Below are 144179 nucleotides of genomic sequence, written 5' to 3'. Positions count from 1 at the left end.
AAAATTCTTTGATGTTGCTAGGCGGCTACCAACCTAGGACTCCAGGCCCCTCAGGTCAATGGCAGCAAAGGAAAGTAGAAGCCAAACTAATGGGCCCCTGTTATGAGTGCGGAGAAGCCCATTGGGCTCGTGATTGTCCACATCGCCAAAGGCAAGCAGCTCGATCCAATACAACAGTACCATAGTTTCCACCAATTGAAAGATATTGTCTAGGGTGTTGTGTAGAACACTTTCCAAAGGATTGTTTGCTGAAACCACATGAGGAAGTCACCTCTCAACCTCACTCAACTTTGTAGAGGCAGTTCCATCGTCACCTTCATCAGAGAATGAGGATGTCGTGCCACTTAGAGTCATGACTGGATCACAGACACAAAATGCCGAAATGCAGACTGATGAGACACCTCGAACTAGGGATGCAAAGGCAAATCTAGTGGACAAGACCCTACATTCCAATAGAAAAAGGACCACTAGGAGGAAAAAGAACTGCAACAAGCAAACTAAGAGTGCATCCACTAGTTCTCAAGAAGTCTCTAAACAAAACATGAAGGATCAAGCTTTTACATCCCAAGAAGTGCATGAAGAGCATCAACCTCAACCTGGGCCTAGCGCTAAACAAGATGAGGCTATTACAACCGAGGATAGTCCAGGGGGTTCTGTTTTTGTGGATAAGGTGAACGAGACTCTAGATGCCATCATTGATGCTCATAGAAGTTGCATTGCAACTTTATCTGAGCTACCCAAGAAGCTTCAAGAATACCCAAACCCTCGTGTGAGGAGAAGATCAATCTAGCTGTACATCAGCAACTCGTTAGGGAAGCTCAATCAATACTTGAGGGCCCACCTCCACCTATCCCTCGGGGCCCCACTTCTCTTAAGCCAACATTAGAAACCATACCAGAAGTGTCATCAAGTTGGGAAATGAAAAGTGAGCTGATCTCACATAGCGAGAAGTCTGCACCAATTGACACCCCATTGAAAGAAGGCATTCTGCCCACCACCTAGTCTTGCCTTCCCATGCAATGATGAAGTTATTGATGCTAACGAGGACATGGCAAATGAGATGTGGGCACAGCAGTTCATGAGAAAGTTAATGATAATATGTCCTCTATTATTTCACCTCCATTCTCTGAAGTGGATTTTACCAGGGGCACAGAAAACAACTTTAGACGCCCAAGCACCCAGGAGGAAGTTCAAACAATTGTTTCTCCTAGAAGTAAGCATGCAATGAAAACCTTACCATCTTATTTGGGAGAATATGAGAACTGTTCTCAAACCTTGAGGATACCCTCCATGCATAGAAGGTTGACAAAGGAGATGGATATGGGTATCGTGCAAGCTATTTTGTCAGCACCAGTGGCTTGTACCTTACCTTTGCTTGATTTGATAAAGCTTCGACCAGAGTTGTGGAATGATATTGCCACATGTTTGTCAGAGCAGGTATTGCTACAAAAGGGTCACCATCAATGTGCTATACACCCTAAGACAAAGCATGTTATGCCAGTTCCTATCAACAAAGTAGGAAAATTTTGTGAGGACGATCAGGAAAATGCTACCCTCCCATTAGAAGTGCGAAAAGTAGCTTCAACTGCAATACTTGATAGTGGTGCAAGAGTGGGCATTGTGACAAGGTCCATTTGGGAAAAGTGGGGCAAACCAGCTATTAGGAGTACCAGGATGCGCTTGCAGCTAGCAGATGGAAGCTTAGAACATCCCATTGGGGTGCTAGAGAACATATTGGTCACCACATGTGGGATTGAATATGAGCACACATTTGCAGTAGTGGATTTTGGAAAGCATCCAAACTATGAAGTGATATTGGGTAGACCATTCATGCGACAATTTCAAATGATTCAAGATTGGGGATACAATTATTTGTACCTCCGACATGATTCTGTCATCACAAGGGTCAACCTAAAGAATCACTCATATCGTGATGTAACAAGGTCTCCAATAGATGAGTTTGATTCTGCTTCATTTGAGGGCTCAAGAGTTACATTGTCAGATGGGCGAGAAGATCTGTGGATGTGTGGAGCCTCTTGTAAGGATTTCAACACTGAGAGACTTAAGGGTAATCGAAGTGTATCAGATGAGGCATACATTCCACAACCCTTCCCTGAGCACTTAATTGATTCCCTAGAATGGAGTCATGTCCTTGCAACATTATCAACATGTGCTTTACCTAAGCCAATTCAATTTTGTGACTCAGATGGATATGACATTATTCCTATACAAATGGTACAACCACATGACCTTTTAGATGATTTGTACTATGGGGATGCATCCACAACAGCACTGCATGTAGAGGAAGTCTCAGTGGAGGATTTAACACTCGAATCTGCTAATGATGCTGATAAGGAAGATGGATGGGACTCTGATTTTGATGATGATGTGATAATCCCCGAGGAAGAGTTAGGAAAGGCACGCCTACTCTTGAGAGAGGAAGGGAGGTTCAAGTAGAGATCCCTCGAAGCCAACCTAAACGTAATGTTGTAAGAGCCATAAGAGAATCCGTAAACAAGATGAGAGGGAACGATGTGAGAGAATACAAAAAGAAGACGAGGAGTTTAAGAATGAACACTCTTGACCACCACCTCACTTCTCAGGAAAGAATGGATATCTATACTATATCCAAGCACAAGATAGTATCAAAGACCAAGTAAAACAATCAGATGGATTCCAACCAAGAGAAAAGCTAAAAATTGTTAGCAAAAATCGTAAAAAAACAAAGAAACCAAAACAAAAACTCAAGTCTCAAACAGATTCAAAAGAGAGTGTCGGAAGTGCAAAGATAAAGGTTGAACGAAAAACTCTGATGCAAGATTGCAAAAGAGAGCTCAAAACCGCATGGTCTTCAATTAGTGATGACTCAAGTGGACAAGAACAAGGTCTCAATGTTCCCCCCAACTTCACACAGTACACTCTTCAAGATCGGAAGATTGTTCTTCAACAGCCCATGCGACAAAAGCCAAGCATGCTAGGGGTTTCATATGATGGTCCAGAAGATGCAAAAAAAATTGATATCGCTGAGCTAGGAAAAGAGCCTCGCTATGTGTGGATTGCCACAGACTTGTCCTTAGATGAGGAGAAGTTATTAATTCAAACAATAAAGGAGTATCGCGATGTTTTTCCTTGGAGTTATAAAGACCTAAAAGGAGTTGATCCAAGCATATGCCAGCATACAATTCCATTGCGAGAGGATGCAAAGCCTTCCAAGCAACGTCCTTATACTTACAATGAGAATTTTGCACGAAAGATAAAAGAAGAAATAGACAAGCTCTTAGAGGCAAAATTTATCTGAGATTGAACACACTGAATGGGTCTCCCCTATTGTAGTGGTGCCCAAGAAAAATGGAAAACTTCGAGTATGTGTAAACCTCAAGAAGGTAAATGCAGCTACTATACGTGATCATTACCCACTTCCAATCACGGATCATGTTTTGGAACGTGTTGCAGGGAAAAAAGCATATAGTTTCTTGGATGGATTCTCCAGTTACAATCAAGTGTCAATTGATCTGAAGGATCAACACAAGATAGCCTTTGCTACTGAAGATGGCATCTTTGCCTATCATGTTATGCCATTTGGTCTAACAAATGCACCTGCAACCTTTCAGCGGTTAATGAGTCATGTATTCAAGGAGTACCTTAGGCTATTTCTTGAGATCTTCATGGATGATTTATGTGTTCACTCACAAGAGCGTGATGATCATATAGAACACCTCAGACTTGTGTTTCAAAAGTGTCAAGTTTATCGTATATGCTTGAATCCTGACAAGTGCAAATTCATGGTAAGACAAGGGAAAATTTTGGGCCATATTGTTTCTCGCAATGGGATTTCAACAGATATGGATAAAATTGATGTCATTATCTCATTACCTCGGCCTATCAACCCTAAAGGGGTACAAATATTCATGGGACATTGTGGCTATTATCGTCGATTCATCCACATGTACGCTCTCCTAGCCAGACCATTATATGCTCTTCTTGTAAAGTTTAATTGGACTGACGAGTGTGAGGAATCCTTTGAAAAGTTGAAGCAAGCATTAGTGTCTGCACCCATCTTACGGGCACCAGATTGGAACCAAATCTTTCATGTCCATATTGATGCTTCAAACTTTGCAATTGGATGTATTTTGGCTCAATTGGGAGAACATAATAAGGATTTCCCAATCTCATATGCTAGTCGACAGTTGAACAATGCTGAGAAGAATTATACCACAACAGAAAGAGAAGGTTTGTCCATGATATATGCAGTGAAAAAGTTTCGCCATTACCTTTTGGCAAACAAATTTATATTTTTTGTGGACCATCAAGCACTGCTATATTTGGTGAATAAGCCTTGTGCAACTGGAAGGATTGTGAGGTGGTTTGTCATCCTTCTTGAGTTTGATTTTGAAGTGGCAGTTCGAAAAGGAACAACTCATCTTAGAGCAGATCATTTGTCTCGAATCACCTCTGGAGAAGCTCCTGTGGGTGTGGATGATGATATGTTAGATTTAACACTTTTCCTTATAGAGACAGCTCCTAAATGGTCTGAACCCATCTTAGAAATTTTGACAAGTGGGCAGATACAACTAGCGGGTCCTAATGTGGACCTATGGCGACCATTCAAGTTAATCTCAGGGAGATTATATCGTCAGGGTAATGATGGAGTGTTGCGGCTTATACCTAACCCTGACCAATATGAGGAGATCTTGGAATGGGCACATGAGGGTATTGGTGGAATCCATGCATCAGCTACTACTTGTGTGCGACGTATAACTCAGGATGGGCAATGGTGGCCTACCATGCATGCAGATGCTGAAAAATTTGTACCATGCACACAAATTAGGAAGGGGGGAGACATGCAATGCCTACAAAGAGCAAAGAGAAGCAATCTGCACATCAGCAATGCATCAAGACAAACGCACAACATCAACGAGCACTACAACAGGTGTATTCAAATCATAATCTTTTGTTCTTTATGTGCTTTTCACTTTTCTCCCCCTGCGAGATAAGACTAGGTCTTACTTACAAATCGTATCCTTGAATCTTTGCATGGTCAAGGTGTCGATGAGTAGGAAATTTTCTCCAAGTTAAGACTTAGTAGACTATCTGAAGTGTTTCCCCTATTTTGGAAGGGGGAAACCTTACAACAACTAGTAGCATTGAGCATCCATCCTTGCCTCCTTCTTGGTTCCAAGAAGTACTTGTTGAGGCCATGAATGTGATCTACATGTGAGGGAAGGTAAAGGGAAAAATTGTTGATCACTGCGTAGAGATGATCTTTGCAGATTTTCCTTCTAATATTATCATCGAAGGTGCAGGTGGGGAGAGGGTGCCTTCATGGAATCTAGTTGTGGTAACAACTTCTACGAGAGCACCTTTTTGTTTGTAAATTGGTGTCTTTCAAACCTTGGATTTTTTCACATGCCTCTATACAATAGAGAAGGGTGTCAAGGTAGAGCACTTTGCGAGACGACTGCAAGGTTCAGGTTGTGAAGTGCACCCCTTCAATTGGGAAAAAATTTGGGCAAGTGGTTACCAAGGTATATTCCATAACTCATGATGTAGTATCACCCATGCTTTGTTTGTAGTTACGGCTTCCAATTAGTAATTTTGGAAAGGTTGTATTTCAGGTTACATGTCTTATTCTGTCCACATTTGTGCTCTGCTATAGCACCAAATTTATTCTAGATACATGGAGATCAGGTTGAAGAGCTAGGCTTGGGTGATGATCTTGATGTGGGTCCTGATCTGATTCTCAACATATAGGTGGTAGATATATGTTTGAAGACCGTATTAGGTATTATGGGAAAAATCCCGCATTATGGGAATTTTGAAATTGAGAGGTTTCATGTATTATGGGAATTTCCCACTTAATGTGGGAAAAGTTATTGTGGAATTTCTTAATATAGAATGGAGGAAGGTAGTGTTGATAATCACCGTTCAAACCAAAAAAGTGGTATTAGTATTTGTGCATAAACATATTTGAAAGGAGTTTGATAATCATGTAGGAAGGTGGTGTTGATAAACACCATTAATAAGAAAGTGGTATTTGTTTCTTTGCAAGGACCTGCACCAATTGAGTTGTACACTGCACAAAATTTATGAAATAATTGAACAAATAAGATAGAAACATTATTATATCAAAAAAATGTAGGAGGCACAAAGAAAAATTTCATTCAATAAGTGAAAATAAAAAATAAAGAAGATACCAAAGTACAGCTCTTTTGGATATTAGAGTTATATTAACCTAATAATCCACATTGTCAATATTGAATCTACAAATGCTACTCCTCATTGAAGGAACCATCAATATGAGCTTCATCCTCACAAGCCAAGCCTAATCATGCTTTTGCTTTACGGGCTTCCTTTTCTGGTATCTTGATTCTTTTATATGGTGCTGGATTCCTTGGTTTCCATGACCAAAGAATTGCATCAGCATTTTTCCATACTTGTTGTTCTGCCTCATTAATTTGCCAATATCCCAACAATCAGCATAAGCTTGAGCATCTGTCAAACCTTTCTTCCTTGCACAAGGTCCCCAATATTGAATCAAGAGTTTCTTGTAATTTGGTGATGTAGGCTCATCATCAATATCCGATTTAGCCATAGCAAGCCAAACTGGATAGATGTTTGTGTCATCTGGGTGTAGCATGTCAAAGTGTAGCATAGGGTTAAATGCCTCCCTTGGTTTATCCCGTGCAGGCCCACAATAATGATCATTATGTTCTTCAATACCTAAGAATCTTTGTGCCTGCAATTGTTCAACATTCATATCATCTAATTGATGGGACCCTTCAGATTTTGGCCAAAAATCTGTGTACTTTCTTGCCTCTGATTGTATTGGTTTTCCAAGCTCTTCGATTACATTACTCCAATAATCTATCACAGGCCTATAATATCTTGGCACAAATGAACCATTACTTAGATTCTGCCAAAATTTTATGTAACCCTTCAATCCTGATATTACTTTTGCATGCATCTTTATATGCTCGGCCATTGGTAGTAGAGGTGGATCTCCTTTTGGTAACCTTGGTTTACCTTCATTGTCTGTCTTCCAAAGACGGATACTTCCACTCCAATTATGAATAGCTACATGTGCCTTAAATTGCATTACCGGTGTGTCTCCTTCCATGAAGAACCTGAATAGAAGTGGTTTGGAGTGACCTATAAGTGCTTCTTGCCCATCACAAATGTAGCCATCACAATATGCCTTGAAGTCAGGGACCTCTGTAAGCAAGAAGGGAGCTAGAGAAGAAGTTGAGCTGGTTCTGAAAGTATCCATCAAATGTGGTAAAGTAAAGGTTTGCCCCACTCTTAATTTCTCTGAAAACCTGCTAAACATGGCATCTATATCCTCATGTGTATGTCCGACCATTAGAAATCCCAACTGTACAGTTTTGAAAGCACCCCGTGCAACAAGCAATGACAAATAGGCAAATAAGTACCGATTTTTATTTTATCCAGCACAATTATCTAGTTGTAGCAACAAGTTTTCTGGCAACTTGCGAAACGAGGAAACCCAATTCATTGTGTCTCCCTGATTTATACATGGTTCAACAATGGGATCTTTACCATCACTCATATTGTGGTTGTCTAAAGCTGTCCTTGAATTTAAAGCATGTAGAAGTGAAACATTGCTCCTTGGAAGCCCATTTGTTACTAGATCACCAAGAGGATGCTTATCCATCCTCTTTAAGTTATGTAAACAACTTTCGATTGAGCCAATTGTTAGATTGGGATCAGATGGCCATAAACCATTCAAAATAGTGTCCATAATGACCTTCTGCATGAGTGATCATACCAATCAATGCAATTGGTAAATTATATCTCGAATCCACACCCTTGGGAAGGACCCGTAGTCTGGGAATGGCTGTTTTCTTTTGATCCATCTTATAATGGATGATGCATACATACTTTTGTGGTTGGATTTTTGAAAATATGCGCCATGCATAGTATAAGCTCCTGCAACTTTGTTGTTGTTGCTTGTGAATATCTCTTTCAGTGAGGAGCCTTGCTCTTTCTTCTAGACTAGGTTTGGCTTCTAGTTTTGCCTTGAGACCACTACACAAGGTGCACTTGGAGAACTCACTTGCCTTTGTTAGGGACACTTGTGGGTACTCTTTATTCCAAATTCTACTAAACGATGACTTTGATAGCCTCTTCTCATGTTCCAACTGCTCAAGTGTTGCGTTGATTTCATTTAAAATGTCAACTTGCTTGAATATTGATGGAATCGACAACTTGGTTTCCCTCGAGCCATCTAGCATTGTTCTACTTTTGTGTGGCGCAGGCTCACAAATTCATCAAGTAGTGCTCTTGCCTCACTAGTATGTTGTAGGCCTCTCCTCAATACCCCTATGTTTCCATGCAGATATTGACACACACCGGACTCAAACTTTTCCTTGTAACGATAAAAGGATGTCTTTGGTATACCATGCATCTCATACCATGCTCTGCAACGAACAATCACCCCATTTAACCTAAATTCATATTTAATTTTTTGAGCTGAATCACGATGCCAAGCTGTAGAAAGCACATCATATACATAATTTGTACGAGACTCCTGAGATTGTCCCCAAAAGTCTTGTCGTATCCTCATTAGTACATCACGATCGATTAGCTGACAACATTTTTTTGCACAACAATCAATGGATGAAATCCTTTGAACTGATTCACGTGACATATAAAAGGCAGAAGCTGGTTGTGGTCTCTGCTTTGGAATCCTGTTTATGAAAGTGTAGCATCTTTTTGCAGAGGTTTGGGCAACATTAACCTCATTAGTTACATCTCCATCATTATCCTCATTACATACATCAACATGTTCAGCATGCATGCCATTAAGCGAAACATAGCATTGCAATGGGCTCCCATCTAGCATTGTCAACTGTTTAATAGGCCATTTAACTAGGGTGATACTATCCACTTGCGACATAGTTTGAAATTCATTTGCACTTTCAATAGCCACACCCACACAATCATCACCAAGTTGTTGAAAGTTGACACATTCAAATGGAAACACATATAAGATAGTCCCTTGATTGATAGTCTACATCATGCTCTCATCCTTTAGAAGAACCATCTCATTCTTCCAAGATTGTCGGATTTGCATGTCAAGTTCTGGAGATGTTATCAGTATTGCATCTACAATTGGAGGTTCCACAGGCTCTTCTTGATCTGCATCACTGCATCTTTCACTCCACTCTCCAAATTCCAGCTCCCTTGTGAAAGGCCTTAAAAGCATTTGTGGCCAACGAACATTACTCCATAATGCATTTTTTAGATAAATGGTATCCATTGTAGGGAATGGTAGTTCCACATCCTTCAAGCATTCCTCCACAAGTAATGACACATTTCTTTGACCAATCTTTGTTCCACTACAAGTGGAATTTGGATCAATTCTACGCACGCACCCAATACCAATAGAATCATTGTTCAACATCATGTAGACCCTCCCTCCAGATTGGAAATCCATCCTGCACATAATCATGTTGGACTTGTTAAATTAATAATCAAATATGGCAAGCATTTTTTTTAAAGATTGGAACCTACATCAGACTCTACCATGAAGTATAGCTCTACCATGTGGCCGAGCTAGAACTAGCTCTATCATATGGTAGAGATAGAACCCATTGAAGACTATCTCTACTATGTGGTGGAGTTAGACTTTAAAGCATTCTAGCGATACCACGGTGTCTAGATAGATTATTTTGATATAGCTCTACCACATGGTAGAGCTAGATCAATGAATTCTAGCTCCGTTACATGATATAGTTACATTGATGCATTCTAGCTCCACCACATGATATAGTTACCAGATATAGTTACCAGATAGTAGAGCTAGTTCAATATATTCTAGCTCCATCACATGGTAGAGCTAGACCTCTAGGCATTCTAGGTCTACAATGTGGTTTATGGTACAGCTAGATTGATGCATTCTAACTCATGTGGTAGAGCTAGATCAATGAATTCTAGCTCCGTTACATGATATAGTTACATTGATGCATTCTAGCTCCACCACATGATATAGTTACCAGATATAGTTACCAGATAGTAGAGCTAGTTCAATATATTCTAGCTCCATCACATGGTAGAGCTAGACCTCTAGGCATTCTAGGTCTACAACGTGGTTTATGGTATAGCTAGATTGATGCATTCTAACTCCACCACATGGTAGAGCTAGACCTTAAAGTTCTACGATGTGGTCTAGGTCGAATACAGCTCTACCACATGGTAGAGCTAGATCAAATACTTTGAGGTCTAGCTCTACCATGTGGTGGAGCTAGAATTGCATTTAAGGTCTAGCTCTACCATGTGGAGGAGCTAGAATGCATCGATCTAACTGTGTACCATGCAGATCAACAAAACCAATTACTCCAAGAAGAGACCTACTTCACATGACAAGAACCAAGGAGCTAGAATTGCATTTGATCTTGCTCTACCACGTGGTAGAGCTGTATTCTACCTAGACCACATCGTAGAGCTAGAATTATTTGAGGTCTAGCTCTACCATGTGGTGGAGCTAATGCAGATCAATAAAACCAATTACTCCAAGAAGAGACCTAGTTCACATGATGAGAACCAAGGATCTAGAAAAAAGGTCAGACTCTATTAATCCTAAAAATCTATATAAACTTGTAGTCTCTCATGCAATAGAAGTGTTTATGTAATCATGGTTTGTGTGTGAATTGATTTTCCCTAGTCCTTGATACCTAATAATCTATGGTAGGAATCAATGTTTCAAATTCTAGGCTTGTTATAGGAATTGCATCTGTAATTGGAGGATCAGAATGATCCCCTTCTTCATCACCGCTATAGCTTTTGTTTGATCAAATTAAGTTGCCATTCATTATAGTAGATTGCAAAATAATCTTTAGCCATCGAACGGCACTCCATAATGAGTCTTGGAGAGATGAAGTATCCATTGTAGGAAAGGTAGGACCACATCTTTCAAACATTCCTCCACTAGTATGGATACATTTCCTTGCCCTATCTTTGTACCAAAATCCCCTTGAATTTATACATATACTTTAACCTATAATAAAAGCTATAATCAAACTTATAAGCTTACAGTTATATTTATTAAAGAAGCTATAATATAGTAGCATTAAAATAAGCTTTTATTAACTATAAGTTACTATAAGCTATATAGTTATAAATATATAATTTAAGTTACTATAAGTTATATAGTTATAGTTGTAGGTTAATATATAAGTTAATGTATATAATTTAAGTCACTATAGGTTATTTATAAACTTTAAATTATATAGGTTTATATATAAATAAGTTTTATTTATATAGCTATAGAAAGTTTATAAATAAGATATATAAAGTATAATTATAAACTATAAATAGACTTTAAGTTACTATAGTGAACCTATTAAACCTATAAGCCTATTTATATATATCTTTAAGTCTATTTATATAATCAAACCTATAGTTACTATAGTTAATCTATTAAACCTATAAGCCTGTTTATATATCTTTAAGTTACTATAGTTAACCTATTAAACCTATACGCCTAATAATTTATATATGTCTTTAAGCCTATTTATATAAACAAACCTATAAGCCTATTAATTATAAACTTTAAGCCTATATATATAACTATAAAAGCTATATTTTTATAATCAAATCTTTAAGCCTATCGATTATAACTTTATATTACCTATTTATAAAGGTTTATTTATAAACTATAGGTTATTTATAAACTTAAATTATATGGGTTTATATATAAATAGGTTTGATTTATATAGCTATATAAAGTCTATAAATAAGTAAAGTATAATTGTAAACTATAAACATGCTTTAAGTTACTATAGTTAACCTATTAAACCTATAAGAATATTTAAATATAGCTTTAATCCTATTTAAATAATCGCTTTCACATTACAAATAAAAAAAGACCTAACGAACAACAAAATCTTTACTTCGGGAGGCCATGATGGGGTCTGTGCTACTGCTACCCCTGTGTTTCCTGGTGGCTTTCCTGCTCGTTACCGCATGCATACTTGTAGGATGGTTTTTGGCATGGAAATTGATTTTGGTCCACATACCCACTGGTGCAAGAAATATGTGGACTGCGGAAGAAGCCAAAAGAACCGAGACCCACAACTAGGAGGCTGTCTCGCCTGTACAACGATAATCCACCACAAACTCTGGGTGTCCACAGACTGGAAGATCTTGATTCAAGCAAGATTCTATGACTTTCTGATCAACATGATGGGGATTGGTACATAGAATTTCTAACAATTTTCAATGGAAAAATATGCATCTTCTTTCTTGATTTATTGATACTAATATTAAAGAATAATTTAAAACTCTTTTTGAATGATAACCAAGCTAACCTGGACACCAATCCCTTGTGGAGCTTGCAACGGGAGAGTTGGAGGTGCATTAGGAGCATCTTCTCTAATTTCATTGTTGCATGCTTCTCCCGAGGTAACATTCTGGAGTTTTTGGGATGGGGTCATCTTGATCACCATCTCGTAGTGCTCAATGTTGTGATCGTATTACTTCAATCGGATCTCAATTCCAAGATCGTTTGCTCACTCTACGAGCAAAAAACTGCAGCGTGTGAACTTCCTCTAAGCTCAAAACCCTCTTGCTAAAGTCTATGCAAATGGGGAGGGATTGTTAGATGTCCTAAAGGAAAAAACGTTTTGCTTTCAGAGGATGAGGGCTATAAGTCTCTTCACAGTGGGGGGGGGGAAGAAGAGTTAAGGACACCCTCTCCTCTCACAAGTGTGGGGTGATTGAGAATGGGCTTATCTGAGAGTTGGCTGATTAGGGGGTGCTGAGAGGAAGGCTACAAGAGATGATTGCACAGGTACAGCAAGTACAATATGCATGTGCAGAATGGGGTACGGACTGTCAGTAGAGCCTCGTGTAGCGTGCATCCTAGGGGAGGCACTTTGAACCAATTTTTCTTTCCCTGTGAAGAACATTCCCTCGTCTCCTCCTCTAACTAGGACTTGTCTTCCTCCTCAAGCTGAGAGGTAAGCAGGGTGGTCTTATCAGAATCTCCAAGTCTCCTTATTTGAAAAAGTTTGCCACGGAAGGATTTGGGCACAAAAGCATAATCATGCATCCTGCAAGCCACATGGATAAATTAAACCAACTTATAGCCATTAAACTCAACATTAGCATCATATAGTTTTTGACAAGCTAAAAAAGCATTACTTGTTTGAATGAGAGAAAGAAAACATAAGCTATCTAATATCAGACGTCCCAAACTGAAGAAATTCATAAAGCACATTGCAATGCTTTGTAACATCATTTGGAAACTCTACAATCATGGAAACAATAATAACATAAAAGCATTACTTTGTAGTGTTCTGGAAAAGAAATTCATTGAATGGAAAATGCCATCTTACCTTTTACAATATAGTCCATGCAAGCCTTATAGCTGTTATTGCCGCCCATCAAGAATGTGAAACATTTTCCCCTGAAATTAGGGACACCACTTTGCATTCAATTCCAATGAAGCCTCAAAGTCTACATTAATGGATTTTCACGTATCATCACTCCATGAAGCAATTATCTCCTCTGTAAGAGGGGATTCCTCTCCCTCTAAATCTAATATGGATATTGTAAAATTGCCTTTGCTTGGAATGTAGCCACCCATCTTTTTGAATGACATGGCAAGTGTTTTCTCTGTTGTATGATTAAGCTTCTGAATAGCCTCGGTTAGGTACGAGTTAGCATAAAGGTATCTTAGGGGGTGGCAATCCAAAATCCACTTTAATTCTACTCATCATTAGGAATGCACTAGGGGTGGAAGTCTTCAAGATTTTTCCAAATATTTCAACCTTTTTTATTTTTCTCATTGATAGTGTGAGTGTCAGTAGATTGTCTCTCCGCCTTCTCAATCTCTATTTCAATGCCTTCTTTCAACAGCTGTAGATTGAGATTGCCCCACCTCCTGATGCACACCATCACCATCCTCCTCCTCCTCCTCCTCCTCATCACCCCTCTCCTCCTCATCACATCCCACCACATCTTCCACTTTAACATTAGGCATTACCCCATCCAACCTCTTAGCTTGAGTGTGTATGTTCTCTATTAGTGAACATGTGTGTTTGTCTCTTTGTAATCCCAACTTGTGCATCATTAAATCCAAAACTTAAAATATTAGTCTCCTTAAATCCAAAACTCAAAAGATTTCCACCATCTCCATCATCCAATATGATACTACCTATGGATGGAACTCCATTAGTTCTTTGCTCCACAGTGCTCCCAGTGTCTTCTTGTTGTGTTGCAACTCAAATATGCTCCTAGAGCATCTTGTGGAGCTGGGTCCTTGATTCCTATCTTGCATTTTTTTTCATTTAGCACTTGGCAATGTGCAGTCCATGTTTGTACAAAGACAACAAACGTCACCAGAGCAGTTAGATATGGTAATGTAGCGAGTTTTAGAACAAATGCTCATTTGCAAGTAAGAGACAGGCAACACAAAGAACTTTCATTAGAAAAAAAGAACGAGGAAAATCTATTGATAGAAAATCTATTAATCAAAAAAAGGACGAGGAAAATCAGAATGAATTACAAGTTCAACCAAAATAGTTCAATACCCACCATGACCTAAACTATCATCCCGCCAACTGTAGCAATAAAGGACATAAACAATAACTTTTCCCAAGATATTAATAAAGAGAACAAATGTAGTCCTTTCTAAAAAATAAACACTTTTTTAATCGTACCATAGTCCTCCCCAACCACTTAATAGCCCTCCTCAATTAATAGTATTTATATCCTTAACACTATCAAATTTTTCGAGCACTCTCAAGGGATTAAAAGGTATCACAAAACACACAACCCTTTCACATGCTCTCTTAGAAAGCTTCACCACCATTTCCAAGCTTTCTCAACTATTAGTCTAAAACTATCCACTTTCGCGGTTGATTCCCTCATTGCTTGCATTAAAGATAGCATGGAGATAGTGTCGAATTATGCTATGGGCGCCACACGTGTGTAATCAAGCGTGGGTTGGAGCCTGGAGAGGAGCTCTCCTTCACTCGTAGTAAAGATAGGGTGGAGATAGTGTGGAGATAGTGTGGAATCAAGCGTGGGTTAAGCCTTCTTAACTATTACACTACAAGCTTTCTCAAAACTGGAAGAATTGTGAGCCTCCTAAATCCTGCACTTTGTTCTCTCAAATCTCCAGGAAGAGTCGTGATCCAAGAAGAGTCGTAAGTTTCTAGTTACTTCTTAGTTCATATTTATCTTAATGTTAATCTTGGAATGGATACAACAATATACATAATGGTACTTCACCGTTTTTATTTCATGTTCTTTCCACTACTTATGCTTGTATGCAATTTTAAAAAAAAGCATATAGGTAATGCACTTATCCACTTACACAATGTCTAAGCAACCATTAGCACTAAGCGAGCTCTTAATCACACTCATTGTATAACCAGATAACTAATCTAACTAATTGTAACTTTGCATGTTGTGCATAAATGAGCATTGGAGGAGCTACATGCTCTAATTAAGTGAAAACTTTTGCATGCACTTATCCAATGTAATAACCTCAGTTTTAAATGCACTGAGCACACTTAAACAAGGAGAAATTAGGTTGGTAAAATCTAGAGGTTTAAATGGGCTTACTTAATCCACTATCAGTACATAGGGAAATTAAGGCAGTTAAATCAAAGTGGTTTCCAAGGGTTACTTAATCTAATCATACCCAATATAGAATCCTCAAGATTAAGTGTGGTGAGTGCACTTAAACACTGAGAAATTAATTTGCACAAATCAAAGGGTTTCTGGGGGTTTACTTAATCTAACCATTACCAATGTAGAAACCTTAGGTTTAATTGCGTTGGATCACACTTAAACACTGAGAAATTAAGTTGGGAAAATAAAATGGTACCTTAATGTTCAAATCAACACTTTTTTCCATCAACTCGTCTAATGTAAAAACTGCAGGATTAAGTGCACTCAGCGCACTTAAACACTGAGAAATTAGTTAGGTTAATCATGAAATTAAGTTGGGTAAATAAAATGGTCACCTACACTTTGCTAACAAATTTTTGCAGTGGCATGACCAAAGTAAAAACCTTAGGATTAAGTGCACTGAGCACAGTTCAACATCTGAAATTAAGTTGGGTAAATAAATTAGGCAGGTAGAGTTTGCTAAGAAATTTTTCAATTGACCTGACCAATGTAATAACCTTGACGATTAAGTGTGTTGAGCGCACTTAAACACTAAGAAATTAAGCTGGTAAAATCAAAGGAATACCTTAATTAAACTAAGGTCACTTAAAGTTTTACCTACGAAACTGTCATATGTAGAAATTTGAGGTTTAAGTGCACTGAGCACACTTAAATATAGAGAGATTAAGTTGGTAAAATCAAAGGGAACCATAAGGAACTTTAGGTCAATAAGAGTTTTCTATAACTATTTTCACGAAGGAAGTGTCCAATGTAAAAACATTAGGTTTAAGTACGTTGAGCACACTTAACACTGAGAAATTAGTTAGGTTAATCATGGTTAGCTTAATCTAATAGAGCAAGTTGAGAAAAACCCTAGGTAAAAACCTCTGGTTTAAGTGTGTTGAGCACAATTAAATAGATAGAAATTAGGTTAGTAAAATTGTGATCACATACCTTTTTCTTCTCTCTATTGGGGAGAAAGCCTTCAAGGGAAATTTGAGGAGAAGAAGACACTTCCTCATTACCTTGAGACGCTAACAACTTTTGTGTAAACTCTACAGAATGAAATCTCTTATGCAGAACAATTGTAGTTGGACCTAGTTGGAATTACTAAACGAGAGTGTAAGCTTAGGGTTTATTTCGAGGAGAACACAGGGAGTGTCTGAAAGCAACAATTTCAAATATCATAAAATTAGCTCACATTGACTCTACCCACGGAGTGTTTGAAAATGACATTAACATGTAAATGTACAGACTGAAATTAAAAAAACCATCTAGAAATTCACTTTGTCTTTAAGAAAACTGGCCATACTTTTGTCAATTTAGTTATAAAAACAGGTCTTTTCCATTAAAATCACTAGTAAAAACGGTTTGCTTTTTTACATGATCTAAAAGGTTTTCTTCTAGCCCTAAGTCGGCCTTGAAATTGCCTCAAAATAAAGGGCATATTTTCTTCTAATATAATGGTTAAAAAGAAAAATCGTAATACGTTAGCTTTAAAAAATTATGTGCTCAAAAGATAAAATTTGAATAAGTAGGCAAGAAGGTGACAAAGAGAGCACTTTAATATCAAAAAGTAGTTCAGGCAAGTCTGTTATATCTTACAAAAACAAAAGCAAAAACACACTAAAAAAGTGTTACATAGAGTGGCCAAATTATCCATTTACAAGCAAAAAAGTGTCACACACAGGCAGTTCAAGGTTCCCAATCTCTCATATAATGTCCTCCAAAAAGTACCATGAACTTGGTATCCCTATCACAAACTATGTTAAGTGGCAAGCCATGTATCTTGAATACATGTTCCATGAATTGTTTGGAAATGTGAGAGGCCCCGTAAAGTAATCTTTGAAGCAATGAAATGGGATGATTGGAATATCTTATCGATGAAGGTGCTGCCCATATTTATAGGAAATTATAGCAAGGAGATCATGGATAATTCCCTCATTACAAGCTTCTTAATGGTCTCTTATGGCACAAAGATAAGGTGTGCTTAGTTCCTACCTTATCCTACATTCCCAAGGTGATTTATGAGATGAATTCTTCACCACTTTCGGGCCATCTTGGTGTGCCTAAAACTTTTGACAAAGTGAGCGTGACAAAGTGAGCGAGAGCTTCTATTGGAAAGGCATGTGGAGAGATGTCAAGAAGTTTGTGTTGGAAGGAAGTTGGATCCTAAGGCAGAGAAGTGTGTGTTTGTTGGATATGCACAGGATCGTAAGGCATACAAATGTTACAATCCACAAACTAGGCAAGTGGTTATCTCACGAGATGTGGTGTTTGATGAGCTTGCTAGTTGGTACAAAGCAAAGGATGAGGGTGTCATTGAGTCACTTGAAGCTGATGTGCATGTGAACTTGCCATCTTTTTCCTTGTGGTGTAGAATAGGTCAACTTCATTATCTTTTTCCTTGTGGAGCTGAGCCTCCTGCCAGTGGAGGAGCTCTAGCAACTCGTGGAGGCAAGATCTTGAGGAGCTTTCAACTGGGAAAGTGAAGAGGACATCCGGGGGCTCATTTTTGTATAGTCAATCATCAGGTTTCCTCCTTCGCTACCGCGGCATTGCCGCCTGAGTGTGCCAGTGCCGATTTCTGCTACGCTTGAAGTCGTACAGCCACATGCCGTGTGTAGGTGATGGCAGGCTGTGTGGGCTTAGGGATTTTGAAGCCCATAACCTCAAGGGTGTACAATCCAAATCCTAGCCCTAATGGTTGCTCCAAGGTCTCACAATCAGAGAAAAACCGACTGCTCTCCTTGAAAGCCATTGAAGCTTCCATTAAAGCTTCAAAATCAAGTTTTTTTCTTTCTCTAATCCTCTCCTCTTTGCTCTAATCACTTAAGTGCTCTTGTGAGGGCTTGTTGCAGATCCTATTTTGAGCTTGAAGTGGTGGGCATACACCATGAGGTATTCATGAGCCTCATTCTCATCAAGCTTCATCAACATCATCTTCAAGAGCACAAAGCTTTTCAAAGTGTACTTATGAGCACTAATAGTGTTGATTAACACTAATAAGGCTACTAATCCAGTAGAGGAGAGTCATTCCAAAGTGTTTCTAAACACTAAGAGTGTTCTTAAACACTAATGGTGAATCTAATCACCATTAGATGCGAGAAATGTGCTCTTAAGTACTAATCATATTTTTAAACACTAATGGTGATCTTAATCACCAAACAAAGTGTTCTTTGACACCACTAATAAATATAATCTCCATCAGAATTATGTGGAGGAGAGAGACTCACAAAATACAAGAAAATATCTTGCTTATTAAGTTGCTCAAAACACAACTAGGCTTCTTGCTCCATACAAAAAAGCCTTCTAGCTCCACCTTTAAATAGGTGAGCTAGTGGACCATAAGTCCATTCACACACACACCCTTCTTCTCCCCTTTTACATAACCTTAGTCTCTTAATAGTCTTCACTCCATGTACCTAATCCTCCGATGTACCACTTTTCCAAGGCACTCATGGCACACCGGATTCAAGACATTCTCCCCTTGTCCTCTCCACCAATTGCCAAGGTACCCTCACCACATAACTAGCTTTCTAATGGCGCAAGAATCAATGGAGAGCATAGAAATGGATGAGAGTATATAAAATATGCCAATGGCATTTATAGAACATGCCAATCATTATAACTCATGTATCCAATAGCCTTTTTCTTGTCCCAAATGATTCCGGTCCAAAGCCCCCCTCACCCCCACGGGCTCAAGAGTACAAAGAAAGGCTCGACATTGAATAATAGCATGAATCAAATCCATCACAATGCATCCCCTTTCTCAATGCAATTCCCTTTTCCAATATGCATTCAAATCTTGCCAATCCAATGAAGCTATCCAATCCTTGCTAGAGCAAGCTTCCATGGGAAAGAGTTGAGCACTCAATGAAAATTTATGAAGCTCAATGTCTCAATGCCTGGCATATAATAGCTAATGATAGCAATCCTTGGAAACATAAGAGTGGTATGGCTACCATTCAACCAAAATAGCATGTGACTTTGGCTAATAGGAAAGCTAATGATGCAACCCTAGGGTTTTCCATGCATCAAGGAAAAGCTGAAAATGACCAATATTAGAAGTATCCAAACATGTGAGGATTAATGACTTGATTAGAACATGTAATGCGTATCAATGGCTTGATAGAGAAGCAATTGCATCAAAGTGAAGAGAAGGTAATTCTATCCAAACACATGATGATGAAGGAAACCCTGGTTTTTCCTAAGAATTTCAAAATTGCATGAAAATGAAAGTTCCCTTGAAATCCCCTACTCATGCAAAAATTGATCATATATTTGAATGTAGCCAAGCATGATAAGGAAGATTGATGAAGAAATTTCTCAAAAATTTAGTGAAGAACCCTAATTTTCAGGAAAATCCCAAATCATTCAAGAAAGCCAAGAAGCCCTAAATCTTGGGGGGAATCAAACATTGAGCACATGTATGCAGAGAAGAAAGCATAGAGAAGAGAAACTTGATGCTAATTTTGGAAAAAAATTAGGTGAAACCCTAAACACCTAGAATATTGAAGAAATCATGAGAAATTTGACCTGAATGGAAGCTTACATCATGGGGAAGGCTTTGCAATTGATGAAGATGTTGATGACCATCATTCCTTTCTCCAAATTCCACAAAACGCAGGTGGCTTCATGGGCCGCCTCACGGCCAAAATCATCAAGAAAATAATCCATTGGGAAGCTTTAGGCAAAGCTTATTCTTGATTACGGTCATGCTTACCCTTCCCAAGCTTTAATGCCACCAACATAGGCTGTTGGAGAGAAACGTGTAGTCGTGGGTAAATGGGATTGTCACCAGCACCGAATTCACGATAAACTTCAAGAAATGGTAGTCTCCAACAAGTAGCTAAAGAGCATGAGAATTAAAACTTTAATGTTTGGTAAGCAATGGAAGTGTTTAGAGTAAGCTATGGCCATGGAAAGCTCAAGCAAAAGGAGGGAGGGGAAAGGAAAATGTGATGTAATCTAGAGATTTGCCCCAATTTTGGTCCACAACCTCAAAAAATTGATCCAGCCCCAGATTTGGTCCAAAAATTGCTAAAATTGATGCAATTATTACCCACATGCTCTAAAACCTTAGAAGATTGATGAATTGCAACTACACCATCTTCTCCATCAACATCAAGAAAATCCAAGAAAATGGAGAAAATAAGGCTTGCAGAAATCAAGAAAGTTGCCAAAATCACATGTAGATACCCATTTTCTTGCAGAAATCAAGAAAGTTGCCAAAATCACATGTAGTGTCACGTAGGCTGTAACGCCTGTGAGAGCGACCGGATGGCCACGTCCGGGGTTCAGTGGGAGAGGACGCCCGTGCGGAGTCATGGGCAGCCAGGCTAGTGTGGACGGCAGGCCACACACTATATAGCATGGGGGATGAGGGGCAATCCTCATTCTTCCTCTATGGGTGGGTGGTGAGCCAGAGGCCGTCCCCTCCTGTGGTAACGCCTGTAGTGGTGTTATAGCGACCTAACACTGGTATCAGAGTGTCGGTTCGATTGGGTCGTCATGGTCTATGCGTGACCGGGGGACCGGAGCCCACTCAATGGTTTTCAACCATTCAAAATCTCATCCTTATCTTAAAAAATGGAGTGTGTGGAGGGAGGCGGCCAGAATTGAAAGGAAGAATTCTCTCTCTCTCTCTCTCTCTCTCTCTCTCTCTCTCTCTCTCTCTCTCTCTCTCTTCGTAGCACACACCAAAGCGAATTTGCAGGTAAGCATTTCTCATTTTTTTTTGGCGTTGAAGCTTGTCTGCGAAACAAATTTTCGTTTGGGTGGTGAGAGAGAGGTCGCCTGGTGTAGAGCAAGTGGCTGTGAAGAGAGAAATGCCGTTGGAATTACGTCGGGTGGTTTTGAAACATAATAAGCGGCTGCCTGGTGCTACCGGCGGGCGGCGGCCAGCCTAAACACGAAACTGTTGTTGTGCAAAGGGGGGGGCGAAGACTGCTATTGTGCAGAGGGAGGATAAAGGGAAGAGAGCCCATTGGGGAGCTTCCTTGAGCCTTGGCCATGGCAGCCTTGCCGCTGTCACGTGTGGTGATGGAGGGAGTGTTGGCCCGCGTTGCTGTGTCGGCATGCTGTCGGCCTGTCGCGCAATGTTGTACGATGCCATGCTGGTCTGATTGGCGCAGCCAACGTCGACGGCCAGCCACCACCACGGGCAACCTGCCCGGCCCATAGGCGGTGGCCATTCCACGGGCGGCCTGCCTAGCTCACATTCGGCGGCCAGCCACCACGGGCGGCCAGCCCCACAGGCGGCCTGCTCGGCCCATAAGTGGCGGCCATTTCATGGGCGGCCTGCCTAGCCCACATTCGACGGCCAGCCTTTATCTTTGATTTTCATTTATTTTATTTTATTTTAAAAAAAATAAATTCAAACGAACACTTCTCTCCCGGCAGTAGGCGGAGGGATAATCCCAGCAGACGAGGGATAATCCGAGTGTCTTAGGCACAGCTTCCCGAGCAAATTAAATTTTTTATGAGTTGCAGGCACTTTTCTCTCGGATCGGAGCATCCCGGAGTAGCGACGCTTGTAGAGGCTCGCAGCGCAACACAAATCAAAAGTCGACGACAGTCGCAAGCGACCGTAAGGGGGGTGACTATTTTCTCTCCACCACTGCTCATTTTATTAGCGTTTTTTTGTAATTTCCGAGTTCTCGCATTGTTTTTTGTGCAAGAATTAAAGATGTCTGCTAGGCGTAGTGTGTCCCCACCGCCTTCTACTTCTCTAGGGTTTTCAGGTCTCTTGTCCTCGATCGTCGCGGGTTTGACAAGTCCGTGGGCATCGCCTATTCTTCTGGTAAAGAAGAAAGACGGATCTATGCGGATGTGCATAGACTATAGGGCTCTTAATCAGATAACGATTAAGAACAAGTATCCAATGCCACGCATGGATGAGTTGTTTGATCAACTCTATGGATCGAGATACTTTACAAAAATAGACCTGAGATGAGGATATCATCAGGTTAGAATTAAACAAGAAGATGTTGCGAAGACAGCATTTAGGACCCGTTTCGGGCATTTTGAGTTTTTGGTTATGCCATTTGGGCTAACCAATGCTCCAGCGACGTTTATGACGCTGATGGGACAATATTTTACGTCCATATCTGGGAAAATTTGTAGTAGTTTTCCTAGATGATATTCTTGTGTATAGTAAGACACAGAAAGAACACATAGAGCATTTGCGTCTAGTGTTCGAGTTGTTGCGAGAGCACAAACTATTTGCAAAGAAGAGCAAATGTGAATTTTTAGAAACATAAATTCACTACCTTGGCCATATTTTATCCGCCGATGGTACGCGGATGGAGCCAGAAAAAGTACAGGCTATTCTTAAATGGCCAGCGCCGAAGAATCTTGAGGAACTGCAGATTTTTCTTGGCATGTGGGGGTTCTACCGACAGTATGTGAAGGACTACGTGAAGATCGCAATCTTGACTGACCAGTTTACGGTCAAAAACTAAAAATATTAGTTGGGGGGACGCCCAACAGAAGAGCTTTGATAAGCTCAAGGTGACCGTAGTAGCTGCACCTGTTTTGACTATTGTCGATCCAAATGAGCCGTTTTTCTTGGAAAACAGACGCTAGTAATGAGGCCATTGGGGCCGTACTTATGCAAAGGGGACGCCCAATTGCATTTGAGAGTAAAAAGTTAGATCGTGCGCAGCATAACTACTCGGCTTACAAGCGAGAGTTACTAGCGATAGTTCATGCACTGAAAAAGTGGAGACACTATTTATATGGTGCTACTTTTGAGGTCCGGACAGACCATGAAAGTCTGAAATGGCTTTCAAGTCAAAATGAACTGAAGGGTAGAAAAGCTCGGTGGGCGGAGATTCTACAGGTGTTTGACCTTCAGATACGTTACCAGAAAGGTAAGTATAACGTGGTGGCAGATGCACTTAGTCGCATGCCACAGATTAATGAACTTAGTTTCACAGTCTTCAAGAATGATTTCTTGGAGTCACTACGTGGTTTATGTGAGCATGATCCATCTTTTACAGAGGTCTGGTGCGCTGTACGCATATGTACTTCTTCACAGACGCGACCACCTCCCTCGTTGGCATGGATTGCTAGTCCGGAGAGACTGGCCGAAGGTGCAACGGGAAGGGAAGCGAGAGTTAGTCCGGAGAGACTAGCCGTGTCTTCTGGGTATAGTTTGGAGCCGGAGAGCTCTGACGTAGGCCCTTCATCACCTTTGACTACCACAGCTTCAAAGGAAAGTGATAAACTTCGTCGGGGGGAGAAATATGCTAATTACTCCATTGACGACGGGTACTTACTCTACAAGGGTAGAGTATGTGTACCAAACAACTATTGGTGACTTTCGGACCCAAATTCTTAAAGAAAGTCATGATAGTCCAAGTGCGGGTCATCCCGGGATTCAGAAGACCTATGCACTAGTAAAAAGATAGTTTTATTGGCCTAGTTTGTTTAAGGACGTCCAGACTTATGTGCTAAAATGCAGTAAGTGCCAGGTCAATAAACATGAACGTCTTAAGGTTGGAGGACTACTCCATCCACTGGAGATTCCTCAAGGGAAATGGGAAAGCATTTCCATGGATTTCATTACCGATTTACCCAAGACGAGTCGAGGGAATGACTCAGTGTGGGTGGTAGTGGACAGGTTAACTAAAATGGTAAAGTTTATCGCCACCACGAAGAAAACTGTTAAAACGCCAGAGTTGGCAAAACTCTTTATTGAACATCTCTACAAGCTATATGGCCTGCCCGCCGCCGCTGGCAGATATAGTGTCGAATAGAGATAGAAAGTTCAACAGTCATTTTTGGAGGGAAGTCTTCAAAAAGTTGGATACTACTCTGAGTATGAGTACGGTAGATCATCCGGAGTCTGATGGTCAAACTGAAAGAGTTAACCAAATTCTAGAGGATATGTTGCGTTCTTATGTTAGTAAGAAGCAATCTAATTGGGAAGAGTACTTGCCCTTATTGGAGTTTGCCTATAACAGCTCCAAACACTCAGTGATTGGATTTACACCATTCATGTTAATGTATGGATTCCAGTCGAGATCTCCGATGGCTATAGGCCTAGAAAAGGAGAAGATTCAATCTGTCAAGGATTTCCTTGAAGATATGAATTATATGCTCAGAGCCGCACGTGAGAGCATTCGTAGCGCTCAGGATCACGCTAAAACTTATGCGGATAAAGGACGTAGAAAGGTGACCTCTGCAGAAGGTGACTTTGTATTCCTCAAGGTTCCTGCGCAGTTAGAAACCATGAAAACGGGAAAGTGTGATAAACTTTCTTCGAGATATTGTGGTCCTTTTAAAATCCTTAAGAAGATTGGGGACGTAGCATATAAACTTGAGTTACCGGAGAGTTCTCAAGTCCATCCTGTCTTCCATGTCAGTAAACTGAAGAAATCAGTTCACGGGTTAGAGAACGCAGTTTCTCTAGAGATTTTGGTGGACTTGATAGAGCCACCAAACATACCACATGAACCTGAAAAGATTCTAGAGTATCGTGACAGACAAACCCGACATAAAGTGTACCAGGAGGTACAAATGGATAGATAGGGATGAGGAGATAGCTACCTGGGAACGCTGTAGTGCAATTTCCAAGAGGTTTCCCCAGTTTGTTTTCGAGGACAAAAACTCTTCTTAAGGGGGGGTAATGTCACGTAGGCTGTAACGCCTATGACCGACGAGACAGACTGGATGGCCACGTCCGGGGTTCAGTGGGAGAGGACGCCCGTGCAGAGTCATGGATGGCCAGGCTAGTGTGGACGGCAGGCCACACACTATATAGCCTGGGGGATGAGGGGCAATCCTCATTCTTCCTCTATGGCTGGGTGGTGAGCCAGAGGCCGTCCCCTCCTGTGGTAATCCCGTAGTGGTGTTACAACGATCTAACATATAGATACCCATTTTCTTGCAATTTCTTGCCCAAATGTGTAAGAAATCTCCCAAAAATCAAAATCAAAGCTCTAAAAGGTTAGAAACAACAAAGATTAAGAGATTCAACATCCAATTTTTCCCATTTTCCATCTTCTTGATCAAGAAAATCAAGAAACTCAAAAGATTTTCAAGAAATTTCATGAAAGTGGATCAAAATCAAAGCTATAATACCAATTGAAATGGATCTAGACTAAATATCAAAGAAATCAACACATAAAGTCCACATCTAGCATCCATTTGATGAGCATCAAACACATATGAGAAATCCATGTGATTATGATTAAAAGAGAAGAAATCCACATGCACATGTAGCAAAGAAGGTATGTACATAAGGCCTAAGTGATTAAACCTCTCACCACCATGAGGATAGCTATCAACCTTGCCATGAGTCCTAGACCATGAAAGGCCATCTCCATGAAAGGAGCCAAGAGTACATGTAAGTGTCCAAGATATGAATGATCAAAAGATCCCTACAATGGACCCAAGGCCCTATTTATAATAGCCTTGCCCATCGCCCATTATTTACATATTTTGGACCTTAGCTTTACTACATTACATGAAGAGAGAGTTAGAGTAAGAGTTAGAGATAGTTATTGAGATAGAGAGAGAAATAGAGGGAGTTGGAGAGAGAGAGAGAGAGAGAGAGAGAGAGAGAGAGAGAGAGGGAGGGAGGGAGAGGGAGGGAGAAAGTTGGCCTATTCGAGAGAAATAGAGAAAGTTAACGAGAGAGAGAAAGTGAGGTGGAGAGAGAGTGATTAAGAGCGAGGTAGAGAGTCAAAGAGAGACTGAGAGAGAGTAAGATTAAGAGTTAGAAAGAGATTGAGAGAGAGAGTAATATTAAGAGTTAGAAAGAGATTTAGAGAGAGAGTAAGATTAAGAGTTAGAGAGAGATTAGGAGAGATTAAGATTAAGAGTTAGAGAGAGAGAGAGAGAGAAAGTTATCAAGTTAGAGAGAGAAATAGAGGGAGTTGGAGAGAGAGAGAGAGAGAGAGAGAGAGAGAGAGAGAGAGAGAGAGAGAGAGAGAGAGAAAATGAGTGCAGTACTACATAGATAGTTATAGAGAGTTAGAGAGAGTGAGTGAGTGAGTGAGGTAGAGAGAGTTAGAGAGAGAGAGTGCGTCAAAGTGGGGTAGAGAGAGAGTTAGATGTTGCCATATATATAGGCAGTGATGTGTGTGAACACACTTAGGACCGCCGGGGCACTTTTTCCCTCTTTAGGAGGTTTTTTCCCCCGGCTTGTATATATGTCTATCATTCTAGGACTAACTTATCTTTTGTACATTGACACAATCTAATACATTGTGTGTTGTGTGCATTCTTGCTTCTTCTTCTCCAAGCTTTGTGTGCTTTCCTGCAACCCTAAATCCAACAATTGGTATCAGAGCAGGCATCGGCTCCCAGGGCTACGCCACCGGCACCCTCCGACTCCCGTTCTCCGATTGAGGTGAGCTTTCATGAGCGCTTGCAGGTCCCTAAACTTTGCAATTAAGCCCCTAGGGCTTAGCGTTCTCAAAAATCGCATCTGAGGTCGTTTCGGGCTCCGTTTTTGCATTTCAAGTTCTGCACAGGTGTTCGTCATTTTCTGCAGAAATTTTGACAGTGCAGTTTTCTGCAAAACAGGCATACGTGTTCTATTGTGGACTGTGCTACATAGCACATGAGTTGTTTTCTGTTCAGTCTTTGCTTCATTACAGGTAGCTTTTGCATCAGTTTCAGTCAGTGGCCATGGCTGATAACAGCAATGATGTATTTCGCATGTTATCTGCTGATGACAAATTGGATGGAGACAGCAACTACCCACTTTGGGCATACATGATGTGGCATATTTTGGTTGCAAAAGGAGTGTGGAACATTGTGCAGGGTATGGATGTACGTCCAGGTTCTGTGGTGGATGTAGGATCTGTTGAGGATATTGCAGGTTCTAGCAGCTCTACTGTTGCTGCTGTTTTACCCACTGCTGAACAAGCTCGTTGGGATGGTAAAGATGCGCAGGCTCATGCCTTGATTGCACTTTCTGTCAAACGTAACATCACCCCACATATTCGTTCAGCTAAAACAGCAAAACAGGCTTGGGATATTCTAGCTGGTTTGTATGCAGGTCGTTAACGAGGCAAAAATCTCTTACCTGCGTAAAGAGCTAGAATCGAAGATTATGCAGGAAGATGATGACATGAATGTTTTTCTTGCTGAGATTAAAGATCTCAAGGAATAGTTGATTTCTGCAGGTGAGATTATACATGATCATTCTCTTGTGCAGACTGTTCTTGATGCTTTACCTGAGTCATATCAGACTTTTGCTTCCACGTGGAGACTTGTCACTGAGGACAGACCGGCGGATGTTGTCAAGTATGATACTTTAGTCAACAAGCTCTTGCAAGAAGCGCAGTCTAGGCAAAACAGGGCTAGGCAGCGTGCAGTTGATTAGGCATTTATTGCTGCCCAGCAGAGAAGAAGTGGTAAGGCAGCCCCTTCCACTGTTTCTTCTCCAATTAATAGGTCTGCAACTTCTTCTCCTTCCACAGGTAGCAACAATAAGTCTGAGAAGGCTCTTAATAAAGGCAAGAAAAAGATCAGGTGCAACTATTGTAAGGCAAATGATCATGTCATTAAGAATTGCCCTAAGCTAAAGGCTAAAGAGGCAAAGAAGAAAGAGTCAAATGCAGCCACAATAGCGGATGCTTCTACAAATTCAGATTCTGCAAATGTTGTGCAGGATACAGAATGGGCGTTTAGCGTGTATTGCCAGTATGACCCATCTGTACATGATGCATGTTTGGCAGTTTCTATTGACTCTCATGTATGGTATTTTGACAGTGGTGCTACAAAGCACATTACCCGTATCGTGATATATTCACTTCTCTTGAGGTTGTCCCTAATGGGAATACTGTCACATGTGCCAATAATGCTTCTTACCCAGTGAAGGGCATCGGTAAAATTATGCTTACTTGCTGCAAATGGCAGCGCTTTCACACTTTCAGATGCTTTGTATGTGCCAGGGATAAAGAAGAATCTATTGTCTGTCTCTGCACTTGCTAGACTTGGACTTGTAGTCAAATTTGTGGATGACAAATGTACTGTTCATGATTTGACTTCTAGTGATACGATTATTGTATCTGGCACCTTGTTTCGTGGGCTGTATAGGCTCAATTCTTATGACAAGTGTGTGGAAGATTCAGCAAATGCAGTTTCTGATGAAAAGGCAGTTTCAGATGCAAAACTATGGCATGCTCGTTTTGGTCATCTGAACTTTGCTAGTTTGCTGCGTTTGCAGAAATTTGATATGGTTGCTTCATTGCCCCCTCTTGAGGCACCATTGAAACATGTTTGTGAAAGCTGTATTTTGGGCAAAATGCAGCGTTCTGCGTTTCCAAAGGATGGTTCTGTGCGGGCCACTCACAAATTGCAACTTGTACATAGTGATGTATGTGGGCCTATGCAAACTCCGTGGTAAACACTTGTACTTCGTGACTTTCATTGATGATTACTCAAGGCATGCATGGGTATATCCACTGAAGGCAAAGTCCGAAGTGTTTTTGTGCTTCAAACAGTTTTTGCTTATGGTTGAAAATGTATCCAATTGTAATGTGGGCACCCTTCGTTCTGATCGAGGGGGGGAGTACATGTCTAAAGAGTTTGATGCATTTCTGCCTAGTCGTGGGATAAAACACCAATGTACAGTGCCGTATACCCCTCAGCAAAATGGTGTTGCTGAGAGAAAAAAGAGGTCACTTATGGAGATGGCACGATGTATGGTCAAGAGCCAAGCTTTGCCACATGCATTTTGGCTTGAGGCTGTCATGTGTGCTGCATATGTACTCAACAGGTGTCCCACTAAGGCCTTGCAGTCTATTACTCCATACGAAGCTTGGCATGGAAGGAAGCCTTCTATTAGTCACTTGCGTGTCTTTGGTTGCTTGGCCTATGCTTTAGTGTGCCTGTGCAACAACGCAGAAAATTGGATGATAAGGCTGTCAAATGCATTTTTGTTGGTTACAGTGCTGAGAGCAAGGGTTACAGATTGTATCATCCGCAGTCAAAGCGTATCTTGATTAGTCGAGATGTTGTTTTTGTGGAAGATGCTGTACAGCCTTTGTTATCATGTACCAAAGAGACAGGTGTGAGCTCACGGGATGTATTTGATACGCTGTTGCCTCTGTTTACAGGTGGGAATTCAAATGTAAGTCCTAATGAGGCAAATATTCAGCCTATGCAGATTTCAAACGACATCATAGATTAGCCTATTTTTGATGCAGATTTACAGGATGTAATCTATGAGGATAGGGCTGAAAATGAGCAGGCTAGAGGTATGCCTAAATGGCTGGTGCAAACCTTGTGTGATAGTAAAATTGATGCACCTATGTCTAGTCGTACTCGTTCAGGTTTTCAGCATGCCTCTTATGCATCAGATTGTTATGCTTTGGCTGTCTCTAGTATGTGTGAAGAGGAAGAACCTCTTTCATTTGATGAGGCACAAAAATTAGAAAATTGGTTGGCTGCAGTGGGTTTTTAAGTTGAAACGAAAGCCAGATGGCAGTGTTGATCGCTATAAGGCTAAGCTTGTTGCAAAGGGTTATGCTCAAGAAAAGGGCATTGATTTTGATGAGACCTTTGCTCCCACTTGTCGTATGACTACCATTCGTAGCATTTGTGCATTGGCAGCTCATAATGGTTGGAATGTACATCAGTTGGACATAAAGACTGCATTCTTGAATGGAGATTTGCATGAGGAGGTGTATGTATCACAGCCTCGTGGTTTTGTTCAAAAAGGGCAGGAAAACAAAGTGTGCAGGTTGAAAAAGGCTTTATATGGTTTAAAGCAAGCTCCACGAGCTTGGTATGAAAAGATACATGCATATTTGACTGCACATGGTTTTCAGAATAGTCCAACAGAAAGCACTCTGTATGTTAAACATGTGGATGATGTACATCTAATCATTGCTCTCTATGTCGATGACATGCTGCTCACAGGACCAAATGAGAGTCATATTGCTGATTTTAAGGCTGATTTGAATGCTTCTTCTGAGATGTCAAATTTGGGGCATTTGCATCATTATTTGGGGATACAATTTAAGCAGTGTGATGGAGGTATTGCTTTGTGTCAGACAAAGTATATTGAGACATTGTTGCAGAGATTTGGCCTTGAAGACTGCAAGCCTATTTCTACTCCAATGGAGACAGGTTTGAAGTTGAGTCTTCATGATGCTGGAGATCACTTTGATGTCACACTCTATCAGACAGCTGTTGGTTGCCTCATTTATGTATGCATTACGAGGCCGGACATTCAGTTTGCAGTCTCACAGGTGAGTAGGTTTATGCATAGCCCAGGGTCTCAGCATTGGAAGGCAGTTAAACGCATCTTTCGCTACTTGAGTGGCACCATACATCTTGGGTTGTTTTATCCCAAGGGGGGATCGTTGCTACCAGATTTGCATGCTTTTTTGGACTCAGATTGGGCTGGTTGCTATGACACAAGAGTGTCCACAAGTGGTTTTGTTTCATGCTCGATAGCTCATGCATATCTTGGTTGAGCAAGAAGTAACCTATTGTGGCCACTTCGAGTTGTGAAGCTGAGTACAGGGCAGCTTTCACAGAGCTACGGTTGAGTGTGTGTGGCTCAGACGGCTTATGGCTGACTTGGGTGTTGGATAGGAGTCTGCCACCTCTATCTTCACTGACAGTCAGAGTGCATTGGCAGTTGCGAGAAACCTAGTTTTTCATGCTCGCACAAAGCACATTGAGGTGCATTATCACTATGTCAGGGAGAGACTCTCAGCAGGAGAGATCAGCTTGGCCTATGTGCCAACAAAGGACAACCTCGCCGATCTTTTCACAAAGGCGCTTCCTCGTGAGAAGTTTGAAGCTTTTCGCAAAGCTTTGGGCTTGCTCCCCTTTGTGGATTGATCTACTTCGGGCATGGCACTCCCCTATACATGAGTGCCAGCTCTCATTCACACCATCACTCCCAGGGGGGATTTGTTGCCATATATATAGGCAGTGATGTGTGTGAACACACTTAGGACCGCCGGGGTACTTTTTCCCTCGTTAGGAGGTTTTTTCCCCCGGCTTGTATATACGCCCATCATTCTAGGGCTAACTTATCTTTTGTACATTGACACAATCTAATACATTGTGTGTTGTGTGCATTCTTGCTTCTTCTTCTCCAAGCTTTGTGTGCTTTCCTGCAACCCTAATTCCAACATTAGAGACTAAGTTAGAGAAAGGTAAAGAGAATGAGTTAAAGAGAGTTAGAGAGAGTGAGTGTTAGAGAGAGAGAGAGAGAGAGAGAGAGAGAGAGAGAGAGAGAGAGAGAGAGAGAGAGTTGGCCTGCTTGAGAGAAATAGAGAGAGTAAGAGGGATTAAGAGAGTTAGAAAGAGAGAATTACATATATATAGAGAGAGTAAGAGGGATTAAGAGAGTTAGAAAGAGAGAATTACATATATATAGAGAGTATTAGAGAGATAATTAGACTATTCGAGAGAAATAGAGACAGTTAGAGAGAGTAAAAGAGATTGAGAGAGATTCGTGGGGGAAAAAGGTTTTAAAGATAAACTATTATAATCCCATCAGTGTGGTTTGGGTGTGCGAAAGTCTTCAATCATAGCTTTCCGTTCACGATAGACCACTTACCAGCTTGGTGAGCTTCTTGAACTTTAGTGAGTTCATAGCTCTTTTGCTTGAGTTGCATGGGGGTTAGCTTGTTAGGGATCCAAAGCTTGGTATCCTTAAGTGCTCTCGCCACCTTATCTTCTTAAGGTTATACTTCAAGATTTCTTGCATACCTTTCACCACAATTTCCTAGGGGGATCCTAGATCAATAGATAGTAGAGCCTTACATAGTCTTCTTTTTCAGAAGCTTTGTCTCTAGGATGTTATCTTCTTCTTCTTCTTCAACTTCATGTACATCTTATGTGTACCATGTAGACCGCCCATTCGAAGCTCTCTCTTCAACTCTCTCTCTCGCTTTAACTCTCTCTATTTCTCTCTCTAACTCTCTCTCCTACCCTCTAACCCTCTAACTCCTAAATAAGATATATATACACACACACATGTATATAAATATAAATATAGTAGTATAGTATAGAAGAGTAGTAGTATAGTATAGTATCTAACTCTCTCTCTCTCTAACTCTCTCTAACCCTCTCAATCTCTCTTACTCTCTCTATTTATCTCTCTAACTCGCTAACTCTCTTCAACTCTCTCTCTTTAACGCTCTCAATCTTTCTTACCCTCTCTATTTCTCTCTCTAACTCGCTAACTCTCGCTCTCTCATTACTCTCTCGCTCTCTCTCTCTCTCTCTCTCTCTCTCTCTCTCTCTATCTATCTATCTATCTCTCTCTCTCTAACTCTCCATATCTCTCTTTAACTCTCTCTCTCTCTCTCTCTCTCTCTCTCTCTCTCTCTCTCTCTCTCTCTCTCTCTCTCTATTTATCTATCTATCTATCTCTCTCTAACTCTCCATATCTCTCTTTAACTCTCTCTCTCTCTCTCTCTCTCTCTCTCTCTAATTGTCTCTATTTCTCTTGAACTGGCTAACTCTATCTAACACGTTCTCTCTCTAACACTCACAATATCTCTAAATCTCTCTCTAACTCTCTATCTTACTCTCTCTCTAACGCTATATATTTAACTCTCTCAATCTCTCTTACTCTCTCTAATTGTCTTTATTTCTCTCGAATTGGCCAACTCTCTCTAACACACACTCTCTCTCTCTCTGTCTCTCTCTCTCTCTCAAACTCTCCAACTCTCGATTTCTCACAAACTAGCCAACTCTCTCTAGCACTCTGTCTCTTTGTCTAACTCTCTACGTCTCTCTTTCTCTCTAACACTCACTCACTCTCTCTCTCTCTCTCTCTCTCTCTCTCTCTAATTCACTTTGTTTAACTCTCTCTAACTCACTCTATAAGTCTCTCTAGCTCTCTTTCTAACTCCTCTCTCTCTCTCTCTCTCTCTCTCTAACCCTCGCATTGTCTAACTCTCTAATCTAACCTTTTAACTCCCCAAATAAGATCTATACACACACACACACACACACACACATATATAATAGTATAGTTCTATTGCAGTATAATACATAAGAGTAGTAGTATAGAGTAGTATAGTATAGTGGCTAACTCTCTCTATATAGTATAGTATCTAACTCTCTAATTCTCTCTCTCTTCAACTCTCTCAATCTCTCATACTCTCTAACTCGCTAACTCTAACTCTCCCCCCCCTCTCTCTCTCTCTCTCTCTACCCCCTAACCATCTCTCTCTCTTACTATCTCTTGCTCTCTCTAACCCTCTTACACACTCTCATTCTCTCTCTAGATGTCTATAGCTCTCTCTACCTCATTCTCACTCACTTCATAAATCTCTCTCTAAATTCTCTCTCTCAGGCCAATTATCTCTCTCAAACTCTCTCAATCTCTCTTGCTGCCAACTCTCTCTCTCTCCCCCCAGGTGCGTAGCCCACCAAGGGGGGTCGATATCTCTTAGCCGTGAGACCCCGTCGATCATCCATGACAAATAACAAGAACCAAAGAGGTTTTTTTTTGTCTATTGCATTACAACAAGCAAAGGAAGGACGCAAGCCCCGTCGGTCACGCACAGTAAGCAAAGCGGCTCGGTGTCGCACCGCAGTAGAGCAAGCAAAGGAAGGAAGCAGCTACCGTCCCTCAGCTACGAGCAGCAGAGCGCATTGCAAAGCATCACAATGCATTGCACGCAACAATCTGCCATGAGTATCCTGTGAGCAGCTATCCACGGAAACTCTCCTTCGTAGGGGGCTCTCACCTCACCATGAACTCCAAGGTGAAAATGTAGCACTCAGGGAGCTGATGAACAAAATGGAGGTTCGCTTCTCCATGCTCAAAGGCAAACCAAATCCAGTAGCTCAGATGAGAGTGAGATGAGAGTGACCCACCACTAAGGTTAGAGAGGAGGTCAAAGAAGAGATGCAAGGAGCAATTCAAGGTGGTCAAAGACAATATGCACCAACACATGAAAATAGATGCCATCTCAACAATCAAAGAGTAAGAGCTACTAGAAAAACTGTCCACATCATCACATGAAGACTTAGAGGTCTTGACAACGTTACATGTTCGTGGGGGGAAAAAAGTTTTAAAGATAAACTATTATAATCCCATCATTGATGATAGACAAATAGATGGAGAGAGAGAGAGAGAGTGAGTTAGATACTATACTAGACTAGTCTACTACTATTCTATACTATACTACTTATATTTATATTTATATAAATGTGTGTGTATATATATATATCTCTTATTTAGGAGTTAAAGAGGGTAATTTATATATTTATATATAAAGAGTGATTTAGAGTAAGGTAGAGAGTTAGAGAGAGGAATAGAAGGAGTTATAGAGTTAAAGAGAGAGAAAGAGTTAGAGAGACAGAGAGTATTAGAGAGAGTTAGAGAGAAATATGTCTTGTTTGAGATAAATAGAGAGAGTTCGAGATAGTAACAGAGATTGAGAGAGTTAGAAAGAGATAGAGAGTGAGTGAGTAAGAGTGAGGTATAGAGTTATATAGAGAGAGAGTGAGTAAGAGTGAGGTATAAAGAGAGTTACAGAGTTAGAGAGAGAGAGAGAGAGTGCACGAGTGAGGTAGAGGGAGAGTTAGAAAGAGAGGGAGAGAGAAAGACTGAGAGAGTGAATGAGAGTGAGGTAGAAAGAGAGTTCGAGAAAGGTAAAGAGAGTGAATGAGAGCGAGGTAAAGATAAAGGGGGAGAGAGAGAGAGAGAGAGAGAGAGAGAGAGAATGAGAGAATGAGAGTGAGGTAAAGAAATGTAACGAGAGTGAGCTAGAGAGTTAGAGAGAGAGAGAGAGAGAGAGAGAGAGAGAGAGAGAGTTAGCAAGTTAGAGAGAGAAATAGAGAGCTAGAGAGAGTATGAGAGATTGAAAGTTAAAGAGGGAGAGGTGAAGAGAGTTATAGTAGCGAGAGAGTGAGATGGAGAGAATTAGTTAGAGTGAGTGAGAGAATTAGATACTATACTATACTACTATTATATGTCTCTGTGTGTGTGTGTGTGTGTGTGAGAGAGAGAGAGAGAGAGAGAGAGAGAGAGAGGTAGAGAGAGATCTAGAGAGAGAATTATAGACTTAGAGAGAGATAGATCTAGAGAGAGAATTAAAGACTTGGAGAGAGAGGTAAAGAGAGTAAGTTGGAGAGAGAGAGAGAGAGAGAGAGAGAGAGAGAGTTGCCCAGTTCATAACTCTCTATTTCTCAAGAGAGCTTGAGAGAGTTAGAGAGAGTTAGCGGGAGTTAGAAAGAGAGAATTAGAGAGGGAGAGTAAGAGAGAGAGAGAGAGAGAGAGAGAGAGAGAGAGAGTTGGCTAGTCCAAGAGAAAGAAATAGAGATGATTAGAGAGAGTAAGTAAGAGAGATAAAGAGAGTTAAAGAGAGAGAGAGAGAGAGAGAGAGAGAGAGAGAGAGAGTGGGAGTGAGGTAGAGAAGAGAGTTAGAGACACAATGAGTGAGAGTGAGGAGAGATTGAGAGAGTTAGAGAGATCGACAGGAGTAAAAGAGAGTAAGAGAGATTGACAGAGTTAGAGAGAGAGTTATAGAGAGAAAGAGAAATATATATAGAGAGAGAGAACATTAGAGAGAGATAGATAGATAGATAGATAGATAGAGAGAGAGAAAGAGAGAAAGTGCTTGTAAGATTCTCAAGATCCGAACTTAAGGTTTCTCAACTTTTGTTCCTCATGTTGTGGCTTGAAGCATGGTAAAACAGTGAAGTTTTTTGCCAACGACCCAACTTCTTAGATGAGAGGTATAATGGGACTCCTTGGGATGATCTTATCTTGTAAGAATTGTAAGAAGGTTATTACCACCATTCCTCATTTCAATGCTATGCTTACGTATGCGTTTAGGTTAAACTTATATTTAGCTTGATAACACATGCGTGAATTCCAGGTTGATTTTTTCAAGTTTACATGTGATATCAGCTACTTGATAGAGAAAGCTCTTTAAAGAGAATGTGGAAGAGGCTCATTGTCGCTGATGGAGCTATCCTAATCTTCCTCAAGGTTAAAAGAACTACCGAGCTCCTTTGATCTTAAAACATTCTGTGCTTCGTAAGTCACGCTCGTGACATCATAAAACCATTGCTTGTTACATGTACCCAGGTTAAATTTCAAATGAAATTATTTCACCATATTATTTTGAGACTACTGCCCGTTTCATTAATTAGTTCCTGCAACCGAGCACTAATTAACGAAATAGGCTAAGGGTTTAACCCTTGGCCTTAAAAAATGCATATAAATAATATTTTAAAAATCTTGAAATTAATTACAGTTATTTTTACATCCTGATCGCATCCGTCTTCCTCTCTGTTGGTCTGCGTCTCGCTTCTCTCTCTCTCTCTCTCTCTCTCTCTCTCTTTCTCGGCAAAGCTGGGCTTTTAAACCCTTCATCAAATACTCCAAAAAGTCGACGCTAAGAAGAATCGCGAAACTTTAAAATAATTTTTTTTTAAATCACTTACTCTAAGGTCTAAATCCTTCTCTTTTTCCATTTCTAAGGTTACCTCTCTTCAACTAACCCATAATATATTCATCATGCCACACAATGATCAACGTACTTAAGACACAAAACACATTTTTATATATATATAAAAATCAACATCCCAAACGATTGGTGAATACATTATTCAAGACACAATCAAGCGCACAATCTATTGTTTCTTACATATCTTGAGAATTGGTTGAGTCATCATGTAAGCCGCTGCTCAACAGACCACTTCACGAAATAACGATATTCTAAGAATGCTGTACATTTTGCAAAACCCATTGCAAAATGTACGAAATAACGACATTCTAAGAATGCTGTACATTTTGCAAAACCCATTGCATTTGTGTGTGGTTGAGTAATTTATATATTCAACATTTGACATGATAGATAGCTATAACCCAGTCTGCAATGTATCGGCAATTGGATTATTGTATACTCTAACGCAATATAAGAACATTAACTTCTTCAGCTTCGGAGCACAAGATAGATAATAGGGCTAAGTACTTTTACGCTTGGGATGTGAATGAAAAGACAAAGCCTTGCTTAGTTGCCTGACTTTCCTAGAATAGTAACATCTTTTGTTTTTACCAACTTTGATTGCACACAAAACATTGGAATTTTATTGAGTATTAAACATACTCCTACCATCACGACATTGAGCAGTTGATGAAAAAACATCAGAACACTAGGCAATAGGCAAAAATCTCACCGACATCACCTGACGAAAGCAAGTCGCGTTCCATGTGAAAAATTATCAACTTCTTTAATTTATCACAGTTTTAAAAGCCAGTCAAATTACGCAATGCCTTTTCTCACAAAACCTCATTAAGCCTCGAAAAGAGATTTAACATGTGGTGGAACATCCTTTTACCATATTGCACTTCACTTTCTATTTCTCCCTCGAAAATTACACTTACACAATTGCCCCATATGCTATATAATGTCCAACCTTTTTGCTTCTTGCTATAGCTATTTGGGTCCCTTATCGTTCATAGTACTGATGGAGATGATGACCCAAAGGAATTGCAAGTGTACCCATAGTACACAACATTGGAGCATCAATAGCCTTGCCATAACCTGGTTGTGAAGCCAAACGTGGGCAAAAAGAAACTAGTCGAAGTTCCAAGACTTCGTAGCGGTACCAAATAGACATCAAACTGAAATGATACGCTTGTGTGAGTGCTCTGTAATTTCATGAAAGTACTGGAAACAAGAGGATATGCATCCCAGCACAATATTAAGACCAAAACATGTAAAAATGCAATAGCAAGAAAGGAAAGCCACGAGGCACTCCTCGCATCAACTAGTGCAAAAGATTTTTCCTCATGCTGTACTAAGCTTCCGATGGATCCGTCTTGTTTGAAGCACCAAATGTTTCCGACGCCCAGTGTTGTTTCATTCGAGACTGAATCCATGGAGCTATTGGGGCCCTTTGAGCAGGTGGGGTTCGAGGTGGCTTTGCTTCACGAAGCTCATTGGGCCTATCCACAAACCTGCACAAGTCAAAGATAACTGAATGCCCTTGCTCATTCATTACTCCCATTTTCAACACTTGAAGCAGGCCGACAACATTGCAAGAGTATCCATGATTTAGAGGAATGGATCATTTTGCTGTCTGGCCAACTGTATTAGACACTAGCTCAAATTGAGCCTAACATCATGCAGATTTTGATGCTTCTAAGTGACAGATGCAAAGTTGTGCAACACTACTCTAATCAAAGTTGCCACATAAGAAGACTGCCATCTTTTATTCTATATGTATAAACCTTGTGTATCAGGTGGTCCTGTGTGGTCTTTACACATTCTAAGCGGCCAACTATGCTAAAGCACCCTTGAACATACTGCACACACAAGGCCAAATGTCATTTGAAGGCACAACGGTCCCTTGGGAGACTAAAGTACCATTCTAAGAGGCCAAATATGCTAAAGCATCCTTTGAACATACACAACAAGCACCCTTGAACATACTGCACACACAAGGCCAAATGTCATTTGAAGGCACGACGGTCCCTTGGGAGACTAAAGTACCATTCTAAGAGGCCAAATATGCTAAAGCATCCTTTGAACATACACAACATAGCAGCTCAGGAAGAAGAACATCCTTTGAAAGCGACCCAGCATTTAAATGTATAAGAAGAAGCCAAGCCGTGCAACTCTGACCAACAAGATTGGTGAAGCCAACCTTCGTTGTGTTTACTCTTTTTTTTTTTTAATCACAATTTTAGTACTGATGCTAAAGATTAGGTACTGAAGTATGTTACACAATGCAAAACTACACAAACTCAAAAACAGATATACTTTGAACTCCACGCGTGAGAGAGTTTGACAAGAACAGATAAGAGTGAGACACAAAAAGGGCAAAGCACAAGGCAACCAAAGATGTGCAAGACAACATTCACGATCTCAATTTCTAATGTATGAGGGAGAGAGGGTCAGGGCAAAGAGAGGGTCCCGATAACCCTCTGAAGGGGCCCCACCCATAGGTGTATTTGATTTTATTTCTCTAGATGAATGTATAGACTGACTTGGACCTGCAGATGCACCGGACAGGAGACTCAATCTGGCCACTTAGGAGATGCACAGCTGGACTGCTTTGTAGTTGCGTGTTTCTCCTACAGGGACAGGCTGAGATGTGTTAGCTTGAATCTGTTGGCTGGCCTGGTATTGACCTGTATGCATTGTGATTTTCTTGCCCTAGGCTGCCGCTGGCATGCTCAAGGCCTTGGAAGTTGGAAGACAGTGAGAAGATGAGTGGGGAGACTCATCCTGCCCTTTTATAGGGGCTGGATCAGGCCAACTCCTGTGTAGTGCTGACCGAGCCCCTTTATGGGCTAGTCGTGGGTGTTAAACCCTCTTGGGAAGGGACCCCCTGGGCGCCCTGCCCTAGCCCTTTGCCCTTTTGGCTATGAGCACCAGACACCCCCATAGCCCCCCCTTTTTGGGTAAACACTGATGGATGATGCTCTTTCACTATTGATGCTACTCCTCGATGTTGCATATCAGACTGGGTACTGTGGCTGAAACTCCGTCTCCATGCTCCAATGACCCTCAACCTTCCATTTATATAGGCTACTGTAGGGCTGGTTGGCTGGTAGTGTTGCCAGGGTTGGCTAGTTGGGTTGACCTACAATCCAATGAAGTGCATAAATCTGTCCACATGGACCCTGTTGGTGTTTCCACCTCCTCAGAAAACTAGTCCACAAGTATCACCATGGCTCAGCCTATAACCACCAATGGGATATGGCCTCTTCTAATACACTTCAAAAGCTCAATTACAAATCTATGGCGAACTAAATTACTAAATCCACTGGAGTACTGTGGCCAGCATATTCAGGATTTATTAGCATTTTATACCAGTCATGGTGGACAAAGCAGGACTGGCCGATAGCAGTTATTCTGGCAGACCTGTGATGATTGAGCCTATAAAACGCTAGGCTCAAACATAGTCTTATTCATCTGATCCCGAATTAAGGGGAGAGTCGTAGTCAGTCCTTAAGACAGTCTTTTGGTCAAGAATTGAGTCCACTTTTGGAAAGCCAAAGACCATGGAATTTGTACAGACATATACACCTTTTTGTACCACAATATACTGAAAATACAGTTCATCTCTCTTCTCTCTATCTATTCATTGCATGTTCCTAATCAGTAGGCTTAGGGCTGGATCAAGTACAGCAAGGCTTCCGCGTGCAATATTGGTATCAAAGCATTCTGGCTCAGCCACTAATCACCAAGCTGTTAAGAAAGGTGCACAAATCCAAGATGCAGCTAGGGTAGCATTTATGAGGTGGTCGGCAGCAAGCAAAGCCAAAGGAAAACATTCCCTAGGAGTTGTTTTCTCGAAGGAGCTTACCATCTTCCCCCTCTGCCAAACTTGATGACGGGATTCCAACCTGTTCTTGGATGACTATCATCATCCCATTCTGTTCCCTGAGTCCCTCTGTCATCCATCCATCTCTGGCAACCCTTTTCACTGAAAACCAAGCTCGGTCTCCAAAACCACTCTGACTTTGAATAAGATCTATGCATCTGTTCCATCCAGTCTCCAATCCGTTCCTGCCCTGTCTCTGAACACCGTCTTGGTCTTCATTCTTGAGAAATGAGTCTGGCACTCTCACTCCACCCCCTTGGAGGATCATCCTCCCTTGGGACCGTTGCCCGAAAGCCTTTCCTGGCTTACAGGACTGCCATCCCCTTTGGGCTTTGTGGAACACCACCAACAAACCTCCTGGGAGCTCTTCCCGGTCTTGTGTTCCTTGCCTTGGGCTTCATATGGGACTGAATCAGGGTTTAGCCTTGCTGAGCCTGATGCTCTGATACCAATGTAACACGCAGAAGCTCTGAGAGTCTTCTTTCAGCCCTAAACACCACTCAGAACATGTTGATGCAAAAACGCAGACAAAAGGGAGAGAAGAGAGAGAGAGAGAGAGAGAGAGAGAGAGAGAGAGAGCTGGAAGTTCAGTATATTCATATGGTACAAAAAGGTACCTCTAAATCTGCAGCCATGGGCTGCCTTCCATGAAAGGTGGAAACACCCAAAACAGTCCTAAATGCTGGACCCACTCCATAAGGGAGTGAATGAAAAACACAATGAGCAACTATGCCTTTATATAGGCCTTTTGGACAAATAGAGTGCTGGCCGACTGCTGGTCAGCCAGCCGACTGGACATAAAACTCATAAACGCTGCTCTGCCTGTTCTCCATGCAGCCGACAGCATCCTATGCAGCCGACAGGTCCTTCCATGTCCTTCTCCTAGTCCAACGCTTGCCTCATCTGCACTTTATGCTCCAAATCCTGGTTCTAGTCATTTTTTTCTGGCTGCCCCTTCTAGACTAGCTTGAGGACATGTCTATGGGCAAAACTTGCACATGACACCATCGACTCTCAGATCAGTTCCAAAGGTGAAGCATCAGGCATGGTCATTTTCAGCAGTATAAATTGCAACATGAGGTCATGTCTAAGGTAAGCTGCTCAGGGAAGCTGTACAAACATTATGATACTTTAGAGAGGGCTAATAAAGTGATAAGGCATTACATTGATCTCACAGGTAAAGAAAAAGACATACTCTATGTAAGCCATTGTGGCTGCATCTCCTTGTCTTATGCGCGTTCGCAACACTCTAGTGTAGCCACCTGCTCGCTCTCTGAAAAAGGCTACTGGTTTTAGCATCCAGTGACGATGTTTTGAATTGCTACAAGACACATTGTTGCAGAAACCCTGACAAAAAGCGTCCACTTACTTGTACCGTTCTGCTATTTCAGTGAAAAGCTTGTGAAGCTCAAAATCTCCACGCAAAACAGCTGCTGCCTTTCTCCTAGCAAATATAGTCCCCTGTAGCAACATTTACATGTGTGTCATAAAGAGAGCCGCCTCCTGTGGCTGTAATCCATCAAGGAAGTGCATCCCTACCTTAGGGTACACAGCCAAGGTAAAGGGTTTAATTCAAACTATCTATGCATAAAACCTAAAACAGGCCAGATTCACATAAGATTCCCCTATAAAGCCTGTGAGGTTTTAAGTACTAGACGGATCTCTGTATGTTGTTAACTCATCATAACACACTACAAGCTACAACCTACATTGTTCTTATCCTTTTATCAAGCACGAAGACGACAAAGAAGGCAGGCAAACACAATTGCAAAAAGAATTCCGTAAAATTGTAAGAGGAAATTTAGCTGCATCATGCTTATGCAAGAGTCACTTTCACTGCCAGCAAGCACTTACAAGCATACAAAATAGTGCTACACTTGCAACATATTGACACCCTTTTCTGGGTTTAGTTTGATAGCATTTATTTTGGACTACGAATAATGACCCTGCTTTCTAGGATATAAATAACAGATAGCAGTCCTCTGCTGGAAATAACATTTTGCTTTGAATGGTGAGATGAACGTACTGAAGGTATCAACCTTGTCTTCAGTTTGAAAGTACCATTCAAGGCCTAGATAAGCTTGCCACGATGCCACATAGGCATTCCAGCACATTAACCCTGGAGCCCACACTGCACTCTAGCAGCACCCCTGCAAGCTCAGGAAGCACCCGCCTGAATCTCCCCTGTCTCACCCCCTCCTTGAAAAAAAGCTCCATATCATGGCAGAGGTTCCCACACAGAAGTGATTTTGGAACATTAGTCAAAGGACATAAAGCTAAGGCTAAATAGCTGTAGCCAAAGGCCTGAAAGACCTCTCAGGCAATCCACACACTCACATTCACATCCCAATGTGGACATTGTGGCTGCGGCCCGCAGAAGAGGGGAGGGTGTTCAATTCAGCATCCTTATGATGGGTTAAACTATGCTCAAATGTAAGTCTAGATCCTACACATTAAACAAACTTGATAGGAAAGCAATAATAGGTCACACAATTAGCATTGATAAGGCTTCCACAAATGGGCTGCATGCAGCCATAGAAGTCCAATAGGCATTCAACAGGACAACAACTGATTCTAGTGGGCCCCTTGGTGCTTATTCAGCTGTTGACAAGCTATTTGACACCACCATCAATAGGTTGAGCAGGCCAACTGAGTCTTGAGACCCTTGGAGACATTTAAAGACTTGCAAATCAAGGGTACCACCTGCATATGGATTGCAGTGGCTGCAAATCAAAGACCTGAGAGGTACAAGGGCTGTATAAGTACTGATCTGCAGTCATATAAGATTTCCAACGCACTCTTTTCATCATTGAAGTTACCCGGGGGAAATAATGTCTAATTGTCTACATACAACAAGAGAGAGGTACCATGTTGATGGGAGAGCACTCTTATAGACTTTTGAAAGCAATCTTGCCGAAATTGTTCAGGCCATTCCTATAACCGACCCTCCTCCCCTGCAGTGGTTGGGAGTGTTCACCAGGCATGATATACCCCTAGCAGTTCATGGCATGGATGAGAGTTCTACCTTACTCACCTTCTCTATTGGACCTCATGGCTGATTCGAGAGAGCAGAGACCCCCTTGGAGGATTTCAAGGGATGCACCTTGCAAAGGGTGAGGGTGATCGGTTTCCATGCACATGAGTGGCACATCGACCCTCCACTGGCCAACGTGGCAAGAGAGGGACTTTGGTTTGGGAGGGAGGGCCTCTCACGCGTCTCTAGTGGGACCCAAGAGAATGGACACGCATGATCCAAAGGACACTGAGGAGACCCCTGGTGCCCCTCTTTTGCATACACTGCACGGCTGGGTCATAGGGTTCAGATGCCAAAGGTTGAGGCCACTCTAGCAACAAGACACTAGCAATCCCAAGGGCTCTCGCCACATTTTCTCTCAAATTTCTGGAAGAGGATGTGGGATAGTTTTCGGCCGCGGACGATCACTCTCTTCATGTGGCACCTGGCACATAGGAGAGCTTGCTAGTTGGCACTTGGTTGGCCATTGGGGGTAGGTCAGCATTATGTCTTAGGTGTGGCCATCCCCAGTAGTCCCAACGTCATTGTCTTTGGGATTGCCCGAAGGCTCAGCAAGTTTGGCAACGAATCCTACGCATTTTCACTATGGATCGGGAACCATCCCGCATTGTTACATGGGGCACAGTTACTTAGGCCGCGATCGTCATGTCATATGAGGAGGGTGGTGGGGACTAGCCCTTCAGGTCTCTCACCTTCGTATTTCTGTAATGCTAGTTTCAACTCCACCTACATGTCATTGGACTCCACGTTTTAGCCAGAGATGGGAGATTTGCACCAGTATTGCTATGTGGCACATCTAGAGAGCTCAATGCAACAAAGCCATTGAAGGCACCCTCACCCCACCAGCAGTGTCCATTTGGAGCATCTAGCTTGATATCATTCATACCCTCCGTGGTCAATGGGAAAAGCTTCAAGGTGGCTTAGACCGCATGCAAAAGTGCCGAGAGGCCTTCTTGAAGATCTGGCATCACGGTCCCTCGCTTATTGAAAGTGATGGCAAGCCCACTTGGCACTATAGACCACCTGTGTGGTTGTTCTCCCCTCCCCCCATTGTATGAGATAGCTTTCTCCTCCTAGAGAGGCCAGCCAGAGGAGCAAAGCATCCTCCCCTTTTTTGCTTCTCGACTCTTGCTTCCCATTTGGGGACGAGTTTGTACTTTATGGTTGTTTTTCTTGGTAATAACTAATAGAAGGATCTTTTTCATCGAGGAGAGCCAAGGCATCCTATAGAAAGAAAGAAAGAAAGTTATATTTACGCCTTACAAAGCCTGATGGGCCTATGAGACAAAAGATGATCACAAGTATCCATGGAATATCATCATCATGGAAAACCAAAAAGAAAACCGAAACAAAACTGAAATTGAAACTAGAAACCTAGTAACTGAAGTCGCCTAGGTAAATGCACAAAATAAAATGGGGGAGCATGCTATAAAGTATACAAGAATGATCATAATGCACTTTATCCCAAATCTATGGAGGAGAGGGGTCCATGGAGGACATCCATCATCGGGTAGGAGAGGATGGCCGTAAATGGTGAAGAGAGGATGAGAAGAAGAGGTCTAAATTGTGCGTCGGTGATGTGTAAGGATCACATCGATCTAGGCCTGATGGGTTGGAGGTGGTCGTGGTCCAGGGAGCCGAGGTCATCTTGCAACTCGGAGCATTGTGGCGCGCGGTAGAGTGACCCCTAAGCTCCTGGATACTGTCCTAGTTTGATGAAGTGCCAGATCTGCTGGTGGAGGAGGTACATCATGCTGGGGCTGGAAGGAGCTGGTGACCCTGAGCTGGGCTGAACTAGCTCGTGAGGTCTATGCTCTGAGGAGGCTCTCTGTGTGTTGTCGTAGCTCCAGCAAGAAAAAGCCCAAGCATCTCTGGTCTAGATAATCCATGATATGGCTAATAGGACCAAACCCCTCTCTAAAAAGGCAATGGTACCTCCCTCTGATCTCATAGTAGACTGAGCATCAGCATGCATAATGCTCCTCTAGCTCCACCTCTCTGCTGCATTATCAACAAATCTTCTTCTTCCTGGGTATCCTCATTTGCTCTGCCGGCCTCAATCTCTAGGGTATGGGATGAAACTCGGAGTTGGCCAATAGCAATCCTCATGGCATGAGACATAAAGATATCCATGTTGCTTGATCTCTGTATGGACCCATCCTCAGTGAGCCTAAGGAAATGATCCCGATAATACTGCATCTTGATGGAAAGGGCCCCACCGAGGTAATCCAAGCGTCCCTAATATGTGTCTGAAGTAAATCATATTGTTCACGGTCCACATGGGAAAGCCTAGGGTATGGTGAGTCTCGCTTTGTTATCACATAGTTTACAGCACATGGGCTTCACCCTCTTGGTTTACAGCACATGGGCTTCACCCTCTTGGTTTACATATGCCTATGATGAGGATTCTCTTGTCAGACAACCTTGTGGCATAGTGGATCCACTTCAAGAACACTTTGTTTGAAGATTGTTTTCATTGCAAAGTTTTTTCCCCCTTGAGTAGGTCCTCTTGTAGTCGCAATTTGGTACCTGCACGTAGGCCGCTTGTACTTCTTGCACGTGTTACAACTTGTCACCACAAGTAGTCCACAATACCAATCAAGGCTTGCCGGGGTTTGAAATTGGGACCTCCCCTCCCCAAACCACAAGCCAGATCACACGTGCATGTTGCCATGTTGCATCGATCTTGTGATCACCAACAAGCTTGTCCTACAAATACTCCTTTTGTTAATAAAATACCTTTCTTGTGTGTGTGTGTGTGTGTGTGTGTGTGTGTGTGTGTGTGTGTTTTCGTGGTCGGGTGTAGGCACGATTGGGGGCTGGCCATCTTCGACTCCGAGTGTAGTGTTGGTGGTAATAAAATACCTTGCTTGCACGTGTGCACATGTGTGGGGTGGGGACGGGATTGGGGGGGGGGGGGGGGGGGGGGGTTGGGGGGTCGGCCCATCTTCAACTCCCAGTGTGGTGTTGGTGGTCTTGGTGTTTTGTGGCATTTCAATTATGCTTGATTGAATGTGTAATGAAATTAGTATTCAATTAAACCGAAGTTTAAAATCGGGACCTCCCCTCCCCAAATCACAAGCCAGATCACACGTGCCTCTTGCCAAGTTGCATTGATCTTGTGATCACCAACAAGCTTGTCGTCCAAATACTCCTTTTGTTGATAAAATACCTTTCTTGTGTGTGTGTGTGTGTGTGTGTGTGTGTGTGTAGGGCGATTTGGGGGGGGGGTTGGCCATCTTCGACTCTGAGTGTAGTGTTGGTGGTAATAAAATACCTTGCTTGCGCGTGCGCACGTGGGTGGGGTGGGGTGGGGGCGAGATTGGGGGGGTTGGGTGGATGGCCCATCTTCAACTCCCAGTGTGGTGTTGGTGGTCTTGGTGTTTTGTGGCATTTCAATTATGCTTGATTGAGTGTAATGAAATTAGTATTTAAGTGCTCTGAGATATGTGCTCCCCTCTTGCATTGTTATTAGAGCCTACGCTGTCACGTGCACACCCTGTTGAAATTAGAGCAATGTGATGAGCTATGGTGGATCAAATACTAGAATTAACATCATTAACAAAGTGATTAGCAAATAATTAAGACGTGATTAGTGAGTAATTAACAAATAGCTTAATGTAGGCATGATAATCAAAAACCAGCAAGTAATTAAGACGTGATTAGTAAGTAATTAACAAATAGCTTAATGTAAGCATGGATAATAAAAAACCAGCAAGTTCTCATTAGGCCAATGCCTCAATTTATAGTGTTTACATCCAAGCATCTAATCCCCCACTGATTTCTCCTTGATTCACTCCACCTCTCGTGCTTGATTCTCTCCACCTCTTCACTTTTCCCATAATATCTCCAGAATATCTCCACACTTCCTAAATCTTCTCATGCTACCCTTTATTTTCTCCCAGTAGATTCTTCTTACCTTTTCACAGGTTCTCTCACATTTACACATTCTCTTTTACAGCCTCTTGCCAAAGGCTTGTTCCCGCACACACCCTATTCACTTGTATATTTCAACACCTCCGCTCAAGTGAATACTCCTAGAACACCTGGACCCTATACCAAGTTTCTCTCTTACTTGATAGTCCGCGACCAGTGTCTAGCACACCTCCCCTCAAGTTAACTTAGCACACCTGGACCCTGTACCAAGTTTCTCTCTTACTTGATAGCCCGCGACCAGTGCCTCAAGTCCCTAAACTCATAGTCCTTGACACTCTCTCTCTATGTGTCCAAGGCTACTACAAGTGCCCGCGACCTTGACTAAAGTGCTCACACATACATCTATCTACCACATGGCCTACATCATCGGTAGCTCAGAGGTGGTTTTACTTTGTTGGGACAGGTTACATTGGGTTGTGGGGTCTGTCTCTCTCTCTCTCTCTCAGAGATTTTCACATGGCTCCTCACTCTTTGGAGCCTCACATCTTCTCTTGTCTTCAGTCTTCTTGTCGTGGCAGCTTCTCTTCCGCGTCCATGTCTTCCTCTTCTTTCAGTCTTCTTGTGGCAGCTTCTCTTCATGCGTCCATGTCTTCCTTCAATGCTTCCTCTAGATCTTCTTCTCGGTGTGGATCCTCTTCTTGGAAAGAGATATTCTTCTTCTTTCATGGCTGGGGCCATGAGGTTGTCCGTCAGGTCTTCTTGCTTCATGTGAGCAACATGTTTAACCGTTTTGCTAACAGTTCTTTTGGGTTTTTGATGTTTATCTTGTGTCATTATGCAATGCAAACCCAATCTATGCGGGAGATCTTACCTCTTGCCTTATTCTGGACAAAGGCAATGTCTGATCCCATTTTTACACAGATGCAATGTGCCCAATACATAATGCATATGGCATTCATTTTTATGCACATTCCCAAATGCAACTCTGGCTGTGAATAATCTTGAATTTGAGTGAGATTTACAGACATTAACCAAGGGTTAAATGCAAAATGATGATTATCACAAATTTATCAGCACAATTTTACCAAAAATTACATTAAATCAAGGATAACCAATTTGTACGGAATGGTTGGAGTATCACACCAACTCCGAATTGCAATCTGAAGTTATAGGATCTGTATCAAATACCTAATGGTTAATTTGAACTCTCAATTGCACCAAAATACAGTGATTAGCACTGATTAATCATTGATTAGTAAATTAATCCTCTGTTTTATGTGCAGAAAACAGAGTATGTGGGGAGTCCAGATCTGGGACCTTAGACTTCAAATGAGCTCAAATGCTTTCAAGGCCATCAATAGCAATGAGTCTAGTAGAGGATTAAGCCAAGAAACACAAGATTTGACCAAATATTAAATGCTTAATCTCTGTTTTACCAAAGTCACCTGCAGATTTGATGAAGAGCTTGGATCTCACTGTAGACTTGATCAAATTGAATTCTGACTTCACCAGCTTGTAGAGCATGCTTGAAAACCCTTGGAGCTATGAGGAATTAGAGCAATTTGATTGGATGAAGACAAGATCTGCAAATTCCTCAGAAAAAACTGCGTTGGCTAAAATCGCGATTTCTCCTTCGTCCGGCGACGGTTTGCTGCGTTGTTTCGACTGGCTGGAGCACAAGGGTGTTGGCTGTTTGTGGCTAGAAGGATTTGGCCTAATGTTGAGTGTGCAAGGAGCTAGAGCTCCTCCACCAACTGGGGGTACAAAGGTGAGTTGAAAAATAACTAAAAATTTGATTAATTTCTAATTATCTACTAATCCTAATTAACTAGATAATGGGCTCATAAACTTGATGGATTCTAGGCATGGCTCTGATACCATGTTGAGATTAGAGCAATGTGATGAGCTATGGTGGATCAAATACTAGAATCAACATCATTAACAAAGTGATTAGCAAATAATTAAGACGTGATTAGTGAGTGTAACAAATAGCTTAATGTAGGCATGGATAATAAAAAACCAACAAGTTCTCATTAGGCCAATGCCTCAATTTATAGTGTTTACATCCAAGCATCTAATCCCACTGATTTCTCCTTGATTCACTCCACCTCTTTTGCTTGATTCTCTCCACCTCTTCACTTTTCCCAGAATATCTCCCAGAATATCTCCACACTTCCTAAATCTTCTCATGCTACCCTTTATTCTCTCCCAGTAGATTCTTCTCACCTTTTCACAAGTTCTTACATTTACACATTCTCTTTTACAGCCTCTTGCCAAGGGCTTGTTCCCGCACACACCCTATTCACTTGTATATTTCAACACACCCCTCAGGTGTACAAGTGATATGGCATCATCTAAGCATCATAAACATTTATTAGCTCTTATTCAGGATCATTAAGCATCATCCAAGGCATTTAAGCATTAATGCAAGCATTCCCAACATGTATGGGACTGGTTCAGGCCATCTTCAGCACATGAGCATTCGGGCATTTAATAGCATCAGGTCGGAGCAGTTTATCCACAGCCGACAGCAGTTTATTCACAGCCGACAGCATTTAATAAGTATTTATTGCAGCCGTGAAGGTGCAGATGGCAGCCGACTGCAGTTGGGATAACCGACCTGGTCCGACCAGCATCAGCACCTCATATATAAGCAAATCACATCATTTCAGTAGAGATCATCTGAGCATCTCATCTCTCCTCAGCGTTTTCCGCCCATCCATGGAACAAGGGAGAAGCAGATCAGCAGTATAGCCAGTATATTCAGCACATAGTTCATCTTCCTACCTCCTACATAGAGGAAAGTCGGCATTCAAGTGGTGGACCTCAGCATTGGAGCAAGGAACAATCCTCATCATCAGCATTCAGCCTATCCCTCTCATCACGAGAAAGATCTTCATCTAGGACAGCATCATAGATCTATTTATAGATCTTCATTGTAACCCATTCATCTAATATAGCTGCATTGCATTGCATTGACACTAATTGCCTATCTCTTAAGCATCATTAAGTGAAGTTTAGTTAGCCTAAGATTGTGATTACTACGATCTATCCTTACATGTCACATAAGCTTCCTTCCTCTTTAAAGCAAGACGATCCTATCTCATAAGTCTTGATTAGCTTAGTCATGATGGCCAGCCACTCATAAGCCTTTTTGAGGCCACTTATACGACACAAACACCAAGGTGGAGCCCAAGAAGAGTGACCCTTGAAATTAGAGATGTCGAGGTGCCAAGAACCAAGTGCCACGCTACCAAGAGGAGACAAAGCCATGCAACAAAATCTAGATGTGGAGGCTGCCAAGAAAAGAGTCATCATGGAAAATGCAATCTTTGAAGAGCTTCCTCAAATTTTGAGCACAAAACCAAAGGAGTTGGCCTTTGAATTTTGATTAATAATGGGCATGTGGTGAGAGATGCAACTGGCACTTCAGCCTTCAAGACTCCACCTTATTTCGCTGCACTTAGAAACACATCGGAGAAACCAAGGCCCATTGCTCCGCAATAAGATTTTTCAACCTCTTCCACCTATTCCTCTTTGTCATGGAGTGTCACCAGCCTGGACATTTCCCAGTCTGAAAGGGGTCTGGTGGACTCCAGGATGTTTAAATATTTGGAAAGTACAAGCTTTGGGAATGGGGGATTATCCTAGAATACAAAGGACCACACTCCTAAAATTTAGGAGAGTTGCTATTTTTGGCCCGACTTCGATGGAAATTTTGTTCGCGTCATTACATCTGGAATTGAGCAGATACCAAGAGTTGGCAAAGTGCCTATGACAGAATATCTACTAGTTGGGATATTTTTAGAGATAAAGTTTATGGAAGGACCCATCTCTTAGATTGGGACATGTGGCAAGAAAGTGGACCAAAGTGAGACAAGTGGCCTGACACTTGTTAGAAAGTGGATCAAAGTGAGACAAGTGGCCTCACACTTGTCACTTCAGCTATTGTGTGGCTCTCCACTTGTCATTGTAGCCTTCTCTTGCCATTTTAGCTCATGGGAGGCCCAAATCTATAAATTGGAGCCCCCTCTCTTCATTAATGGAGGCTCTCTTGCTGCACACTAGCCTCTACCACCGTTGAAGGCTGCCCTAATGATGGCTACTCTCTTTCTCTCTCTCTTGAAGGCTGCCCATGAAGAATACCCGCTGATGGGGACTGTTTTGGAGGCTTCCATCGCGAAGAAATACTAAAGGCAAGGGAATTTAATCATTTATTATGATTTCTAGCCATTGTACTTGTTGCACCAGCATTTGTACTTGCTGTACCTGCTGTACCAACCACCGTACCGGCTATACCAGCCTCTGTACCTGCTGTACCAGCCACCCCGTACTGGCTGTACCAGCCTCTGTACCTGCTGTACCAATCATTGTACATGCTGTACCAACATTTGTACTTGATGTACTTGCTGTACCAGCCACCGTACCGGCTGTACCAACCACTGTACCTATTGTACCAGCCACTGTACTTACTGTACCAACCATTGTACCTGCTGTACCGGCTGAATGGAGAGTTGTACTTGCTGTACCAGCTCTATTGCATGAAGACCCGTGGTTTTTGGGGAAGAATCAGTACCCACACGGAGGTATATGGATTATATTGTTGGCTCGGCATTTCTACAGCCTATGTTCCGGCTTGGTTGCCTCGTGTTGGGCTGTGTTATGGCATTTGTATATGGATAATCCGGCATCTCCCGTGGGAGGAGTAAGGCCCTCAAAGCTTGTAAATTATTCTCCTTGGGTAATAAAATACTCCAAGGGGGGGGTCGGCCCATTCCGGCCTCTATGCGGTGTCACACGTGCAAGCTCCATTTTCAGCATTTGTGGATGTTTTGTCCAGCTTTATGTTTTATGCAAAGTGATGATGGATATGTGTTAAGGCTGTGGCCATGTTTAAGTGTTTTAACATGCATTGATGGTATCAACAAGTGTGTAAAAGGCCCTAGTCTCCCGGGCACCCGCGTGCGAGTTTCATGGAGTAGGGGACTTCCTTGAAGATTCCAAGATATCCAAAAGCGTGACTCATGTTCAAGAGAGCATAGAGAATCATCCCCATCACATGAAGAAGAAGAGAAGAAGTCACATCACAAGATGCAACAACAAAGGGAGTTAAAACCCGGCGAGGAGGGACGACATGAAATTCGAGTACTTTCATGGTGAGTTTGATGCAAACAAAGCTTTTTCGTTCATTTCTCAATTTGAAATTGCATTTTGAGATGATGGCTTCATCAAAAAGTCCAAATTGTGCCATGCTGCTCATGAAAGAGAAGGCTAGCAATTGGAATTTGGTGGCTTGCCAAAAAGCTTTGAAAGAAAGCAGCCACCAATTGGGCTGAACTCAAAGGGATGTTTTATACACAATTCTTGTCAGATGCACTCATGCATTGAGGTGCTATGTGGCACAGTGGCTCATCATCAGTGCTACACTTGTACAGAAATAGAACCCTATAGGGATTTCTTTTGTTGTATGGCATAACCCCATTGTGAGCCCTAGCCCAGGGACATGCCAAGCAACGAGCTACGTAGATCACATCTGCAGCCTTAGGTGCCAGTATGTGCCACTTAACCCACTTGGAGAACAACTCGCATGTAGGTCATCCTAGGGTAGTGGTGTTAACAAGCATGTAGAAGCATTAGGCAACATGGGCCTTAGGGCCAGCCTTAGGTGTGCTCCCACATGGATTGCCCAAGAGCCACGAGGGCCAGCCATGGGGCCAACATGGTGGGGCCATCCGCCAACAAAATAACCTGCAGCCACGTGTATAAAATCTCCTGCATAAATAGCATTTTCAGCATGTCATGGGCATGAATAAACAGGCCAACAGCACATGTAGATTATTTCAGCAGTTAAGATGTGTGCCTAAGTCCCAGGACTTGTGCATGCATATCTTCAGCAAAGCACCCTCAGCATGGTACAGTCCAATGCATACAGCCATCAGTCCTGCATTCCCTTAGCAGATCTAGGTTAGCATATTGGCTCCCAAAGAGGCTTCTAAAGTGCCTTCAGACCGCATGATGGTTCAGCCGACATTTGGTTTTTCTCGTCCTTGTGTTTGGCATTCCACAGTCAACCGTCGTCAGTAAGTTCTTGGGAAAGTCTGCATTCTCCAAAGCAATAAAAGAAAATACTCCTGCTTGCAAGAGGGGCCCCTAAGTGGGTAGTTGGGACCCCATCTTGTGTTGACTCTCCATCTTCTAACATAAAGGTATAAAGAAGGCCTTGCTGTGTGTTACACGATCATACCAATTGCATGCTACATAGGTATAAGAGCTTCTGGTTATGACCCACCTTTGCTTTGCCTAAAGTGGAGCATCTCGTGGATGATAAAACTGAGGTTGCAAAAAACCACCTCAATCCCCCCACCCGTTGATTATTAGTAGTTCATTACCTAGGATATGTTATTGGTGCTTCCGGTATTCGCCTTGAGCCTGGAAAGATGCAAGCTATACTAGATTAGGAAATCCCCTATATATGCTCAAGGGGTTGAAGATGCGTCGTCAAAAAGTGCCCACAAGCGAGGCTCTTGAGGCATTTAATCCAATGAAGCATTTAATCCAATGAAGAAAGTGGCCTCCGTAGCACGAGTTCTTAAGCTAGCATCATGGGATGACCCGTTTGAGGTTATTACCGATGCTAGCAAAATTGCCATTGGAGTTGTTTTACAGCAAGATGGAAGACCAATGTAGCTTATTGTTGACATCTATGTCATGTGGGGAGTGGTGTGTGAACACTAGGACTTGCCAAGCCACTTTTTACTCTCTTTAGGAGAGGTCTTTTCCCCTCAGCTCTTTTACATGTGAACCAGCTCCTATTTCACTTATGGGGTTTCACATATTATAGTACTTTTACACATAATCCATAACATTTGCTTTGTGTGCCTCTCCTTGTACTCTCACAACTGTGCTTCTTTGGGTGTGGGTGTGGGTGTGGATTTTTGTGCTTGGTTACAACATCTCTCCAACATTTGGTATCAGAGCATGAGGCTTTGTGATTCTATGGACTCACATCCGCAATAGCAACTTATGTGGAGTGGCTGGAGCAACCAGTTTTTTAACCTGGAGGCAGTTTGCAGCTTCAACCACCTTCTCTCCCTACCTTGCTCTCTTCAAAAGACCCCTTGGGGTGCCTAATATAGGCCTTCACTTGCAAGGAGGCAAAGCTCCATTGGAGCTAGGAGTAGGAAAAATAGCCGCCACTCTATAGGTCAGCCCAACCATCTTCCATAGCCTGCTCCAAGAAGCCGCGTACACACACGAACTGGTCAAGCGGCAGTCCAATTAAACACCCCCCTTTTCAATTTTTTGACTTGCGGGATTTCCATCCTCCAATGCCGAACAGAGGCGGCGCCCAATTCAGCCACCTGCCACCCGCTGCCGCCGGCACTACCATTGTAGGCATCGAAATACGTTACCCGAGCTTGCAAAAATTTCAAAAATTAATCCTCTAACCTTACTCTCCTTTCAATACCTTTGCAGGTTTTCAAAGAGCTACTTGAAGTGTTATACATTGTGATCAGTAGCAAACACACTTGCACTATTATTGGGGGTTTTGCATCCCCTACATTAAGTTGGGTACATGGGGTACACTCGCAAACAATATGGCTGGCAATGAGTTGTTTGAGATGCTTGTTGTTGAAGACAAGCTTGATGGGACTAACTACCTGTTGTGGGCCTATATGATGAGGCATCTACTGGTGGCAAAAGGGCTTTGGGGAATCATTACAGGAGAAGAACACACAGTGTCTGCAGTGCAACAACCAGCTGCTCCTGCTACTTCTACAGGAGGTGTTAACAGTTGCTTCAATCATACAAGCACCTGCACCTACTACAGATCAAAGACAATGGGATTCTCGAGATGCACATGCACATGCCCTCATTGCTCTCTTAGCGAAGAGAGGTATCATACCACATATCTGTTCATGTGTCACTACTAAGTTAGCGTGGGATGCCCTTGCAACACTATATCAAGTGCGCAATGAGGTTCGTGTGGCCTACGTGAAAAAGCAACCGGACCTTTTGCATATAGATGAGGGTAACTCTATGGATGAGTATCTCAAGAAGGTGAAAGACCTTCCATAACAGCTTGCAAACATTGATGAGCTTATTCAGGGCAGTTCTCTTGTCACTACCATCCTCAATGCATTGCCTGACACGCATCAGGGCTTTGCTACTACACTTCGAGTACTCATGAAAGGCAATGCAAATGCCTTTTCTTTTGATGAGCTAGTGTCTTTGCTTCTCCAAGAGGAGAAATCCAAACGAACAGGTTGGGAATGAGGGTTGGTGGTCGGGTTTTTTCCACTCAAGGCAAAGGTAAAGGCAAGGCATCCAGTGCCAGTGGCTATAAGGCTAAAAGGTGGGCCAGCTACCTCTTCTAGCAAGGATGTAGACAAGGTGACAAAAGCCTAAGAAGAAGGGTAAATGCAGTTACCGTCGTAACCCAAGGCACTACATAAATGAATGCAGGAAGAGGCTTGCAAAAGAGAAGGAGAAGAAACTCTGGCTGTTGGACAGCCACAGCAAGAGAGAGAGAGAGAGAGAGAGAGAGAGAGAGAGAGAGAGAGAGAGAGAGAGTTGTATTAACGACTTCAAAAGGCCAAAATGACCTATGAGACCAAAAGGTTACATCATATCCATGAGGTACATCATCCTGGGTACAAAATAATAATAAAGAAAGCTAACAAAAATCTAGAACTATAAAATCTAATCTAGGTACATGAGCAGAGAGCTCTCATATCACCCTAATATATCCCTCATGGGCCGCTGTGACATGGTGCTCAAGGTGGTAAAACTAAGCCAGCGCGAGGTCTTGCAATGATGGGAGATGATGGCCCGAATCCTCTTGTGGTAGCGTGGCTGTGGGCGAGGGCCATGGGGTCTAGGGCATCGAGCTTTGCATAACCTAGTGGCTCTGTGGAGTGTCACACCTCTCGGTCAAGCTCCTACACTAGCCTATGGTCCGGGCATGGGGAGAGAGAGAGTGTGTATTAGGTTTCAGCTCACAAACAAAACAAAAATGGAGGTAGGCAGAGTACACAAAAGATGAGTGAGAATCAATGGAGGTGATGGAGTCAACCATCCACATATATCCATCCATCATAATAATATGAAAGTACAAAAAGCAATAGATAGAATCTCCTTTCACACTGGATATCCAAGGGGAAAAACCACATGGGAAAAAGTGCCCTAGTTTAGGTCCTATCATGTAGCACTACCATAAATGTGCATTTGCCTTCAACCCCCCCCCCCCCCCCCGCCCCGTAGTGGAAGTGTAAGGTAGCAAGTCACTCTCTGAATGGGAGCAAACCTAAAGCTTTTCGGAAAGCTTCAAACTTCTCTCTAGGTAAAGCCTTCGTAAATAGATCTGCAACATTATCTTGTGTAGGGCAGTAAGATAAACTAATCTCCCCTCTGCATGTTCTCTCTCACATAATGATAATGGATCTCAATGTGCCTGGTACATGCATGAAATACGGGATTTCGTGCCATGACCATAGCACTATGGCTATCAATGAGAATAGTAGTGGGTGTCTGCTAACAGTCACGAAGATCAGCCAATAATCTCCTCAACCATACACAATCTACTGTAGCAGTGAAGGCTACCTTGTACTCAACCTTGCAGGTAGATGTTAATCACCCAAGATATTCGTGAATTGCAAGAAAAAAACAATTCCCGCTTGTAGATTGTCTTGTATCATAATCACCAGACTGTATACATAAAGCTACAAGCTCGCCTCCCGGATAGAACAAACCACAAACCAGGGTACCCTAAAGATAACACAAAATGCATTTCACTGCTTGCCAATGCTTTTTGCCTGGTTTGTGCATGAATTTGCTTAACAGAGACACCCCAAAAGCTCTGTAAGGCCTCGTGTTACACAAGTAAATGAGGCATCCCACTACTTGGCTATAAATGCCGGCTTCAAAAGGTTCACCAATGTTGTGCATGCTAAGCCGTAAACCTGGTTCTATTGGACTAGAAAGACGCTTGCACTCTTCCATGTGAAACCTTTTCAACAAACTTTTTATGTACTTAGTTTGTTGTCATCTCTGTGCATAAATTGAATGCCAAGATAGTAGTGTAAAGGCCCCAAATTTGACATCAAATTCAGCTTCAAATCAGCCTTGAAATCTAGAATTTCAAGCATCTACCCATGCACTTCATGCAATTATATGCTTGTTTTGGTGCCCTTCCATGTGGTTGAAAACCTAACCATGCGTGGGACACCTCTACATCCCTCACCATGGCGCCCTAGTGGACTCCTAGCTGACTCGTCCCGAACAAGGGCTCACAAGGGGCCTGCAGCCACCCTAAGATATTGCATCTGTTGGATAGATACGTCTACATAGCATCCAAGTGCGAGATGCACGTGACATCCCCACCCCCTCCCTCCCTCCCTCAATACCAAGTATATTATTTTACTCCCGGGCACAAATCCAAGTATGTAGATGAAGTAGAGCACATCGAATGCAACCGATCGGTCACAAACACGGCTGTAGAAGGCCCGGAACAGCTCCAAACGGCAAAATGCAGCCAAGGGGGCTCTTTAGAAATAGTCACCTATGAGCAAGGGCTTCCCATGAGCTGGCCGTACAGCATGAGGCAGGTGGTTTGATGACATGGCACCCATATACGTGGTTCAGCTGGGCAGCGGAATGGACAGCAACCAACAAATGGAGAGGGGCACCCTTAAAATGAGGATCACAGATATGCGATTGCAATTGCAATCGAGTGAGTGGAGCACTTGGTATGAAGCAAAACGATGGAGAGCTTGTGTGTAGGAAAAACAGCATTTAAGCTTGCATGGAGAAGAGGCGTCGTCATGCATGGCATTAATGTGAGACTCCATGTAACAAATGATATTGCACGGAAGACACAGCAGAACTGAACTGAAAATCTTGAAATAATAGAATACCACACATAGCCTCTTATCTTCACTTAAACATTTGTGTAATATCCGCAAATGAAATGTAACATAATCACAAAAGATCTTTCCTTGAAACAAAATATACATTGCATTGGACAATTGGACTAGCAAATCATCTATGTGCACAGGGGATACTTGTTCTTGATAGTTTGCTTGTTTAACCCGCGATAGATAGTCTACATATAGACGAGATAGTAGGTGCCATCCTTCGTCTTTTGGAAAAGGATGGGAGCACCCCAAGGTGATAAGCTTGGTCTAACGAATCCCTTTTTTGGAAAATCATCCAGTTGTTGCTTCAATTCGGAGTATTCTTGCACACTAAATCAATATGGAGCTTTCACAAACGGTGTTGCTCCAGCACTAGTTCTTTGGCATGGTTTAATGGCCTACGCCCTCCCATTTTGGGGGAATCTTCGAGAAAAACATCGGCATATTCCTCTAATACCCGCTTCACATAGGAAGAGTAGTCTTCTTTTTCTATGGACTCACTCTTCTCTCTAACTAGGACAAGAGATGTCTTACAATCCTGAAGGATTCCACAGATTAGTTTCATTGCCGAGTATCTAGTGAGAAACACTCAATTTTCTCACCATGATTTCATCACTTTGTCCTGAGTTTGGTGAAGAGATATTCTCTTCGATTCACAGTCAATAATGGCTGTCGTCTTGGTCAACTAGTCCATCCCCGGTATGTGGCCATACTTCCCCAAGTTAAAAACTTGGAACTCAGAGGATGATTGGACATTTCCCAACTTGAAGTCAAGGGACTAGACCATTCCTTCCACCGGCTAACTCTACGGGTCTATTAGTCTTTGCATCTACTTCTAGATTCAAGGTTTAAATAAACTTAGGAGATATGAAGCTATGACTACTTCCTGAGACTTATCAAAAAATTCACACTTTTGATCCATAGTAATACCCCTAATCCTCTCCTTGTGTAGACTGAGATCTATCCCTTGAGTCCCCTGTCTCAAGATTGTCCTCAAACCCTTCTTCTTGCATGTTCTCTAATCCTTGATTATTATCGTGCTTAATAACCTTCTGGTTCTCTTCATTGGGCTAACTTGTGTTGTAATCTCTCATTTTGCTCGATTAAACTCACTGCGCACATACTGCCCGCACTGCTGCTCACACGAAGATGGTTCTCTTCATTGGGCTAAATTGTGTTGTAATCTCTCGTTTTGCTCGATTAAACTCACTGCTCATGTAGTACCCGCACTGCTGCTCACACGAGCCTTTGGCTGCGTGTATGCCTTGTAGGGTAACACATGCATTTTGACCAACGCACGCTGTTACACATGCAAAAAATCAAGACTAAAATTCAACCAACCAATTCACATCATCCGCAATCAAAAGCACCTTCGGGTCTACACATTTGATCCTTTTAAGTGGATCGCAAATGTTGCAGCATCCTCTAAGACAAAAAGGCAATGAAGAAAGCTGGCAATAGAGAGCCAGCCAATAAGATATAATTATTTTTTTTCAGCTCACATACTGACAAGTATATGACGAACTAGTCAATGGATCTGCACACAGAATTCCCATAGGTATATTTACAACCCCGTTTGTGATATGTATGTAGACTGAATTATGTGGATTTGCATTACTAAGATTAAAATTAGCAAAGGTCCAAACAATGATAGATGCATAGATGCATACCTCTTTACCCAAGGTAACCATGTTGTCAGCCACTTGTCTCAACTCCTTGGCCTGGCATAAAAATCAAGTAGCATTAAGATCCATAACTTCAAGCAAGCAATATAAACACTTAACTTGAGGAAGAGCAACACACAAAAACACCTTAAGTACCAAACCTTTAGTTCTATATAAAAGTTTAAGAGAACATATGTACCTAGATATACCTAGATGAATCCAAGAACATGCCCGAATTCACCTTATAAGAAAGTGCAATTTATAACCTCATGGTAGCCATTCACAAGACAATACACCATCAACTCCATCATGCATAGCATGGACTAGATACTACGACATCCCCACTAACTTCATCAGTGCCCAATAGTGGGTGTAGAACTTGATGTGTCAATATATGCTCCCACACACACACACGCACACACGCACACACACAAGAGCATACATTCATACAAAGGTCTGTGTACAGAGTTTCAGTCAGAGCTCCGGAGATGCACGGCAGACTCCGCCATAACGAAGCCTAGCACTAAGGATCATGACAAATAGAAAGAACTATTACAAACCGCTCCTTGCTAACAAAATGACCTAAGTCTCCTGCGTCTTCCAAGAAACTCACGAAACTCAATGCAAGCACCCCCTATTTGCATTCCAACATAAGCTTTGCTCAACTTAACAAGGACTATCTGTCAACTTGATGTTGTTATAACCTTGTTGCTTACTAGCCTCCAAGGCTTCATGCTGCATTATGCATTAATCATATTTGTTTAGCATATGTCATGCACTGTTTTCTAGTGTGGACATTGAGTTGATTTAATGCTTGTAAATGCCCATGAAGCCTTGTGTAACTCGCGGCGGGTGCCCGGGGGACTAGGGCATTTGCCACACTTGTTGATACCATCAATGCATATTAAAACATTTAAACATGGCCACAACCTTAACATATATCCATCATCACTTTGCATAAAACATAAAGCTGGACAAAACATCCACAAATGCTGAAAATGGAGCTTGCACATGTGACACCGCATAGTGGCCAGAATGGGCCGACCCCCCAGCTTTGAGGGCCTTACTCTCCTCACGGGAGATGCCGGATTATCCATATACAAATGCCATAACACACCCCAACACGAGGCTACCAAGCCGGAACATAGGCTGTAGAAATGCCAAGCCAACAACATAATCCATATACCTCCGTGTGGGTACTGATTCTTCTCCAAAAACCACGAGTCTTCATGCAACAGAGTTGGTACAGCAAGTACAACTCTCCATTCTGCCGGTATAGCAGGTACAATGAATGGTACAATCGGTACAATGGCTGGTACAACCGATACGATGGCTGGTACAGCAAGCACAGCAAGTACAAAACTTGGTACGGCCGGTACAAGGACTGATACAACAAGTACAATGGCTAGAAATCGTAATAAATGATTAAATACCCTTGCCTTCAGTATTTCTTCGCGATGGAAGCCTCCAAACCAGTCTCCAACAGTCGGTATTCTTCATGGGCAGCCTTCAAGGGAGAGAGAAAGAGAGTAGCCATCATTAGGGCAGCCTGTAACGGTGGTAGAGGCTAGTGTGCAGCAAGAGAGCCTCTATTAAAGAGAGAGAGGACTCCAATTTATAGATTTGGGCCTCCCATGAGCTAAAATGGCAAGAGAAGGCTACAATGAACCAAGTGAGAGCCACACAATAGCTGAAGCGACAAGTGTGAGGCCACTTGTCTCACTTTGATCCACTTTCTAACAAGTGTCAGGCCACTTGTCTCACTTTGGTCCACTTTCTTGCCACATGTCCCAATCTAAGAGATGGGTCCTTCCATAAACTTTTTCTCTAAAAATATCCCAACTGGTAGACATTCTGTCATAGGCACTTTGCCAACTCTTGGTATCTGCTCAATTCCAGATGTAATGACGCGAACAGAATTTCCATCGGAGTCGGGCCAAAAATAGCAACTCTCCTAAATTTTAAGAGTGTGGTCCTTTGTATTCTAGGATAATCCCCACTTTCCAAATATTTAGACATCCTGGAGTCCACCAGACCCCTTTCATACTGGGAAATGTCCAAGCTGGTGACATCCTCCCCAGCTTCTTAAAAGTTGTCCACAACTTTAAGCTTCAAGCCATATATTCAAGATATAATCATGTCCCATAAAGTGAGCGAGACAAGACTGTCTCAGAAATCCAATATAACTGAAGAATCCATGTCCCAAAGAAATGGGTGAGACTAAGTAAGTCTCCTGCCAATAAGACATCAGTCCACATGACCCTTGGCAGTCTTGTGCCAACTAGGCGTCATGTCCACTTTACCACTTGCACTCCGTGTTGGTACTCTGACCACACACCTTGGATGAGAGGTGGGCTCAAGTAACAAGATAAAACAATCACTCGCAACCATAGATGACCTGGTGTTCCATAAGCATTTCTGCTACACAAGTTTTTAGGCATTTCGGCCACCAACTCACACTACCCTCTCAAGTGCCCATGTTCCCTTCCATCTGCTCTCTATTGTTCCACCCAGATATGGTAGAAACAATCTTCAAGAGAGCACGTAGGACAAGAGAACACTACACACGGTATGTTGTGCTCGACACTACCCTCTGAAGTGCCCATGTTCCCTTCCATCTGCTCTCTATTGTTCCACCCACACATGGTAGAAACAATCTTCAAGAGAGCACGTAGGACAGGAGAACACTACACAGGGTATGTGAACCATGAGTTTCATAAGTCCAATGCATCCCAAATAAAGAGAGCCAAAAAGAATAATCCATAAACCTAAGGATAGATCCAAATCCCTGGAAAAGAAGTCCAGGAATCCATAGACTTGTATACCATAATCCTTGTATACCATAACTCTTACCACATACTCCGTGCTAACCACACACCTTGGAGTAGAGGTGGACTTTATCCATAAAAGCATCATATCCATGAGATATCCAAAGATTTCTTCTCTATAAACTCGGATAGATTCATCCATAGAAATTGCTTGTGAAGCCCAATATCTATATAAATCTCGTCCAAGAAAGAAATCTCCATAGATATAATCCATCCCCATAAAGGGAGCCATAAACAATGTTTCCGTGAAACCATCTCAAGGCAAACAACACCACCTTTCTTCTTGCATGGCTATACAAGGGTTAGTGAACATCAAAAACACTTCATAGTAAATAGCCAAAGCACCAACTTTGCAAACTAGTATACTTGGCTTTTCTTTGCCAGGTTGGTCATGAAGCCAAAAGAAATATCTCCTCACCATATCCTTAAGATATCCCGAGATATATCTCCATATAGCTTGCTTGTAAGCTTGATAATATAATCCACAATATCCACAAGCTGTCTACTGCTCATGCTCTTGCTTCATAGTGGCTGGCCATGCTTAATAGCAATGATGGTAAGTGTGGTCCCCACTTGAGATCTTTTCTCTTCCTTATTGATGGAAGGAAGCCTCCGCTTCCAAGAAAGCCTATGCTCTGATACCAATGTAACTCGCGCCGGGTGCCCGGGGAACTAGGGCCTTTGACACACTTGTTGATACCATCAATGCATATTAAAACATTTAAATATGGCCACAACCTTAACATACATCCATCATCACTTTGCATAAAACATAAAGCTGGACAAAACATCCACAAATGCTGAAAATGGAGCTTGCACGTGTGACACCGCATAGAGGCCGGAATGGGCCGACTCCCCCCCCCTTGGAGTATTTTATTACCCAAGGAGAATAATATCATGTACAAGCTTTGAGGGCCTTACTCTCCCGGATTATCCATATACAAATGCCATAACACAGCCCAACACGAGGCTACCAAGCCGGAACATAGGCTGTAGAAATGCCAAGCCAACAACATAATCCATATACCTCCGTGTGGGTACTGATTCTTCCCCAAAAACCACGGGTCTTCATGCAATAGAGCTGGCACAACAAGTACAACTCTCCATTCAGCCGATACAACAGGTACAATGACTGGTACAGCCAATGCAGTGGCTGGTACAGGTGGTACCGTGGCTGGTACAACAGGTACAGTAAGTACAAAAGCTGATACAATCGATACAAGAACTGGTACAACAAGTACAATGGCTAGAAATCATAATAAATGATTAAATACCCTTGCCTTCAGTATTTCTTCGTGATGGAAGCCTCCAAAACAGTCCCCAACACCGGTATTCTTTATGGGCAGCCTTCAAGAGAGAGAGAAAGAGAGTAGCCATCATTAGGGCAGCTTGTAACGGTGGTAGAGGCTAGTGTGCAGCAAGAGAGCCTCTATTAAAGAAGAGAGAGGACTCCAATTTAAAGATTTCGGGCTCCCATGAGCTAAAATGGCAAGAGAAGGCTACAATGACAAGTGGAGAGCCACACAACAGCTGAAGTGACAAGTGTGAGGCCACTTGTCTCACTTTGATCCACTTTCTAACAAGTGTCAGGCCACTTGTCTCACTTTGGTCCACTTTCTTGCCACATGTCCCAATCTAAGAGATGGGTCCTTCCATAAACTTCATCTATAAAAATATCCCAACTGGTAGACATTCTATCATAGGCACTTTGCCAACTCTTAGTATCTGCTCAATTCCAAATGTAATGACGCGAACAGAATTTCCATCGGAGTCGAGCCAAAAATAGCAACTCTCCTAAATTGTAGGAGTGTGGTCCTTTGTATTCTAGGATAATCCCCCATTCCCAAAGCTTGTACTTTCCAAATATTTAGACATCCTGGAGTCCACCAGACCCCTTTCATACTGGGAAATGTCCAGGCTGGTGACACCTTGGATACCTGGAACCCCTGGGCAATGTGCATGACTCTATTTGAGGGCGAATAAGTGTTTCATATGGGTTTCGAAGTGCTAAATATTATCTCTAGGCCCCTTTTATTATTTATAAGGTTTTATTACCACTGTGTGAATGCCACGAACACACTACATTAAAACCCAAGTGGACAAATAACAAAAGGATGGACAAATTATTATTTTGGGCGCTTCATCATTAATGAAGTGTGGACTACCCAAGCTTTGGACCTGTTAGAAGTCATCTCCTGTCTATACATATACACCAAGGCCTCTATTGTGGGTGTGCCCGCCCGTATTAGGTGTTTTCTCATTTTTCCCCACTCTCCATATTTTTCTCTATTTTTACCACGTGTGGGAGGCTATCATGTGGCCCCTAGGCTCATCTAGATGCTGGCCGACTGGGGGTTGGAGCAGTCGTGGGCTTGCACGCTGCTGTCGGCTATCCTTCTACTGGCCAATTGTACATGTGGGGCCATATAAAATGGCCCCATGGCCCTTCACACATTGTATCATAGTTTCGGGATTTTTCTTGTGTATTTAGAGCAGAGTTACACGCCTCTCACTCTCTCTCCATCGCTGTATTTTTTCTGCACTTGCTCTTGTGTTCTCAGACTTTGTCATCATCTCCGCTGCATATTCTGACATGGTATCAGAGCTCTAGGCTCTTAATAGATCTTTGGAATTGTGTGAGCAAGAGGGGGACTATTGTGTTGTTGATTGGTGGACTGTTTTGGACTGCTCGGGAGGAGGAGAAGCAAGAGGAAGGCGGGCTGATTTGCTGGACAGCCACTTGCAGGTTTAAGTTCTTCATTGTTCCCACCCACCCACCCTTTTCAGTTACATCCCCGCAATGGCAGATCTGCTTGAGATGGCTGAGAGACATGTGAAGATCCCGACACTCCCCACGTTCCCAGTGGACAGAGGTTCGGAGGCCTTAACTGGCCGACAGTCAAAAAGGCCGTAACAAGGACAAAGGGAAGGCTTCATCGGAGAAGTCTTCTGAGAAGATGTCCGACTTAGACCGCGAGAAACTCAAGGCAGAGGAACCTGTAATGATTGTGGCGAGAAAGGCCACTATTGGAGGCAGTGTCCCAAGCGGAGCACCAAGAGAGGTGCCGAATCCTAAGCAACAACCGTGAAGACTCCAGCTTTTGTGCACCTGGATGTGATGGACACTGATGTTTCATTTTCTTCGAGCATGGAGGAGGTTGGAGGACTCGCCGCTACGGATACTCGAGAGTGGATTCTAGACAGTGGTGCTTCTAGGCACATGACTCCTTCCTGTTCGGATTTATAGGATCTCTACAGGTATTCTGGTCACATTCTTACTGGGATACATCCACTATCCCAGTTCACAGTGAGGGCAGGTTGGAGATAGCTCCCGATGGCAGAGGGGGGAAGCATTCCTCCCAAGTGTTGTATGTTCCGTCACTTGGTTTTCATCTATCGTCAGTGCATCAGGTTTGCAAGATTGGCGTATGGGTGGAGTTTGATGAGCATTTTGTTGCTCTCCGGGACAAGGCGACAAGCTAGGTAGTTTGGGAAGGCGGAGTGGAGAATGGAGTTTACAAACTTTCAGCACTCTCTCTCCCATGTCCTCAGTTTTGTGATGAGTGGCAATCTGGTAATGACCACTTAAGTGTGGATACGCTACAGGTGCAGGCTCTCCGGGACCAAATGGAGGATAGCTTGCCAGTTGATGGCAACAGTTGGCAAGAACTTTCGAGTACAGATGTAACATGCAGAAGCTTCGGAGAAGAATTGGTAGCTTCAATGCTCAGAAATCAGCACTCTTTTCGCGACGGAAATTAACGCACAAACTGAATGAAGATGTGCAGAAAAGAGAGAGAGAGAGAGAGAGAGAAAGAAAGATTTTATTAATGTCTTCCAAAAGACCGAACTCGGCCTATGAAACAAATCGGTGTACCTGTATGGGGTATCCTCTGTCATCCCAACAAAATGAAAAAGTATTGAACTAAAAAGCTGAATCTGGGTGTGCAATAAGTACAATGAGTGGTGGAGGGGATGGAGCTAGCTAGGTTGCATATCATGATTGTATACTCCATGCATATAGCTTTGCATTCTCCTAGTAGTAGAGCGAGAGAGAGAGAGAGAGAGAGAGAGAGAGAGATGGAGAGGACATAGTATTGGGTCCCAAATACCCTCTGTAGGGCCCCCACCACGGATGGTGTATTTGCTTTATTAGAATGATGTAAATCTGAAAGAAAATACAGAAATCCTTGACCTTTCTTGGCTGGAAATTCCCTGCCCTTGACCTGCAGTCCTTCACCCCTTTGCTTAGCACCTTCTTGGCTTGTCTAGCCTCTTTATGCTTGAGCTCTTGGTGAGAAATGAGATGAGATAATGGGATTGTGGGCTCACCCTTTTATACTACTCCTACAATAGCAGTCGGCCAGTTCTAAACCAAGCGGCCAGCATAAATTATTCCCACAACTGAATTTCCAGCATTTAATGCTGAAAATAATCACATAAAATGCTACGTTCCCTAACTGGCTGAGCATCATGCGCCTGCTTCTGGGTGGTTGGACAGTGCTTTTGCAAACCTCTTGAGGGCTGGGCAGCCTGTATGGGCTGCCCCATACCTGCCCTATAGCCACACAAAGGCTGTATCTCCTGAAATCTGCCTTTAGCTTGCCCCTAGGGCTATCCTACAGCCCCTCCATGACTGGTGGGTTCAGCCAGGGCTTTCCTGGCCCTCATGGGGGTGGTTTCACACCATCCCCATGCCCACACAAAGACCCGGGGTAGCCCTATGGGTAGGCCCCTTGTTCTAAACACTAACTACTCAGTGATCTGGCATCCGGTACCATACCAGATACACAAAATCACTGACATCATTCCAGAGGGAGACTCACAGCGCGGACTGGCACTGTTTCATGTGCAGGACAGTGCACACCTGGACCTTAGACTACTGTGCAAGACAATGCACACCTGACTTCGGACAACTGAGATGGATCCCTGGCTGACTCGTCCCGGACTGGGCTCACATGGGACCAATTCACCATCCTAGGTCCTGCAGCTTCTGTACAGAAATGTCTACATGGCATCCAAGTGCGGGATGCACGTGACAACAGATGTTGGTAGTTCTTGTGTTTGTCAATCAGAGGAAACTTTACAGGTAACTTATGTCTGATGTCTCGTAGTATTCGAGACAAAGAAACTCTTGTAGATGAGGAAGTTCTTTCCACGGGGACCTCTTGGAAGGCCAGGCAAGCTCAACTTCCTCATCAGGAAGCTCCCGTCCAATCTGGTATGCATCAGCCAAATCAATGAACCATTCTGCTTCTGAGTCAGGGCGTGAAGACCATTCAAGGCCTTCACACCCTCTGAATCCGGAACCACAAAGCCTGGAGAATGTGCAACATCCACCTCCTTCTGCAAGTAATCAACTGTCACCCATGTTTGCAGATGACTCTTTGGGAGGCAGGATTGCGTATCTTGTGGTTTCTGCAACACGAGGGGGATTGATGGATGGAGGCCGACTCCAAGGTTGGAGTGGCTCAGATTGGGGAGGAGATCTACTTTAGGATACAGTTTCACCCTCAGCTCGAGCAGTTTTATGGAGTAGTAAGAGGCAACCATCTATTGCCTTGTCATCGATAGAGGCAGAGTACCGGGCTGCTTGTGGTGCTGCTTGCAAGGTGGTGAGGTTGCAGAGGTTACTTGGCAGGATTGGGTTTCCACTTGTGGAACCCACGGTCATCCAGAGGCATTTTGTTCGTGAAAAGATCGTTGCTGATGACATCTTGCTAGAGTTCTGTTCGACAGATGACAATGCGGTGGACCTCTTCACGAAGTCTCTATCTCAGGCTATGCTCCAACGGCACTCCAGCTCCCTGGGGTTGGTTCCACAACCAGGAGCTGAGAGGGGGTGTTAGAAGTCACCTCTTGTCTATACATATACACCAGCGCCTCTGTTGTGGGTGTGCCCGCCCGTATTAGGTGTTTTCTCATTCCCCACTCTCCATATTTTTCCCTATTTTTACCAGGTGTGGGAGGTTGTCCTGTGGCCCCTAGGCTCATCCAGATGCTGGCCGACTGCTCCTGCTTCTCCCCGACTTGTCTTGTGTGCTGGCCGACTGACAAAGTGCTCGCCGACTGGGGGTTGGAGCAGTCGTGGGCTTTTTGGCTGTTGTCGGCTGTCCTTCTACTGGCCGACTACACATGTGGGGCCATATAAAATGGCCCCATGGCCCCTCACACATTGTCTCATAGTTTCGGGAATTTTCTTGTGTATTTAGAGTAGAGTTACACACCACTCATGTCAGAATACGCAGCGGAGATGATGACCAAATCTGGGAACACAAGAGCAAAAACGCAGGCAGAAAAACAGCACAAGAGAGAGAGAGATGTAGGCGTGTAACTCTGCTCTATATACACAAGAAGATCCCGAGATATGATACAAATGAGGTATGGGGGCTGAGGACCTATATATACCTCCCATAGAGGGCAGTCGGCCAGCATAAAGAAAGCCCACGACTGATAAAAGGTCCCACGACTGCATAAATGCAGTCGGCCAGCAAACAAGTGCCCACGACTGATGAAATCCAATCGGCCAGCAGCCCAGTAGCCCACGACTGATCAACATGGAGTCGGCCAGCACTGGGGTGCTCCTGGCATCACCTGGCAACCCTCCCAAGCCTCAGAAAAATGGGAAAAAATAGGAGAAAAAATACGGAGTGTGGGGAAAAATGGGAAAACACCTCATAAGGGCGGGCACACCCACAACAAAGGCCCTGGTGTATAAATCTAGACAGGAGATGACTTCTAACACCCCCTCTCAGCTCCTAGCTGTGTAACCAACCACTGGGAGCTGGGGTGCCGCCTGAGCAAATCCTGAGAGAGCGACTTCGTGAAGAGGTCCACCGTACTGTCCTCCGTCGAACAGAACTCTAGCAAGATGTCATCAGCAACGATCTGTTCACGAACAAAGTGCCTCTGGATGACCATGGGTTCCTCCAGTGGAAGCCCAAACCTGCAATGTAACCTCCTCCTGCTCTGTAAAACTGCTCCTTGGCCGGAAGTAGATCCCCTCGTGTCCGGATCTCCTCCCCAAACCGAGTCACTCCTACCGTGGAGTCGGACTCCATCCAACAATCCCCCTCCTGTGTACAAGAGTCCATGATCCTTCGCATGTCGCAGAAACCACAGGAAACGCAATCCTGCCTCCCGAGGAGACATCTGCAACCAAGAGCTCAACTGCCTCATCAGGAAGCTCCCGTCCAATCCGGTGTCCATCAACCAGATCAATGAACCATACAGCTTCTGAATCACAGAGACATCACACTGCTCACAAGGATCAACACCTGTTACGGTGCACAAACAAGTCCTCGAAGCCTGATGAAACCTGTCAACCACCCCCTCTGACTCCGGAACCACAAAGCCTGGAGAAACCACCTCCTTCTGCAAGTAAGCACCTGTGACCTGCCTGGCTTTCCGAAAGGTCCCCGTGGAAAGAACATCCTCAACTACTGGAAGTTCTATGTCCCGATCACTACGAGACATCAGAGCATAAGTGACCTGTTCAGCTTCCTCTGACTCACGAACACAAGAACTACCAACATCAGTACTGGTAAGTTCCTGCCAACTGCTGCCATCTACTGGCAAGCTATCCACCATCTGGTCCCGGAAAGCCCGCACCTGCAGCGTATCCACACCTGAGTAGCTATTACCAGACTGCCACTCATCACAATCCTGAGGACCTGGGAGAGAGAGTGCTGAAAGCCTGTAGACTCCATTCTCCACTCCACCTTCCCAAACCACTTGGCCTGTTGCTTTGTCCCGGAGAGCAACAAAATGCTCATCAAACTCCACCCATACGCCAGTCTTGCAAACCTGATGCACTGACAACAGATGAAAACCAAGTGCCGGAACATACAACACCTGGGAGGAATGCTTTCCCCCTCTGCCATCGGGAACTATCTCCATCCTGCCCTCACTGTGAACTGGAATAGTGGACGTATCCCCAGTAAGAATATGACCAGAAAGCCTGCAGAGATCCTGTAAACCGGAACGGGAAGGAGTCATGTGCCTGGAAGCACCACTATCGAGAATCCACTCCCTGGTATCCGTTGCGGAGAGTCCTCCAATCTCCTCCCTGCCTGAAGAAAAGGAAACATCGGTGTCCATCACCTCCAGGTGCACAAAAGCCGGAGTCTTCATGATTGCTGAGGAATCTTCACCCTTCTCGGTCTTCCGCTTGGGACACTGCCTCCAGTAGTGGCCTTTCTCGCCACAATCATTACAGGTCCTCTCTGCCTTTAGCTTCTCGCGGTCACTAACGGACATCTTCTCAGAAGACTTCTCCGATGAAGCCTTCCCTTTGCCCGAGTTACGGCCTTTCGACCGTTGGCCAGTAAAGGCCTCCGAACCTCCACCCTGAGGAGGGTTCGTGAATCGTTCCTCCTGGTCCAGGACCATGGGCACAAGCTCCTCCCACGTGATGGTGCTGAGCCTGCCACTGGTAATCAAAGAGGAGTAAAATGCTGAGTACGAAGAGGGCAAATGTGACAGCAACGTTATGGCCATGTCCTCTGACGATATCTCCTTCCCAACCTGAAGAACTTCCTGCTGAAGAGCCTGCAGCTTGTTAATATGCTCCCGCATCGTCGACGACTTTGCAGGGCTCATAACCCGCATCTGTACTTCCGAGGAAATCCTCTTCATGGGCGATACCCTGTTGTAAAGTGAGGCCAAATGCTGCCATATACCTCTGGCCAGCGTCATGTGCTTGACATGATTGATTACCTGTGGTGTGCAATTGAGGAAAATAAACGAACGGACCCTGGCGTTGACACGATCCCACATCTGTGTCTGGGCCTCCCAATCCTTTCGGGTTGACGGTAACTCCCCTTCCTCTACTTCCGGCCGTGGAACACCAACAATGACGAAATCGGCGAGGTCGTAAGACTCCAGAACGGATTCCATCATCACCTTCCATATGCCGTAGTTGCTCCCGTCCAACTGACGGTCCACCGGGAACGTGGGGAGTGTCGGGATCTTCACATGTCTCTCGGCCATCTCAAACAGATCTGCCATAGCGGGGATGTACTCTGAAAAGGGTGGGTGGGTGGGAACAAAGAAGAACTAAAACCTGCAAGTGGCTGTCCAGCAAATCAGCCCGCCTTCCTCTTGCTTCTCCTCTTCCCGATCAGCCCAAAACAGTCCACCAATCAGCCACAAAACAGTCCCCCTCTTGCTCACACAAATCCCAAGACCTATCTAGAGCCTAGGCTCTGATACCATGTCAGAATACGCAGCGGAGATGATGACCAAATCTGGGAACACAAGAGCAAAAACGCAGGCAGAAAAACAGCACGAGAGAGAGAGAGATGTAGGCGTGTAACTCTGCTCTATATACACAAGAAGATCCCGAGATATGATACAAATGAGGTATGGGGGCTGAGGACCTATATATACCTCCCATAGAGGGCAGTCGGCCAGCATAAAGAAAGCCCACGACTGATAAAAGGTCCCACGACTGCATAAATGCAGTCGGCCAGCAAACAAGCGCCCACGACTGATGAAATCCAGTCGGCCAGCAGCCCAGTAGCCCACGACTGATCAACATGGAGTCGGCCAGCACTGGGGTGCTCTTGGCATCACCTGGCAGCCCTCCCAAGCCTCAGAAAAATGGGAAGAAATAGGGGAAAAAATACGGAGTGTGGGGAAAAATGGGAAAACACCTCATAAGGGCGGGCACACCCACAACAAAGGCCCTGGTGTATAAATCTAGACAGGAGATGACTTCTAACAACTCACTCTCTCTCTCCATTGCTGTATTTTTTTCTGCACTTGCTCTTGTGTTCTCAGACTTTGTCATCATCTCCGCTGCATATTCTAACAGGACCCCTCCTTTTATTTATGGGCATGTGGACGCCGCTTGCCAAGTGAGGGCTTCCCTAATTAGTACACGTGTCAGCTTTCACCTTGACCTCTTCATTATTGGATAAAACCTTTGAGCCACACCTTAGGTGGGTGCCACACTTGGCAGCACGTTGCATGGGTGGTGGGAAAAGGGAAGGAGAGTCACCCAACCCAAGGGGTCCCCCCCCCCCCTGCAAGTGCACCTTTGGGCTGTGCTCATCATTGTTGCCTCCTACATCTACCTGAGTTGTACAACCCGTATTTGAAGCCTTGCTCTCTGACGTACGGCCTTTCACAACCTTTGGAATACACCTGTTGTTTTTTGCTCGTTGTTGTTGCCTTCTACATCTACCTGAGTTGTATGACCAGCTCTTGAACCCTTGCTCCCTGTTGTACGGCCACCATCAGCCTTCTTGCTGCTGTCCAGAAGATCCACGTCTGCCCAAACTGTATAGAAGTCTGCCCGACACCCGTCAACTATACAGCCTAACAACAGCAGCGTGGGTACCCCATGGTGCCGGTCAACCTGTTTGGAACCTGTCTGAGCTCCATAGGGCTGGCTAGTCTGATTTCTCAACAGAATAAGAGCAGCCTGGCCTCTACACAAGTGTGTGAAAGTGGTGAAGGCTACAGCAATCAATTCTAGCAAGGGTACTTGGAAACTACCTAGGGCAATTGGACCAAGTCTTCGCCCTTGTTCAACCACAACGGGAGAAGGAAACCTGCAAGAAAATTTGTAGAGGCGGGATTTTAGAGATCCTTCATTGGGAACCATTTACTGGTTTGGAAAATTTGTCTTCAATTGTATCCATTGTATTTAGCAACTTGGTGATCAAGGATCACCCACAAGCTTGTATTACAGATACTCCTCCACAATATTAATTTTCCATAAGGTTTCTTTTTTGGGAGGGAGGGTGATTAACGATGACTAATGCTAAGCTATAAAGACTAACTTTAATCACATGTGCAACGATGACACAAAGAAGTAGAGACAAGTAGAAGAAAGAGACTCTTTACCAAATCTACTCCTATTGTATATTACTACATGAATTGAGACAATGATTGGAAAAGATCCAAATCAAATCTGAGTCCTAATAATGTGCATGAACTTACACTATGCATAAACTAATGGTTGTTGCTCTCCTCTTTGCGTTTATGGAAAATGTTGATATAGATGTGTATTCTATTGATCCATGCGTTGTGGCAATATGCCCTTTGTCTTTGTCACATGCACTCTGCACTGTAGTGCATGGTGACAAGATGGCTCATCATCAGTGCTCCATTGTACAGCAAAAGAACCCTTAGGGATTTGATATTGTCGTACGCCGTGACCCCATTGTAATCCTCAGTCCAAGATATGTCAGGCACAAGCTACGTAGGTCATTCCTTAGCCTTTGAGTGTCAATCAATCAGTCAAGTCCCTTAACCCACTTGAAGAGAATCGTTCATGCATATAGAGTCAGTAGAAACCTTAGGGTTTGCATCAGAGCATGGTTGCATTTGCATAGCATTCATCCCATATACATATAGACCATTATAGAAGCCTTAGGATATTATTCAGCATTTTTACTATATTTATTAGCATTTATTCTAGCATTTTTAGCATATTATTTTCAGCATTTATAGAATAAGCAAGTCGTGTAGCTTTATTTATGTAGTCGGCCAGCTTTGCAACCAGCCGACCAGCCCCCTTGCTCATATAAGTAGCATAGCTTGCATCTTATATCACATATCATCATCATTCAAGCAAAGCAATTCAATCCCTCAGTCCTGGGAGCATCAATGCTTGAGCATATAGGCACTCATTAACAAAACGCAAAGCATCACCAACATTCAACCAGCGAAAGCACTTCCGTGTACAATTCAGCCCGACTCCTGGTTTTTCAAAGGTCTTGTGTTTGGCTTATCTAGAGCCCCAAGTTAGTCATACATTCATTCTCTTCAAAGATAATAAAGAAAATACTCCTAGCAATAGGAGGGGGCCCTTCAATGGGTAATTTGGAACCCAATAAGGTGTACAAATCTCTCTCTCTCTCTCTCTCTCTCTCTCTCTCAAATTGTGAAGTGATAAAGTGGATTGCTAAATACTCGCGAAACTTAGGAGAAGGCGGTGTGAGACTGTGTGTGGCACGATCCTTCATCTACGCATAATTCCGCTGCATGTTACAGTCTTGGCTTTGCTTCCTTTGTCTCTGAATACTCATGAATGACCCTTGACTTGCCTTTCTATAGGAATTTGATGGCAAGTCAACCTCATGTCGGCCAGCTCTTTTCAAGCCATAAAATATCATTAAAAATATCAAAAAATGTGTTCATATTGTGCGCTTCATGTCGGCCAGCCCTTTTCAAGTCATGAAATATCATCAAAAATGTCAAAAAATGTGTTCAATTGGGCCCCAACCACTAGTGCATGTCTTGGGCACCTATAGGGCTATCAAAACTACTCCAATCTGCCCATATACGACCTCTAACTTTGCCCTTTACACGGCTACAAGGAATAATCATGTATACATGGCACTAGATTAAGCTATGCACATGACATCCCCTCCTGCTAAACTTCAAGCACTAGGACAAACCATGCAACTATGCTCCATTCGTGACACAGTCCATCCATAGTCTCATCTCCCAACCACTGCTACCTCTACTCGAACTGTTGGTGATTCTCCTAGCTCCTTTGCCAATGGATGCTCTACTTACATGGGTACCTCTATATTATTTACCTCATTCTTCTCGATCCTGTTGAGATTCGGAGTCTCATGTGTGTTCCCCCTAGTGTGTGTGAACCTCTATTTGTGTGCGTTTGTATGTGTGTAAACAGTCCCTAAAAGGGTTATTGTTCTAGTAGTGTGTGAACACACTCTTACAAGCGGATAAGATAAGTGCGCGATGTGGCATCCACTTATCAGAGTGTGATATTTGTATGGTCAAAAGATAAGGCTACAAGCCTACAAAACCATTGTACTTGGTAAGTATCATCACATCAATCAATCAATTATCATTGAGTCATGCAACACTTTGAGCATTCTCTCTCTCTCTCTCTCTCTCTCTCTCTCTCTCTCTCTCTCTCTCTCTCTCCACACACCATCGATATCTTCCATCGACCTTAGCTTAGGTGCACCTCTGTAAACCCTAAACCTAATTCCTTCAAGTGGTATCAAAGCTAGGGTTTCAACTCATTTTAGGTTTTTTGATATATAGGTTTCTGTGATTTTAAGGTTTCTGCAGAGCTGCCACCACTTTCAGCACCATCGTTGCTCGCACTCACATGTGAGAGCCCAACGTGCCTTACACCTACAGCACATGCATGCAATACCTTCAGTTGCCTCGCTCTACCCCCCCCCCCTCCCCCCGGTACCACCAGTTGCTCCCCATCGCCGTTCTACGCGCCATCTTGCGCCATTGCTGCTCTTGCAGCCACCGTCAACTCGCTTGCGCCGCCTACTCAGCTCCGACAACCACTTCAGCACTACCGCCGTATGCCATTCTGAGCATCTGTACCTGCAAATGCCACGACATCAAAATTATGGTTTATAAAAAATAAGGTGAAATATCCATCAAATTGATGCTCTTACACTCGCATTATTTTGGGGGTTTTCTAAAATCAGCTTTTCAGCACCGAATTGAAGCTCTTGCACTCGCCAAAATTTGGAGCTTTTGAAGAAACTCATCAAATTGAAGCCGCCTACATCATGTTGAAGCTCGCACAGTGCTATGGAAGGAGCAATGGCATGGAGTCGTCGCCAAAACGACCATGCTTCATCGACAAACGCCCCGGAAGTTGTTGAACTTCCAATTTTATCTCCATTTTCTATTTTATGTGTCAAGGGTTCTTTGTTCGGGAAGCCTCCCAAAAATTGAATTAAATAATCTCTCAGTGTGTTTTTCATTCTAAAATGCCTTGTTTCTATAAAAAGTTTATGCATTCTCTTCATAGCCCCACTTAGAGCAAGGGGTGTGTCTTGGTAAGCTAATGTAACTTGCCATGTGTGGTCAAGCTCTTATATCAGGCCTGACAAGAAAGTTCCACGCGTTGGCACACTATGTTCTTTTGTATCATGTGTTGCAGTTTAGAGCCCAAATCACCTTCACTCCGAAGATTCAGAGTCTCATGTGTGTGTCCCCTCATGTGTTTGAACCTTTGTTTGTGTGTGTGTATCTGTGTGAGCAACCCCTAAAAGGACGATTGTTCTAGTAGTGTGTGAACACACTCTTGGATAAGATAAGTGTGCCACATGGCATCCACTTATTACAGTGTGATATTTATGTGGGTCAAAAAAGATAAGGCTGCAAGCCTACAAAAGCATTGTACTTGGTGAGAACCATCACATCAATCAATCAATTATCATTTAGTCACTCTGAGCATTGTCTCTCTCACTACTTCTCCTCACCTTGTTGTCAAAACCACTCTCTGATGGCATATATATCTTCCATAAATGACACTTGCCTACTAGACCTAGACTAACACAATCTCCATGCAAAACTAACGCTACCTGCAAGACCTATGCAAGGATCTCTAATGCACATGCACAACATCGACCTAGACTAACACAATCTCCATGCAAAACTAACACTACGTGCAAGACCTATGCAAGGATCTAATGCACATGCACAACATCCAAAAGATGAGAGTCCATACCTCGCCTAGAAGAAATCACAACCTCTTTATATTCCTTCACATAAGCATGTAGCGTATAAAGATGAAGCCAGTAAAAGAAGATTGGGATGAGAGGTTCATGATCAAGTGAGTCATCTCTCCAACGTGAAGGCAAATGCAAGAAAGAAAAGAAAATCATCATAAGAAGTGGCTCAAAAACTTCAAATCCGATCAAAACTACAATGGTGAATCTCTATCTATCACATGCACACCTTCTAGGGGTGTGCATGTCTTCTGCTGATTCTAGAGGTCCTTTTGCTTGCTTATGAGTTATTCTCAAGAAGGGCAGAGAGCTAAGTGCTTTTCATCTATTTCAGGCTGACTAATTCTTGAGAACTTAGAAACCCTTTAAGAGTTTATAGGCATAAAAATCTAATCATCTATATGTGTGCATCCCTAATCCTCACGTCACCTTGCGTAGCTGCTGCACGGCCATCTTGTGTAGCTGTACAGCCCTCTCCACCTGCGCTTGCGGCTTTACAACCATTGTAACTATTTGGCCTTCCTAGCACTTTATCACATGATGGAACCCTTGCCAGGACATTGGACTAGTGGAAGAAGGCATGGGGACAGGGACCATAACGTTTGCACATGGAAAAGCACCAGTTTTGGTCAAAAAGCAGAGAAAAGCAAAAAGTCAAACTGAGTTGACCACGAGCCAAGAGCATCACTAGCGAGAGGAGATTGTGCAGGACCAAAAAGCAAAAGTTGCTTTTTCAAAAAGCAACTCTAGGGCCAAAAAGCAAGGCCCTAAAGCTGGAAAAGCAAAGCACAAAAGCGTTTGGGAAAAGTCTAAAGCTAGAAAAAGACAAGCACAAAAGCACTTGGGAAAAACTGGCCTTATTTGAATAGTATTTTATTGTAAAAAGTGAAAAAGAGGAAAACAAAGCAAAAAGTAAAACAAAAGCATGACTAGCTTTTGGACAAAAAGTAGGACCCCCTCAAGTATAGAACCTATCTTCCCCAACATCATTGAAGCATGGAATTTTTCATCGTTGCTTGCTACTGTTCCAAAGCGCTGCTAACGTCACCCTGTGTCACATCATCAGTCGGCCGTACATCGTAAGGATCCGTACAATTCCTTGGGATCCGTACGGCGCTGTTGTTCTGTGCTGTCGTGCTGCCACATGGATATGCTCTGGTCTGTACACATCTGAACAGCCTAAAACAATAGTTGTATGGCCCTTTTTGTCTGTTTCTAATCCGGATTGGGCAACTAATCTACCTATTGAACACCGTAAACTTCATCATCTACACTTATCACTTGTGTACCTCATTTACAAGCTTGGGGTACGTTGGATTTCGTGCGGGAAGATCAAACTCGTGGAGAATTTGTGCTTTTGATCAAGTTTGGGCAAATTTCCCCTTGGATTTGGTACTAACTTGGTGAGGGATCTTGTGGGCCATCCCGGTGGTGTGCTCGACAACGGGATCTCGTGCCTCGACATCGACTACGACATTGGTTTCTACATCAGCATATTTGTTTGCTTTTGTATTCATTAATATATTGATCCTAGCTTGCAAGCCCATGGATTGTTCCTAAATAAATTCCTAAAAGGGGACGGGGCCTATTCCCCGCTCAGTGTGTCTGTCCTCAGCAAAGTTCTTTAAACCCTACTCTCTCCCTCTTCTCTATCTTCTCTCTATTTTTCTATCTCTTGGATACATGGTGAAATCTGTCGTAGCACACCCCACTAGGTTTACAACCATCCCATGCATTGTACAGCCTGTCCTTGTGCTGTCCTATCAATTATCTTTTTATTTAGAATACAGCCCGGGGTGTTTGAAGAGCTTGTCCAAGCTTTGGAGAAGAGGGAGAAATTGCCCAAGCTGATTGAATGGCTCATTTGGTGACTTTGAAGGCATTTGTGCTGAGAACCAGGCTATCCCAACTGAGGCTAGGTTGCCCAAGGAGTGGGGACACACCTATAGAGCCAGCCTGTTTCTTCCGTGGGTAAACATGAATATGACCACCTGAGGAGGACAAGTTTGCCTGGTGGGCATGCTTGTGATAGAGCTATGCAAAACTAGGTTGCCTAGCACACGGGTACGTTGCCCAATCGCCAAGGTATGGCTATGACTCTTCTAGACAAGCTGTCGGAGTATTCTAAGTTGCATTTACAGCTTGAATCTCTTTCTTGGCAGGTCCCAGCAAGAGGATCCATTGAAAAAACCAACATCAGCATTGTCAAATCTTGTACACATTGTATTCATTGCATAGTTGGCCTTAGCAACCACGTGAGGATGCATGACTTGATGTGTCTTCACCGATAGAGGATGTGCCAATAGGGTTGTGTCTTCACATGAGGTAGTTTTCCTGAAAGTTGTTCAGCCAATTGGTGTCTTCACATGACGCCTATTTCATGAAGATTGACCTATATACTCGTTAACACTAGATACGAATAGCTGAGGAAGATGTCTTTAAGACACGATTCCGTATGCCGTATGGCCATCACAAGGTTCTCGTGTTACCTTTTGGGCTCACGAACGCTCCTGCTACTTTTCAGTAGATGATAAATCTTTCGAGATTATTTGGGGAGATTCCTTGTGGTACCCTTAGATTATATTTTGATTTTTAGTTGTACTCTTGTGGAGCATGTTAAGCATCTCCAGTTCATCTTGGGTATTCAAAGACGAGAACGGTTGTATACCAAATTCTCTCCGGATCGTGTCTTGGGTATTCTAAGAGAATGGTCCTATACTAAATTCTCTAAGTGTGAGTTCTTTTGCAAGGAACTCATATACCTAGGTTATAGAATTTCAAGGGCTAGTATGAGCATTAATCTTGAGTGGATCCAAAAGGTGCTTTATTAGCCAGTTCCTCGGATTGTGAGGCAACTTCGGGTGATTCACAGTCTTTCTTTAGAAGTCAGTGAGGGATTATTCGCAACTAGTTGTTCCTTTCACGAACCCCCTTGACAGAGGACAAAAGTCCAATAGTCCTATCACCTGGAATGAGAGGCTTGATGAGGCTTTCTGTCTCTCAAGCTTAAGGTGAAGGAATCACCTATTTTGGCTTTCCTGGATCCTTGCAAACTATTTTCATGGTTGCAAGTGATGCCCGTGATTACGCGATAGGGATTGCTTTGTTCTAGGAGGGCCAACCTGTGACTTTTGAGAGTAAGAAGCTTGATGATACACACGTCAAATGTTATACTCACGAGAAAGTGTTATATGTGGTGATTCATGCATTGAAAATTTAGAGAAATTATTTATATGGATCCAAATTTGTTGTTTTGACCGATCATAAGTTGATCAAGCACATCTGTGAAAGACTTGAGTTGAGGGAAAGAAAGCACGCTAGATGGAACTTATGCAAGATTTTGACATGGAAATAAAGAACAAGAAGGGTAGTTTAAACCAGGTTCAATAGGATTGGGGAGGTGAATCTTTCAATGAGATTAGTACTAATTTATATGATTCCCTGAGAGGGCTCATACACACGTATACTTAGCCCTTTGGGGGCAATTCACATAGGAATATATAAGCAAGGGTACATGCACAAGATGGACACACATGAGAAGCTCTAAAATACCCAACAAGGATGACTATGAAAGCAATTGAAATGGCACAACAGTTTGTTGAGCAACTTTTCAAATTGTAAGGTTTGCCTCGTGACATAGTGAGTGATAGAGACTCCAAGTTTTTTGGACACTTCTGGCAACTAGTTTTCTAGAAACTAGTGACTACACTGAGTATGAGTTCCTCTAATCATCCTCAATCTCTTGGGCAAAAAGAGGATTAATCAAATTTTGGAGGATATAATTCATGGATATGTCTCCAGATGACCATCTGATTGGGAAAGGTACATACCTATGGTCAAGTTTGCCTACATTAGTGCTAAGCATTCGACTATTGGTTACACTCCGTTTAAGCTTATGTACGGAGAGATCTTCAATAACTATGGGACTTAAGGGGATTATTGATGCGGCAAGAGATCTCTTAGTTGATATGCAAGAGATGCTGGTGTATGGGATGCTATCAAAAGTACTCAAAATAGATAGGCAGCATCATTGAGAAAGTTCTCCGAGGAAATGCTAGTATACTTCAGAGTACCCAAGAGTTATGAGACGCTATGAATGGGAAAGGTATCCCCAACCTTACCGGATTTGGATCTTGAAAAAATATTGGTGAGGTGCCCTATAAGCTAGAATTAGCTACTAATGTGTGAGTTCATTCAGTTTTCCATGTGAGTTCATCCCGTTTTCCATGTGAGTAGACTCAAGCAAAAACTAGGGGCAGCAAATAATATTGTTACTTTCTTAGAAACTTGTTGAGATTGAGGACTTGTCCTTTGTTCCACATGAACCAGAGTCAGTGATTGACTTCGGGGAGCAAAAGCTTAGAAATAGGTTGATCCTCCCCTAAGTATAAAAGATAGGATGGAGGAGGACTTAACTTGGGACATAGAGGGTAGTTTGAAACATCGGTTCTCATACTTCATTTAGGAGTAAATGTCTGAGGAGGGGAGGCATCTTACGTACATGATGTTAATCCTCAACATTAGAGACCTGATCTAGCAAGATTAGGGGAACCCTGAATTACAAGAAGCAAGTTTATACAAGTGGCTGAAGTTCTTTATTAATAAATATATGTATACTCGCTATTTATGAATGGATGGTTATTTATAATAGCATAGCTACTATGTAAGTGTGGTATGGGTTATTATGGTCGGTAGTATGAGCTTGGACCAAGAGTAGTCATACTCCTCCCATGGACATGGCAGATCACACGTAGTTTAGGACCTGTACACATAGGCTCTAGTGGTGTGGGATGCCAAGGCTGATTTGGCATAGCCTTAGCCCCTACCTCGCGAAAGGTTTGTGGATGCACACCATGGTTGGGTGGTAAGCTTGCCTGCAGCCTTCTATTTGATTTGTACTACCCTTGTGTTTAGTCTTTGATTTAGGTGATCCTTAGGGAAGACGATTACCCCTACTTAAGATTAATCTTGAATTAGCCAATTTTTAGGAGATCTTGGGTGGGGTTGGACTAGGCCAACCCCTGACAAATTAAGTCTACATCTATCTTGTCCTCCGCATGCTTTCATTCATGTTTCCACAAAGGGGAATTTGCGTTAATTTGCAGCTTAAAATCTCCATTAAGTTAGCACTCATGTTACACTATCCCCCACAGTGGACTTTGGCACATCTCATGGAATTTAAAGCATCTGTTCTACTTGAAGCAATCCATGTGACCCACCCAACACATGCCGGACAGCTCTAAATGGGCAGGAGGCAGCTGCAGACGAGCAGCCAGACCAGACAGCACAAGGCACCTAAGAAGGCTAAGTGTGAATGGGTAATGGGGGCACCTATTGGGCAGGTCGGACAGGGGCAGCTTGGTTAGGCCTGGTCGACCACCAGGCTGACCCCACTGAACAGGCCAGCCACCAGCCTAGCACTTTATGAAAAGGCAACCCAATCCTCAACTTATTCATCAGCATATTGGAGCCTTCCGCCTCTGCAACGAGTAGTCCACAACCAATTGAAAGGGCAGGAGAAAGGATATGCAGCTAGTGTTTGCATTGGAAACACTGTTCATCTGCATGGGCAAAAGCATGGGAGCTCAAAGAGCCAATGACAACAGACAATCTGTTGTAATTATTCATTGTTAATACAAATTTAGAGTAGGATAACTTTGAATGATTGTGTCCTTTGCAAGTATTCCAAAATTTGTCTCCCTCTTTGTTCACACTTTCATTGCACCAGTAGTTTTACAATTGGTCTCAAAGCCTAGGACTTGTAGGTTTTCTTTCTTTCTTAGCATCCCATCTGTGTCGGTTCCTTTTTTTTTTCTCTTTTTTTTCCGAGAAAAGATCCTTTCATTAGTTATATAAAAACGCCCGTAGGGCTACAAAAGATCTCTCCTGCTCCTAAGAGAGAGAAGAGCAGCGAATACATCATGGCAGCCCGAGAGACTCTCCCTAGGTGCTGCAAAATACAAGCATCAGTATAAAGAACTGAGCGGCTAAATCATACAATAGGGGGGGGGGAAGAGCCAAACAAGTGGCCTGTAGTGCCAACGGGGGGATCCCGTGTGTAAGGTGTAGAACGGGCCACAGCGCCAAGTGGTGTGAAAGGCCTGGCGCCGTAAGATCGCCTCATCCGAGTCTCCCCGGATGCGGTCGTACTGTCCTCGCAGGGTGTGGATCAACTCCTGCCAAATCCCCCGAACAGTCTCTGCTGGTGGCTCTAATCTCCCCTCAAAGGCCGTAAAGCACCGGGCCCTCCAGGTGAACCAGATGGTGAGGCTGCTGAGGAGCTCCCATCGTAAATCCCTCTCCTGTGTCCAGCTGGCGGACGAGAAATCCGGTGCCGGAACCAGGCGAGGCTGGCCCCTAATAAATCTGATGGCCTGACTGCCCTGCTCCATCTCATAGCCCAAAGCAGGCCCTCACGAAGTCGACCAAGCAGCGGCACCCCACGTAAACATACCCTCTGGAGAGAGGGGGGCCAGAATACGCAGCATCCACAGCCAAATCTGCTGTGCCTGAGGGCAGTCCCAAAGGCAATGTCTCTGTGTCTCCATAGGGTGGCCGCATCGGACGCAGGCCGCCGAAAGACCGCTGTAAACAAGCCAAGTGCCAACTGCTGAGCCCCTGTGGGCGACCAGCCACTGAAAAGCCGAGATCCTGCGGGCCTGCCGACTAGCCCAGAGCCGAGCCCAGAAATCCTCCAGGAACTCCTGTGAGAGTCCCTGCAATCGCCAATGCCCCGCTGCCGCTGGAGAAACCGTCCTCCTCGCCGTCAAAATATGCCGTCCCAGCCGAACAGTATACTGGAAAAAGGTGATCTCTGTGGCCTCAAGGGATGCATAAGGATCATGCCACTCGTACTCCCCGGGGTCCCACTGTAGCCGGGCCAAGGGGCGCGCTGCATATGCCCATATGCGCCAATCCGAGAGCACATCAGCAGGGTCGGGGTCAATATGCCACTTCCGAGAAGCGGCAGCCACTACCCGAATCCTCTGAAAGGTGCACTCTGCAACCAAAGGCGACTCCACCTCCACTCTCTGGAGTCTGCCCTCATCCTGAATCTCAAAGTAGAGGCATCTGCCATCCTCAGTGCTAGCTCTGACAGCAATCAGGATCTCCAACTGTGTAAAGGCTCCCATCCACCGTGGGGCCACTGGCTCGAGAGGTGTGAACCACTCCTCTGTAAGTGCCTCCTGAATATCATCCCTCATAATCAACCCCCCTCTGAAGTGACTCAACCTCTCCACCTGGATCTCCTCTGGTAGACTGCAGAAAGCCTGCCAGTCTCCAAAACTACGAGCTGGGCCTGCCGCTAAAGGTCCCCAGGCTAGACGAGGCCGAGAACCCAGCATATGACCCTGCTCCGTACGAACCGCTGGGCTCCAGATGAGCGGCTGCTTGGCCCGCTCCTCAACACAAGAAGGAGGCCGCTGAGAGAGCCCCGGTCTCAGCAGCTCCCAAGCTCTCAGGATACTCAAAGCAAATCTGTCCTCCCATCCTCTACTGAGGCCTGTCCTCCTCATCTCTATGAAGATCCAGCGAATCTTTGGTGCCCAAGTACCCCTTGCAGGGGGCGCCCGAGCCTGCAGTCGCTGCAGGAGGAGCTCGTTCCAAGGCTCAGCGCCTGGAAGCAACCCCCGAACAATAAGCTTCCCCAATAAGGCTCTACTCTGATCGACTGGATCTATAATGCCCAAACCGCCCTGAGCCAGCGGAAGTGTAATAACTGCCTATGCAACCTTTGCCCGAGCTGGCTGACCGTCCCGCCCAGACCACAGAAAGTTCCTGATCAGCCTCTGTACCTGGCTGATGCAAGAGCTCGAGAAAATCCAACAAGACGTAATGTACCACATGGTCGCTAACAGCACCTGATTTGCCACCACCACCCTCCCAGCCAAGGATAGTCGAGCTGTACTCCAATACAATAGCTTCTTCCGAATGCTCAGAAGAAGCGGGGCAATCTGCTGCTCAGGTGACAAATCGAGGCCAATCTGGCATCCCAAATACCGCACTGCTGTGCCTGGAGGAATCCATCTAAAACCGGGGTCCGGGCTCCATGCCGAAGTGGGAGCACTACTGATCCAAAAGGCCACTGTCTTGCGCCGATTGATCAATGCTCCCGAAGCTGCACTAAAAACCTGGAGCGACTGCTCAGCCCGAATAAGATTGGCCTCTTGGCCATGCAAAAATAAGCCCGTGTCGTCTGCAAACTCAGCATCAAGCAAATCCTCCCCCCGGACTGGGAGCTGAAGTCCTCTCAAACCAACCTCCTCTGCCGTCAAATACATACTCATAGCCTCCGCAAAGAAGAGAAAAAGGAAAGGGGCGAGAGGACACCCCTGACGGACTGATCTGGTCAGCTCAAAACTCGGCCCCCGTCCTCCTGCAATCAGCACCTGGCTGCGAGCTGTGGAATACAGAGCTGCCACCCCTCTGATCCATCCTGGCTCAAAGCCCAGGCGAAGCATAGTGCCCTCTAAGAATCCCCAATCAACTCTATCGTATGCCTTCTCAAAATCGAGAAGCATCACGACCAAGTCCTCGCCAAGAAATCTAGCTCGGGCCGTCGCCTTTCAGAAAGTAAAGATGTTGTCAAGGATACTGCGCTCCTTGACAAATCCTGTCTGAGTAGCATGAATCAACTCCCCAAGGAAGGGCTGGATCCTCAAACTCAAGGCCTTTGCTAAGACCTTGTAAACAGTATTGAGGATCGTAATAGGCCTCCAATGCCGAATGTCATCTGATACTCCCTCCCCCTTGGGGATAAGATAGATCAAGCCCTCTGAAAAGCTCTGCGGCATCACCCCAGTGTCCAAAACCTGCTGAAAGCCCCTGCGGAGGTCTGGCCCCAAAAGGTCCCAATAGCGCAGAAAAAAGGCCGGCGTCAGTCCGTCCTCCCCTGGGCAACTATGTCGCGGCAGGACCCTCAAGGCCTCGGCAAGCTCAATCTCTGACAGAGGCGCACCTAGAACTGTACGCATATGGTCTGTGACCCTCCTCTGCACATGGGCCCACACAGTCTGTCTGCAAACATCTCGATCCTCAGTGGCTGGCTCCGCTGAAAGCAGGTCACTATAAAAAGCAGTGGCAATGGCTCTGATCTCCCCGAGCTCAGTAGCTACCGATCCATCCGGTCTACCAAGCTGGCGGACTCCTGCTCGCGCATGACGGGGTCCAGTGATCTCAAAAAACTCCCCAGTCACTCTATCACCAAGCTGCGTCCACTGAGAGGCCTGACGACGATAGTAAAACTCATGTCTCTGCTCCTCTACCTCTCTAACCTCCTGGCGTGCCTGGCTCAGCTGGGACGCCACCCACTCACATGCCGGCTGCTGCTCCTGAATGCGCTGTAGCGAAGCAAGGCTGCGTCTCAGCCGTTGCTCCCGCTCGCGAATCTCTCCCAGTCGTGTCAAAGCTGCAGCGTGTAGAAAAGAGCTAAGATCAATGAGTCCCTGGGCACACTGGCCCGCTGCATCCTGGTCAGAGCACTGACTATCATGCCAGATCCTCTCAATGTCCTCAGCGAGACTGGGATTTGCAAGTACCCTCTCTGGGATCCTCAACTGCAAGCTGGGCTCCCGTGTCCCCTCCTCCAATGTCAATATAACTGGCGCATGATCTGAAAATGAGGTGCCAGCGAGAATGCCGATGGAGCCCCCTCGCTCCCCTAACCAATCGCCCACATAAAAGCGATCAATCCGTGATAGATTAGTCCCTCCCTGCCGGCGATCCGACCGAGAGAAACTAAGACTGTCCTGAGACCGGGAGAAAGCCCCATGCTGCCATGCATCAGTGATCCTCAGTGACATGCAAAACCGGTCCCAAGCTGCAAGCTCCGTGCCGTGCACTGTAACATGACTGCCTCCCACCCTATCTGCCGGGTCCTCAAGCATGTTGAAGTCTCCCCCAACACACCAATGTGCGGCCTCTGGCAATGCATCTGTAACGTGAGTCCAGAACTCTGCTCTGGCACTAGCATGATTGGGCGCATAGATGTTGAGCACACCCAATAGCTCATCATGCATCCTCAGAATGACATACTGTGCTCTACCAGGCACAATGATCCCTCGATCCACAATGGCCTGCCGCCGTACATCTGCAATAACCATGCATACTCCTCCCTGTCCACCCAAAGGACCAAACCCTGCAGACCAAAAAGTGTCCCATCTACCAGGCATCACCGAACCATATCTCCGGATCCTGCTCTCACCCAAGTGGTGCTCCTGCATCATCAAAATGTCAATGCTGCCACCAACCAGGTATCTCTGAAGCTCCTGCCTCAAGCAACCTCGATAGCGTATAAAGTGTGCTCCGCCAAGGCCCTGTACATTCCATGAGATGATCCTCATGGATGCCCTGCTGAGGTGGATGCTGTCTCAGCCGTACGGCGGGCCTTCGCAAGCGGCTTGGATGGAGAGTAGTCCCCATCCGAACGGCTGCGAATCTGCCCACCCGGTGTACTGCAAGAATCCCGGATCAGGCGCCAGTGGCTGTGGCCCATGGCGACTGCCTCCTGCTCTGACAGAGAAACCTCGTGTATACTCACATATCCAGGGTCGCGTGCCAAGTCTGCCACTATGCGCACGACCAAATGCCGAATCCCTGAGGTATCCACACTCCCGGGATCCAAGAAAAAATGAGCCAACTCCCAAAGTCGGCCTATCACATCTGTCATCTCCAGATCGCTCATGTGGTGAGAAAACTCAACTGCCTGAGTCTTCAAAGTGCTAAGAGCGAGCTCTAGAGTCCACTCCCGATCACAAGGTCCACATAGAGGGAACGAGAAGGCCACCGCTGAGTCTAGTGCCTCCTCCCTGCGGGCCGGAGGTATCACTACATGAACTCGAATGGGTGCTGGCTCATGGGGGCCCTCTGCTCCAAAAAGCCGTGTAAAGGTATAATCAAAGGCCTCCGAGCGCTGTCTAATGCCAAGGCGACTCAGCCGACTGCGGATAGATGAAATCCGTGAGGCCCTAATCGGCATAGGTCTCCTCTGTGATGCTCGAGCGAGGTCAGTGCTCAGCGCTCTCCGGACTGCAGGTGAGCGCCAGGGAACTGCCAGGGTCTCCCGGGAAGGTGAGGCGGGCAGAGGGGGAGGGGGGAGGCGAGGGAGGTGGAGAGGGAGCCGCTGCCGAAACCGGAGCGGGGGCGGGAGGAGGCGAAGGTGGAAGCAAGGCGGTGGGAGGGGACGGGGGTGGGGGTGGGGGGGGTGAAGGAGGGGGAGCTGGCATCTCCTGGTCCTCGGTCGCTGCAGGGGTCTCCTCCTGAAGGGGAGCAAAGCTGTTCCTCACGGGAACCCAGTGAGGCTGAGACTGTGGCTGCTGCTACAGCGGTCTCTGGGCGTGCTGCTGTGGCTGTCTCCCTCGGCGGCGCCCCTGTCCAGGCTGCCACTCCGAGGTCTCTGTGGCCTGAGCAGGTGTCCCTGAGGCAGCCTGCCGAGCCGAATCTGTGGGCGGGCCATCAGTAGCCTGCTGGCTGTGGTGAGGGTCGAGGTCTCCTGCGAGGGCAGGCCTTGGCCAGATGACCGACCTGCCTGCAAATGAAGCATTGGTTCGGGAGCCCCGAGAACTCCACTCTCTGATCTATCCACCCCCCCCCCTATCCTAGGTAGCTGAATGACCTTAGGAAGGGAGGAGATGTCAGACACCAACACTCTGACCGAAGGTAGCCCAGCTGCTCTGGCCACCACTGAAGCTGCTGAGGGGCCCGTCTCTAGTACCGAGCCCACCAATGCTCCGAGCTTGGAGAGGAGCGGAAGATACTCCCGGCGGAGACCAGGGAAACAAACTGTAATATGGAAGAGGCGCTCTCCCTGCTCCGCCGTTGCTGGGTCAAATCCATGCTGCCAAGGTCTGAAGAAAGCCCGAGCACCCCTGATGTCCAGAGGACTCATGGCAAGGACCTTGGCAACGCTCTGGGCGGCCTCGAACTCGATCTGATAATGGCCCCGGCCCAGGAGCTGTACATCCAGGATCTTGCCCACATCTGCAAGAAGGCGAGCCTGAAGAAGATCCCTGATCTCCCCTCTGCTGGGGCGAGTGCCGACTATACGGCAGATGGTGGAATGAGCCTGGAGGCGTTCCACCTCTGCGGTGAGGCTCGCTTCCTCTTCCGGCGAAAGAGAAAGCCTGATGGGGATGTCCTCGGGGGCGGGCGAGGGGGCTGCGGATGAGTCCCTCTGAGGCGAGGCGGGAGGAGTCTCCATCAGAGTCTGAAGCTCAGGCGAAGGCGAGGCGAAAGCGGAAAACCTGCAAGAAACGGGCTGCACACAAAGAGGCGGAAGACCGGATGAAAATGAAGAAAATCAAAACCCCCTAGGGATGAAAAGCAGCACGAAAGAGGAGGGAGGGGGGGGGGGCGAAAACGAAGGAGACGCCCTGAGGGGGGGGCGGCAACAACGCGAAAGGGAGGGGAGGCGGGGCGCTGCTGAAGGGAGGCGGGCGCGAACAGGCGGAGAGGTGGGGGGCGAACAGGCGGAGAGGAGGGGGGCGAACAGGCGGAGAGGAGGGGGGGCGAACAGGCGAAGAGGGGGGGGGGCGAAAAGGCGAAGAGGCGGCTAGGAGGGGGGGACGAAATGGCGAGGAGGGGGGAGGCGCAGCAGCGAGGCAGGAGGGGGCGCAACGGCGAGAAGAAGGGGGCGATGGCAGGCGGGGGGTGGAGGGGCGAACAGGCGGAGAGGTGGGGGGCGAACAGGCGACAAAGGGAGGGGGGGCGAACAGGCGGGCGCGCAGTGCAGGGTGGAGGCGGGAGCTTCAGCGAGCTACGAGCGTCCATCTGTGTCGGTTCCTTGACTAGGAATACAACCCATAGATTCAAGAGAGCACACCCAGGTTTGGGGAAGGATTTGGTTTTGCCCAAATACTTGCATAAATTTCCCGTGTATGTTGTCTGCTTAATTAGGGAGGAGTCTTAAGATTCAAATGAGTATAGTCGGTTTTGTGAAGACTTAGTTTTGGATATCTTTTTTTAATTCCACTGTTCAGCTTTTCAGCATGGACAAAAAGACAATGACAGACTTTTGCGATGTTCTATCGTAAACAGGATGAACAACAAGCACAGATTACAACTTTGCGGGTAAGCCACACTGAATGTCAACATCGTCATCACAACAACAATCGTGAGACATTCGCAACATCACCATGCCTGTGAAAGTCCTTCCCGTTAAATGTGGAATACCGAGTACAGAGTTGATGCCTATGGTCCAGAGAGGCATCGCAAGAACAAATGTCACCATGACTACAATTGGGGGGATGGTCGTGAGAGCAAACACCATCACTCTCCAAAAAGCGCTCCTTGAGGAGGCAATTCATCCCCTTCTTGGACCAGACACCTTTTTCTTCTCATTCCTTGTGATGGCTGTTTTTCTTATTTTCTTATTTTTTTATGAGGCTGATTAGAGGCAAGGAGATGACCATCCCTTGTCAATATTTTTAGCTCAAACACATGATCTATATATCAATTTTTTTATCAAAAGAAACGGGTTTGAGCCCATTCACATGAAATCTTAGCTTTGAGAGGAGGCCAAAGAAGAAGCTCCCATGTTCACTTCTTTCTCGACTGGACATCTAGCTAATGTTCTCGGTAGAAAAGTCCCCTACTCTGCTGTCCCCTTTCCCATCTAGCCATTTGCACTTGTTTTTCAACTTCTGCAAGTATGTTGGTGAGAAAAGTTACTGCTCCATAAAGTGTCCTGCATTAAGTCACTTTCCCATCCACTATGTGCTCCGTTTCATACTAACACCAGTGACAACATCACTAGGTAAATAGATGGGGGCCTACAAAACACTGGCCTTCTCCTCATTCTGCACCGCCTTGAATAAAGCCACCCATGCAATCAACTCAACTGATGAGGCTTTATTGGATAGTAGGATAAAAGATACCTTGCCCAGTCCTCTTCATATGGCCTAGCTTGCATATACAGCATGAGGCTCCTGTGCCTACTTCAGGTCTCCTTCCCATCGTTATTGGCATTCTTCATCCAGTTTTTCTATCTGCAAGCATCTTGTCTTGTTGGCTTCTTCACATTGCAGATTTCACTGTACTAAATCTTTTAGACAGCCACTAAACACTTAATTTTGGATAAAAATTCACCAATATAAGCAGCACCAGCACTCAGTCCCAATGGTCAGCCAGGTCACCCTCCTTCAGAAGTGTTCCTTTGCTGATAGAGAGTGAAAGGAAAAGCAAAAGGCTGAAATCTAACTCCCTATGTTCTTTACACAAATCAGGCCCTGCAAATTGCAAGCACCTCTATAAGGCCCTAAAGATCTGCTCAGGTTCTGCCACATTTTGAGGCTGGTTCTAGAGGTCCTGCCGCTGCCGAGTTATGCTCAAGAAGGGGCTATTTCCAGCCTACTCATTCTCATAAGCCTCCTGACGGCTTCAGAACTGTGAAACCCTTTAAAGTTTATAGGCATAAAAATCTAAGCATCTACATGTGTGCATCCCTTACCTTTCCTTTATACAAATAGGGCTCACAAATGGCCACCACTCTGCTGTGTGTGCAGAGATGTTTGGGAGATCTAGTGGCAGTTTCAGTTGGTATCACAGCCGCTCGGGCATTGACGCACGAGTAAACCCTCCAAATGGTTTCCCAAGAGTATGGCACATGCATCCATCTCGGGACGATGCATTCGATGATTCAATTGAAAACATTCAAGAACTAAGCCTCCCACCTTCAATGTGGAGGTTCTTGGCTCTTGCTGGTGGGTGCTTAGTCAAAGGTCCCCTTGGGGCTTGACCACCTCCCCCACAGGTCGTCAACCTAGGGTATGCTCTAAACAGTCTATGATTGGCTCACAGCCTCACCACCCCCATCCAGCAACAGTGCACACAATAGATGTAGAATGTGCAACATTTTCCCTCTTCATACTTATTTTTGGGACTGGTAACTGTGTTAAAAACTACTGTCCAGAGTGTTCAGATCATAAGTTGTCTCAGCTGTCATTTACTCATTCCACCCTATCCTAAGCAATGTTAAGCAGCAAGTCACAAGCACACATGTAGAACTAGATGCCTCAGCAGTAAACCAAGTGGATCACGAGCACCAGGGGCTATGGGATAGTTTACCATGTACATCACCGACTCAAGATGGTCTAAACCTTGAATTCAAGGGGAGCTAGTATACTACAGTTAACATACAAAAGTTACAAACAAGAATTATTACACAACAATAACGTTAGGCACAGCTTTACATAGATTTGACTTCCATGAAATGAGGGAATTGGTTGCAGGAGCATCAACTATACAAGAGACCCATTTTCTTGCATAACATCACATAAAGCACCTTCAGCACATATAACTCCTCTTTCCTATTTCTTTCTTAGCCACAGCTTAACACATAATACATCCCCAACAGAAAGATTTGTGATTCACTTGAATTCTGAGCCTGCTGTATATGACACTATAACACAACATACACATCACGGAAGGTCAAAAACTTGTTGGCAAAACATCAAAACCTATATTTCTTCAATTAAGAAATCATGCATGAAAAGTGGCAACACACAATAAGGGTTTCCATAGGCCTTTGAACAAGTTGTTGTGATGGGTTTTTGAATGAAGCAGAATATGTCCTTTTTGTATGTTCCAAGATTGAAATATTTCCTGGCTTACTGTCGCTAATGTGTGTTGGTAGACATGCATGGTCTTACATGTATATGGCATGACTACATTCATCAAAAAAATGAATTAAAAACATCTTTATATTGGGTACTGATATACATGATGCCACATGGGTAGATTCGAGCCCAGTACTGAGCTGTAACTCAGGAGGCCTATAAAAAAAAGGGGGGGGGGGGGAAACACAAGACCAATTTTTTTTTTAAGGTGGGGAGTGGGGTTGTGACCTTGGGCAAAGTTGTCTCAATGCGCTCGTGTTGAATGAGTTGGGAGACCATGGTTCTGCAAGAAACGAGTTTTCAATGACTTGATTTGAGCTTGGCTCAACGAAGAGAACTTTTAACAGAGGAAATTTCAACTTTACCTGAGCATAGCCCATCGATGTTCCCCCGTCCGATTAAGCTTACGCCTCCGGACCCCGTGCTTCATTTTCGCCCCCTCCGAGAAGCAGCTATGCGGCGAGACGGCAGCTCACAGAGTTTAAATACAGATAAGGGTTTCAGACCGGCCTTCAACCGCCCGCTAAGATGGGTGGTTAGAACTTAGGAAGTGTAGTCTGAAAGGCTTATGAGGCATACAGGATTGCAAAACTTGGAGGCTATAAACCGATATGGTTTATTCGTTTTTAGCACATTTTTGTCATTTGTAAGGCTAAGATTATTCTTCAGAAGTTAAGTGCTATGGATTTAATGATTTAATGGGCATACGTCTTTCTTATTTGGAAGTGACACCTATTGAAAATGATGCATCTTTAAATTATATATTTTTACCTCTTATATACTAGATGGTAATCATCGCTTATCTTACATTATGTCGTGATTAAGTATTAAATTATGTCAATTATAATAATAATTTTATTTAAAATAATCATTAGCACTTTTGAGTTTGGATAACCTACTAATTGAAGATAGTAACACTTACTTCGATATCCAATAATTAAATGGCATAATTAAATTTTAATCTACTAAGCTCAGTATTATTATGAGAACCAGTGCCAAACTAGAACATTCAATCGAAGTATATTTAATTTAATCATATCTTGAGCATTCATAATTAAAAATTAAAAATATTAGCTTGAATTTTGTCAAGTAAAATTAATTTCTTTACATAGGGCTTCATCCTTCTGGGACACAAACACAATGGGATTGGCTGCAACACCACCAACACAGCTGAAGTCCAACTCTTTATCCCTTAACCTTTTTTATCTCCAAAAAAAACATCATTCAACCAATTTAGTTTGCTAATTTTTAAGTTTATCCAATAATTAACAAGTTGAGACAATCTTGACATGCTACTAAAGCTAAGTCACTGAATTAGCATAATGAAGCTAGTTTGATTGATTTGCCTTGCTTGGCAGTTTCATTAGTGCAGGGCATTAGCAAAAATGAACCCATTTCTGCATTCAAATGAGCCCATTTTTCTTGCTTGGTTTCAAATTCAATTCCTTCATGAAGAAAAACGTTAAAAAAGTACGATGATTTAATTTTCCTCTAAGATGTTTGTTGAATAATTCCTCTGAGGAGAGACTTGCTAAATAATTCCTCTAAAAGGCTTGTTATCATTTTTCCCATGCTTTTTATCATCTAGGACTGTAATCCTTCCTTTTGTTATTAAATACTTACAAATATGATAATATTTTGAGTTCTTGAAAGATTCTTAAAAGTTAAAAAATGCATTTGAAAAATCCTTTTAATCAATTCATAGTTTAAGTTTGTATGCACAATTAATGTCAATCTTATTAACAAAGAGAATTAATGTATTCCCTTGTAGTGTGAAGGGTGATATTATGAATTCGTTTGTATAATATGGGAATTCATTTTCTAACTTGGGATAACCTGAAAACCAAAATTTTGGAGCACTTTTGAATAAATACACCTTTAATCAAATTACCTTAGAAGTTGCATGTTGGCGGGCCAACCAGCTCGTTTTGCCGCTGCCCAGATTACTACTGGACTGATTGTTACGCAACAACCGGGTCTTCTGGTTTCATAACAAACTTGTAATAGCTTCTTGATGAACCGATAGTACTTGTGGTTATAATGGAAAAGAGAGGGATTAGTCGAATAAGGGGATAGAGGAGCGTGAGTCCAGTCTACCCAGCTAAGACTATAGAAGGTGTGCATCACTATCAGGATAGAGAGACATGTCGAGTTTACTCAGGCTCTGAGGAGAGGAACAGTACCGAATAGGGACACATGAGAGTTGAGCGGGCAGTTCATGGGCAGAGTTAATCTAAGGCATTGTACTGTAATATTCATAAATGGATTGTGTCTCCTCTCACTGTTTCTCTTTGTCTACTCATCTCTATCTGTGTTGTATTCAATCTTGGATGTGATAGGTTGTTTGGAATCTAGATAACCATAGGAACTAACTTGCTTGCATATTCATGCTCAATCTCCTCGTACTTAGGCAGACGGTAGCTCAACAATTGCACGTTAGCTTATCTCATTAGGTGCAGCTACATTAGTCGAGTCTCCTTCGGGGCCGACTAGGTGGTCTGGAGCCACATAAATGCTGGGTCCTAACTAAACACTGACACTTTTGGTGATCCTATTAAGGAACTGGTACACCAGGTAGGGGAGTGAGAAAATAGAGGTTAGTCCTAGGTCAGTCCTACATAGTTGGTTAGAAAGTAAAGCTAGTTGAGATGAACCAGGAAAAGGGAGTACGCACATAATGAGGTTAGGAATGTTTAAGAGAGACTCATAAGAGCACAATGAAGTAGGCATGGAGAATGAAGGTAGCTCAAACAGAGCAATGCGGTACTGTCGCCCGTAGGTAGACAGGCTGATACTATAAAGCACGAAGGACAACTGCACCGTCCAAGAAGACTAATAGAAGGGATTCCGCAGCAGCTGGAAAGACCGATTTAGGAACCACTGAAGAATCAAGAATAAGATCACTAGGAGCCACCAAACAGGAGGCAGGAAGCTTAAGAAGGAGAAGAACCAGCAATTGTGGGCAAGATGTCCCTCAAGTATACTAAATTCAAGGGCAAGAGTGAGGAGGATCCAGACGCCCACATCTTCACCTTTGAAACCACGTTCCTGGCCACCAGAGCTCTGTTGTCTCACAAAAGACAAAGTATTTTGTGACAACATTGAGTGGCAAAGTCACCAGCTGGTACTCCCAATATGGTTTGGAGCACTTCCAGGCATTTGAAGAACTGAAGAAGGCTTTCTTGAAAAGATTTAGGAAAGGCAAGACCATAATGAAGGTGCTGGAAAAGCTACAGAGGATGACATAGAAAAAGAGGCTAACAGAAGACTATACAACTGAATTTCGAGTAACGCTGATGTGCCTGGATCAGCCCAACCGTCCCACTCCAGGGCACACTGAGCCAGTGGTTTGTGAGAGGACTGAGGAAAAAGCTATTGACAGCAGTAGCCAGAGTCAGAGTCCAGTTAGGAGTCGGATGTCGAAGAGCGAAAGCCCTAGAAAAAGAAAGGCAAGAAGTAGGCAGTAAATGTTCAGGAAGAACTAAAGGCCACCCTAGCCAAGATTGCCAGAGGACACGTAAGATTCGAACTCAGACCAAACATCTAGCACACAAGGTGCAACAATCAAGGGCACATGAAAAAGGAGTGCCAGTTAAGAAACACTCAACAAGTGTGCACTATCTGTGTGGGATGAACAATCACTCTACAGAGACGTGTTACTATAATACTCGGAATAAAAATCCAAGGGTGGTGGAAAGGCAACTTGCAGAGCAAGCTCCGGTCGTTAACCAGGTCGCCCACAAGACCTCAAGTTAGCTGACCTTATGGAAGAGGGGATGCCAGATTTGGACCAAGGGGAGTGTGCTTTTACTGCAATGGTCTAGGGCATAGACAAAATCACTGTACCATCTTTCAGGGCCATCAATAGGAACTGCAAGAGGCAAGGTCGCAAGGGAGGCAAACCTAGCAAGAGTTGCTGCTGTAAACATGGTAAAGGTAGACCATGGGGTAGGAAAAGAACAAGAGAAACCACTAGAGGCCATGGTTGTGACAAGATCACAAGGACTTGTCAAGACGTTGACATGCAGAAATGCCAAGTCGAAACAGAAAAAGAAGCCAGAATGGTGGGTAAGGGTCCGAGAACAAATCACCAAGTTAGTGCAAAGCACACAAGGGATGGTGATGAGGACAATGTAGAAAAGCCTGCCTCTGGGAGAGCATCTTGAGGAAAATCTAAAAAGGAAAAACCTGGTCAAGAGAAGAGAGGAGATTGGCGCAGGAAAGAAGCCGATGCCTAACTGCCAAAACTGGAGTTAATTACAGCCCAGAGTAGCAGAAGTGTCTCGAGAGAAGAAAAAGATAGAAATATGGAAGGGATCTAGATCGAAAATTTGACAAGAGGAAGTCAGGAACATGAAAGGGAAGCAAAAGAGAAAGAAGGAAGGATGCACAAAAACTAAAGCATGGCAATTGATAGCAACAAGGAATACAACCTATGGGAGGACCTCAGCAAGATGAAATTGATCACGCTGGATCAAATGCTGAATTTGGTTCCCAATTATAGGCAAAAGTTTCTTCAAGCCACAGTCCCAAATGAGAATTTGGTGCAGATACCCTTGCAAGAACTAGAAAACCAAGTAGCTGAATGCAAGAATGTGGAAACAGTCCAAGACTGTGATACATCCGTTCCAAAAGCGACCATCAATATTAGAGGAAAGACAATGACAAGGGTCATTCTGTATGGAGAGGATCAGGGGTAAATATAATATCAGATAGTCTGGCTAAAAAGCTAGGAGTTACTGACATGCAACCAACCCCATTCCAGATTTGCATAGGTGACTAGAGAAGGGTCCTACCTATAGGGATAATCTGAGGAGAACAAATAGAAGTAGCAGGATTCATGGTCACTATCGTGTTTAGTAGTTCTCAAGATGATTGAAATAGTAGGTGCATATGGAGCGGAAGAATAAAGCACAACTAGGATATGAATAAGATCACAATTAGGAGAGGCAAAAAAAAAAAAGTTTCCATTCCAAATTTGCTGGAAAATATAGGCTAAACCCGGCAAGACGACCGATGCACGAAGAGGGCCTAAAGAAGGGGTAGAAGATAATGAAGAAGAGTAGATCATGAAGGAGAATCTAGATCTGTTGTCACTATTTGAGGTGGGCATAGAGAGGATTATACAAAGGTATGATCCAAAATTCCTAGTGGCTTATTCGGAAGTGATGATAAAGGAAGAAAGTGCATAGGAAGAGGAGAAGGACACATAGGACAGTGTGGCAGAGTTGCAGGCCGAGTAGGAAAGAGCAATGTTGGCCCTCAAGAAAGAGGAAGCCCAACTCAGAAAGCGGAACATCAGAGTCCAGGAAGACGAACTAGAAGAAGTAAACCTGGGGGACGACCAAGAGCCAAAGACAGTGAGAATCAATGCTCAGCTGAATCACGAATTCTTGGGAAGTCTCCTGGAATTGTTGAAGTCCTACAAAGATTTGTTTGCCTAGAATTACTCAGATATGAAAGGGATTGATCCTAGCTTCTACCAACACAAGATTAACTTGAAGGAGAATGCAACCCCTATCCGGCAGAGCAGATACAGAATGAACCCCAACTCTGTAAAACAAGTGAAGGAGGAAATTGACAAGTTGTTGAGAGTTGGGTTTATCTATCTAGTGGATAGGGCAGAATGGCTTTCACCACCAATAGTCATTGTCCCGAAGAAAAATAGGAAGTTGAGGGTATGCATCAAATACTGCAAGAAGCTGAACGCCTCCACCATATCGGATTTGTTCCCGCTTCCATCATAGATTCCTGGATGTGGTCGCCGGGCACGACATACTCCTTCTTGGATGGGTTCAGTGGGGACAACCAGGTAGTATTGATGGCCCCCGAAGATAAAGAGAAAACAGCCTTTGTGATAGAATGGGGGGCATTTACCTCCAATGTGATGACGTTCAGGTTGAAAAATGCTTCTGCTACATTCCAAAGGCTGGTTCAAGAAATATTCTATGAATATTTGACCACCTTCATGAGGGTGTTTATGGATGATTAGTGTGTTCGGAAAGAAATAAGAACACATAACACACCTCACAATGTGCCTAGAAAAGTGCAAGAAGACCAGACTGAGCCTGAATCCAGCCAAGTGTGAGTTTGTTGTGGTAACCAATGGATCCCTCTTAAGGCATATGTTATATACAGAAGGGCTAGTTATGGATCCGGCCAAGGTCGCGATCATTTTGAAGCTGCACTTGCCCAAGAATGCCAAAGAACTTGCAAGGTTTCTAGCATATTCATGTGGTTCCGGGCGAACGTGGTGGTGCCCCTTGTACAGTTTGACGGTGAAAGATGTAGAATATGTTTGGTCCGAATCCTATCAAGAGGCATTTCGGAATCTCAAGAGAATACTGTCATCAACAGCACCCATTCTCCAGCAAAACCGAACTATGACCTAATATTCCATGTGTTTGTCAATGCCTCTGATGTTGCCAAGTGGTAGTGCTCTTATGCAGGAAGCGAAAGATGGCTAGTACAGACTAGTCTACTATGCAAGTAGGAGGCTACCACTACGGAAAAGGAGTCATTGGAAATGATCTACTCCATCAAGAAGTTCAGACACTACTTGTTGGGTAAGATGGTTGAATTTCACGTAGATCACAAAGCCCTCCTATACCTAATAAACAAACCAGACTTGGGAGGAAAATTGGCCAGATGATGCTCTTGCTATAGGAATTCGAGTTCAACATAAGGCACACCCCAGGGAACAAGCACGCAGTGTGGCAAACTTCCTGTCAAGACTAGAAACAGGAGAAAAGCCAAGAGGGGGTGGAAGATGATTTCCTAGATGCACAGCTTTTCCTCATACAAGGAGAGAAGCCCAGTTGGTGTATGGCAAAATGGTACAATTCCTGTCTAACTTGTCCTTTTCGGAGTACATGTCCAAAGATCAGAGAAAGAAGCTGACTCTCCAAAGCAAGTCATTGATGGTGGTGGCTGGGCAGCTCTACAAGATGGGCGTCAAGATCAGATACCGAGAAGATGTGTCCCCAAACATGAGCAACAAGCCGTGTTGGTAGAAGCGCACCAAGGCATAAGCTGTGGGCATTTTTTCGAAGAAGTTACGGGGCGAAAGGTGTTCCAGGCAGGTTTGTGGTGGGCAACTACGTTAAAATACGCACATAGGTTCGCAAAAGGAATTTGATATGTGTCAAAGGCTGGGAAAACCGAATGATGAAGATAAAATGCCACACATCCCAGTGTTGCTCCTAGAGCCGTTCCAAAAATGGGGTCTAGATTTTGTGGGCCCCTTCAAGCTAGTAGCTCAAAGAATAGGAAACAAATACATCCTGGTGGCCACAGATTGTTGCACCAAGTGGGTAGAGGCCAAGGCCCTGAAAGACTATAAGGCATCATCGGTGGTGAAGTTTCTATATGAAACCATAATGACAAGATTTGGATGCCCAATTGAGATAGCCAGTGACGAGGGGACCCATTTCCTTAATGAAGTGATTAGGAAACTAATAGAGCAACACACAATACTACATAAATAGCCAACACTCTACTATCCACCACAAGCAAATGGGCAGGCAAAATCCATAAATAAAATCCTGAAGGGAATACTAATCAAGACAGTGAATGAGAATTGGAACAATTGGGACACAAATCTGCACTCAGCGTTGTGGGCATTTCGGACAGCGTATAAGAATACAACCGGACTTACACCTTTCAGCATGGTGTATGGACTAGAGGCAGTGGTGCCCATGGAGTTCCTAACACAAAGCCTCAAGTTGGATGAAAGGAGACTACACATCGCATGGACAACCGAGATCGTGTAGAAAAGGAGAAAGTTGCAGGTGGACAGGAACACAAAATTCAAGATCTTAAAAAAGGAGATGCAATCTTGCTGTCATCAAGAATGGGACCCCACCAAGGAAAATTAAAAATGAGATGGATTGGCCCATTCAGAATTATCAGGAAAATGGGAACATGAAAATTTGAGCTGGCAAATCTGGATGGACAAAGCTTAAAGAAACTGGTGAATGGGTACATGCTGAAGCCTTATTACAAAAAAAATGCCAGAAATAGCAAGACAAGTATGTCTTGAAGGAAAAGCATGTCCAATTCTAGATCTAGATTTGGAGAACAGAAGAGAAGTGTGTCTAGATCTAGATCTGGAGAATAGAAGGGAAGTGTGTCCAGACAAAGATCTAGACCTGGAGACTGTCCAACAAGCTGAAGTGTCCAATCAGGATCTGGAAAGTACCCAAGAGGAAGAGCTCGAGTTCTGTCAAGATCGGGAATCATGATAGAATTCTGGAGTAGACAGAAATAGAAGAAAACAAAATCCAAAATTAGGATGTACATATGTAAATATGATTTCAGTATGCACAGAAACAAAGGAGCCAACTGACACCAGCATGGAAATGGCATGAGAAGCGAGGTTTCCACCCCGAAAAAGAGTGCATGAATGGAAAGGGACAAGTGTCGTGTCACCGTCACCATTGCCTGCTCCCAACCTAGCAATAATGACCTCGCAAAAGGCACCATAAGCACTCATGGCGAGATTGTGAAAGCGATTCAAAAAATTCATGGAGAAGTCGAGTAGTTATGGCCGTACCTAGAGAAAGTGTGCACCATGACAACGGTCAACCACCTCTCTGTCGAAAGCCCAATTCAAAAATTATTATGCAACAAGTTCTTGCTACCTTGCATTTTGAACTGCACTGCTTTTGAGCTCTCCTTCCACCCTCACCTTCTCTCTCACAAACCTAATGCAACTGAAGCAGACAAAATGGTGGAGTTGGACTACCTCTCATCCACCATGTATAAGGAGACAAACAAGCATGCCCAGTGGTGGCTGGAGAAAATGGGTTTGAAAGAATTTGCAGAGCTACCTTGGGAGGAGCTCCAGCACAACTTCAAGGCCGCTGAGCAACTAGATCAATCAAAACTCTAATGTCATAACGCTCCCATCAGGTGAGAAGAGAACTTGCGATCCCCTATATATAGCTGAGGTGCTCAAATTGCCACAGCTAAAGGAGAGGCTGAGGTCAAGCCAACTGAGGATGATGATTTGGTAAAGGAGTTTGGCCACGCTAGAGGGGAAGGCCAAGGAATTCAAAATAACAGGCACTACAGATGACGAGCGATAGAAGCAGATGCACTTCGTGGTGGAGATGATAAATCTTGCCCACAAGCCATACTATATGCATACGGAATGGTGAAGGTGGCAAAAGCAGGAACCAAGGTGGCATGGGCCGAAGTATTATACAATAATCTACAATAATCTAAAAGATTAGATTGGAAAGATCAATTGCCCAAACACAAGAACTAAGATTGGCCCTTACCTGACAGCTTTTTTCAAGGGACAATAAGGAGCTAGAAAGAAAGAGGAGGGCCAAAAAGAAATGCCCAGAGAGGAAGAAGCCGAGAAGCCCCAAGGTCAAGCTTTCGGACAGAGCAATGAACATGCTGCCTCAGGAAAAAAGAGGATCTCGAAGTTTGGAAAAAAAAAATTGGAAAGAAGGGAAAGACATGCAAGGAGGGGAGCAGTGGGCCGACTGAAGCAAAGAGCAAAAAAACAACTAAAGGAGGACTTGGCCGACATTGGCAAGTCCATCTTGGCGCACCAGTTGGAGCAGCAGCAGGAAGTAGCAGGAAAGCACTAATGAGCACAAGCATGTAGCTAGAGCAAGTGCAGTCGGACATCCCCGCTACCAGTGCTGTGAGCTTTTCGAAAAACATAAACACAGACTGGGTGCAGGGAGCCCTCAACTATCTACAGAGGTGCATAAATGATGGCTTGAAAGAAATGACCAAAACTACATGCTACTGTAAAGGAAAAGGATGCCATCATCCAGATGGTAAAAAGTCAACAAGAACCCTTGCAAGAAGATCTACGTAGGAGGAGGATGGAGGTGGACCATCTAGGATAGATGGAGGTCTAGATCAGGGAACTCTAGAAGGCCAACAAAGACTTCAAGGAAGAAATGGAAAGAATGAAAGGGGTCATGGCAAGAAGGAAGCAGGAGGTTATACAGTTGCACGGGGACTTGGACAGGGCCAGCACGCTGTAACGAGACGTCCGAAGGCCAGGTTGCCCTAATAAGAGAAGAGCACATCAGAATCATGAAAGAAGTGCAAGCCAGGGCTGATAGAGATAGAGTAGACCTGGTGAAGGAAGCAAGGTTGGTTGTCCTAGACGCCGATGAATTTCTGGAAGTATATGAGCTAAAAGTTGAAAAGATGAAGCAGTGGGAAGGGTAGGTCATTGAAGATCTAAAGGAGGGGTGGGGGGATTATTCGAAGAAGTTATCAGCAGCAATGCAAGCCCCAACACCGTCCTGTAGATAGATGATGCCCTACCACTCACAGGATAACAATTTGGAAGGATGCTCTGGACAACCAAACCAATCCCAGCTAAATAGGCCCGAAACCAACAAGAGCACTAGAAGCAGCAGCACCCAGCTAAGAAGGCCGAGGGCAATGGGGGAAGTGCCAACAGAGAAAAGCAAAATTGAGTAGCTTAAAAATGAGGTGGAGGTCTGGAAGCATCGGTTCACACTCTTGAAGGGAGATGGGAAAAATATGGCTACGCCGACAGATGGAAAGGGGAAAGAGATGGTGATATACAAGGGGTCATCAAATGGACCTGATCCCCAACAACGAGCTAAAAGAGCATGCATGGGCTGCAACAATGAAGAAGCTGGAGGAGTAGGAGAGCCATGAAACTGCACTTAAAGCACATATTGAAGAATTGGAAGGCCTCGTGCAGTTCAAGGAACAACAAAGGCATGATGGGTTAACCATAAAGACCCTCAAGAAGGAGGTAGAATCCACAACCCCTGCCAAAAATACAAGAAGAAAAGGAGGAATAATGACCGTCAATGAGATGAACGTCACTCTGACTGATAGCACATGTTGGCCTCCAGAAGAGACAGGATCAACTGGGATGCCATGAGGAAGGGCCATGCCAAGGAGAAGATGATAGAAGACTTTCAAGGATGGGGCAAAAGGGAAAAGAGAGATAAGAAAGAGCTGTAAAAGAGGGTCAAAGAAGAGCTGGGACAACAAAGCGTGGGTGTCTGAAAGGGCACTGTCCTAAACTGCATATAAACTTTAATGTAAACAACCCAACAGGCAGGCGCCCTGAGGCCTTCCATCTGGGAGGAGATTGTGAGATTCATGAACCAATTGGAAGGGTTGAAGGCCAGTAGGCAGGGGCAGGGTAGCTCATAGGTAAGTGCTGCATGACACAATGAAGAAGTCCCTCCCCCAAATCCAGAGCGGTATGCGGAAGCAACGGTCACAGATCCAAGTGAGACAACAACAGCTCATTCAAAGAGTGACCCTACTAAAGCCCCTCGCTAATAGAGTCATCCAACAGACATGCAAAGGGAGATGCCAAGGCCTGAACCTACATGAACACCACCTTATGGGTGGAAATGGGGTCAGTGGGAAGAGAAGGCCCAAGGAACCAGAACAGACGGTGTTCGAAGAGGACCTCATCACCCCCGAACAGACAGAGCCTCATGCCTTCACCTGTAGGAATGGTGATGGAAGTGATGCAGAGTAAGGGTGAGGCATCTGGATGCAAGGCCCATCGAAGTGCAACTCTGGAAAGTTGACGAAAGAAGCAGCATAGCGCACGCTTGGCTCTAAGGAGGAGAGGAATATTACCAAATAGGGACACAAGAGAGTTGAGCAGGTAGTTCATGTGGGTAGATTTCCTCTAAGGCATTGTACCGTAATATTCAAGAATGGATTGTGTCTCGTCTCACTATTGCTCTCTGTCTACTCATCTCTATCTGTGTTGTATTCAATCTTGTGTTAAGTTATGCCTGTTTGGATGTGATAGGTTGTCTAGACTTTGGATAACCTTAGGAACTAACATGTTTGCATTCATGCTCAATCTCCCCGCACTTAGGTAGCTGCTGATAGCTCAACAATTGCACGTTGGCTTATCTCATTAGATGCAGTTGCATTACTCGCATGTCGAGACGAGGTGTTCTGGAACCATGGAAGTGTCGAGTCGTCCTGACCACACACCGACATTGTAACCCCAACTCTACAAAGGAAGTCCAAACTCTTTATAATCAGACCAAGGCAACTTCTTGTCCTAATGATAATTTGCTAGCTTGTATGTCATGAGATTATGAGGAAGGTTCAACACCACTTTGGTGTCAATTGACACAAAACAATATAATTTTAATGAGGTAGTGTTAGTGGCATTAAGGATGGAACAATCCCTGGCAATTGAGCCCTTGAAAAAGAAAACGAAGAAGAAAGCCCAAGGCATAAGGTCACAAATTGAAACCAGTGAATCATCTTTGGAAACAAAAGATCCTCTAACTCATATGTTGATCTATTACCACTTACCTTATCCATTATGCCATGTCAAATCAAGAGGAATACTACACTTAAAGAAAAAGATGATAATATAGAGAAAGAGTTATATCTAGTTCAAAGGATAATATTAAGGTACCCATCCTACATTATCAAGTGTTCTTGTCTCACTGGTGAGGTCTAGTGCCTTAATGAGCTTGTTTATAGGCTGTTGGCAAAGCTAGCTTAGTCCAACATGTAGCAAATTTCTTTGAAGAACCAGAGTGGACCTTAAAAAATAGAGTGCTAATGATAAGTACCAAGCCACTCAGGCAATTTAATAACATTTGCTTTCACTTCAATTGGCTCAATCTAATAACTTAAAAAAACTTACATCATAGACTAAGATAGCTTATAAGTGCATGCTAGGTAGATAAAAGCTAAGCACAACTTCGTAAGCGACCTTTTAAAGGATACATCCTTTTGCTGGAAAGCATGATAATTTTTAAGAAAATTGTGTTCATACTGAAAATTGTATAATTCAGAGTCTTAGGAGGGTCACTCTATAAAAACCCTTATAAACTCATTCAAGCAGATTTCTATATAAAAATATCCCTAAAATTAAAATTTTATATATTTTAACATTAGTATTTACGCCCTTCCCCATGTATACATTTTGGATATTGATTTTAAGACTCTCTTATGTATATTTACATGTATAAATTACATTTAAATTAAATTTAAGGGCGGTTGTACAAGAAGGGTCCTCACTTTTGTTCACCTTCTAAGCCTTTTTGTAGCAAAAAACATCCAAATGGCTAATCTCACCCACTTGGCAAATAAGGGCGGTTGTACAATAAGGGTCCTCACTTTAGTTCACTTCTAAGACTTTTTATATCAAAAAACATCCAGATGGCTAATCTCACCCACTTGGCAAAGGAATTTAACATTGATATCTTCTAATGAAATATCATACCCTTAGTCATACACTTAAATATATCGTATGATAAAAATTTGAAAATTTCAAATGTTGATTCTTTTTGTTACAAATATAGTGTGTGTGACGTTTCCCAAATTTGAACAAGTAGACACTATGATCATTAAATGTGAATAACTTCCTTGTTTTAACTCAAATTCCATTCCCACTTTACCAACCAAAAAGGTATGTAATGGTGATATAAACTTGATTTATTTTTATTTTTTACTAATTATCATATGTTTTGAAGGTATACAAAAAGAGTAGTTTTTGTACATCACATCCTTATCATAAAAGTTGTTTATTTTTACTTGATTAAATGATATAAGGATAGGTAATTATGAGGATAATATGGCTATATAGTTGAATTTCGTTTTTAATGGTTATACTCAAAGTCTTAGATAAATTGAACATAGCTAGTAAATAAATTATAAAAAAATTTATGATTATACAATAATTATGTGATATACTAGTGCTATTCATGATGAATCTATGAAAAATATTGAAGTAAGAAAAGGTCCATTTTCATCAATTTTATGTGAAAATAGTTCTACTTGAGTAGTTTACTCCCTTCCAGGCCTAGACCAACTAGAGGTAATTTACCACGCTTAAGTGGAGACCCCTCGGGTGCCCACATGTTTGATATGTCACCTATAGATGGCATGCATTCGCTCGATCTCAACGTACCACTTCATTATGCCACATTATTACTAATGATATAGCATGCCATCTCATCATTGATGACATGGCATGCCACCTCATTTAATACCGTGTTATATGCATTGACACATCATCAAGGAGGGAGAGCTGCCACCTCACTCTAATTACCATATCATTAGTCCATGCCATCAAAACATCTCATGTGAGGACAGACCACATCATCTTAAGTTGGTGCCGCATGTCACTCACATGTATACCATGTTAGCAATCCACCCTACCACACGTCATCAACTGGAGTTTCCATGTCATCATCACCCCATGCATGGGTACATCCATTCATAGTTTCACATACATATAAAACACATATATATTTAATTCATATAAAACATCCATTCATAGTTTCATAATTTCACATACATATAAAACATATATACATTTAATTTATAGATAATCCCTACATTTGTATATAAAATACTCTTATGATACCAATTTTTTTAAATAAACATGAATTAAAAAATATTATTATATCTATATGAATTATTAAAAAAATCATTTTGAAAGATTAGCATTCATACATGCATACATATACATATATAATTTAAAGGCATGCTTTTTTAAACTAATTTTTTTAAAGAAATAAATCTTATTTTTTTAACGAATGAATAACATATGTAAATTGAATAATATATTATTTTATAGTTGAGAGAAATATATTATAGTTGAAAAAAAATATATTTTAAGCCTTCTTCTTTAAAAAATAAATAAATATATTTATTTAGAATTATTATTTAAAAAAATACATATAATATATCAAATTTTCTTCCCATTTTAAAAATCTAACCAAAGATATCATGTATTTTTTCAAAAAATAATTATCTATCAACCTATAATCATCCAATTGAATAAGGAAAATTTTATCTTATGAATTATAATGTCCAATACAATGTAAGATAAAAGAGTGTTCTTTCCTACAATGCACACTTCTATGCTCATTTATTACTTGGTGTCTAGGCATCATAGCATTTTAGAGAGAATAAACTCACAAATCCATAGGAATAATAAATCTGATAGGAATAGGAAACCCCCTGCTCACGAGGCTTGAGAAGCTTAGAGGAAGATGATACCTTGTAAAAGTGAAAAAGAGAGTGGAGAGTATGCCAGTGGGCAACCTCTAATGTTGGCAAGCCAACATCACCCTCTTCTCCTCTACATGAGTCTTCTCCACCTCTCCCTATGATTACTCCCCTTGGTTTGGATGAACCACGTGAGCTTGTTAGTAGACACCCTCTATGGCTAATTGGGGATGCCTAAGAAGCTATTGTGACATGCTAACTTATTGTAGACACCCTTTATGGCTAATTAGGGACGCCCGAGAAGCCATTGTATCATGCTAACTTATTAGGAATGCCCGAGAAGCCATTGTGTCATGCTAACTTATTGGTATTAGGAGTGAATCCACCATTAAAATACTAACATGTTAGTGTTATTGGCATATGCGTAACATGGCCAAAGTAGTATTTATGTATTGCAGGTGATATTTTTTGTGTTGATACTAGTGTATTTTGGTGTTATGTGTTTGTGCCTTATCACCTAAGATGATTTGATTGTCATTGTGTATTTAGGTGATACGTGTGAGGTATCGTTTGAGGTGTCACACGTGTGCGAGGTTACCGAATGAGGTGTCACACACAGGTGATGATGAGTGGTGTAAGGATCATCGATCAAGGTGTTGCATCGTCGAGGGTCATTGATGATTAATGTGTAGGGATTTTGTTGACTACATTAGTGTGAGTATTTTTCGCACTTGGACAATATTTTTTTTGAATTGTCTTGTGTCACGTTTGTACATATTATTTTATCCGTCCATGATGTGTATGGGCGTTAATTGTTTTTCACCTCATGTGAACTAGTATGTTTTGGGTTTACACATTAGTGCAAACAAGCTTTAGTGCTTTGTTGTGAAATGGGAGTCATGTATATAGGTCACATACACCATATTTTTAGTACCTTTTGATAATCAAGATTACACAAATCCTTTGCTTTTTCTTCTTGTCCTAATCCTAGGCTAATCTGTCATGCTTTTCTTAATCCTAAGCTAATGAGGCTAAATCTAGGTTGCCACTTTCTTTCATCTATTATATATTCTTCTATTTCCTCGAGGAGAGGATGGTTGGCATGTTGGAATTCTAGTCAATGGTAGAAATAGACAAGGTTCAAATAAGGAGACAAAGGCCGTAACTCAACGGTAATATTATGCATATAGACTACAGATAAGGGAAGATACAAATGCCTGTCTTCTGCACGGTGGTCAACTTTTGCAATAGTACATTGTTAATGCATATAGTAGCATGGAAGAATCAAGATTAGTATGGATACATAATAACCAGAAAGCATTGCGTGCTGAAGTATACCAAGATCTTGCACATATGGTTAATTTAAGCGATGGGATCAATAGAGTCTCTGGGGGCATTGTTGGACGCAGGGTAGTTCTACCACCTACATATACTGGGGAGCCTAGATATATGCATCAATTGTACTAGGATTCAATGGCAATTGTTAGGAAAATGGGTATACCTGACCTGTTTATTACATTTACTTGCAATCCTAAGTGGGATGAAATTACCAATGCTTTATTGTCGAGTTAGGTTACCCAAGATCAACTTGACTTGAGACATGGGTCTTTTATGAGAAGCATAAGGACATAATGCACTTATTGGTAAAAAAAAGCATGATTTGGAAGGGTATCGAGATTTGTTTCTGTTATTGAATTAAAAAAAAAGCTTGCCACATGCACATATATTATTGCTATCTAAAAGTGGATATAAACCAATTGAGATTACTCACTATGATATGTTGGTATGTGCTGAACTTTCTGATAAGGTGATGTTTCCTGAGTTGCACAACATAATCAGTCATTGTAATGTCCATGGACCATGTGGGGAACTAAATATGCCTTCTTCTTGCATGGTTAACGGGAGTTGCAAACATTGATACCGTCGAAAGTTTTTTGAGACTACTAGCATTGATGACGATGGGTATCCAACTTACATGCGACGAGACGATGGTAGTTTCATCCAGGTAAAGGATCATAAGGTGGATAATCGATGGGTTATTCCATATAACCATTTTCTCTATGAGATACAAAGCCCATATTAACATAAAAGTATACTCTACCATTACAGTAGTGAAGTATTTGTATAAGTATGTATATAAAGGACATGATAGAGCTACTATAGAGTTTCAAGACAAACATGGGATTATTAGTGAGATTAGTCAATATCTGGATGCACGGTGCATGTGTACGTTAGAGGTATGCTGGCGCTTATACCAATATGATCTACATGATGAAAAGCCTACTATACAAAGGTTGCATGTTTATCTCTCGATGCACAATAATGTGATATTCAATGATTAGGATGATTTATGTGCTGTAAATAGTTGTGATAGAAACCAAAGAACATCTGTCATCGAATGGTTCAGAGCTAATCAATTATATGCAGATGCAAATAGCTTGCTATATGTTGATTTCCCTTGTAAGCGGGTGTGGAATTCAACTCTTCAATCATGGACTAAAAGAAAAAGGAAAAATATGATTGAATGTATGTGTTATGTTAGCCCGAGTGCAGGTGAGCAATATTACTTATCTATGTTACTTACAGTATGCAAAGGTTATAAATCTTTTAAGGATTTACGAACAGTGAATTGACATTTATATCCCTGTTTTAAGACTGCATGTGAAGCCAGAGGAATACTAGAGAGTGATAAGGAGCAGTATATGTGTCTTCAAGAAGCTGCATTTTAGAAAACAAGATTCCAACTGTGTTAACTGTTATATTGCTGTACAAATTCTCCACCAAACTTTCAGATGATTTTTTTCATACCTTGCAATAGAGACGATGTGCTGATGCTGTTGTTTGTCATTCTATAACAAAGAATCAAGCTCTGTTGCACATACAAGACCTCTTACAATAGTATGAAAAGCAACGGCTACATGATTTTGAAGGGTTGCATATTCTTGATAGATCAAGTGTTGCCACTATTAAAAATGGTTTGTTAATGGAAGAGATGATGTTTGATTTTGTTTAACATGTTGATTTGTCCGTTTCTATGGAAATAAGTCTAAATAGTTGTTAATCAAGAGCATTTGATACTGTCCTTAAGGCTGTTTCTTTGAACTAGGATGGTGTATTTTTTCTTGATGGACCAGTTGGATCAAGCAAAATATATCTTTATAATGTCTTGCTATCTCAATCACGTGAAGAGAATCAAGTTGCATTAGCATGTGCATCACTGAAATAGCTGCATTGTTACTTTTAAATGGTCGTATAACTTACTTATGTTTAAAAATCCCATTAGTTCTCAATGCTTCTAGCACATATGGTATCAAAGCTAATAGCCCATTGACTGACATGTTGAAGCTTGCAAGGTTAATCATTTGAGATGGGGCTCCAATGATGCATCGATATGCATATAAAGCATTAGACAGGACATTAAAAGACATTATACAAAGTGATATAATGTTTGGTGAAAAAGTTATGCTCTTCGGTGGTGACTTCAAGCAAATCTTACTGGTTATGTGGCAAAGAGACCGTGTGAGGATATTGTTAATGCAACATTCTGCCGATCTCATATTTAGAGATATGTGAATGTTTTAAAGCTCACCCAAAACATGTGGGTCAGATAAAGTGCTTATGATTGTACAAAACAAGAGTTTGTCAAATAGACTTTACAAATTGGAGATTTCTCTATAAGCCAAAACAAGAGTTTGTCAAATAGACTTTACAAATTGGAGATTTCTCTATAAGCCATCCAAACAATCAAGGCAGAGTGGTAATTCCACCACGAATGTTAATCCATGAAAACTTCATTTTGGGATTAGTAGAATGGGTATACAAAGATTTTCAAAGAGTAGAGGATTATAAATACTTCTTTAAAGATCATGCTATTCTTGCATCACGAAATCTAGAGGTTGATGAGATCAATAAACTAGCCTTGAGTACATTGCTCGGTCTTGAAAGAGAATGCCTTAGTGCAGATTTGATTATTTCTTCTGAGAATGACGAAATATTATATCCAATTGAGTACTTGAATAATTTGAACTTAGGTAGTGGTTATTCTCCTCATTGCTTGCTTCTAAAGATTAATGCTCCTATCATGTTACTGTGCAATTTGAACCCTCAATGGAAACTTTGTAATGGTACGAGATTGATATGCAAGCAATTTCACTCAAAGGTGATAGAGGTAGAAATTATTATAAGTACAAACATTGAAGACAGGGTTTTTATTCGTAGGATAACATTCATATCATCTATGCTTCAATTACCTTTTGACATGAAAAGGAGACAATTTTCTATAAAGTTAACTTTTGATATGTCGATAAATAAGTCTCAAGGACAAACATTGAGTATATTGGGAGTTTATTTGACCACACAAGTATTTACACATGGACAATTCTACGTTGCTATGGACAATTGATGCAATGAAAATGTGTTATGAAACATGAAAACAGCATAGAAAGTTCAAACAAAGTCCTCATCATAACCAATATTGTCTACAAGGAGGTTTTGCAAATAACATACAAAAGAATATAAATATAATCTATGCCTAAAAGGTAAAAAACAAGCTATTGATACAACAACCTACAAACGCTAAAGACTACATTCATAAATATCTCTATATCAATGAAGTAAACATTTGAAAGGAGAATGTTTGTAAAGGTGTGATGTGTGCAATCTATGTTGTCTTTCTATGCAATCTTTCACATTGATGCTTCCTTTTTTGGTAATATTAAATTAATATATATAAATCTACTTACATTGAGATAAAGCCACCATGTAGATCCATAAAAAGAAACGTCCCATCATTGCTCAAGAGGTAGTTTAAATTATTGAGATGGCTGAAGAAACTCGGTGTGTTCCTGTTTATTTTTTAACATTTGAATAAGCAAATGTTTGCTTTTAACTCACTTTTATATACAATGATATAATTTATTTTTCTTACTTGGTACGAAATACTGAATATCTATATATATATATGTGTGTGTGTGTGTGTATATATATATATACATATATGTGTGTGTGTGTGTGTGTGTGTGTGTGTGTGTGTATATATACATATATATATGTATGTATATATATAAAGAGAGAGAGAGAGAGAGACCTTAAAGTTTTATGTAAATGATTAATGTAGTGAGTGTTATATTTGATATCACGAGTATATTACTTACACAATGAATGTAACAAAGAGATCATTTTCATTTGCTTATGGTGATAGAGTATTAAATTATTGATGATAACTAATATATTACTTACAATGAATGTGACGAAGAGATCATTTTTATTTATTTATAGTGATGGACTCTTAAGATATTGACGATAATTTTTTCAACAGTTACTATAACATAAATATTATTATTTTTTATAAATCTTTTTAATATTTGTGACTTAATTACAAATCTTTATTTACATTAGGTATAACCTCTCATTTGCTTGATCAATCTTTGAGATACAACAAAAACTTTAGACTTCTTATAATTTACAATCAAAGATTACAAAAGATCATTAATCAACTTCATGTACATGTAATATTTGTGAACTATAAAAATTCTGATAACTTAGATTTCGATGCATAGACATTAGACAGTATAAATTTTTTTTATTGACTCACTACAAGCTTGTTTAAACATCATTTGTCTCAAATATTCATTCATCAAATGAGTTGGTTAAAGTTTTATGCTTTTTTTTTTCAAAAAGCATATCTTGTAATAGCTAATATTTTCAACTTATATATGTTTTGTTAAAGTTTTATGCTTTTTTTTTTCAAAAATTATATCTTGCAATAGCTAATATTTTTAACTTATATATGTTTTGTCAAATGGAGTTGAGAAATATAGATAATCCAGTTACCTGAAAATTGTTTTATATTTATTCAAGTGTGTTAAGATTGTCTAACTCTATATTAGATCGAAATACTAGATACACATTTATATCAAGTTTGATGCTTTTTTCAAAGACATAAGTGCTTTAAGAGTTTCTACATAAATATATATGGCAAGCATGAAATGTTTATATATACATTGATGAGTAAGGGACCATGAGTCCCAAAATGAACTTCAAATATAAGGCTTATCTCTACTCACCCTATGAGGATGAACCTTTTTGTTTTTTTTTAATAAAATAATTAATTAAAATTAGAAAGCACAACACACCCATGCGTGCCACTACTTGTGCAATAAGAACTTAATCTAAGGACCCTGAAACTTTCAAGCAACACCTCTATCAACTCATGATCTATAAGAACAAGCCTTTTGTTTTTAGGGACGTAAAAAATTACTGTTGACCGTGGGACAAGTAATGCCACTAGACGAGAAGCTACCCAAATTAAGGGGAAAACAGACCCAAAAGATACGTCGTAGACCCACTTCAACACAGGAGACAGCACGCTTCTCAGACACGCTACTTTAGATATCACAGTTATAATAGAAGGTTACATGATCGAAGGTTTATAAACGAGGAAAAACTTATAATAGAAGCCCCCAAACCCCCTAACCCTAACCTTCGATCTCCCTTTCCACATTCACGTGGGGCGCCCGTCCTAAGATACCAAAACCCTGTGCTCCTATTTTGAGCGCACTCCATGATTTCATACAAAATGATTTTATAACCCAAGGGGCTTGGAAGAAGGACACCCTATCTACTTGCTAAGTGAGTGATGTCCATTTAGCAAATTAGTTTTTGAGGGTTTACATTGCCCAAGTAATCCACACTTGACAATATGTTTATGCTAGAATAAGTGTACTTGGATGTGACAAGCATCTCTGTGTTGTGAGCTCAAAAAGAGACATCGCCACCCAAAATTAGCTCGAAATCTTGTGTGATTACTTGAGTTGCCACAAGCTCGTATTATGTGTGAAGAAGCAGTCCTTGTGTGGGCAAGTCAATGGTCGAGGTCTAGTGGGACACATGGATGGTCTTTCACCCAATGAGCCATAATTGGTACATACTTGGACACCCTAATTGACTAAAAATAGCCCCCTAGGTCTTGTATTCATCAAGGTTAACTGACAAACACTTGTGAGGAGATCGTTCACCAATAAAAGAGCTTGAGCCCACCACAAGTGGAGAGAGAGGGAAGTTCTTCTACCCCCATGTTTTGGAGCAATCAATACAAGGTGTTGATGATCTATTGCAAACCTCATGATTCTTACATGAGCCAAACTTTGAATCATGTTTTTGCTATGGGAGTGTTTTGGAGTTGATAGTTATATAGTCTTGTGGGTTGACTACCATGAGTATATTACATGCGCGTTCTTAAAAGGTGAATTTGGGCATGTTCCTGGATTCATCTAGGTATATAATTCAGCCATATTAGCGGACATGCAGATTTCACATTGTGAAGTTTTCGTCCGAGTGTGGCCAGTTGATATTGTGCTTATTCTTTCTATCTTTAGAGCGGTGCATTTGCCCTATCAATCTTAATTGCTATACTAATTCTTTCTATGCTACTTCCCTTAGTGCTAGGCTTCATATGCTTGAGTCTGCCCTACATCTCCGGAGGTTTGACAGAAACTCAGTACGAAGGCAATGGGTAATGCATAGATTAGAGGACAACGATGGAACAAGCCAAGGGATGATTCCTCATGCTGCTGCGCCAAAATTTTTATAGCTCACCCAAACCCCCCTTAAAACACATCCAACAATAGATTACCTAATGAACCGCAAAAACTATTATCATGAGGATCTTTCCAATGGCCGAGCTTGTAATCCTTGAGGTCTCCAAGCTCTACAACTCCTTGAGAAGTGATTCCACTACGCCTCCTGTGTGTGTGTGTGTGTGTGTGTGTGTGTGAGAGAGAGAGAGAGAGAGAGAGAGAGAGAGAGAGAGAGAGAGAGTGATTGTTTACATTTTAATGTTTTCTTCTTACCAATTATTACTTTTAAAGTATTATTTTTTAAGTGATGTTTAATATTCTTCTTTTTAATTTGTTCTTTTTTGTTTAAAGGAAGTCTAGTCCTATCACGTTTCTAACCCCTACGATTTTGAGAACCCATTCTCAAGGAAGCTAAGAGAGAAAAAATTATGAAGGCTCACTAATGGGATAGTACTAGAGATAAGTGTTTATAAAGGAAAAATAGCTTATCCACTTTAAATCTGATTGGATTTCCTATCTATGATTGATTGGATAATTAAGATAAACATAAAGATAAAAAAAAGACTATTATCCACTTAAAATTTTAATATTATTAATAATAAATATTTATGAATCCAAATATTTATCATTACTCGATATATAAATATATTTTAAAATTATCTTTTGTTTTATAATTATATAACTACATTTTCTTTCATAATGTGCTTTTCTCAAATTTATTCAAAGGTTTTTCCTAAACATAAAATATTTTCAAGAAATATTAAATTCAAAAAAAAAATAAAAAATTTAAAATAAAATAACATGGACTTTAAAAAACTATTATTTATCTAATTTTAAAAATATAATCCTTTGAAATTAGTGATTTTAAATTCATTTATATTAATAAGTCATATATATTTTATTCTTTAAAATTTAATATTTTATTTCTCTTTTTTTTTAAAATACTAAAAATATACTTAAATTTAAAAAATTAAAATTTTAAAATAAAATAACATGGACTTTTAAAAAAATATTATTTATCTAATTTTAAAAATCTAATCCTCTGAAATTCTTTCATATTAATAAGTTATATATATTTTATTCTTTAAAATTTCATATTTTATTTCTCTTTTTTTAGAAAATATACTAAATTAACTTTTTCGAAAATATGTTTTTGAAAAAAATGAGAAGGTGGGAAGGAGGTGCCATGTGTCAAGCATACATGCCATGTGGCATTTACTTGACATGTGGCACTATTATGGTGGCTGATGTGGCTATTCTATGATGTGGCATGCGATGTCACCAAGTATGAGGTGGCATGCAAAGATGACAAGAAGATGTGGCATTAATGATGACTAGAATGATGAGGTGGGAAGTCAACTAGGTTGACCATGTTAACATGGGCAAGGTGGGGTGGCATGGTGCTTATGTGGATCCTCTCGAAGCTGATGTGGACATAAAGTGGCATGCACATATAAGATATGTGGCCACCCAAGCCTCACACATGGCATGATATCAAGGCTTTGAATATTACCAAGCCTAGATTTCCAAACCTAACTAGGATTGGTTTTAGACTTGAAAAGGGGAGAGTGGACATAGTATGGGAATTTTCACTTGGGAGGATTAAAAATGGACCTTCCAATACTCAAACTAAGACTTTTTTTAAAAGTAAATTCATGGTAACAAGTATATTTATCCCTTGAGTTTTTAGATTGAAAGATCCAATATTTAATTTTGTAGAATTAAACTACAATTGATTTAATGGGGCTCTAACAGTCATAACAAATTTTATAAAGTAAATCTACAAAAATCCAACCGTTAGATTTGTAATTTTACCTTAGATCCACATTCTTCTAATCTTCCCCAATCTAATCATCACCAGATCTATACAAATTGAGCATTTTAAATGGTAAATGTGGTGGGAGGATAAAATAGTATGTTTTTTTAACCATTCTAATGCCTTTTAAATAATATAGAAAATAGTAGAACACATCAAAAAATACTCGATAAATCAAGTTAAGCTCTATGTTATGTGAATTTGTGATATGCAAAGTGGAAACATCATATGAGCAATAATGTAAAAGTTATAGGTAATTTACTCACATTTAGTGTACTTGTACAAACCTCCAACAGGGCCTGTATACAATTTTGGTTCCCAAAGAAAAGGGGCTTTGCAATTATTAGATATTCGATCAGATTATATTTTTAGTTACCCAACTTTGCATGTGATGTTTCATATTAGAATACCTTGAAGTGAAACTCCTTGGCTAACTAGGAGAGATTGGCTATTCTTCTTAAAAAATTGTCTGTTTTCAGGCTAAACCCAAGGGGGCATGCCCACTAAATGAAACTAGATAACCTCATCTCGCAATATATAATTTTTTAAATTTTTTATTTACTATGTATATATGTCTTTAATTCTCTTATTTATGCTTATGCATTCTTATATATATATATACATATACGTATATAAAATTATATTATGATATATTAGTAAAGATTTAGTATATATTTTTATTTAATATATTTACTTATTATATGTTTATATATTTTTATTATATATATTTTTATGTATATTTTGTACCTATTTATTATATATCTATATATTTTTACATGATTTTATTTATTTAAGTTTTCCTCTCTCAACAAACCTTTATACTCCTCTCTTTCCCCCTGTATTCCTCTCTCTCTCTCTCTCTCTCTCTCTCTCTCTCTCAATATGTGGCCTCTACGTCCTCCCTCCCCTCTCTAGCTCCTTCCCTCTCCCATCGCCCTTTCTTCTCTCTTTTCCCTATCCTAATACTTGGCGTTCTTCTAACCTTAACATGTGTCCCCTTCCCTCTAAAAAACTTGTGCATAACAGATAGTAGAGATAAATATATTACATACATACATGTGTGTGTGTGTGTGTGTGTGTGGTATAAATGTAAATAAAAATGCACACACACATGTATATATACATATACATATATTTTTTAAAATTTTAATTAATATTAATATTAATATTTTATTAAAATTAGCTCTCTCTCTCTCTCTCTCTGTTACACACACACACACACACATGTGTCTGTTTGTTTATCTCATTGTCATGTCAAACCTTTTAGACTATTAATTTCACATTATGTGTCCTAGACCTCAATATTTGATTTGTCATCTCATACGCGTCTTAAGTCCTTGCGTATAGAGGCCTTAATGCTACACTTTTCTTGAATGCTAGGGGTTATTTGATCCTATTCCTACTACCAAAGATAATTGCCCCTACAACCCACTTACTCCCTCCCTTATGCACATTACGTCCACCTCCTTCCTAATTGTAGAGTTCTCCATGTTGAGAAAGAACTTAAAGGATAAGAAAGCCCTTACATAGTTGTAAGAGAATCACATCAATTGTGAGGTAGCAACAAAAAATATGAGACTACCACCACTACATAGAAGCAAAGGGATAGGTAGGACCAACTAGGCTATGTACACATTTCATGTGCATGCTCTCCCCCCCCCAATATGTGGGTATCAGATAGGGATGTCCAATCCCCATTGAAATGTATGGTAATAAACTCATGTTGCTCACACAAGAGAGTTGAGTGAGGGTTGTTGAGCCAAACTTATCTCTTTCAAAAGGGCTCTTATATATTTTATGCATGCACCAAGGAAAATCATTTCTAGTTATTGCAAACTCAACGCTTAAGAGTGTCTATATAGTCACATGTAGGGAAAAATGGGCAACAATTTTTTTTCATGTTTTTAGTCTAGTAATTGAAAAATGACAAATTGACTAGGGGTTGTTTGTGGTTATCCACTCAACCCCTACTTTTGAGGAGGGGTTGAGTTTGTAATATTTTTCTTGAGAAAAAATGGGCCTTGAGAAGAGTGTACCGCCAAAAGTACCCAAGTCACAAGTGTATGAGTTGTTTTGCATTTACTACATTGAGAAGGGGAGCATCACCCTGGGCACGGGGCAGGACATGTGCATGTATGTGTGAGTGTTGATTAGGAAAATCCCCCCCACCCCCTCCCGCCCAAAAAAAAGAAGTTCCTACTACGTGTGAACTAGACCTTAAAGTCATCCACTCATGAGAGTCCACACAATAAACTCATTAGGAATTAAATTGGTATTCATGGGGAAGGGAGGTGTAGCCCACAATATCTAGCCCATAGATAACTAATAATAAGTACATAAATGGTTTAGTCATTTTATGGAAATATTAGAATTTTAGTAGTAAGAGCTTTTTTATAAAACCACTCACGGGTGTAGCAAAAAGCACTTGAGGTTCTCTCCATGGGACATTCCAATAGTCAAATGAAGTTAAGGTGACTCCCTAGGGTCGTGGTGGTGGTGGAGGAGCTGAGCAATATCCAATACATGCACCTTCTGCCATCATGATGCAACCCCCCTTCCCCATTTTATTATCATTCGTTGTCAATATTCATCTATCCACATTACCATCCGATGTGTTTCTTCTTCTCTTATGTGGGTTTAACATCCGAACTCTCCTCAAGCCCACCCAAGTGCCCCTCCTCTTAGCTCTTACCCCATGATGGAGCCCATCCATTCCCCTCATTTTCCCATTTATAGGCTCCATGTGAATCGGACGATGGTCATGAGATGATGTTGTTGTTGTGCTACTTTATTTGTCTAGATACAGCTCCCTCCTCTTAAGTCCTGCAACTTGACAACAACACATCTACATAGTTAACTACACACACACACACACACATATACACACACGTATATCGATGTAATTGAACCCATACCCGTCCTTGCAGCTTCAGGAAGCCTTGTTTGATCATACCACACGCATATATATGTATATGGATCACATCATTGACTTCAATTCCTAACAACATTCTTGCGCACCACATACTTTGCTGTTTCGTTCACTTGCAAAATTGCTCATCTAGATGCTACGCATGATGGCTTTTATCTTGGACAAAATAGATGAATTTGAACAGATTTATTTTACCTTAATTCCATGTAGGTAACTTTTCAAATATTTGATATATTTGGAAAGTCACCAAATATATCAAATATTTGGCGACTTCCCAAAATCATCCTCGTGAAGATGCAAGATGGATGCCTAGGAAATACTTTTGTGCTATCCTTTGAGATCATTCTTTTTTACAAATCCGCAATTGAGGGCAATTGCAAACTGAATAAAGAGGGAATGATATGAGAATATATTTCAAGCTCTCATTAAAAACATTATTCTACTCTCTTAGGTAATTCAGGGATGCTTGGATTATCTATACGTCGTGCTAAATCGTGTTAATATCATGGGTAATCCCATTATAAATATTAATACATTTGGTATACATTGACATATGGTTAGGGCTTCCAATGTTTGTTACATTTAGTTTGTATGGAAGGGTGATTCATGGGCTACTTACACCTAGCAAACATGTGTGTGGTGATGGTTTGTATACTTATAAAATATTTGTTTACCAAATTATTGTTGGTTATTTTATAGGTGAAGAGGATTCGGAAGATTGAGGAGAATACGTACAATATTATTTGTTGGCACACATTTTTGTAAACAAGCTTTGTATAAACACGTGCTAGCTTGTGCACATTTTGATTTATTTTGGAAAACTTTGATTTATCAAGCTTAGACTTGAACTTTAATACTTTTGTAAAAAGTGATATGCTTTAACCTTAGCCTCAATTTATGGACACTCTATTTTGAGCATAAGAGAGTGTCATGCAAGTAAAAGCACCTTTTGTATTTTGGGAGGCTATGGCCTATTTTGGAATAAAGAATTATGTAAATACTCATGTGTGGGAAGAGGCCACAAACATGAGGGGGAATGATTGCACCCAATGTTAAGTCATTATCTTGAGCCTTATAAGTATTTATTTATTATTCATTCAAATCTTGAACATGTTGAATTTGTGGACTTTGATGAGTTAATTGGTTTAAATAATCCATTTTCTTGCCAATTCCTATTTTCTCTATTTCTTAGGAATGGATCCGTGCTCATCACACTTTCTTCTCTTTCCCCTATCCCAATACTTGGTCCTCTTCCAACCCCGTTATGTGTCCCCTTCCCTCCCAAAAACTTGTGCATAATAGATAGTATAGATACATTACATACATATATACATGTGTGTGTGTGTGTGTGGTAATAAAAATACACACACATGTATAGAAACATATACATACATGCATACACACATACATACATACATATATATGTATATGTATATGTATATGTATATGTGTATGTATATGTATATATACATACACATATATACATATACATACACATATACATATACATATACATATACATATACATATACATATGCATATGTATATGTATATGTATATGTATATGTATATGTATATGTATATGTATATGTGTATGTGTATGTATATATACATATACATACACATATACATATACATATATATGTATGTATGTATGTATGTACGTACGTACGTATGTATGTATGTAATATTTATATTATATTAAAATCAACTTCTACTCTCTCTCTCTCTCTCTCTCTCACACACACACACACACACACACACATGCTCTTTGTCTCTATTTGTTTCTCTCATTGTCACAAACCTTTTAAACTATTAATTTCACATTATGTGTCCTAGACCCCAATATTTGATTTGTCATCTCATACGCATCTTAAGTCCTTACGTATAGGGTCCTAATGCTACACTTTCCTTGAATGCTAGGGGTCATTTGATCCTATTTCAACTACCAAAGAGCATTGCCCCTACAACACACTCACTCCCTCCTTCATGCACGTTGCATCCACTTCCTTTCTAATTGTACAATGCTCCATGTTGAGAAAGAACTTAAAGGATAATCAAGCCCTTACATTGTTGTAAGAGAATCACATCAATTGTGAGGTAGCAACAAAAATGATGAGACCACCACCAAAACTAGACCTACATAGAAGCAAAGGGATAGGTAGGACCACCACCAAAGGGATAGGTAGGACCAACTAGGCTATGTACACATTTCATGTGCATGCTCCCCCCCCACCCCCCCCCCCCCAACAGGTGGGTATCACATAGAGACATCCAATCCCCATTGAGACGTGTGGTAATAAACTAGTAGCCATTATTGATATGAATGTTTAGTCATGTTGCTCACACAAGAGAGTTGAGTGAGGGTTGTTGAGCCAAAACTTATCCCTTGCAAAAGGGCTCTTATATGTTTTATGCATGCACCAAGGAAAATCATTTCTAGTTGTTGCAAACTCAACACTTGAGAGGGTCTATCTAGTCACATGTAGGGGAAAATGGGCGATAAATTTTTTCATGTTTTCAGTCTAGTAATTGCAAAATGACAAATTGACTAGGGGTTGTTTGTGGTTATCCACTCAACCCCTACTTTTGAGGAGGGGTTGAGCTTGCAATATTTTTCTTGAGCAGAAATGGGCCTTAAGAAGAGTGTACCACCAAAAGTGTACCAAGTCACAAGTGTATGAGTTGTTTTGCATTTACTACATTGAGAAGGGGAGTGTCACCTTGTAAGGGCATGGGGGAGCACCCGTGCATGTACGTGTGTGTAGATTAGGAAAACCCCCCGGCCCCCTCCCGCCAAGAAAAAAAAAAGTTCCTACTACGTGTGAATGCCAAGGAAAAAAAAAGTTCCTACTATGTGTGAACTAGACCTTAAAGTCATGCACTCGTGAGATGAGAGGACATCCACATGATAAACTCATTGGGAATTAGATTGGTAACCCCCTCCCGCCAAGAAAAAAAAAGTGTGTGAACTAGACCTTAAAGTCATCCACTCGTGAGAGGATGTCTATTCGTCCACACGATAAACTCATTGGGAATTAGATTGGTATTCTTGGGGAAGGGAGGTATAGCCCACAATATTATCTAGCCCATAGATAACTAACAATAAGTACATAAATGTATTGGGATTTTAGTAGTAAGAGCTTTTTGATAAAACCACTCTCACGGGTGTAGCAAAAAAGCACTTCCATGGGACGTCAAATAAAGGGTAAGGTGAGTAGAGCTGAGTAATATCCAATACATGCACCTTGTGCCATATCATATGATGCAACCCCCCTCCCCTCTGTCCCCCATTTCTATTTATCCATCGGCATTGCCATCCGATGTGGCTTCTGTGGGTTCAACGTCCCAAGTCTCCTCGAGCCCACCCAGGTGTCCCTCCTCTAAGCTCTTTGCCCATCCATTCCCCCCATTTCCCCATTTCCGTGTGAATCGGACGATGGTCATGATGTTGATGCTGCTGCTTTCTGTCTGTCCGGATGCAGCCCCCTCCTCATGAGTCCTGCAACTTGACAGCACCACATCTACACAGTTACATCGATGTAATCGAACCCCTGCCTGTCCTTGCAGCTTCAGGAAGCCATGCTTGATCATACCACACACATATGGATCGCATCATCGACTTCAGTTCCTAACTACATTCCTGCGCCAGGTACTTTGCTGTTTCATTCACTTGCAAAATTGCTCATCTAGATGCTGCGCATGATGCCTTTTTATCTTGGACGAGATTTGTTTTACCTTCATTAGGTTTCATTTATTTTTCAGAAAGACAGAATGATCTCACGCCGGGCATCATTTTTCTGTCAATATTTGTGTTTGGGCGCTTTTTAAAATGTATATGTATTTCAGACGAGGCATTTCTTGTCACTCTCAACTTGTTTCTGAAACGGCATAATTATTTGAAAAAGCAAGCTTGCTGTTTACCATCATTTAGCAGAGGAAATGGTGACGCTTGATTTCATCAGCACAATTCGTAAAAGGTGAAGCAGAATTCAATTGGGGGGGGGGGGGGGGCTTTATCATATTGGGATGGTTTGCCTTTTACTCTTGAACTTCTGTATCCCTCCCTATCGTTTTCCTTTCCTTCAAGCTCTACTACATGTATTTTTCCATGTCTTTCTGAAAGCAGCGTGTGCTTTTTCTGATGGTAGGAAAACTCCTTGGGTTGGGTCTGAGGTATGTAATGACTTATCATGCAAATGGTTGGATTTAAGTTTTCTCTGTTATTTAAGGTCCTAAATGCAGCTGTTAAAATATTGAGTGCCATCTGCAATCCTCTTGACTCATGACTCATAAGATAGCTTGGCATGCTTAACATGCACACTCATAAGATAGATTGGCATGTTTCTTGAGGAATGACCTTTCAAGGATCTAGGGGTATTGTGGGTGCCAATCAACGTTAAGTTTTGGGACCTTGTTTTTTTGTTGCCGAAGTAAGTTGATAAGTGCAGAGGGTGGGATCCTTCAGTAGGTGCTCTTCTGGCATTTTAGAGACCACCCTCAGATTTCTGGTGGGGTGGCAATCTAATGAACAATTTGTCAATCTATAGAGAGTTATCGCTGACAAAGCACACAGGATAAAGGGCCTCAAGTTGTGTCGCATCGGTTAGGACTGCTGATGCCTGGAGACATTAGATGTGCACACTTTGATGCCATTGTCAAAGGCTAAGCTCTCCAGTGGAGTGCGGAAAATAGCTGGAGCGATGGTAGGGAGTGCACTAAGATACATGATTGTGAAGAACACAGCCATTGGGCCATAGCTGTCAAAACTTTGCTATGGAATGCAAACTGCAACCCATGTCATCATGCCACGTCATAAGGATAGTTGTGCTTCATGAAAATGCACATAATTTCGAGCAAGATCAGGCTTTCGAGAGGCTTGACTGGCAGGTTGGGTTGCAAACGTCTCGACAGGGTTGGCATCACGTCCGGTTGGGCAAAAACGTAAGAACGGGATTGGGGCCTTGCCAACACCAAGTTTTGACAACTATGCATTGGACATTTCAAGTCACAGCTGTAGGACAAATGATATTTTCAAACCTAGACACACTGATGCAAGACTTCCCACTTTGAGGTGTCAGTCATCAGAAGCGGGGAGTGGGGAACAGAAAGAGTCCAGACACGTGTGACTGACCGTGAGGACTAGGACTGCTGGAATCCAAGTTCTACAACCTAGAATTTACGGGGGATTTTTCCTTGTGTAGCATATATAGATTCCTTTTACTTACAACAATGTTCAGATAGATTGTGATGGAGGGGTCTTTATATTGATGCTCACATGGTGACCATGCGGTCCCCAGCCATGCAACTCTGTCACCACACTCAGCCTCTTCTGCTTGAGACTTACAGTCCTCTTAAGACAAACTTATATAATTCTTTAGCTTATTTCCACAAGTAGGACGATTCTCTGGCTGTCCTCATCTTGTTAGAGATGGAGCTTTCCAGCCAACCCTATTTCACTAGTCCAGGTGGCTCCAACCCTCCTCGTAGCAATGTGAGTGCTAGGGGTTGAGTATTCAGCTTGAAGCTATCATGATGACTACTCCCTTGAGTTGCATGTGGTACTCTTACTCTTTTTGAGTGCACTTTCTCCCTCCTCTCATGCTTCCCTTCTTGCAATGGTATCAAAGCTCTTGAGTTTCATCCATTTCATGCCAAAGTCCATTAAATCTTGAGCCAAAAGCGTAATTTCTGAAATTTCTGAACCACCTTAATTGAATTAAGAGAACCTTAATTTCCAGGTTTTCTCTTAGCTTGTTGGTTCAAAATTTTCCTGTAGTGCTGGATGAGATTTTTTAGGTTTTGAGGAGTAATTTGAAGGGGATCGCAGATGTGCTTGTTGTCACGTATCTCTGCAATGCTTAGTAGCTTATGTCTTCTGTAAGGGTCTGATTTTTTTTTTTGTTTGGCTGCAGAATCTTTAAAGCTCTGTTTTCCAAACCCTAAGAGGATACAGTGGGAAGCATAATCTAAAAGGCTGGAGCCACAGGGCTTAAGACCAAGGTCAAGTCGAAGCATGGCTGAGCTCGATGATGAAGAGACTTTGACGTGTTCAATTGAACCTTCGAAATTGAGCACACCAGTAGAATCTTCACATTCTAGATTCCCACAATGTATAGTATGGACTCCCTTGCCCATAGTATCATGGCTGGCTCCATTTGTTGGCCATGTGGGTGTCTGCCGTGAAGATGGTACCATTTTGGATTTTGCAGGCTCCTATTTGGTGAATGTTGATAATCTTGCATTTGGTGCAACGGCAAGATATGCTCATCTTGATGGGCAACAGGTACTAAATGTTTCTTTTATGATGAATTCTCTCATTTGCCTTTGTAGAAGTGAAGAAGCATAATTACCTGTGCGACATGTTTTCATGCAGTGCTGCTTTCCTCCTCATCTGTCTGGCCACACGTGTGAGTCCAGATTTGAGCACGCCGAACTTGGTACAGCAGTGTCGTGGGATGATGGACTCCGCAGCTGTATGCAGAGTTTCCAACATAAGTCTTACAACCTATTCACATGTAACTGTCATTCATTTGTTGCTAGTTTCCTGAACAGGATTGCATATCAAAGGTCCATCAAGTGGAACGTGATCGATGTTGTTACATTGGCCTTGTTGAAAGGTCAGTGGGTAAGCAAATGGGCTGTCGTGAGATCATTGGCTCCCTTTACCCTAGTTATGTGTCTTGGTTTATTGGTGGCTGGCTGGCCCTTCTTTGCGGGTTGGGCAGTCTTTGACTTTCTCCTGATCGGTTGGTTTATCTTTGCGACATACGCGAGAAGGGGGCTCGTTGAGTGCTAATTTAGCAAGAAAGATAGCTGAAATGAAGGCGCTTAATATCTATAACATTTGTAAAGACCATGCCCCGTTCATTAGTGATGATTGGTTTTGAGCTCTACTAAACAGCTTTAATTTCTATTATCATATATGGGGGGCTATGCTATCAAGGAATGGTTATTATTTTGAAAGGTTGTGTGTGAGGTTCTTTTAATACACAGATCTCCCATCACTATTTGTGTCCATTATTAATTGTACTTTGCAGACAGGCGTGGCCAGCAGATCCTTGACTGTCTGTCTGCCCATATTTGTGCATATGTACAGGATTTAGGTTATTTGGAAAGTGTCAACAATTTAGTTAATGCAATCATTTTGGCACTTCACCCACAAGAAAGTAACTGTTAAGGTGCTTTTGGCTTCTGGGGACTTTGGCCTAGACGAAATATAAACTTGCAGTGAAAAGTCAACTCTTTGAAGCATCTTTGAGATGATTTTCTTTTATCTCCTGAAGGTGCACCATGGCAATTGAATGCTTTCTGAGGAAGTCCTAGTTTTTTGCTAATCTTAAAAAATTAATATTGGTTTTTCCAGGATGGTTGTTGAAAAGTGTGAAATGATCTCGGAGGGCAGATGGGAATATCAGATTGAGCATACAACCCCCCACCCCCCCCCCCCCCCCCGCGGCCCCGGTTATGGTTTTTTTTCCCTCTTGTTTGGGTAGATTGGCTTAAAAATGTAAAGTCCATCTGCCAGTAGGATCCTAGCCCAAGTTGTTATGATTGCACGTGCTTTGTAGTAGCTTTGAACTCCAGCACATAGCTTAGGAAAGAAACCCACATAAGTAAATTAATCTAAACGTTGCCATCCTTAATGCTCACACTTATCTCTACTAGGAAATGTTTGATTGAGACAAGGAAGAGAAATGAGAAAGTGAACGAAGAGAACAGGATGGTCGCATGGTCTATTGGGATGGATGGGGTTTTATAATGAATAGTGCAAATAACAGCCTGCCTATGTTATTGGTTACACCTTGCAGTTTTATGTATGGTCTCCTTCTTCTGAACTTGCTATTCAATGAGATGACTTGCCATGACAAGGCTTACCCATGATAGGGTAAAGGGGTCTATTAGGAGGATGCTCCATAAAACCAGCCCATTGCTTACCCCAATAGAAGGATAGAGGATGAGTTTTATGACGATCCATGTTGAAATCAAAAGGATGCTCCACTACTTACCCAAGTAGAAGGATAGAGGTTGAGTTTTATGAAGATCCATGTTGAAATCAAACTGGTTGGCTGAAATTCTACAATTCTTCTAGTACCTCCTTAACGTTCACTTTTTCTTGCAATCCATTGTCACCAGTAAATGTCTCCTTTCTATGTAAAATTCTAGTTCACAAGAATGATAATGAAAGTTTGATAAAAGTAAAACCATTGTGTTCGAAAAGGGTCCACATAAAAATCTTGTGGATTTGGGTTTTGCAAGAGGAGTTACGATTCTATGAGAAGAAGAAGATAAAAAGAGAGAGACTTCAATGTCGAAGCCCTTTCATAAGACACAAGAAAGACCACATCAAGCAATAGCTAGCAAAAGCAATAGAAAAGAGAAACTCTCTGTCTTCTTTGCTACCTGTCATCAACCATGTGCATGCCCCTTGGCACAAAAAATTAGTATGTGGTTGTTGCCTTTTTAGGTGTGACAACGGAAGGATGTGCGTACAACAGTAGTAGGAGTTGAATGCTGTACAAGATGTCTAGACCAAAGTAGCTCATTAAGAAAGAAGTGCATTAATTCAACAAACGAAAGGTAAGTAATGCGAGTATCCCCTTCCTCCCATGTCAGAAAGATGGAGCAAAAAGAGGGATGAAGTAAACAAGTCTTGGGCATACAATCATTTATCAATGATATATATTCTAAAAGGGTAGCCTCCCATTGGATGCAAACCATCATGCCCAGGCGTTTGGAAAAGGTATCACATTGTCCACTCTTGCAAATGATACAGCGATGCTTTTTCAATGAAAACGCCTCATATTCTGAGAGAGATGATCATGATGATGCTAAACAATGTAATCTTAACACAATGAGAAAAAGAGCTCGAGATGACAAGAAAGCACTACCTTGGACCCCCAAGACCAACAGAAAGGTGGTCAACCGCATCGAGAAGTTAAGATTTACTTCCAAGTGCGCTGGGAAAGATGGCACACCTACAGATGCAAAACCCATTTGTATCAGTAGGACACAGGCAGAAGAAAAAGCAGCTCAAGAAGATTGCAAAGAGGGGAACACTCTCACATAAAGAGAGTGAAACGGAAGGCACATCATACAACATTTAGATGACAAAAATTAGGTTTTTTTTATATGCAAAAAAGCAACCCATTGGTTGGAGAAAAGGCTCCATAAGATGATTGGAAGATTGGTCTTTTACATGGCCCCCATCAATGTGATTGGTCTCCATTGACGTAGATTAACTGGGGATGAAACTTTAGGCAATATACGTACAAGCCCAATCTTTCAACTCGCAGGCATGATACTTGTATTCCACACCTCTTGAAAATAAGAAGCGAGAGGGACCTTCAACTCATCAACATACTTCGTGAAAAGCTCATTGGGGAGCCTGTTGGAATTAGGGTTAGGATTGCAACAATGCATACACATAAGATAGAGAAGGTTGAGAGCACACAAACTCACTAGATTAGAATGAACAAATGTGTGCCAGATACAAAAGATAAGTACACACTCCAAAATGAGTAGATAAGAGGGTGTACATACGTACGGGGAAAAAAACCTCCTAGTGAGGGAAAAGGTGCCCCGGTGGTCCTAAGTGTGTTCACACACATCACTACCATATAATGCTACAAATCCCCCCTAGAGTGATGATGTGAACATGTACAGGGTATGGTCAATCAATCCTGAAAAAGCAGTATGCCCAAAGCTTTACGAAAAGCTTTGAACTTTTCACGCGGAAGAGCCTTCGTGAATAAATCTACCATGTCATGTGTAGGCACATAGACCAAGCTGATCTCTGCTCTGCAGAGAGTCTTTCCCTGACATAGTGGTAATGCACCTCAATGTGCTTAGTGCAAGCATGAAACACTGGGTTCCTCACAACTGCTAATGTGCTATGGCTGTTAGTGAAAATGGTAGTGCTAGACGACTGCCAACACCCAAATCAGCCATAAGATGTCTGAGCCACACACACTCAATTGTAGCTGTAAAAGCTGCCCTATACTGAGCTTCACAGCTAGAAGTGGCCACTGTAGGCTGCTTCTTTCTGAGCCACGATACACATGAATCACTAAGGCGAAAGCAAAACCCACTAGTGGACACTCGTGTGTCATAACATCCAACCCAATCTTAATCACTGAAAGCATGCAACTGTGACTCACTCCCTTTTGGATTAAATAATTCAAAATACTAAGTGCCCTATAAATAGCAAAAAACCCACTTAACAGTCTACCAATGCTTCGTACCTGGGCTATGCATAAATATGCTCAACTGTGAGACCACATATTGTATATCTAGCCTTGTGTTGCACACATAAAATCCAATAGCCTGCTGATACAAACTAGCATCAAAAGAGTCTCCTGCATCTTGAAGACTAAGTTGAGTACCTGTCTCCATAGGTGTAGCCACAAGTTTACAGTCTTCAAGATTAAACCTCTTCAATAGCTTTTGTATTTAGATTGCAGCATAATAATGCCATCATTGCACTGCATAAACTGAATCCCTAAATAGTAATGCAAGGAACCTAAATCTGACATCTCAAACAATGACTGCAAATCAGCCTTAAAGGCTGAAATCTGATCTATATCGGGTCCCGTGAGCAACATGTCATCAACGTATAGAACGATGACCACAAATGTGTCCTTACTTCTCTTCACATAAAGGGTACTCTTTGTTTGGCTGTTGCAAAAATCATTTGCAACTAAGTATGCATGAATCTTCTCATATCATGCTCTAGGAGCCCGCTTAAGGCCATAAAGAGCAACCTGCATACTTTAGACTCTTCCCCTTTCACATCAAAACCAAGAGGTTGCGATACATACACCTCCTCATATAAATCACCATTCAAGAATGCAGTCTTAATGTCCAACTGATGTACATTCCACCCATGATGTGCTGCCAAAGCAATGAGACACCTAATGTGGGTGCAAATGTCTCATCATAATCAATGTCCTTTTGCTGGGCATACCCCTTTGCAACAAGTCTGGCCTTGTAGCGATCAATGCTACCATCGGCTTTGCGTTTTAACTTGCAAACCCACTTACTACCAATGGCCTTCTTGCCATGAGGTAGATCTGTCAAATACCAAGTGTCATTCTTGAGTATAGAGTTATACTCATCCTGCATAGCATGCATCCAATGATGATCATCCTGTGCTTCCTCAAAGGAAACAAGTTCCTCCTCATTACATTTTTGTGATTGCTTGAGATCACAATCACAAATGTGGAAGAGATCTCAAGTTGTGAAATAGCAGCCTGCTATTTCATGGCGTGAGATCCATGCTCTGCTATTTCACCATCAAGTACCTTTTCATGATCTCAAATGGGTTACCCCTTTCACGTCGTGAAATGCACACATCTCATGTCTAAGAAAGGACACTATCTGTTGTTAGCCCTTGCTCTTGTTCATCATCATATTCAAACATCTATGTTATAGTTTAAAGATAAAAGCCAACACAAGTCACTACTGATCGCCTCACCATTTCACACCATCAAATGCTAACTCTGCTATTTCATGTCCACACTGCACTTCTGTTTTTGCTCACCATACTAACTATCTTTCCATCATGCATAGCAACTTAGAGGATTACTTGCATAATCTTCCATTCAAATTTCACATCTTCAAACAAACCTACCATTTCACGCCGTGAACTAGTTGCATTTCACATTGTGAAATGCCCTGACAGGGCTGTGAAATACCTAGAGAATGTGAAAGGGAGCATTAGAGTGGTTTTATTCCATGAAGAAAAGAAAATGGGATAGTAAAAACACTTGATAGAAGCCCAATGGATAAAACATCTTTTTAGATGCCAATTTTAAGTTTTTGACCTCCCCACGGCATAGCTAACTACCACACACATATATTGAGTGATCTTGAAGTCGTACCAGCCCAGCAAAATCTGACGCTCCCATGATTTTGTTTCAAATGGCTTCCAAATCCAACAAAGTAGACTCCGACCATGATTATAAAGAGACCCTTGCTATCACTTAAGCAAGTGCCACTAGATCTCCTACGAAAAAGAAGAAGAATAAGACAAAGTTGAATCCTATGTTGGAGTCATTGGAAGGCAAGAAGACAGGGCATCGAGGATTCAAACAAACTTATCTTGGCCCCTATGCTAAGGACCTAGGCTGGACAATGATCCAGCAGGATGTCCAAAAATAGAGCAAGGGAACCTCCTCTTCCAATATCACAGCCGAGAATGCCTCAAGCATTTGGAGGATACAAATGTGAAGCACAAGCTGGAGAAAGTGGGGTTGGGAAGGATGGCCGAGGTACTCCTGAGAACCTTCATCCAAGACTTATGTGAAAAATACCTCAAGACATATGACAAAAACACAAAGAGAGGAACCATCACCAAGCCCGATGGATCCAAGGAGCAAATCCATATCACGGAACACATGATCAAAGAAGTCCTCCACTTGCCACCTCCAGTTCACAACACATCTCCACCATATTGATCAGATGTCTATAGAAGATATGCTGAAGAAATATCCTTCAATTCTAATGGGGCAGAGTACGACAGCATAAAGGAAGAAGTGGATGAGAGAGCCTGCCGTGCAATGTCAATGATTATGCAAATCTGGTGGACAGGTACAACCGAATTTCCCTTCACAAGATAGCCTATGTGCATGAGGAGAAAGAAGATAATTGGGCTTGGTACCTCCATAAATAGATGGAGTAGTACCTTAGATCCCACCAATCCAAGGTCTGCAACCCCTATCTCCTCACCAAAATTCTAAGCCATGCTGGTAATATTTTGATACCAAAGGCACCTCCAGAATAAGTTGTCCCACAAGCCCATAAAGAAATAACAGAATCTATACTCCAAACCCCCCCCTTCCAGCCCGATGGCCTTAGTATTCAAAAACCTCTTGCCTCTTCATGATACGATACTCTAAATCTACCCCCATGAGCACTGAAAAGGGAGAGCAACCAGAAAAGGAGGAGCAACCCACAACTACAGAGGGAGATGTCATTAAGGAAATCGAGGAAGCCACCTCAGCACCTCAAGATCCTAGTTTGGAGGAACAAGCAAAGGAAGAAGAAAAGAAAAAAAGTCAAGAAGAGAGTCCTAGAAGAAAGCTTAGAAGGGATGGACCAGCTACTCCAGCTCCAGCTTCAGGAAACATAAGGCTTTGCCTCTACCAGCACACATATATGGTCACAAGAATAGCAAATGTGGCGATGCCACCTAATGACCACGCATCTGCAAAATAGACATGCAGAGCTATGGAAGCAAATTAAAGCCACCACCAGCCAAGTGGAAGCCTTAAAAGACTAGCTTGCTGCTGTAGCAAAAGCCACACACAAGGAAACAATTGTTAGAAGTTTAAAGACTGCAGAGGACCAAGAAACAAAGATGATAGCCTTGGAAGAGCATAATAAGTTGCTAATCAAGGCAATTGTCAGAAGGCATAAGGAGAATGAGACACTCAGCAGTCAGGTCAAACAAGTAAAGAACAACTCTCCACCAATCCTTCTGCAAGAATAGATTCCCTCGGCTGCCACCTTGCCTCTCCTCACCCTCGACCCCCACCACATTCCCACTCCCATTCTAGTCCCAGTCACATCAACCACCTCCCAACCCACCCCCCACTGGTGCCCACCAACATTCTCTCAAAACCCCCCCCCCACCCTCCACGCAAAACTCATAGCGAAAACTAGCTTCCCTACTTCACCTCTTCACCTGCCACCTTACACCTCTTTCCCTCCCCTTCCACACAACCCCTCCTCAAGTTCCCTCACCACCTCCTTCACACCAACACCACATCACCCCCTTTATCCCTCTATCTTGGATTGGGCATGTCCCTTACCCCAACCAATATTCCCTCTACATCAGCATGCCCACCCCCTTTCCTTGATGCCTCCCTCGGCACCTCTCCCCTCTTCCTCCAAAACCCCTCCACCTCAACAACCTCACCCAGCCAAATACCCTTCACCCAGCCAAATACCCTTTACCCACCCCTGGAGGAGGGCAAGATCCTACCCTCCTCCAGGGAAAACAAAAAGGTGGATCCTCCCTCAATCCCCTTAACTGTCGGCGATCCCATGGACCACACAGAATTTGAGCAGACCATATGTATCATGCTCGACTATCATAGCAACTCCAACAGGGGCCACTCACCAAGATCATGGACCGCATGGACATCCATGTCCTCCGACTCTACCTTGATGCCAAGCATGCCACCTAGAAGAGCCAGCATCTGCACATACAATGGCCATGATCCCTAACATTCGATCTTATGGTGGGTGAGTAGCCGGTTTGGTGGCAACCATTCCTCCTCAAAGCCATCTGAAATGTATCTAGACCAAATATCAAGAAATCAACACATAAAGTCCAAATCTAGCATTCATTTGATGAGCATCAAAAACATATGAGAAATCCATGTGATTATGATGAAAAGAGAAGAAATCTACATGCACATGTAGCAAAGAAGGTATGTGCATAAGGTCGAAGTGATTTAACCTCTCACCATGAGGATGGCTATCAAGCTTACCATGATCCCTAGACCATGAAAACCAATATCGTGTTTTTATCTCTACTCTATCTTTTTTGTCGTAATTTAATATTGAGGGGTCTTTGATGAGCGAAGGACGATTGCAATTTTGAACTCGGTGAAGACCTAGAGTGAAGAATTAGAGGGCAAAGAACTATTGGAAGCCAAGGTAAAGTAAACATTCATTTACAATTGAAGAAGAAAGGCTAAGGTTGAAAAGAAGCTTGCTATTGACCATTAGATAACCAAATCCCATATTTTTAATGTCCATAAGGCAAGAACCAAGATGGAAAACCACTCTCCAAACCACCCAAAAATCAAAAGTGGTTTTGCCAAATTCTTTATCTTCTTCAAATCAGCCACCACCGTAGATGTGTTTCCCTCAACCCACATGCTCTTAATCCACTCTTTTCATGGCTTGGTTTTGATTTTCTACGAAATGGGAGCATCTTCTACAGTGAGTTATTTTCTTCATTTTGGTCTCAGCTAGAAACCGACAAAAACAGTTTCTTTAAAAAAACGCAATCTTTAAAGCTTAAAGCTTTACTAAGCTTAATAAGCTTACTACATATCTTATTTTCCCATAGTCAAAAAAAGGAGAAAAAAATTCCAAAAATCTTGATCCTATGCAAACCTCTCCTCTACACAATGAACAATTTTTTGAGATTTTGAGAACCATTTTTGTCCAAAAATATCTTTAAAACCCCTATTTTTAATTAAAAAATGGCCATTTTCAAGACCAAAAAGACTCAAAAAAACTAAAAACATTTCTTGAGGTTTTCAAAGAACTTTTCCATAGTTCTTTGCCACTTGCAAGTGTTAAATCAAGTTTCTTCAACTCAACCCAATTGATTTGACCCTTGATTTTTATCAAGTTGTCAATGACACCAACAACAAAGTTGTCAATGTTTGAGATGGTGGATCAATTATCCACTTCCACAAATGACGTTTGAAAATCAAATTCAACTCCTTGAACAATTACTTCAAGATGAGCAATAAAAATGCCTCATCCTCGAGCAATGTCACCTTGTTGGTAATGAAGTTTCTATTTTTGCTTCTGAAGACACGTATTGCCAAGATCATCAAGGCTACTTTCAACTTTCAAGCAACCATAAAGGACAATAGGATTAGTCGTCTTACTTTTTCTTTTATCAAATTTGATGGCAAAAAAAGATACTTGTCTTGTTGTTTCATGGTTAAGTTAATTGGATCTAAAGAGACTTTTTGAGAATGAGATAAGATTAAATGTGCTACCAACCATATGGGTGATTGTGCATCAATATGGTGGAATGTTCTCTGAAATAGCCTTGACAAACCTACTACTTGGGAGAAATTCCATTGCAAGGTGAAGGCCAGCCTTTTACCACCACAATTTGTCCTTAAAGCTCGTCGTTTATGGGACACTTTGTCTATGTCCGACCTTCAAGACGATCCCTCACAGTTTGTCCTTAAAGCTCGTCATTTATGGGACACTTTGTTTATGTCTGACCTTGAGACAATCCCTCATAGAGAAGTTTTGGTAAACCTATTTCAACTTCACATGCTTGAAGACATGCCTAAAGATATGCTTGAAGACACTATTCAATGTCGTATGAATCTGGTCTTCAAGAAACTCTTCAAGAAGCGGAGGTAAACATGTTCAAGTTTGCCTCACATGGTGCTATTGCATTAGCACATGATGGAGAACACAAAAGAGGGTTACACAAGCCTACTCGACACTTCAATGCCTCTTTTCCAAATAATCAACAAATTTTAGACTTTAGCAACAATCGATAATCTTTTCTCGTCACCTGGATCTTGTTCTTTTAATGATTTTAATGCAAATAGAAAGCCTTAGGTAGTACCTAGTGATGAAAGCACTACTCCTATTCAAAATGTAAAGGATTTCAATGATCAAGGCAATGTAAATCAACCCAAGATTTTAGTCACAACACTAATACTGTGAAAAAGCCTCGCCCTACATGCTACAAGTGTAATCAAGTAGGTCACTTTGCTGCTCGATGTTGGAAGACCTCTAAATAGCCAATTGCTTAGCTTCACAATATCGAAGGAAGATAGTGATTATGCTCTAGATTGGTCCAAAGATATGCTACTACATGATGATGGTAGCCCTGACCAAAATGATGTACCAAGTACCTATATTTCACCTTATTCATTGCTTAAAATAAAGGATAAAATTAATGGTCATGATGTCGTACTATTGCATGATGATGGTAGCTTGTACGATTTTATTTTTGAACACGCTATTAAGAAATTATAATTAGAGGCACATCCATCTATCTGTAAGGTTAAGTCTACATTTCAAGGTACACACTATCCGAATAATCAATTGTTGGATAGATTTATCCACAACAGGCTTAAGCATGAAGTGATCTATAATGGATTAGTCATTAGAGGCATGACTACAAATGCCATCCAACTAGAGAATAATCTCATGGTCAAAGGAGCTAAAGCATTAGATTCTAAATCTATTGCTTCCAGAGTCATGCGACATAGGACTTACACAATTAAACCCCTTTCTAAAGGCAACACTTTAGTGGAGGTGAATTTGACATATTTCATATGTTATGTTTTAAACTTCTCAAGAAGATTCTTCCCCCTCAAAATCTATTACCGAACTCCTTTTCTCATGCATAATTAAAAGTCAAATCTAATCATTACTTGTGTTTGATAATTATTCATGCAATGATGGATTTATTTTCTTTTAAAAGCATTTATGCATTACTCTTCCATTTAGACAACTTCTTTTAGAACTGTGCATAATCCTCCTTACATAGGTCATCGAGGTAGATTTTCTACTTTCAAAGTAGTAATATATGATTTTTACTAGCCTAATGTAAATAATGATATTTCCACTTTTGCTTCTGAATGCATTGTTTGTCAAAAAGTTGAGAAGCCTCATGGGAGACATCATTACTAGCTTACTCATGAGAAGCCTCATGGGAGACATCATTACTAGCTTCCTCATGCTGTTGCCTATTTCTAATGGCCCTTGGGAAGATTTTTTAATGGATTTTATTACTAGTTTACCTACTACTTTTGCACAAACTGGTATGCTTTGGACTATTGTTGATAGATTTAATAAGAAATCATATGAAGTATTAGATATCATTGTTGTGAAGAGTCTATCTTTGTTTGGAAAGGTTTCCGACTTGAAGGAAAGTTCCAGGTGATGGGTTGTACCATTGACCAGGCTTTCACCCACCATGGCTCCCCCATTGAGAGATGTACTTGGAAGTTGTCGATGGTGAGGATTTAGTGCAGATATCCTCCAGTGCATGAGTATGGAGATTTACTCATGGAGCAGCTGCTACATTAATTTAGCCAAAAGAATAGTAAGCTATAAGCTTAACAAAATTGTATTGGCTATTGAAGATTGTTGGGAGTTGCTTCTGATATTCTACCTTTTCTAAGTAGGCCATATATGTGACTCCCTTGTGCTTGTGTTTGTGTCTGTTTTTTTTTTTTTGGTACCACCTTGCAAGCAACAAGTTCTTGTGTCTACTCTCCTCTTTGAGAGAATAGGTTCTTATGTCTACCGCATAGCCTCTGCACTTATGCTTCACATCCAGAGGGGTGAAAAGAGCATTGTGAGTTGCGCTCATAAGTCTCCGTGGGAATGAAATCTTGAATTTTTGGTGCAAGTGTTGTCGAGGTGGTAGGTACAACTTCTGGTTGGTTGCCATTGAGTTTGAATGAACAGGTAAGCTCTTGTGTATTTGTTGAGTGGCTTGTTTGGTGTTGCTTGGGTTTCCATTTTTGTCTAAATTTAGGTGAAACTATTGGGGCTGAAGTCGGTGGTGAGGATTTCTTCACTTTGTTCGATTTTGGCAACCATATGAAGGTATTATCATCATAATACCCTTGTTGTTGAAGCACGTTTATAGGCACCCATCGTTGATGAACACTATAAATTGGTGGCTGATGCCTTTGGTGTTGAGGTATCTTTCTTTTTGCAAGCTTAGGGGAACTTTTTGTGTGCTTGGGAATCCAAGCTTTGGTATTACCTTGGTAGTACCCTTGTGCTTGCAGTAAACTTTTTGGTACCTACACTTGTTGATTTGTTGGAGTTCTTTGAGGAACTTGCATAGGCTTTTGTGGATGGTGTTGTGAAGTACTTTTCTTTTTTCTTGGCCTTTGAGTGCTACGTTGAGGAAGAGGCTTTGACTATCGAGACACCCACATATGATTGGCACCTTTGTAGTAGCCTTGGGCTACAAGTAGCTGCTTCTCCACCCACATTTTGATACTATTAAGATACCTTGATTTTGTTGTCTTGGTAGAGCTTTCTTTTTTATTGACGCAAATGGTTTGGGGCCCTCCTTGATGTAAGAGCAAAAAAAATGACATGTGTGCGCTTCTCACCTCCCAGCCAATATAGCCTATGAGTTTCTATAAATGGAAGTCCCCTAGAGCATGTTCTTACCTCCCAATCAAGCAAAAGGTAGAAGTGCTCTCTTAGCTCCCATTCCCGCACTCCTTGGCTAACCCCCGAGCTACGGACCTTGGCCCACTAGGCCCCTGCCCGTGCACACACTAGTAATGTCCGGTCTAGGCCTAAGTGCCTCGGACTAAATTAATATATGTCTAACACTTGACCTTGGTTGGGTGGCACTAAGGTTACGGGTTTGAGACTCATGGGTGGTGTTGATGATGAGGGCTAGAATCTCTTGTGGAGTGTCTTTCGATGATGAGACTTTTGAGCATATTGCCATCTCCTGTGGTGAGGTTGTTGATGGAAGAGGCGTTGGCTCTGGGGCTTTTCCTTTAAGTTCCTTTTTGGAGATAGACGGTTGTGCTTGGGGAACATTTTTAGGAATAGCTGCTGCGAGGTTGTGGTATTGGACTTTTTTGGTGAGGATGGAGTGGAATGGGTAGATGCTTTATCCGAGAGTTGGTCATTAATGCAGATGTTAGGTTATTGTGTAGAGGGGATTCCGTGGAAGAGGCTTGTAACTTTTTGCATTCAGCATCATAGAAATCCATTAGGGTTGCATCCTCTTCCGTGCAGTATGGTATTGTCAACTTTGTGTTGTTGACCATCATGAGAATGACCCTACTATTACTAGCAAAGCACAGTGGTGCTTGGGCAGCAATAGTCCATTTATGCCCCAAGATCAAATATGCTTCCAACACATACTCCACCACAAAATACTTGCAAGTAAGGGGGTTAGTTTCCATATACATTGTATGTTCAAAGTACCCCAGACATGGCATGTCCAAGTCTTGTGTAAATGGAATTCTTTCAAGATGAGCCGTGAGTGTTGGTTGACCTAACAAATCCCATAACTCGAGGGATATGAGATTCTGCTCTCGTGTTGAATAAGCTGTGCTTGAATTGTGGTGATTTTATTGGAAAGTTCCAATCCAACCATAATTCCTAGGATATTCTCAGTAAGATAGGTTGGAAGTTCCAACAGGTCTCTTAATCTCGTAAGAGTAATTGCACAATGCATGCAAGAGTGTTCAAGGTGATTGTTTGCATGGATTCATAGTGAATACAACGAGTCACGTATCCAAGTTCCACTAAGGATGACATCATACTCAAGGGGATCTGGGGTAACATGGAATCTAAATTCCATATCTCCACCGATTGTTTGAGCAACATAGCTAAAGTAACCTGGAACTTCAATGTTTTGTCCATTGCCTCTTCTTGCAAGAAGACCATTGTCTTTAGGGATGAGTTTAAGTTTCCCCAATGACACCCAAGTGTCTATTGTCATGATGTTATGACTGGGTCGAGGGCTAATCAATGCGCATTTGCGCTTAACATTCTTGCTTGTAGGAAAATCAATCCATACCACGTTGAATCTTCAAGCGGAACCATGGATGTTTTAGTTTTTGTTTCAACTTCAGATCTCATTTTTTTTTCATATTCCCATTCACTTTCATCCTCTTTTTGGTTCTTAGCTTTTTCAAGAGTACCCACTGTGTACAATGGCACACTTGGTCCTCTGATAATTCTAACTAAGGTCTCTTTGGAAACTTGTGAATTTTCACAGTCTTGTTCTATGGAGCTCTTTATGTATTGGTATAACTCATGTTTAGCCTTTAAAGGTACAAGTACTGATGCTATGCTGGCTTCACTATGAGAGAAGAGAACTCCTCCAAATGAGCATTTGAGAGACTGCTTTAATTTTGTAAGGGAATTATCGAATTCCTCACATGATTTTTCAATCACATAATTCAGGGAATCTGTCCCTAATGACTCTTCTATAGAGAGTACATCCTCCTCTTGAAAGGGGAAGCAATACTCCTCTGGTTCTTGTATATTGGGTGCTTTTTTTAGGAATGGTATTATTAGGTTCAATCACCGGTGATCCTGTATGACACTCGACAATGCTAAGCATGCTCTCTTGAGCTTGCTTTTTACGTTTCGCATACGTCATGTGATCATGATTTTCAATTTGGGGTGGTTGGGCGGGTTCTAGTTTCTTGATTAATCTGTGAGGTGCACCTAGTGCCAAATTAGAACTTGTTTCATCCTCACTTAGCGACGTACTAAAACTTGTTTCATCTTTTGACTTTCTTTGTATCGTCAGGTTTTCATTATGTTTACCCATGGGATGAGAACGAACTTTCTTTTGAACTTTTTGTGTTGCACATGTGGGTGACATGGTTTGTGCATCATATGTAGCTTTTGGTTCTTTTGGGGTTATGTCCTCCACACAGGCTCTTTTTCCCTGTCCTTTATTTCAACCTTGGTGTCGATAGTTTGTTGCCCCTTGTTTTTCTTGGGTTTAGAAGGTTTTGCTTTCTCTTTTGGTTTTTGCTTTGAAGCATGTTTCTCTACCCATTTTGAAGTATTATCTTTTGCATTCTTTTTTACTATTTCTCGTGCCTTGGCTTGTAAGAGTGTAAGCACATTCAAGGGTACCATGGACAATTGCTTGTTTTGTACACTTAAGATGTTAAGAGTTGCATTTTGTGAGACAAGTTGCATTAAAGAAACTCGCCTTGGGCAATCTTGAAACATGTGATCAATGCCACATTGTTCACAAATGGGTTGCAAAGTCTCAGTGACTATGGGCAGCATGGAAGTATTCCAAACTATGCTGTCCACCACTTTATGAGGTCCACAACAATAGAAACACTGAAGTGTTTGCTTAACTGATTCTTGTTTTTGTTTGGTGCACGGGAGATGGGGGTTTTGAGTCAATTGTTGATGAATTGGGACACTGGGTAGTATCATGACCAAAGGTTTTACAATATATGCAGTACAGAAAAACAGGTACCTTGTACGCACAATGGGGATTGGGATGGTCGTAGAGAGTGATTGCACTGAACACAAGGCATTTTGCTCATCACTTGAAAAGGCATTAAGGATGTTTGGTTTTGAAGGATCTCATCCTCTCTTAGAGATGTCGGTTGTAAGCTTTTAAGCAAGGCTGCATAGAATTTAGGGAATGACAACCCCAAGATCAATTTTTTGTTAAGCCATTTCTTCACTCAGTTTAGATAAAGAACATCTCGTATCATGATCATCTTTCATCATGTTGTTATCTAACCGTATTGCTTCTTTACAACATCGATCGAATGTTTTCTCGTATCATGATCATCTTTCATCATATTATTATCTAACCGTATTTCTTCAGTTGTGTAAGCCATTTCTTCACTCGGTTTAGATAAAGAACATCTCGTATCATGATCATCTTTCATCATGTTGTTATCTAACCGTATTACTTCTTTACAACATCGAATGTTTTCGGGTTGGATACAATAATCAAGTTGTGTAAGCTGTTATTCTTTAAGCCCATCATGAAACATCTCTTCAATTGAGAATCATTTAATTTTTTCCATGATCTGAGTCCAAGAGTTTTATTTGAAGGATAAAATCCCGAATGGTTTCGTTCTGTTTTCGCTCAATTGAATAGAGTTTTGTCGCTGCACTCCATCGATCACCTTGTCTTGAAAAGCCATGGATAATGTAAGATTCCTCCCCCAGTCCCTCAAGATGTCCAATTTCTCTCCCTATAATCAATCCCCTTTTCAGAATAATAACAGATCTTGTTTCTATCTGTTTTGGCCTAGAGAGAGAAAATATTCTAGAGAGAGATAATTCAGTTTCTAGATATCTTTGGATGGAAAAATATCCCTTCTTATTAAAATGATTTTCCTTGAAAGAGAAATTCAAAAAGAACTTTCCAGTGTGCAATTGGAATAAATTGAAAATAGGTAAAAAGGACCTTAGCCTGAGGGTCCATATTTTTTGAAAATTTTGGATTAAGGTTCCTATGGACCAATAAGATTAATCCAAATTTAGGGAGGAGATAAATTGAAGAATAAAAGAAAAATCCCCCAAAAATGAGTAAATACTCACATAAGATGAAGAGTTGACTAAGGACAAGGTTTATTAGTCAAAAAAGAAGAGATATTTAGAGGAAATGATGCATTTTTGACACCTCAGTGTGGGGAATTTCCCTCATGAAGGAGGTGCCTATTTCACATGTGTGGATGAGTTTTAAACTCACAAATAATGAGATATATTCATCTCTCCTCTCTCCTATTTCAACTAGATCCAAAAAGTGAGCTAAATTGACCCAAAAATGGTAAAAAATTGACCAAACTGATCTGGAAAATTCTAGAATCAGTTTGCTTGGTTAGAGGCTCATTTTTTCCTATAAATAGAAGCCTCCCCCTTTGTAAAAGGTTAATAGTGTTTATGCACTGTTACTCTACTCCTCCCCAGAGTTAAATACATTGAATTCAATTGATATTTCAATTGTTTTGTACTAAATCCTCTCTAAAAGAACTGGTGGCCACTCTTGTTGCAAACAAGAGTAGAACCCTCAATCCCTCAAGCCAAAGGAAAGCTCATAAGTTCCATGTAAGCTTAATTCTTACTTATTATGAATTTTAAATTTATGGTTTTCTTAAATTTTATGCTTTGTAAATGTTTGAATTAAAATCTGATGCTATGCCTTGATGGTAAGGCCACCCCCTTCTCTTCTTTACAATTCAGCCCTTCTTAATCCTAGAAAGTTTAATTAAAAGATTGATTAAACTCTTTTCATTGTTTACTCTCTTCATTTTTAGAGAATG

General features: G+C 42.2%; 2 protein-coding genes across 5 annotated transcripts; one reads left to right on the top strand and one right to left on the bottom strand.

Annotated features, from left to right (window-relative positions):
- Nucleotides 1-37938: 37938 nt before the first annotated feature.
- On the bottom strand, nt 37939-93939 carry LOC147640595 (uncharacterized). Its single transcript, XM_086813334.1, has 6 exons — nt 93713-93939; nt 93576-93630; nt 60438-60488; nt 42311-42402; nt 42137-42214; nt 37939-38566 (listed from the first exon to the last, which is right to left on the bottom strand). Exons 1-6 carry the CDS (start codon nt 93775-93777, stop codon nt 38407-38409), a joined length of 501 nt encoding a protein of 166 aa, XP_086669460.1. The 5' UTR covers nt 93778-93939; the 3' UTR covers nt 37939-38406.
- A 29966-nt stretch (nt 93940-123905) lies between these two features.
- Nucleotides 123906-127605, top strand: LOC147640594 (protein REVERSION-TO-ETHYLENE SENSITIVITY1-like). 4 transcript variants are annotated; one of them, XM_086813319.1, is made up of 4 exons: nt 123906-124291; nt 126555-126752; nt 126852-126925; nt 127016-127605. In XM_086813319.1, the coding sequence occupies exons 2-4, from the start codon at nt 126656-126658 to the stop codon at nt 127436-127438; spliced, it is 594 nt and encodes a 197-aa protein (XP_086669445.1). In that variant the 5' UTR covers nt 123906-124291; nt 126555-126655; the 3' UTR covers nt 127439-127605. The 4 variants fall into 4 exon arrangements, with proteins under 4 accessions (XP_086669445.1, XP_086669426.1, XP_086669420.1 ...); XM_086813300.1 differs by adding an exon at nt 124489-124619 and having other exon boundaries at nt 123908-124291; nt 126555-126925; XM_086813294.1 differs by having other exon boundaries at nt 123908-124291; nt 126555-126925.
- Nucleotides 127606-144179: the final 16574 nt, after the last annotated feature.

The sequence above is a fragment of the Cibotium barometz genome, chromosome 2, assembly GCF_041138505.1.
Source record: "Cibotium barometz isolate CiBa-2024 chromosome 2, ASM4113850v1, whole genome shotgun sequence".
In the NCBI taxonomy this organism is placed as follows: Eukaryota; Viridiplantae; Streptophyta; class Polypodiopsida; order Cyatheales; family Cibotiaceae; genus Cibotium; species Cibotium barometz.
This window is presented reverse-complemented; position numbering and strand designations above follow the sequence as displayed.

What these genes read in the sequence shown, in the direction of transcription:
- LOC147640595 (XM_086813334.1), bottom strand. Translation starts at nt 93,777, where the DNA reads ATGAAGCACGGGGTCCGGAGGCGTAAGCTTAATCGGACGGGGGAACAT. An exon ending in CATCGATGGGCTATGCTCAG is followed by an intron (nt 93,631 to 93,712) that starts GTAAAGTTGAAA and finishes CGTTTCTTGCAG; the next exon opens with AACCATGGTCTCCCAACTCA. An exon ending in GAAATAGCAGAACGGTACAA is followed by an intron (nt 42,215 to 42,310) that starts GTAAGTGGACGC and finishes AGCCTTTTTCAG; the next exon opens with AGAGCGAGCAGGTGGCTACA.
- LOC147640594 (XM_086813294.1), top strand. Translation starts at nt 126,656, where the DNA reads ATGGCTGAGCTCGATGATGAAGAGACTTTGACGTGTTCAATTGAACCT. An exon ending in CTCATCTTGATGGGCAACAG is followed by an intron (nt 126,926 to 127,015) that starts GTACTAAATGTT and finishes GTTTTCATGCAG; the next exon opens with TGCTGCTTTCCTCCTCATCT.